This window comes from Bufo bufo, chromosome 11 (genome assembly GCF_905171765.1).
Source record: "Bufo bufo chromosome 11, aBufBuf1.1, whole genome shotgun sequence".
Classification (NCBI taxonomy): Eukaryota; Metazoa; Chordata; class Amphibia; order Anura; family Bufonidae; genus Bufo; species Bufo bufo.
The window spans coordinates 101,273,293-101,417,471 of NC_053399.1; the positions used below are offsets into that span (position 1 = coordinate 101,273,293).

General features: G+C 49.9%; 4 protein-coding genes across 13 annotated transcripts; 1 reads left to right on the plus strand and 3 right to left on the minus strand.

The window, feature by feature from the left end:
- The first annotated feature begins 461 nt into the window (after nt 1-461).
- On the plus strand, nt 462-33,333 carry CELF3 (CUGBP Elav-like family member 3). 2 transcript variants are annotated; one of them, XM_040412629.1, is made up of 13 exons: nt 462-733; nt 11,276-11,358; nt 21,185-21,233; nt 21,724-21,852; nt 22,715-22,794; nt 25,407-25,562; nt 26,083-26,224; nt 26,348-26,506; nt 26,585-26,650; nt 26,737-26,835; nt 26,908-27,051; nt 27,136-27,271; nt 32,341-33,333. In XM_040412629.1, the coding sequence occupies exons 1-12, from the start codon at nt 589-591 to the stop codon at nt 27,261-27,263; spliced, it is 1,380 nt and encodes a 459-aa protein (XP_040268563.1). In that variant the 5' UTR covers nt 462-588; the 3' UTR covers nt 27,264-27,271; nt 32,341-33,333. The 2 variants fall into 2 exon arrangements, with proteins under 2 accessions (XP_040268563.1, XP_040268564.1); XM_040412630.1 differs by having other exon boundaries at nt 26,348-26,497.
- Nucleotides 33,334-43,805: 10,472 nt separating this feature from the next.
- Nucleotides 43,806-52,519, minus strand: SNX27 (sorting nexin 27). The gene is given in 18 exon segments (XM_040411748.1): nt 43,806-44,168; nt 44,332-44,395; nt 44,472-44,530; nt 47,270-47,408; nt 47,749-47,888; nt 47,976-48,065; nt 48,149-48,312; nt 48,566-48,644; nt 48,714-48,818; nt 48,890-48,954; nt 49,292-49,481; nt 49,552-49,607; nt 49,610-49,753; nt 49,756-49,781; nt 52,155-52,176; nt 52,179-52,205; nt 52,208-52,276; nt 52,279-52,519. Coding segments are annotated over 18 exon segments (1,626 nt in total). The 5' UTR covers nt 52,418-52,519; the 3' UTR covers nt 43,806-44,120.
- Nucleotides 52,520-63,867: 11,348 nt separating this feature from the next.
- TUFT1 (tuftelin 1) lies at nt 63,868-72,787 on the minus strand. Of its 2 annotated transcripts, XM_040411752.1 has the most exons (13): nt 72,680-72,787; nt 69,889-69,963; nt 69,309-69,416; nt 68,425-68,511; nt 67,791-67,862; nt 67,634-67,708; nt 67,445-67,552; nt 67,227-67,355; nt 67,004-67,092; nt 66,673-66,778; nt 66,516-66,599; nt 65,756-65,856; nt 63,870-65,666 (listed from the first exon to the last, which is right to left on the minus strand). In XM_040411752.1, exons 1-13 carry the CDS (start codon nt 72,746-72,748, stop codon nt 65,600-65,602), a joined length of 1,170 nt encoding a protein of 389 aa, XP_040267686.1. In that variant the 5' UTR covers nt 72,749-72,787; the 3' UTR covers nt 63,870-65,599. The 2 variants fall into 2 exon arrangements, with proteins under 2 accessions (XP_040267687.1, XP_040267686.1); XM_040411753.1 differs by lacking the exon at nt 67,791-67,862 and having other exon boundaries at nt 63,868-65,666.
- Nucleotides 72,788-89,844: 17,057 nt separating this feature from the next.
- Nucleotides 89,845-113,236, minus strand: CGN (cingulin). Of its 8 annotated transcripts, XM_040411862.1 has the most exons (23): nt 113,173-113,236; nt 100,699-101,812; nt 100,528-100,610; nt 100,375-100,444; nt 100,143-100,241; nt 96,745-96,893; nt 96,174-96,312; nt 95,639-95,851; nt 95,261-95,409; nt 94,809-94,950; nt 94,515-94,727; nt 94,209-94,421; nt 93,918-94,124; nt 93,194-93,451; nt 92,939-93,109; nt 92,700-92,861; nt 92,392-92,481; nt 92,221-92,304; nt 91,470-91,588; nt 91,200-91,308; nt 90,953-91,116; nt 90,589-90,711; nt 89,845-90,553 (listed from the first exon to the last, which is right to left on the minus strand). In XM_040411862.1, the coding sequence occupies exons 2-23, from the start codon at nt 101,794-101,796 to the stop codon at nt 90,547-90,549; spliced, it is 4,062 nt and encodes a 1,353-aa protein (XP_040267796.1). In that variant the 5' UTR covers nt 101,797-101,812; nt 113,173-113,236; the 3' UTR covers nt 89,845-90,546. The 8 variants fall into 8 exon arrangements, with proteins under 8 accessions (XP_040267796.1, XP_040267797.1, XP_040267791.1 ...); XM_040411863.1 differs by having other exon boundaries at nt 89,845-90,711; nt 96,745-96,890; XM_040411857.1 differs by having other exon boundaries at nt 89,845-90,711.
- Nucleotides 113,237-144,179: the final 30,943 nt, after the last annotated feature.

The following is a 144,179-nucleotide window of genomic DNA, read 5'->3' on the forward strand; positions in this document are numbered from 1 at the left end:
CCTCCAGCACACTCGGGGGGGCTCTTGCACTGTCAGGTAGACCCCGGCGCTAGGACCGCCCCGAACCCCCGGTCACACACCTTGCCCCCCGTCCCCTCCCCCAGGCTGAGTGGTTCAGCACCAAGGAGAGCGTCAGAACAATGGCTGAGGCAGGGAGCGTCTGCAAAGTGTCGTCCTCGGCAGCAGGAGCAGTGGTTCCCCCCCGGCAGGTGTACAGGGCCCCTCTAGTAAGAGCCCAGTCGTCTCTGCCCTCCCAGCTGAAGAGCCCCAGGGCTGCGGTCAGTCCTGAATTCTCCGGCCGAGTCCAGGCGGCAGGCTGGGGAGCCCCCTGTTGCACGCTGGTTGGCGGGCTCGGCTCTTTCTCCCCGGCCCCTGGTGTGACGTCACTCACCTCAGGCGGGGCGGGCTCAGGGAGGGCGATAATTGTTAGGAAAGAAAAGCTTCGGAGTCAGAGCCGGAGATCGTGTGAGGCGGGAGCAGCTCCTGACAGGGGCCCCACAGCGCCAGCCTCCGGGCCACACCTGCCACACACCGCTTCTTCGGGCTGAAGTGCCTTCTGCGCCCCTTCCCTCTGCCCAGCTCGCCCCAATGAAGGAACCGGATGCCATTAAACTTTTCATTGGGCAGATACCCCGCAACCTGGAGGAGAAGGACCTGAAGCCCATCTTCGAGCAGTTCGGGAAAATCTATGAACTTACCGTCATCAAAGACAAATTTACTGGGGTGCACAAAGGTAAGTGCCAGGAGGAGGGGTGGACAGGACTGCCAGGAGGAGGGAAGGAGGGGTGCACAGGACTGCCAGAAGGAGGGGTGCACAGGACTGCCAGGAGGAGGGAAGGAAGGGGTGCACAGGACTGCCAGGAGGAGGGAAGGAGGGGTGCACAGGACTGCCAGGAGGAGGGAAGGAGGGGTGCACAGGACTGCCAGGAGGAGGGAAGGAGGGGTGCACAGGACTGCCAGGAGGAGGGGTGCACAGGACTGCCAGGAGGAGGGAAGGAGGGGTGCACAGGACTGCCAGGAGGAGGGAAGGAGGGGTGCACAGGACTGCCAGGAGGAGGGAAGGAGGGGTGCACAGGACTGCCAGGAGGAGGGAAGGAGGGGTGCACAGGACTGCCAGGAGGAGGGGTGCACAGGACTGCCAGAAGGAGGGGTGCACAGGACTGCCAGGAGGAGGGGTGCACAGGACTGCCAGGAGGAGGGGTGCACAGGACTGCCAGGAGGAGGGGTGCACAGGACTGCCAGGAGGAGGGGTGCACAGGACTGCCAGGAGGAGGGGTGCACAGGACTGCCAGGAGGAGGGGTGCACAGGACTGCCAGGAGGAGGGAAGGAGGGGTGCACAGGACTGCCAGAAGGAGGGGTGCACAGGACTGCCAGGAGGAGGGAAGGAGGGGTGCACAGGACTGCCAGAAGGAGGGGTGCACAGGACTGCCAGAAGGAGGGGTGCACAGGACTGCCAGGAGGATGGGTAGAGTGGTGCACAGGACTGCCAGGAGGAGGGAAGGAGGGGTGCACAGGACTGCCAGGAGGAGGGATGGAGGGGTGCACAGGACTGCCAGGAGGAGGGAAGGAGGGGTGCACAGGACTGCCAGGAGGAGGGATGGAGGGGTGCACAGGACTTCCGGGAAGGAGGGGTACACAGGACTGCCAGGAGGAGGGATGGAGGGGTGCACAGGACTTCCGGGAAGGAGGGGTACACAGGACTGCCAGGAGGAGGGATGGAGGGGTGCACAGGACTGCCAGGAGGAGGGATGGAGGGGTGCACAGGACTGCCAGGAGGAGGGAAGGAGGGGTGCACAGGACTGCCAGGAGGAGGGATGGAGGGGTGCACAGGACTGCCAGGAGGAGGGATGGAGGGGTGCACAGGACTGCCAGGAGGAGGGATGGAGGGGTGCACAGGACTGCCAGGAGGAGGGATGGAGGGGTGCACAGGACTGCCAGGAGGAGGGATGGAGGGGTGCACAGGACTGCCAGGAGGATGGAAGGAGGTTTGCACAGGACTGCCAGGAGGATGGAAGGAGGGGTGCACAGGACTGCCAGGAGGCGGGAAGGAGGGGTGCACAGGACTGCCTGGAAGAGGGAAGGAAGGGGTGCACAGGACTGCCAGAAGGAGGGGTGCACAGGACTGCCAGGAGGAGGGAAGGAGGGGTGCACAGGACTGCCAGGAGGAGGGAAGGAGGGGTGCACAGGACTGCCAGGAGGAGGGGTGCACAGGACTGCCAGGAGGAGGGAAGGAGGGGTGCACAGGACTGCCAGGAGGAGGGAAGGAGGGGTGCACAGGACTGCCAGGAGGAGGGAAGGAAGGGGTGCACAGGACTGCCAGAAGGAGGGGTGCACAGGACTGCCAGGAGGAGGGAAGGAAGGGGTGCACAGGACTGCCAGGAGGAGGGAAGGAAGGGGTGCACAGGACTGCCAGGAGGAGGGAAGGAGGGGTGCACAGGACTGCCAGGAGGAGGGAAGGAAGGGGTGCACAGGACTGCCCGGAAGAGGGAAGGAAGGGGTGCACAGGACTGCCAGAAGGAGGGGTGCACAGGACTGCCAAGAGGATTGTACAGGGTTAGGGAAGTGACAGGAGGAGGAAAGGAGGGTTGGGGGGATGCACGGAGCAAGTCAGCATGGGTTACACAGAGGTGAGTGACAGGAGACGGGAAAGGGGTGCACACAGCAAGTGACCGGAGGAGAAATAGAGGGACAAAACAGCATGGGGTGCACAGATAAATACCAGGAGGAGGGAAGGAGGAACAAATCACCGTGGGGGAGAGGTGAAGTTACATAGCAGTTGTGGGGGCCTGTGTCAAGCTGTTTCTGTCAGGTGGTGATAAGAGGATCCCCCGGGAGCCCCGTGGCCCCTCCATAGATTCAGGAAGAGATGAGGAGAGGAGCCAAGGTGAAGCAGAGTAACAAAGGGAGGCTGACAACCAGGAGCGGAGGCTGCAGGGGGACGGGGGCAGACAAAGGACGGGGCCCGGGCACACAACAATGGGCAGGATGACATTGTGGTTCCAGGGCTCCTGATAGATGGAGGCTGGGGGAGGGGACGGCCGCTGTGACAGATGGCGGAGGGGGGGGGGGGACCTAATAAACCGGCGCTGGTTAACAATCTCAGCCGGGGTGGGAGTCGCAGGATCCATAGAGTGTAAGCTCCGGGGGTCAGGATGGGAGTTGGGGGCCTTCATTATATCAGCTGACTGTAAACTTCTCCGGGTACTATACAGTAGATCTCTAGGTTGTATGCTCCTCTGTACAGTAGATCTCTAGGTTGTATGCTCCTCTGTACAGTAGATCTCTAGGTTGTATGCTCCTCTGTATAGTAGATCTCTAGGTTGTAAGCTCCCCTGTACAGTAGATCTCTAGGTTGTAAGCTCCTCTGTACAGTAGATCTCTAGGTTGTATGCTCCTCTGTATAGTAGATCTCTAGGTTGTAAGCTCCCCTGTACAGTAGATCTCTAGGTTGTATGCTCCTCTGTACAGTAGATCTCTAGGTTGTATGCTCCTCTGTACAGTAGATCTCTAGGTTGTAAGCTCCTCTGTATAGTAGATCTCTAGGTTGTAAGCTCCCCTGTACAGTAGATCTCTAGGTTGTAAGCTCCTCTGTACAGTAGATCTCTAGGTTGTAAGCTCCTCTGTACAGTAGATCTCTAGGTTGTATGCTCCTCTGTACAGTAGATCTCTAGGTTGTAAGCTCCTCTGTACAGTAGATCTCTAGGTTGTAAGCTCCCTGTACAGTAGATCTCTAGGTTGTATGCTCCTCTGTACAGAAGATCTCTAGGTGGTTGTATGCTCCTCTGTACAGTAGATCTCTAGGTTGTTGTAAGCTCCTCTGTACAGTAGATCTCTAGGTTGTAAGCTCCTCTGTACAGTAGATCTCTAGGTTGTAAGCTCCTCTGTATAGTAGATCTCTAGGTTGTATGCTCCTCTGTACAGTAGATCTCTAGGTTGTAAGCTCCTCTGTACAGTAGATCTCTAGGTTGTAAGCTCCTCTGTACAGTAGATCTCTAGGTTGTAAGCTCCTCTGTACAGTAGATCTCTAGGTTGTATGCTCCTCTGTACAGTAGATCTCTAGGTTGTAAGCTCCTCTGTACAGTAGATCTCTAGGTTGTAAGCTCCCCTGTACAGTAGATCTCTAGGTTGTATGCTCCTCTGTACAGAAGATCTCTAGGTGGTTGTATGCTCCTCTGTACAGTAGATCTCTAGGTTGTTGTAAGCTCCTCTGTACAGTAGATCTCTAGGTTGTAAGCTCCTCTGTATAGTAGATCTCTAGGTTGTATGCTCCTCTGTACAGTAGATCTCTAGGTTGTAAGCTCCTCTGTACAGTAGATCTCTAGGTTGTAAGCTCCTCTGTACAGTAGATCTCTAGGTTGTAAGCTCCCCTGTACAGTAGATCTCTAGGTTGTAAGCTCCTCTGTACAGTAGATCTCTAGGTTGTAAGCTCCCCTGTACAGTAGATCTCTAGGTTGTAAGCTCCCCTGTACAGTAGATCTCTAGGTTGTAAGCTCCTCTGTACAGTAGATCTCTAGGTTGTAAGCTCCCCTGTACAGTAGATCTCTAGGTTGTAAGCTCCTCTGTATAGTAGATCTCTAGGTTGTAAGCTCCCCTGTACAGTGGATCTCTAGGTTGTAAGCTCCTCTGTACAGTAGATCTCTAGGTTGTAAGCTCCCCTGTACAGTAGATCTCTAGGTTGTAAGCTCCTCTGTACAGTAGATCTCTAGGTTGTATGCTCCTCTGTACAGTAGATCTCTAGGTTGTATGCTCCTCTGTACAGTAGATCTCTAGGTTGTATGCTCCTCTGTACAGTAGATCTCTAGGTTGTATGCTCCTCTGTACAGTAGATCTCTAGGTTGTAAGCTCCCCTGTACAGTAGATCTCTAGGTTGTATGCTCCTCTGTACAGTAGATCTCTAGGTTGTATGCTCCTCTGTATAGTAGATCTCTAGGTTGTATGCTCCTCTGTACAGTAGATCTCTAGGTTGTAAGCTCCTCTGTACAGTAGATCTCTAGGTTGTAAGCTCCCCTGTACAGTAGATCTCTAGGTTGTAAGCTCCCCTGTACAGTAGATCTCTAGGTTGTAAGCTCCCCTGTACAGTAGATCTCTAGATTGTAAGCTCTTGGGTTCAGATGGCTGCAAGTTGCTATTTACCTACGGATTGTAAGCTCCTTTGTCCAGAGTCTTTGTGTCCCTAGACAGACATGTTGGAGCTGGGACTTGTAGTCCTCCCGGGCTCTGGCACTACAGGTGGTGTTATCGGATTAGTCTGGGAGAGATCTCACTTTCCGGGGCTCAGCTGATCCTGTAATTGGATTTCTTGGGGATTTATTTGAGCGTCATGGAAGCAGATCAATCACTGAACAGGAGGCCTCGTCCCCAGAGCTGACAGTCTAATCAGGTGGTACCTGTAGATCATGGAGAAGGTATACAGGGGGGCACATACGTATGGAGGGGCTCTGAGGGCCCTCCAGATCGGGGGTCTTACAGAGCGAGGGCACAGAGATGCTACTTTTTGGTGTCTATCTGTTGCTGATTGCAGCGCGGAGGTTAATTGCTCCGCAATCGGTGACTTTTCTCCGCTCACGCCTGGTCTAGAAAAGGGGGCGGGGTGTGGGGAAGGGGAGGGGCCTGCAGTCCAGTCATGTGCAGTGAGGGTCCTAGGGGGTCCCAGAAGCTGCCCATTGTCTGTGGGTTGGGGGTTACAGAGGTATATTAGGTCTGTGCAGTGTGACTGTATGATGGTGGTCTGTGCAGTGTGACTGTATGATGGTGGTCTGTGCAGTGTGACTGTATGATGGTGGTCTGTGCAGTGTGACTGTATGATGGTGGTCTGTGCAGTGTGACTGTATGATGGGATGGTGGTCTGTGCAGTGTGGACTGTATGATGGTGGTCTGTGCAGTGTGACTGTATGATGGTGGTCTGTGCAGTGTGACTGTATGATGGTGCCCGGTGGTCTCTGCAGTGTGACTGTATGATGGCGGCCGGTGGTCTGTACACTGTGACTATGATGGCGGCCGGTGGCCTCTGCAGTGTGACTGTATGATGGTGGCCGGTGGTCTGTGCAGTGTGACTGATGGCGGCCGGTGGTCTGTGCAGTGTGACTGTATGATGGTGGCCGGTGGTCTGTGCAGTGTGACTGATGGCGGCCGGTGGTCTGTGCAGTGTGACTGATGGTGGCCGGTGGTCTGTGCAGTGTGACTGTATGATGGTGGCCGGTGGTCTGTGCAGTGTGACTAATGGCGGCCGGTGGTCTGTGCAGTGTGACTGTATGATGGTGGCCGGTGGTCTGTGCAGTGTGACTGTATGATGGTGGCCGGTGGTCTGTGCAGTGTGACTGATGGCGGCCGGTGGTCTGTGCAGTGTGACTGTATGATGGTGGCTGGTGGTCTGTGCAGTGTGACTGTATGATGGTGGCCGGTGGTCTGTGCAGTGTGACTGTATGATGGTGGCCGGTGGTCTGTGCAGTGTGACTGTATGATGGTGGTCTGTGCAGTGTGACTGATGGCGGCCGGTGGTCTGTGCAGTGTGACTGTATGATGGTGGTCTGTGCAGTGTGACTGTATGATGGTGGCCGGTGGTCTGTGCAGTGTGACTGATGGCGGCCGGTGGTCTGTGCAGTGTGACTGTATGATGGTGGCCGGTGGTCTGTGCAGTGTGACTGATGGTGGCCGGTGGTCTGTGCAGTGTGACTGTATGATGGTGGCCGGTGGTCTGTGCAGTGTGACTGATGGCGGCCGGTGGTCTGTGCAGTGTGACTGATGGCGGCCGGTGGTCTGTGCAGTGTGACTGTATGATGGTGGCCGGTGGTCTGTGCAGTGTGACTGTATGATGGTGGCCGGTGGTCTGTGCAGTGTGACTGATGGCGGCCGGTGGTCTGTGCAGTGTGACTGTATGATGGCGGCCGGTGGTCTGTGCAGTGTGACTGATGGCGGCCGGTGGTCTGTGCAGTGTGACTGATGGCGGCCGGTGGTCTGTGCAGTGTGACTGATGGCGGCCGGTGGTCTTTACAGTGTGACTGTTGCACACGGTGGGCAGTTGACTGGCAGCAGTACCCATCATGAGGATCTAGCGCAGGGCATGCTGGGAGCTGAGAAGCCACAAAGCAACCACTAGGGCAGATGTATAAAACCGCCATGCAATGCAGAGTCCACATAATACTCTCATACACTGCCATAAGGTGCATGTATAATACCACCATGCAGTACCCACATAGTGCTCTCATACACTCTAAAAGTAATACTACCATACAGTACATAAATAATACCTCCATGTAATAGCCAAACAATGCCATCATACAGTGCTTGGTGGAGGCCATTGGAAAACGGACCCTTTTACCAGTTTCTCACACCAAGGTTTGCCTGGCGGCTATGGCGGCACGTCAGTGTCAACCCCAGGACCCTGCGGAGCCCTTCACCCTCTTAATACCTGTAAGAACCCCAAATAATTGTAGTGGGAGGAGCTGATATCAGGTTTGTAGACAGAGGGCGGTCACTGGCGGGTACTTACAGGAACGCTCTGGCTGCGGCAATGTCCATGGAAGATCCATACAGATCAATGATCAATGATTTCTATGTCTAGCCGTCCGACCAAACGCATGGACTGATATTATTCTTAAAGGGCCAGTAACCGCATTCTGGGAATTATGTGTGAGATATGTCACATAAAGTAGTGATCATGGAGGGCAGGGAGATGTCTACACAGCGTGTACATCACCCCGGCCTGAAATGGCTGATAACAGGCGGCAATAGATTGTATTCTCCTGTCCTACAGTCATCCTCTCTCCTGAAATGGCTGATAACAGGGAGCAATAGACTGTATTCTCCTGTCCTACAGTCATCCTCTCCCCTGAAATGGCTGATAACAGGCGGCAATAGACTGTATTCTCCTGTCCTACAGTCATCCTCTCCCCTGAAATGGCTGATAACAGGCGGCAATAGACTGTATTCTCCTGTCCTACAGTCGTCCTCTCTAGTGGCTGATATCAGGGGGCAATAGACTGTATTCTCCTGTCCTACAGTCATCCTCTCCCCTGAAATGGCTGATAACAGGCGGCAATAGACTGTATTCTCCTGTCCTACAGTCATCCTCTCCCCTGAAATGGCTGATAACAGGCGGCAATAGATTGTATTCTCCTGTCCTACAGTCATCCTCTCCCCTGAAATGGCTAATAACAGGCGGCAATAGATTGTATTCTCCTGTCCTACAGTCATCCTCTCCCCTGAAATGGCTGATAACAGGGGGCAATAGACTGTATTCTCCTGTCCTACAGTCATCCTCTCCTCTGAAAATGGGTGATAACAGGGGGCAATAGACTGTATTCTCCTGTCCTACAGTCATCCTCTCCCATGAAATGGCTGATAACAGGGGGCAATAGACTGTATTCTCCTGTCCTACAGTCATCCTCTCCCCTGAAATGGCTGATAACAGGGGCAATAGACTGTATTCTCCTGTCCTACAGTCATCCTCTCCTCTGAAATGGCTGATAACAGGGGGCAATAGATTGTATTCTCCTGTCCTACAGTCATCCTCTCCCCTGAAATGGCTGAAAACAGGGGGCAATAGACTGTATTCTCCTGTCCTACAGTCATCCTCTCCCTGAAATGGCTGATAACAGGGGGCAATAGACTGTATTCTCCTGTCCTACAGTCATCCTCTCCTCTGAAATGGCTGATAACAGGGGCAATAGACTGTATTCTCCTGTCCTACAGTCATCCTCTCCTCTGAAATGGCTGATAACAGGGGGCAATAGATTGTATTCTCCTGTCCTACAGTCATCCTCTCCCCTGAAATGGCTGATAACAGGGGGCAATAGACTGTATTCTCCTGTCCTACAGTCATCCTCTCCCTGAAATGGCTGATAACAGGGGGCAATAGACTGTATTCTCCTGTCCTACAGTCATCCTCTCCTCTGAAATGGCTGATAACAGGGGCAATAGACTGTATTCTCCTGTCCTACAGTCATCCTCTCCCTGAAATGGCTGATAACAGGGAGCAATAGACTGTATTCTCCTGTCCTACAGTCATCCTCCCCCCTGAAATGGCTGATAACAGGGGACAATAGACTGTATTCTCCTGTCCTACAGTCATCCTCTCCCCTGAAATGGCTGATAACAGGAGGCAATAGACTGTATTCTCCTGTCCTACAGTCATCCTCTCCCCTGAAATGGCTAATAACAGGGGTCAATAGACTGTATTCTCCTGTCCTACAGTCATCCTCTCCTCTGAAATGGCTGATAACAGGGAGCAATAGACTGTATTCTCCTGTCCTACAGTCATCCTCTCCCCTGAAATGGCTGATAACAGGGGCAATAGACTGTATTCTCCTGTCCTACAGTCATCCTCTCCCCTGAAATGGCTGATAACAGGGGGCAATAGACTGTATTCTCCTGTCCTACAGTCATCCTCTCCCCTGAAATGGCTGATAACAGGGGGCAATAGACTGTATTCTGCTGTCCTACAGTCATCCTCTCCCCTGAAATGGCTGATAACAGGAGGCAATAGACTGTATTCTCCTGTCCTACAGTCATCCTCTCCCCTGAAATTGCTGATAACAGGGAGCAATAGACTGTATTCTCCTGTCCTACAGTCATCCTCTCCCCTGAAATGGCTGATAACAGGGGCAATAGACTGTATTCTCCTGTCCTACAGTCATCCTCTCCCCTGAAATGGCTGATAACAGGGGCAATAGACTGTATTCTCCTGTCCTACAGTCATCCTCTCCTCTGAAATGGCTGATAACAGGGAGCAATAGACTGTATTCCTTCTGTCCTACAGTCATCCTCTTCCCCTGAAATGGCTGATAACAGGAGGCAATAGACTGTATTCTCCTGTCCTACAGTCATCCTCTCCCCTGAAATGGCTGATAACAGGGGCAATAGACTGTATTCTCCTGTCCTACAGTCATCCTCTCCCCTGAAATGGCTGATAACAGGGGCAATAGACTGTATTCTCCTGTCCTACAGTCATCCTCTCCCCTGAAATGGCTGATAACAGGTGGCAATAGACTGTATTCTCCTGTCCTACAGTCATCCTCTCCCCTGAAATGGCTGATAACAGGGGGCAATAGACTGTATTCCTCCTGTCCTACAGTCATCCTCTCCCCTGAAATGTCTGATAACAGGGGCAATAGACTGTATTCTCCTGTCCTACAGTCATCCTCTCCCCTGAAATGGCTGATAACAGGGGACAATAGACTGTATTCTCCTGTCCTACAGTCATCCTCTCCCCTGAAATGGCTGATAACAGGGGCAATAGACTGTATTCTCCTGTCTTACGGTCATCCTCTCCCCTGAAATGGCTGATAACAGGGGCAATAGACTGTATTCTCCTGTCCTACAGTCATCCTCTCCCCTGAAATGGCTGATAACAGGTGGCAATAGACTGTATTCTCCTGTCCTACAGTCATCCTCTCCCTGAAATGGCTGATAACAGGGGGCAATAGACTGTATTCTCCTGTCCTACAGTCATCCTCTCCCTGAAATGTCTGATAACAGGAGGCAATAGACTGTATTCTCCTGTCCTACAGTCATCCCTCTCCCCTGAAATGGCTGATAACAGGGGGCAATAGACTGTATTCTCCTGTCCTACAGTCATCCTCTCCCTGAAATGGCTGATAACAGGGGCAATAGACTGTATTCTCCTGTCCTACAGTCATCCTCGTCCCCTGAAATGGCTGATAACAGGGAGCAATAGACTGTATTCTCCTGTCCTACAGTCATCCTCTCCCCTGAAATGGCTGATAACAGGGGGCAATAGACTGTATTCTGTCCTACAGTCGTCCTCCGTCCAGTGGCTGATATCAGGGGGCAGTAGTTTGCAGTCACTGGTCCTATGTGGGTTTTCCCTGCTGCACATTTAGTGATTTTCTGATCTTGACTATGACTGGGATGAGGGTCCAGGGGGAGTCTGGTGTAATTAGGGCGCAGTCTCCCCCCTAAGAAAAGAATCAGTATAATTACTGTATATAAATGAGGCCAAATGAAGCTGCAAAAGTCAGAATAATGTCTGAGATGTGATTATGGCTAACGAGACAGAACTTGTACCGCTCCTCCTGTGGTGTGTGTGGACGTGCAACAGTACCGCTCCTCCTGTGTGTTTGTGGACGGTGCACAGTACCGCTCCTTCTGTGTGTGTGGACGGCGCCACAGTACCGCTCCTCCTGTGTGTGGACGGCGCACAGTACCCGCTCCTCCTGTGTGTGTGGACGGTGCACAGTACCGCTCCTCCTGTGTGTATGGACGGTGCACAGTACCGCTCCTCCTGTAAGTAATTCTTCTCTTTGTGTCTTGCAGGATGCGCCTTCTTAACATACTGTGCCAGGGAGTCAGCACTAAAAGCCCAGAGCGCCCTCCATGAGCAGAAGACCCTGCCCGGGGTAAGTGCCCACCATTAGCAGCACCAGTGTGGCAGGTGAAGGGTTACACGTGGCATCAAAATGCAGAGTATAAATAGATGGTGGAAGTGTGAGCGCCGGGGGAGTCGGGCGTCTGGTGAGGGGGGAGCAATGCTCTGCAGAGTTGTAGCAGGGATAAGTGGTCAGTGATGGTCTGCAGTATAATATGAGCATCGTGCACACAGCTGAGGGTTTGGTACTCTTGTATCCAGCTCGGCCATCAGTGTCTCAGTCTGGAGTCCAAAGGATTGTCTGCACTCTTACATTGTAACCAGCCCTCAGCTGTGAGAAATACTGGCAGGGACTTTCGCAATCATCGACAGCATGCCCCCCACCACCACCACCTTTGCTTTCTTCATGCCCACCCCCGCTGTCTTCATGTAGGCCCCTCGCTCTCTATTCATGCCCACCCCCGCTGTCTTCATGTAGGCCCCTCGCTCTCTATTCATGCCCACCCCCGCTCTCTTCATGGAAGCCCCTCGCTCTCTCTCTTATGGCCGCACCCCCCTTTGCTTTCTTCATGCCCACTCCCCGCTCTCTTCATGGCAGCCCCTCGCTCTCTCTTCATGCCCACCCCCGCTCTCTTCATGGAGGCCCCTCGCTCTCTCTTCATTAGGGCCCTCGCTCTCTCTTCATTAGGGCCCTCGCTCTCTCTTCATGGAGGCCCCTTGCGCTCTCTCTTCATGCCCACCCCGCTCTCTCTTCATGGAGGCCCCTCGCGCTCTCTCTTCATGCCCACCCCCGCTCTCTCTTCATGGAGGCCCCTCGCGCTCTCTCTTCATGCCCACCCCCGCTCTCTCTTCATGGAGGCCCCTCGCGCTCTCTCTTCATGCCCACCCCCGCTCTCTCTTCATGGAGGCCCCTCGCGCTCTCTCTTCATGCCCACCCCCCGCTCTCTCTTCATGGAGGCCCCTCGCGCTCTCTCTTCATGCCCCACCCCCCGCTCTCTCTTCATGGAGGCCCCTCGCGCTCTCTCTTCATGCCCACCCCCGCTCTCTCTTCATGGAGGCCCCTCGCGCTCTCTCTTCATGCCCACCCCCGCTCTCTCTTCATGGAGGCCCCTCGCGCTCTCTCTTCATGCCCACCCCCGCTCTCTCTTCATGGAGGCCCCTCGCGCTCTCTCTTCATGCCCACCCCCGCTCTCTCTTCATGGAGGCCCCTCGCGCTCTCTCTTCATGCCCACCCCCGCTCTCTCTTCATGGAGGCCCCTCGCGCTCTCTCTTCATGCCCACCCCCGCTCTCTCTTCATGGAGGCCCCTCGCGCTCTCTTCATGCCCACCCCCGCTCTCTCTTCATGGAGGCCCCCTCGCGCTCTCTCTTCATGCCCGCCCCTTCTCTCTTCATGCCCACCCCCGCTCTCTCTTCATGGAGGCCCCTCGCGCTCTCTCTTCATGCCCACCCCCCGCTCTCTTCATGGAGGCCCCTCGCTCTCTCTTCATGCCCATTCCCCGCTCTCTCTTCCTGGAGGCCCCTCGCGCTCTCTCTTCATGCCCACCCCCGCTCTCTTCATGGAGGCCCCTCGCTCTCTCTTCATGCCCGCCCCTTCTCTCTTCATGGAGGCCCCTCGCGCTCTCTCTTCATGCCCACCCCCGCTCCTCTCTTCATGGAGGCCCCTCGCGCTCTCTCTTCATGCCCACCCCTGCTCTCTTCATGGAGGCCCCTCGCTCTCTCTTCATGCCCGCCCCTTCTCTCTTCATGGAGGCCCCTCGCGCTCTCTCTTCATGCCCACCCCCGCTCTCTCTTCATGGAGGCCCCTCGCGCTCTCTCTTTATGGAGGCCCCTCGCGCTCTCTCTTCATGCCCACCCCCGCTCTCTTCATGGAGGCCCCTCGCTCTCTCTTCATGCCCGCCCCTTCTCTCTTCATGAGGCCCCTCGCGCTCTCTCTTCATGCCCACCCCCCGCTCTCTCTTCATGGAGGCCCCTCGCGCTCTTTCTTCATGCCCACCCCTTCTCTCTTCATGGAGGCCCTCGCTCTCTCTTCATGGAGGCCCCTCGCGCTCTCTCTTCATGCCCACCCGCGCTCTCTCTTCATGGAGGCCCCTCGCTCTCTCTTCATGCCCGCCCCTTCTCTCTTCATGGAGGCCCCTCGCTCTCTCTTCATGCCCGCCCCTTCTCTCTTCATGGAGGCCCCTCGCTCTCTCTTCATGCCCACCCCCGCTCTCTTCCTGGCGCCCCTCCTGTAACGTGTCTCTTGTCCTCTCACACTCGGGGTGCACCCTCGTGTCCGGTCAGTGTGGCGGTGGGGTGTCTCTGTGGTCTGGTGGCTTCGCCTGTAGCGGTGTGTGCCCAGTGCTGTGGTCTGCAGTCATGTCGTGCCATCTGATTGACGGCAGGGGGCGGAGCGGACCACCTGTGCCTCCAGCCTCGCCGCTCCATGTGTCAGCAGCGGGTCCCCGGTCCGTGTGCCGGTAGCGCCGTACTATATTTGGCTCCGTGTGTTTGGCGGTGAAGCACAATCTGTTGCTTAGCAACCTGCTGCTCTAAGAGACAGGAGCGTGAATTCCAGGATTCTTCCGGAACACTCTATAGAGTCCTGATGATGCCATAGCCAGTGACATCACCGGGCAGGATGATGTCGGCAGCGGGCTGCTCTGTGTGCCCTGGGTCTGGTAATCCCTGGGCTGCGGGGGATTACGACCTGATTGGATAATCCCGGGATTAGCGGGGGCTCTAGGATTTGGTGCGGGCGATTAGAGGAGGAATCGGCACACAGCTGCCTTCTGATCTACAGGCCAATCCTGTCAGGGGCCCCTCACCTCCCCGGGACATGGTCGGTGTGAAGACAAGGAGACAGCAGATGATGTCATCAGAGGACCCCCCTGGTGCTGCCCCCGTCATCGTCTGCAGTACACACATCAAGCCTCCGTTCTAATATCCATCCTTCCATTGTTTACATGGAGAACTGATGATGTCACTGTGGTTACCTGGCAACCTTACGGATAAATCGGAGTGAGTGGGTGGTTGCTTAGGGAACGTGATCCAGGTTTCCATAGTTACCGAGCATCTGGCTCTGTGAATGATGTGCCTGGACAGTCTCTGTACGTTTCAGGCGATGAGACCAGAAGACGGAGCGATCCAGACCCAAATTCATCCCCCCACCCCCCGGGCCGGCGGCCACCCTTGTCATGACACGTCTTCAGCACAGAACCCATTGCTGGGGGTAACATTGGTCTCCTAGCAACAGCATGGAATGAATAGAGAACTGGCTGCCATGGCAACAAGTTATCTTGCAGCCTCAGGACCACCAGTTAACCCCATGACTGCTGGAGACAAAAACGGCAACAGAGTTCTGTAGCCCTTCCCGTACACCCGTAAACCCATGCCACCTTAAAATTGAACCTGCTAGAGACTTGTCCCCCTCAGTAGAGGGCATGCCGCCCTACACCCCTGTCCTGCCAGAGGCATGCCGCCCTACACCCCTGTCCTGCCAGAGGCATGCCGCCCTACACCCCTGTCCTGCCAGAGGCATGCCGCCCTACAACCCTGTCCTGCCAGAGGCATGCCGCCCTACACCCCTGTCCTGCCAGAAGGCATGCCGCCCTACAACCCCTGTCCTGCCAGAGGCATGCCGCCCTACACCCCTGTCCTGCCAGAGGCATGCCGCCCTAACACCCCTGTCCTGCCAGAGGCATGCCGCCCTACACCCCTGTCCTGCCAGAGGCATGCCGCCCTACACCCCTGTCCTGCCAGAGGCATGCCGCCCTACAACCCCTGTCCTGCCAGAGGCATGCCGCCCTACACCCCTGTCCTGCCAGAGGCGTGCCGCCCTACTACCCCTGTCCTGCCAGAGGCGTGCCGCCCTACACCCCTGTCCTGCCAGAGGCATGCCGCCCTACAACCCACCCCCCCTTCCTAACAGAGCCATACCCCTCTACAACCTCCTGTCCTGAGGTGGTGGCAGTGTGGAGAATTTCCTCTGTCCTGGGCGATGGCTCCTGAGGGCAAGGAGAGGCTGTGCCCTCAGGAGCCATCGCCCAGTGGCAGGCACACAGCCTCTCCGTGCCCTCAGGAGCCATCGCCCCAGTGCAGGCACACAGCCTCTCCGTGCCCTCAGGAGCCATCGCCCAGTGCAGGCACACAGCCTCTCCGTGCCCTCAGGAGCCATCGCCCAGTGCAGGCACACAGCGCCTCCGTGCCCTCAGGAGCCATCGCCCAGTGCAGGCACACAGCCTCTCCGTGCCCTCAGGAGCCATCGCCCAGTGCAGGCCCACAGCCTCTCCGTGCCCTCAGGAGCCATCGCCCAGTGCAGGCACACAGCCTCTCCGTGCCCTCAGGAGCCATCGCCCAGTGCAGGCACACAGCCTCTCCGTGCCCTCAGGAGCCATCGCCCAGTGCAGGCACACAGCCTCTCCGTGCCCTCAGGAGCCATCGCCCAGTGCAGGCACACAGCCTCTCCGTGCCCTCAGGAGCCATCGCCCAGTGCAGGCACACAGCCTCTCCGTGCCCTCAGGAGCCATCGCCCAGTGCAGGCACACAGCCTCTCCGTGCCCTCAGGAGCCATCGCCCAGTGCAGGCACACAGCCTCTCCGTGCCCTCAGGAGCCATCGCCCAGTGCAGGCACACAGCCTCTCCGTGCCCTCAGGAGCCATCGCCCAGTGCAGGCACACAGCCTCTCCGTGCCCTCAGGAGCCATCGCCCAGTGCAGGCACACAGCCTCTCCGTGCCCTCAGGAGCCATCGCCCAGTGCAGGCACACAGCTTCTCCGTGCCCTCAGGAGCCATCGCCCAGTGCAGGCACACAGCCTCTCCGTGCCCTCAGGAGCCATCGCCCAGTGCAGGCACACAGCCTCTCCGTGCCCTCAGGAGCCATCGCCCAGTGCAGGCACACAGCCTCTCCGTGCCCTCAGGAGCCATCGCCCAGTGCAGGCACACAGCCTCTCCGTGCCCTCAGGAGCCATCGCCCAGTGCAGGCACACAGCCTCTCCGTGCCCTCAGGAGCCATCGCCCAGTGCAGGCACACAGCCTCTCCGTGCCCTCAGGAGCCATCGCCCAGTGCAGGCACACAGCCTCTCCGTGCCCTCAGGAGCCATCGCCCAGTGCAGGCACACAGCTTCTCCGTGCCCTCAGGAGCCATCGCCCAGTGCAGGCACACAGCCTCTCCGTGCCCTCAGGAGCCATCGCCCAGTGCAGGCACACAGCCTCTCCGTGCCCTCAGGAGCCATCGCCCAGTGCAGGCACACAGCCTCTCCGTGCCCTCAGGAGCCATCGCCCAGTGCAGGCACACAGCCTCTCCGTGCCCTCAGGAGCCATCGCCCAGTGCAGGCACACAGCCTCTCCGTGCCCTCAGGAGCCATCGCCCAGTGCAGGCACACAGCCTCTCCGTGCCCTCAGGAGCCATCGCCCAGTGCAGGCACACAGCCTCTCCGTGCCCTCAGGAGCCATCGCCCAGTGCAGGCACACAGCCTCTCCAGGCCCTCAGGAGCCATCGCCCAGTGCAGGCACACAGCCTCTCCGTGCCCTCAGGAGCCATCGCCCAGTGCAGGCACACAGCCTCTCCGTGCCCTCAGGAGCCATCGCCCAGTGCAGGCACACAGCCTCTCCGTGCCCTCAGGAGCCATCGCCCAGTACAGGCACACAGCCTCTCCGTGCCCTCAGGAGCCATCGCCCAGTGCAGGCACACAGCCTCTCCGTGCCCTCAGGAGCCATCGCCCAGTGCAGGCACACAGCCTCTCCGTGCCCTCAGGAGCCATCGCCCAGTGCAGGCACACAGCCTCTCCGTGCCCTCAGGAGCCATCGCCCAGTGCAGGCACATGGAGAGGCTGGTCCAGCACATTACAGAACCGAGTCCAGGAGCAGAGTCTGACGTGTGGGCGGCACCGCTGTGATGGGTGCTATAGGGGGCTCTAGTGAGAAGGGGGCAGAGTCTGACGTGTGGGCGGCACAGCTGTGATGGGTGCTATAGGGAGCTCTAGTGAGAAGGGGGCAGAGTCTGACGTGTGGGGGCACAGCTGTGATGGGTGCTATAGGGGGTCTAGTGAGAAGGGGGCAGAGTCTGACGTGTGGGCGGCACAGCTGTGATGGGTGCTATAGGGGCTCTAGTGAGAAGGGGGCAGAGTCTGACGTGTGGGCGGCACAGCTGTGATGGGTGCTATAGGGGGCTCTAGAGAGAAGGGGGCAGAGTCTGACGTGTGGGCGGCACAGCTGTGATGGGTGCTATAGGGGGCTCTAGTGAGAAGGGAGCAGAGTCTGACGTGTGGGCGGCACAGCTGTGATGGGTGCTATAGGGGGCTCTAGTGAGAAGGGGGCAGAGTCTGACGTGTGGGCGGCACAGCTGTGATGGGTGCTATAGGGGGCTCTAGTGAGAAGGGGGCAGAGTCTGACGGTGGGCGGCACAGCGTGTGATGGGTGCTATAGGGGGCTCTAGTGAGTAAGGGGGGCAGAGTCTGACGTGTGGGCGGCACAGCTTGTGATGGGTGCTATAGGGGGCTCTAGTGAGAAGGGGCAGAGTCTGACGTGTGGGCGGCACAGCTGTGATTGGTGCTATTAGGGGGCTCTAGTGAGAAGGGGCAGAGTCTGACGTGTGGGCGGCACAGCTGTGATGGGTGCTATAGGGGGCTCTAGTGAGAAGGGGGCAGAGTCTGACGTGTGGGCGGCACAGCTGTGATGGGTGCTATAGGGGGCTCTAGTGAGAAGGGGGCAGAGTCTGACGTGTGGGCGGCACAGCTGTGATGGGTGCTATAGGGGGCTCTAGTGAGAAGGGGCAGAGTCTGACGTGTGGGCGGCACAGCTGTGATGGGTGCTATAGGGGGCTCTAGTGAGAAGGGGCAGAGTCTGACGTGTGGGCGGCACAGCTGTGATGGGTGCTATAGGGGGCTCTAGTGAGAAGGGGGCAGAGTCTGACGTGTGGGCGGCACAGCTGTGATGGGTGCTATAGGGGGCTCTAGTGAGAAGGGGGCAGAGTCTGACGTGTGGGCGGCACAGCTGTGATGGGTGCTATAGGGGGCTCTAGTGAGAAGGGGGCAGAGTCTGACGTGTGGGCGGCACAGCTGTGATGGGTGCTATAGGGGGCTCTAGTGAGAAGGGAGCAGAGTCTGACGTGTGGGCGGCACAGCTGTGATGGGTGCTATAGGGGGCTCTAGTGAGAAGGGGGCAGAGTCTGACGTGTGGGCGGCACAGCTGTGATGGGTGCTATAGGGGGCTCTAGTGAGAAGGGGGCAGAGTCTGACGTGTGGGCGGCACAGCTGTGATGGGTGCTATAGGGGGCTCTAGTGAGAAGGGGGCAGAGTCTGACGTGTGGGCGGCACAGCTGTGATGGGTGCTATAGGGGGCTCTAGTGAGAAGGGGGCAGAGTCTGACGTGTGGGCGGCACAGCTGTGATGGGTGCTATAGGGGGCTCTAGTGAGAAGGGGGCAGAGTCTGCCCAGGGTGAGGATTGCCCACTGCACTTCTATAGATGAGGAGCCTCCAGTATCTCCCCCTATGGAATAGCTGAGCGTGTAGGTTTATGGAGGGCTGGGGTGACCATGTGGAACGTATGTGGCGGCATTACCCTCCTCATCTGATGGGAAGTAGGAGAGGTTCTGCTGGGGGAGGGGCAGCCGCTAATTACATCTCCTGTGACAGCGCTTGGTGTTCTGAGTGTAAATTACACAGACAGAAATAGCAGAAGTGCGAGAGGTTAATTTACAAGTTACCGACACACTGACGCCTCATGCGCTGACGCCCCGTGACGCCTCATGCGCTGACGCCCCGTGACGCCTCATGCGCTGACGCCCCGTGACGCCTCATGCGCTGACGCCCCGTGACGCCTCATGCGCTGACGCCCCGTGACGCCTCATGCGCTGACGCCCCGTGACGCCTCATGCGCTGACGCCCCGTGACGCCTCATGCGCTGACGCCCCGTGACGCCTCATGCGCTGACGCCCCGTGACGCCTCATGCGCTGACGCCCCGTGACGCCTCATGCGCTGACGCCCCGTGACGCCTCATGCGCTGACGCCCCGTGACGCCTCATGCGCTGACGCCCCGTGACGCCTCATGCGCTGACGCCCCGTGACGCCTCATGCGCTGACGCCCCGTGACGCCTCATGCGCTGACGCCCCGTGACGCCTCATGCGCTGACGCCCCGTGACGCCTCATGCGCTGACGCCCCGTGACGCCTCATGCGCTGACGCCCCGTGACGCCTCGTGATAATACAATGACGCTGACGCCCCGTGACGCCTCATGCGCTGACGCCCCGTGACGCCTCATGCGCTGACGCCCCGTGACGCCTCATGCGCTGACGCCTCGTGCGCTGTGTAATAATACAATGACGCTGACGCCCCGTGACACCTCATGCGCTGACGCCTCGTGCGCTGTGTAATAATACAATGACGCTGACGCCCCGTGACGCCTCATGCGCTGACGCCCCGTGACGCCTCATGCGCTGACGCCTCGTGCGCTGTGTAATAATACAATGACGCTGACGCCCCGTGACGCCTCGTGCGCTGTGTAATAATACAATGACGCTGACGCCCCGTGACGCCTCGTGCGCTGTGTAATAATACAATGACGCTGACGCCTCGTGCGCTGTGTAATAATACAATGACGCTGACGCCCCGTGACGCCTCATGCGCTGTGTAATAATACAATGACGCTGACGCCTCGTGCGCTGTGTAATAATACAATGACGCTGACGCCCCGTGACGCCTCATGCGCTGACGCCCCGTGACGCCTCATGCGCTGACGCCTCGTGCGCTGTGTAATAATACAATGACGCTGACGCCCCGTGACGCCTCATGCGCTGTGTAATAATACAATGACGCTGACGCCTCGTGCGCTGTGTAATAATACAATGACGCTGACGCCTCGTGCGCTGTGTAATAATTACAATGACGCTGACGCCCCGTGACGCCTCGAGCGCTGTGAATAAATACAATGACGCTGTCGCCCCGTGGATCGCCTGTCATGTCGCTGACCGCCCCGTGAGCCCTCAATGCGGCTGACGCCTCGTGCGCTGTTTAATAATACTAATGACGCTGACGCCTCGTGCGCTGTGTAATAATACGATTGACGCTGAGCCTCGTGCGCCTGTGAAGATAATACAATGACGCTGACGCCGTCGTGCGCTGGTGTTATACATACAATGATGCTGATCGCCATCGTGCTGCTGTGTAATAACTACAATGACGCTGACTGCCTGTCGCGCTGTGTAATATGATACAGATGACGCTGACGCCCCGTGACGCCTCGTGCGCTGTGTAATAATACATGACGCTGACGCCCCCGTGACGCCTCATGCGCTGGACGCCCCGTGACGCTCTCATGCGCATGACGCTCTCGTGCGCTGTGTAACTAATACAATGGACGTCTGACGCCTCGTGCGCTGTGTAATAATACAATGACGCTGACGCCCCGTGACGCCTCATGCGCTGACGCCCCGTGACGCCTCATGCGCTGACGCCCCGTGACGCCTCATGCGCTGACGCCTCATGCGCTGACGCCTCGTGCGCTGTGTAATAATACAATGACGCTGACGCCTCGTGCGCTGTGTAATAATACAATGACGCTGACGCCCCGTGACGCCTCGTGCGCTGTGTAATAATACAATGACGCTGACGCCTCGTGCGCTGTGTAATAATACAATGACGCTGACGCCTCGTGCGCTGTGTAATAATACAATGACGCTGACGCCCCGTGACGCCTCGTGCGCTGTGTAATAATACAATGACGCTGACGCCCCGTGACGCCTCGTGCGCTGTGTAATAATACAATGACGCTGACGCCTCGTACGCTGACAGTTTGATAGCACGGACACGTAGATATTGTATCATATATAACTGAATTTATGTGAAGTATTAATTGTTTTCTCATTTATTTATTTTTTCTAGATGAATCGACCAATTCAGGTGAAACCTGCAGACAGCGAGAGCCGAGGAGGTACGAGGCGCCTGCTGCAAAACTACAAGGAGGCATTGAAGGGGCTGAGACGCGTCCTCTGTGCGGGCAAGAACTACACAACCGCAAACTGCGGCGGTGTACTGACTGGTCATTCAGTGTCCAGTGGTAATCGCCGTGCGGTTCTCAGTCACATGGCGGGCGCTTCTCAGCCGCCCATCTGGCAGTGCCCGAGTGCACTAATCATATGTGCCCATTCACACCTGTACGCCTCTGCTCGGCGCTGTGTACGCCTCTGCTCGGCGCTGTGTACGCCTCTGCTCGGCGCTCTGTACGCCTCTGCTCGGCGCTCTGTACGCCTCTGCTCGGCGCTCTGTACGCCTCGCTCGGCGCTGTGTACGCCTCTGCTCGGCGCTCTGTACGCCTCTGCTCGGCGCTCTGTACGCCTCTGCTCGGCGCTCTGTACGCCTCTGCTCGGCGCTCTGTACGCCTCTGCCCGTCCATTATTCTCATCTCCTCTTTTTCCACACAGAAGATCGCAAGCTGTTTGTGGGGATGTTGGGGAAGCAGCAAACAGACGAGGATGTTCGCCGAATGTTTGAACCTTTTGGAAATATTGATGAATGTACGGTTCTCCGGGGTCCAGATGGAACAAGCAAAGGTACTGATGTGGTGCCCATACACGTGGGCCTGTCGCTGTGCGCCTGCCGCCGCTCCCTGTAGGTGGGCGGTTGCCGCCGCTCCCTGTAGGTGGGCGGTTGCCGCCGCTCCCTGTAGGTGGGCGGTTGCCGCCGCTCCCTGTAGGTGGGCGGTTGCCGCCGCTCCCTGTAGGTGGGCGGTTGCCCCCGCTCCCTGTAGGTGGGCGGTTGCCGCCGCTCCCTGTAGGTGGGCGGTTGCCCCGCTCCCTGTAGGTGGGCGCCTGCCGCCGCTCCCTGTAGGTGGGCGTTGCCCCGCTCCCTGTAGGTGGGCGGTTGCCGCCGCTCCCTGTAGGTGGGCGGTTGCCCCGCTCCCTGTAGGTGGGCGGTTGCCGCCGCTCCCTGTAGGTGGGCGGTTGCCGCCGCTCCCTGTAGGTGGGCGGTTGCCGCCGCTCCCTGTAGGTGGGCGGTTGCCCCGCTCCCTGTAGGTGGGCGGTTGCCGCCGCTCCCTGTAGGTGGGCGGTTGCCCCGCTCCCTGTAGGTGGGCGGTTGCCCCGCTCCCTGTAGGTGGGCGGTTGCCGCCGCTCCCTGTAGGTGGGCGGTTGCCGCCGCTCCCTGTAGGTGGGCGGTTGCCGCCGCTCCCTGTAGGTGGGCGGTTGCCGCCGCTCCCTGTAGGTGGGCGGTTGCCGCCGCTCCCTGTAGGTGGGGCGGTTGCCGCCGCTCCCTGTAGGTGGGCGGTTGCCGCCGCTCCCTGTAGGTGGGCGGTTGCCGCCGCTCCCTGTAGGTGGGCGGTTGCCGCCGCCGCTCTCTGCTCCGCTGTGTACTGCCCCTGTGATTGCTGTGCCGTCTTGACGTGTCGTGTAGTAATGTGGTATCTCCCACACTTAGGTTGTGCATTTGTGAAGTTTCAGACACACACGGAGGCGCAGGCTGCCATAAACACGCTACACGGGAGTCGGACTCTGCCGGTAAGTAGTCCCCGCTCTCTGCGATGTTATACGGTAATACATGAGCCCAGAATGACATGATGCATGACATGTGGGATCTTTGAGCGGAGCGCTCCCCCTGGTGGCTGAGTGTGAGCTGTGCGCCCTGACTGCTGCTGTCAGCTGAGAGTATACTCCTCACTGTACCAGATAGGAAGGTATACCCTGTGTCTGTACATATAATGTCTGTATACCCTGTGCTCTGTATATATAACATGTCTGTATACCCTGTGCTCTGTACATATAACATGTCGGTGTACCCTGTGCTCTGTACATATAACATGTCGGTACCCTGTGCTGTGTACATATAACATGTCGGTGTACCCTGTGCTCTGTACATATAACATGTCGGTATACCCTGTGCTCTGTACATATAACATGTCTGTATACCCTGTGCTCTGTACATATAACATGTCGGTGTACCCTGTGCTCTGTACATATAACATGTCGGTACCCTGTGCTCTGTACATATAACATGTCTATACCCTGTGCTCTGTACATATAACATGTCGGTATACCCTGTGCTCTGTACATATAACATGTCGGTGTACCCTGTGCTCTGTACATATAACATGTCTGTATACCCTGTGCTCTGTACATATAACATGTCGGTATACCCTGTGCTCTGTACATATAACATGTCTGTATACCCTGTGCTGTGTACATATAACATGTCGGTATACCCTGTGCTCTGTACATATAACATGTCGGTATAACCCTGTGCTCTGTACATATAACATGTCTGTATACCCTGTGCTCTGTACATATAACATGTCGGTGTACCCTGTGCTCTGTACATATAACATGTCGTGTACCCTGTGCTCTGTACATATAACATGTCTGTATACCCTGTGCTCTGTACATATAACATGTCGGTATACCCTGTGCCTGTACATATAACATGTCTGTATACCCTGTGCTGTGTACATATAACATGTCGGTATACCCTGTGCTCTGTACATATAACATGTCGGTATACCCTGTGCTGTACATATAACATGTCGGTATACCCTGTGCTCTGTACATATAACATGTCGGTATACCCTGTGCTCTGTACATATAACATGTCGGTATACCCTGTGCTCTGTACATATAACATGTCGGTATACCCTGTGCTGTGTACATATAACATGTCGGTATACCCTGTGCTCTGTACATATAACATGTCTGTATACCCTGTGCTCTGTACATATAACATGTCGTATACCCTGTGCCTGTACATATAACATGTCGGTATACCCTGTGCTGTGTACATATAACATGTCGGTGTACCCTGTGCTGTGTACATATAACATGTCGTATACCCTGTGCTCTGTACATATAACATGTCGGTATACCTGTGCTGTGTACATATAACATGTCGGTATACCCTGTGCTGTGTACATATAACATGTCTGTATACCCTGTGCTCTGTACATATAACATGTCGGTATACCCTGTGCTCTGTACATATAACATGTCGTATACCCTGTGCTCTGTACATATAACATGTCGTATACCCTGTGCTGTGTACATATAACATGTCTACCCTGTGCTCTGTACATATAACATGTCGGTGTACCCTGTGCTCTGTACATATAACATGTCGGTATACCCTGTGCTCTGTACATATAACATGTCGGTATACCCTGTGCTCTGTACATATAACATGTCTGTGTACCCTGTGCTCTGTACATATAACATGTCTGTGTACCCTGTGCTCTGTACATATAACATGTCTGTATACCCTGTGCTGTGTACATATAACATGTCGGTATACCCTGTGCTCTGTACATATAACATGTCGGTATACCCTGTGCTCTGTACATATAACATGTCTGTATACCCTGTGCTCTGTACATATAACATGTCGGTATACCCTGTGCTGTGTACATATAACATGTCGGTATACCCTGTGCTCTGTACATATAACATGTCGGTGTACCCTGTGCTCTGTACATATAACATGTCGGTATACCCTGTGCTCTGTACATATAACATGTCTGTATACCCTGTGCTCTGTACATATAACATGTCGGTATACCCTGTGCTGTGTACATATAACATGTCGGTATACCCTGTGCTGTGTACATATAACATGTCGGTATACCCTGTGCTCTGTACATATAACATGTCGGTATACCCTGTGCTGTGTACATATAACATGTCTGTATACCCTGTGCTCTGTACATATAACATGTCGGTATACCCTGTGCTGTGTACATATAACATGTCGGTATACCCTGTGCTCTGTACATATAACATGTCGGTATACCCTGTGCTCTGTACATATAACATGTCGGTATACCCTGTGCTCTGTACATATAACATGTCTGTATACCCTGTGCTCTGTACATATAACATGTCGGTATACCCTGTGTGTACATATAACATGTCGGTATACCCTGTGCTCTGTACATATAACATGTCGGTATACCCTGTGCTCTGTACATATAACATGTCGGTATACCCTGTGCTCTGTACATATAACATGTCGGTATACCCTGTGCTCTGTACATATAACATGTCGGTATACCCTGTGCTGTGTACATATAACATGTCGGTATACCCTGTGCTCTGTATATATAACATGTCGGTATACCCTTTTCCCGCAGGGCGCCTCCTCCAGTCTGGTGGTGAAGTTTGCGGACACGGAGAAGGAGCGGGGGCTCCGCAGGATGCAGCAGGTGGCCAATCAGCTCGGCATGTTCAGTCCAATCGCCCTCCAGTTTGGAGCTTACAGCGCGTACACCCAGGCAGTAAGTGACCAGGTGAATACAGCGCTCTCAGCCTCAGTGACTAACTCTGACCTCCCCTTCCCCCGGTGACCTCCCCTTCCCCCGGTGACCTCCCCTTCCCTTGTGACCTCCCCTTCCCTTGTGACCTCCCCCCTTGTGACCTCCCCTTCCCTTGTGACCTCCCCGCCCTTTGTGACCTCCCTGCCCTCAGTGACCTCCCCGCCCTCAGTGACCTCCCCTTCCCTGGTGACCTCCCTTTCCCTGGTGACATCCCTGCCCCCGGTGACCGCCCCTTCCCCATGACCTCCCCACCCTTTGTGACCTCCCCGCCCTTTGTGACCTCCCTGCCCTCAGTGACCTCCCCACCCTTTGTGACCTCCCCTTCCCTGGTGCCCTTTGTGACCTCCCCACCCTTTGTGACCTCCCTGCCCTCGGTGACCTCCCTTTCCCCGGTGACCGCCCCTTCCCCATGACCTCCCCGCCCTTTGTGACCTCCCATGGTCTTTTCGGTGATTGGCTGGTGTCACTCTCTTGCTGTTCTTGTGGCCCCCAGCTTATGCAGCAGCAGGCCGCCCTGGTGGCCGCACACAGCGCTTACCTCAACCCCATGGCTACAATGGCCGCTGTACAGATGCAACAAATGGCGACAATCAACCCTAATGGAATCATAGCCACGCCCATCACGTCCTCGTCAGGTGAGGCACCGCGCCGTCCTCGGATTTTCCCTGCTCCCACCACCGTTGTGTTCTGGGGGGGGGGGTGGTTTGGGCAGCTGAGTATTACAGGCCCTTATCTCGATGCTTTGGTGGTCTCTGCAGGTACCAGTACCCCCCCTACACTCACTGCCACTCCAGTATCTGCCATCCCTGCCACGCTGGGGGTTAATGGCTACAGCGCAGTGCCCTCTCAGAGCCAAGTACAGCCAAGCTCGGAGGCCATATACACCAACGGCCTGCACCCCTACCCAGGTAATACTGGTATGTATTCTATCCCTGCCCTGCATGGCCCACAGGACGGGGCCGCAGGGCAGGCTCTTCATCTTCCTTTCCTTCCAGCTCAGAGTCCGGTCACCCAGCTAGACCCTCTGCAGCAAGCCTACGCCGGCATGCAGCACTATACAGGTGGGCATGAAAGGGGGGCGCAGCCAGTACTGTGGGGGTTCACGTCACTGGTGTCATGACCTCTCCTATGTCTGTCCATCCTGCAGCTGCCTACCCCGCGGCCTACGGTCTGGTGAGTCCGGCATTTACGCAGCCGCCGCCCTTGTTACCGCAGCAGCCTCCACAGCAGCAGCAGCAGAGGGAGGGTGAGTGGCGCCCGTCCAGCGCAGCTGCCGGGTGCGCATGACCGCAGCATAACCTCCCTGTGTCTGTCCCAGGTCCAGAAGGTTGTAACATATTCATCTACCACCTGCCCCAGGAATTTACCGACTCGGAGATCTTACAGATGTTTCTACCGTTTGGGAACGTCATCTCCGCCAAAGTGTTTGTAGACAGAGCCACCAACCAGAGCAAGTGTTTTGGTAAGTGTCGGCCATGGCGCCGGTCCACTGCCCGCCAGGGTCTGCCACCTCCTTCCGATGTCTGTTTCTCACCTTCCCTTGCAGGCTTTGTAAGTTTTGACAATCCCGGCAGCGCCCAGGCTGCGATTCAGGCCATGAATGGTTTCCAGATTGGCATGAAGAGGCTCAAAGTACAATTAAAGCGACCAAAAGATGCCAACCGGCCGTACTGAGGGTTCAGGTGAGTGTATGAGGCGAGGTGCCAGCCTGGGGCAAATGGCTTGTGCTACTGTCAGTGGGGCCCGCTGCCCGCCCCGAGTCCACATATGCCCTGTGTGTGTCCGCCATGTCCCGATGTCCATGAATATGTCTCACAAGCTAAGTCCTATACGAAGGCATTGATAACAGGAGGATCCCGGGCTTCTTGTGCAGATCTAGCACACTGTGATCTAGTCATCCCTCCAATGTACACCAGACTGTGCCCCGTTTAGACATGGTGATCTAGTCATACCAGTTCCTAGTTTAGACCATGGCACAGTAATCTGGTGATCCCATGTCCTGTTAGTCTAGACTGTGGCACAGTAATCTGGTGATCCCATGTCCTGTTAGTCTAGACCATGCACAGTAATCTAGTGATCCCATGTCCTGTTAGTCTAGACTGTGGCACAGTAATCTAGTGATCCCATGTCCTGTTAGTCTAGACCGTGGCACAGTAATCTAGTGATCCCATGTCCTGTTAGTCTAGACTGTGGCACAGTAATCTAGTGATCCCATGTCCTGTTAGTCTAGACTGTGGCACAGTAATCTGGTGATCCCATGTCCTGTTAGTCTAGTGATCCCATGTCCTGTTAGTCTAGATTATGGCACAGTAATCTAGTGATCCCATGTCCTGTTAGTCTAGTGATCCCATGTCCTGTTAGTCTAGATTATGGCACAGTAATCTAGTGATCCCATGTCCCGTTAGTCTAGACTGTGGCACAGTAATCTAGTGATCCCATGTCCTGTTAGTCTAGACTGTGGCACAGTAATCTAGTGATCCCATGTCCTGTTAGTCTAGATTATGGCACAGTAATCTAGTGATCCCATGTCCTGTTAGTCTAGATTATGGCACAGTAATCTAGTGATCCCATGTCCTGTTAGTCTAAATTATGCACAGTAATCTAGTGATCCCATGTCCTGTTAGTCTAGACTGTGGCACAGTAATCTAGTGATCCCATGTCCTGTTAGTCTAGATTATGGCACAGTAATCTAGTGATCCCATGTCCCGTTAGTCTAGACTGTGGCACAGTAATCTAGTGATCCCATGTCCTGTTAGTCTAGACTGTGGCACAGTAATCTAGTGATCCCATGTCCTGTTAGTCTAGATTATGGCACAGTAATCTAGTGATCCCATGTCCTGTTAGTCTAGATTATGGCACAGTAATCTAGTGATCCCATGTCCTGTTAGTCTAAATTATGCACAGTAATCTAGTGATCCCATGTCCTGTTAGTCTAGACTGTGGCACAGTAATCTAGTGATCCCATGTCCTGTTAGTCTAGATTATGGCACAGTAATCTAGTGATCCCATGTCCCGTTAGTCTAGACTGTGGCACAGTAATCTAGTGATCCCATGTCCTGTTAGTCTAGACTGTGGCACAGTAATCTAGTGATCCCATGTCCTGTTAGTCTAGACTGTGGCACAGTAATCTAGTGATCCCATGTCCTGTTAGTCTAGATTATGCACAGTAATCTAGTGATCCCATGTCCTGTTAGTCTAGACCGTGGCACAGTAATCTAGTGATCCCATGTCCTGTTAGTCTAGATTATGCACAGTAATCTAGTGATCCCATGTCCTGTTAGTCTAGATTATGGCAATGTAATCTAGTGATCCCATATCCTGTTAGTCTAGATTATGGCACAGTAATCTGGTGATCCCATGTCCTGTTAGTCTAGACCATGGCACAGTAATCTGGTGATCCCATGTCCTGTTAGTCTAGACCGTGGCACAGTAATCTAGTGATCCCATGTCCTGTTAGTCTAGACTGTGGCACAGCAATCTAGTGATCCCATGTCCTGTTAGTCTAGATTATGGCACAGTAATCTAGTGATCCCATGTCCTGTTAGTCTAGACCATGGCACAGTAATCTAGTGATCCCATGTCCTGTTAGTCTAGACTGTGGCACAGTAATCTAGTGATCCCATGTCCTGTTAGTCTAGACCGTGGCACAGTAATCTAGTGATCCCATGTCCTGTTAGTCTAGACCGTGGCACAGTAATCTGGTGATCCCATGTCCTGTTAGTCTAGACTGTGGCAATGTAATCTAGTGATCCCATGTCCCGTTAGTCTAGACTGTGGCACAGTAATCTAGTGATTCCATGTCCTGTTAGTCTAGATTATGGCACAGTAATCTAGTGATCCCATGTCCTGTTAGTCTAGATTATGGCACAGTAATCTAGTGATCCCATGTCCTGTTAGTCTAGACCATGGCACAGTAATCTAGTGATCCCATGTCCTGTTAGTCTAGATTATGGCACAGTAATCTAGTGATCCCATGTCCTGTTAGTCTAGATTATGGCACAGTAATCTAGTGATCCCATGTCCTGTTAGTCTAGACTGTGGCACAGTAATCTAGTGATCCCATGTCCTGTTAGTCTAGACTGTGGCACAGTAATCTAGTGATCCCATGTCCTGTTAGTCTAGATTATGGCACAGTAATCTAGTGATCCCATGTCCCGTTAGTCTAGACTGTGGCACAGTAATCTAGTGATCCCATGTCCTGTTAGTCTAGATTATGGCACAGTAATCTAGTGATCCCATGTCCTGTTAGTCTAGTGATCTCAGATCTACAGGTATCATCACCTATCTACTGTTTCAGCACTCCTCCCTCCCCCAGAGCAGTGGATTCTCAGTGATCACATTGATCTCTTCTCCAGTAGGATTTTTCGTGGACATTCAGTCTGAAATAAAATGAAGATATTTAATAATAATTATATTAACCACGTGACCAAAAAAAACAACAGCTTCTCTTTTTCTGCCGCTTGTAACCCGCCCACCTTGTGCCAGGGTCCAATCAAATCATGAGACGACTCTGTCGCCTTGACCTAGCGTCCATTGGCTGCCCTGGAACTCGTAGCACCGCCCCTTGTAAGTTGCATCCGTTGGAATGACTGTGTTGTATTTTGAGACTCCTCCCTAACTGCCTCTCCCTCCTACCTCCTGTAAGCCCCGCCCACGAGGAGCGGCTCCAAGGGAGATCTCTGTTTTGTATAGGATGCATGGAGTGCTGTGGAAATATGGAGTTGATGTGCCGTGCAATACTGACTGTCTCTCTAGGCTGTGAAGGGCTACATGGCGGGTGACACCCTTTTATGATGCATCTGCAACGTCCTAGGTGTAATAACCCAGAGGAGAGCGCAGAAGCCGCTCATGTTGGCCTGGTGACCTGTCCCGGTGTATATCACATTCTGACCGCAGGGGTCTCTGTAGTCACATCATAGATGAACCTTCATAGTAGGAGAGGGAACCCTGCAACAAGCCGGTTCTAAGGATCACCAGATTCCTATGTCCCCATGACAACACTTCCCGAGCCGCCCTGGCAGATCCGTGTTATCATAGGGCCTCATGGGTACTCTGTGCCCCTCTGACAACACCGAGCGGCCAGCGTGCAGGAAGAGTTGTCATTGGGACCTTCTGATCACTCCAGATGTTTCTTCCAGGTCTCAGGGGCTTCTCCTGTGATCTCCGCCTGCACTGGGGGTGGGTGAGGGGTTCAGGGGGCTATTTGTGGCTGCATTTGATAAAAGGGGTCACCTGCCGTTACTGTGACATGTACAGGACTGATTACTGATGCCCCCCCCCTTCTGTGGCCCCCGGTGTGCTGATGTAAAGTCTTGGCAATGCTCGATGTGGTCTGTGCACTGACTGCTTCCGCTGTTTTCCATCATCCCCCCCCACCTTCAGACCACCCCAGGGGGGACCCCGGCTTCTTCAGGACAGCTCCAGTCCAGGCTGCAGTCACACACGCAGGTTTTGAGCGGAGGTGAGGAATGGATTGGAGAGGACCTACACTTCACTTCTCCTTCATGGATCCACTTCTGACCTGGGTTCAAAAGAAACAGCCGTGTCCATTATAAGGGGCGGGGCCCTGACAACCTCCCGATACAGAGTTACCCTTTAAGGGGCGGGGCATGCTGATGGGTGCCGTGACACTGCATGAGCCGTCCAGAATGTGTGACATGGAGAGGGCACACGGTTTACATACAGCACTTTGGGCATGCTGGGAGTTGTAGTTTTGCTTAGGTTGGAGACCCCTGTAATAGACAGCACCTGTCAGCAGGATTAACCCTATTACACCAGGCATACTGGGAGAGACGTTTCAAATGATACCTGCAGGATCAACTCAAGCAGGCAGTGTGCCTGGTGTCATAGGGTCGATCCTGGTGACAGGTCCTCTTTAAGGGCAGTCTCATCTCCTGTGCATGAGACATTGGGACATGACCCCCATCATCCTCCCTCCACCTGTCTGTGGTCCCATCATAAAGTATCCGCTCTCCACTCAAAAACGTTTGACCCTTTTGGTCGTCCTCTCTTATTTGGGGGTGTCTGGCATGGCCTCTGGACGGCCTCCATCCCGCTGCCATGGAGAAACAGAGGATGAAATGGGCCCAGAGCAGAACCATAGCGGCCCAACGTCCAGAAGATATTGGGTGAGGTGGTGATCCTGTGACATGCCCAGAGCAGAGACCTCCAGCCCCCCGGCTCTGCGTCTGGTCCGAGGCCATGGGTTCCCATCTGGTGCTTTGAATTCTGGGTGATGTCACCTAAAAATTATCAGAGCCCCGGTCCATGTCCTAGATGGAAGGCCGGGTCCTCTACGTTCTCGGGGACATGATGTGGGCTTCCTGGACATAGCATCTAGACTAGTAGTCATGGGACCGTATCAGGAGCTAAGAGAAGATGGAGCACCCTGGTGTGTGATCATATGGTACAGATGGAGCAGGATTTAGTGCTGGGTCCAGACCTAGTCCTGGAGATGAGGAGACTCCTCTACGTTCTCGGGGACATGATGTGGGCTTCCTGGACATAGCATCTAGACTAGTAGTCATGGGACCGTATCAGGAGCTAAGAGAAGATGGAGCACACTGGTGTGTGATCAGATAGAGCAGGATTTAGTGCTGGGTCCAGAACCTAGGTCCTGGAGATGAGGAGACACCTCCACGGTCCGCTAGGCACCGGCCAGGATTCAAACCCAGATGGTGCGGGGGGGGGGGTGGACGTGTTTTGACGTCTGTAGACCATGCCTTGACTTTGTGTTTGCTTTTCCTTTCAGGGGGTGCACCTGGTTTTGGGGATCAAGGGGGTTCCTAGGTCCAGCCCCACGTCCCTCTTTCCACACCTCACAGAGGACTCCAAACTTTTTCTGCTGCTGGACCAAGAAGGACAATTTTTTTTTTTTTTCAGGGGAAACCGCTACAAAACGCTGAATCCGATAATCTCCCACCTCTTAACCAGCAAGGACCTCCAAACTCATCCCCACCCACCCCCCAAGAGGTGGAGAAGTGGAACATTCCTGGATCTGCGCACACTCACCGGAGCGGACAGGGTACAATACACTTGCCACGTCCGGCCTCTCGAGCGGGCACGGGATTTATTTTTTACCTCGGGCAAAAATGGAAAAAAGGAACTTTAAAAAAAAAAAACTAAAAAAAAAACTAAAAAAAAAACTTGAGAGGTAGCGCTGTACGGGGCGGCAGCGGGGCGCAGTATCGGGGTGATAATGTTGTGTTTAGATTACCACTTTTCTTCTGATTTCGCTCATCGTCCCGTCTAAAATGTTTTTTAAAGAAAGATGGCGTTTTATGAGGTAGAGTGGAATATTTTATAGGAGGTCGGCGGGAGGTGGAGGCGCCGCTCGTATCGTAGTACATACAGAGAGGATCTGGGCAGTAGTGGCAATATCCCTTATCCCTGACACACACACCATGCATTCGGCTGCTGCATTCATCCGAGGACCCTCCTATAGAAATCTGCATGTGCAATCCATAGGGGGGCCAAGAAACACATGGAATACAGCACAGAGACTATGTGGGGGTTAGGGCACTACCACCTCCTGCTTTGGGCTCTCCACTTTCTATGGCGTCTCTCAAAAGCTACCCTAGATGTGGCCCTGAGAGGAGAAAATGGTTTCTCAAAGGAAGAGCTGCTTTCTACACTATGTAGTCCCTCAGGGGCGGAGCTATCTTCTATGTGGGCACTTAGGAAAGAGTAACGTATGTGCTTACTGAGGAGGAGCCACCATCTACACTATGTAGTCCCTCAGGGGCGGAGCTATCTTCTATGTGGGCACTTAGGAAAGAGCAACGTATGTGCTTACTGAGGAGGAGCCACCATCTACACTATGTAGTCCCTCAGGAAGGAGCAGCCTTATGTAGTTAGTGAGGAGCTATCTTTTACAGTATGTAGTCCCTCATGGGAGGAGCTATTTTCTATGTGGGCGCTTAGGATTGAGCAGCCTTAGGTGGTTGCTGTGTGTTTTATAAGAGGAGCAGCCTGCTATCTGGTCTCTGAGAAGAGGAGCTGCCTTCAATGTGCCCTGCAAGAAGAGGCTATCCTTCCTTTCTCCCCAGATGATTTATCCTCATTGTGGCCCTCTAAGGGTGGGGGGAGGGTCCTGTATTACATGTAGTTTCTTCATAGCGACATTCCATGTGTTCCTTCAGAGGACAAACTACCTTCTGAGTAGTCCTTTGTGAAGTTATCTTCTATGTGGTTCCTCAGAGGAGGAGCTAACTACTATGTGGTTCCTCAGAGGAGGCGCTAACTACTATGTGGTTCCTCAGAGGAGGAGCATCTTCCCTATGGAGGTTTACCGCTAAATACTATAGGCACAAAACACTTGACAATAGACGTGTAGTGGTCCATCAGCATCACGGGCCCACACTGTGGGGTGGGAAGGTTCCTTTAAGAATGGCGGCTGTTTGGACTCCCACAGTGCAGTGTGATCAGACTGCGCCCCTGTCACGGGCACAATTATAAGGCAGCGCCATTGTGTTTCCTTTCTTTTGGTCGGGGGAGGTTTGATATGATGTGTACATTTTTGGAGACCCTAGAAGTGTAATCGCCCCCCACACACACACGTCGCTCTACAGCCCACCATCTTTCTGACACCCCTAGGTGCACTAGGACACCATTTTTCACCTTGATAAATGCCCCTCCCCCACTGACCTGCACTTAACTAATGAAAAGCACTCCGTCTATTAGTGCATGATGGAAGTAGTAGTACATGCGACGTGTCAGGGGATACGGCCGCCTCCGCTGGACGTTAGTAAAAGCGGGAGTTTTCTCCTCAAGATACCGCTAGCTCATCACAGTAAATTAAAGGGTCGTTTCCAAACCAGCGCCCCCTTTGTTCAGTGGCTGTGTCTGGTATTACACAGCCCCCACAGGCAGGTTCATGTGATGTAAGGACTCGCCCCCGCGAGGAACCGGAGACACAATGACGCCTCTTTAGATTGTGTTGTATGTGGGGTGATAACTGCACCCCCAGAACGGGCCCATCCCAATCTGCATATCATAAGTCAGAGGCCCCCGTGCGCACAGACAGGTAAATGTTTACAGGACCCGACACCTCCCGGAAATGTACAGAATTTTGTTGTCAGAAGAGTCTCTGCCATTTATTGTCAGATCTAGAGGAGTTTTGTTTTTCTTGTGGGACGGGGCAAAGGGTATTTTACTATAAAAGGGCGGGGGCGGGCTATATCCACCCCATGATATAACGCATAACTTATTTCTTATTTATTGCCCTTTACTTTCAATTATTTATTTTTTTCTGTTTAAAGGAAATAAATTTCATGAATAGCGATCAGCGGCGTCTGTGTCCTTCCTGAGCATACACACAGCAGCACAGAGGATGTTATACACAGCCTATACACACACAGCAGCACAGAGGATGTTATACACAGCCTATACACACACACACACAGCACAGAGGATGTCATACACAGCCTATACACACACAGCAGCACAGAGGATGTTATACACAGCCTATACACACACAGCAGCACAGAGGATGTTATACACACACAGCACAGAGGATGTCATACACAGCCTATACACACACACAGCACAGAGGATGTTATACACACACACACAGCAGCACAGAGGATGTTATACACACACACACAGCAGCACAGAGGATGTTATACACAGCACAGAGGATGTTTACACAGCCTATACACACACAGAGGATGTTATACACAGCACAGAGGATGTTATACACAGCCTACACACACACAGCACAGAGGATGTTATACACAGCCTACACACACACAGCACAGAGGATGTTATACACAGCCTATACACACACACAGCACAGAGGATGTTATACACAGCCTATACACACACACAGCACAGAGGATGTTATACACAGCCTATACACACGGCACAGAGGATGTTATACACAGCCTATACACACACAGCACAGAGGATGTTATACACAGCCTATACACACACAGCACAGAGGATGTTATACACAGCCTATACACACTCACAGCACAGAGGATGTTATACACAGCCTATACATACACAGCACAGAGGATGTTATACACAGCCTATACATACACAGCACAGAGGATGTTATACACAGCCTATACACACACACAGCACAGAGGATGTTATACACAGCCTATACACACACAGCACAGAGGATGTTATACACACACACAGCACAGAGGATGTTATACACACACACAGCACAGAGGATGTTATACACACACACAGCACAGAGGATGTTATACACACACACAGCACAGAGGATGTTATACACACACACACACACACAGCACAGAGGATGTTATACACACACACACACACACAGCACAGAGGATGTTATACACAGCCTACACACGCACACACAGCACAGAGGATGTTATACACACACACAGCACAGAGGATGTTATACACAGCCTATACACACGCACACACAGCACAGAGGATGTTATACACACACAGCACAGAGGATGTTATACACAGCCTATACACACACAGCACAGAGGATGTTATACACAGCCTATACACACACAGCACAGAGGATGTTATACACAGCCTATACATACACACAGCACAGAGGATGTTATACACAGCCTATACACACACAGCACAGAGGATGTTATACACAGCCTATACACACACAGCACAGAGGATGTTATACACAGCCTATACACACACAGCACAGAGGATGTTATACACAGCCTATACACACAGCACAGAGGATGTTATACACAGCCTATACACACACAGCACAGAGGATGTTATACACAGCCTATACACACACAGCACAGAGGATGTTATACACAGCCTATACACACACAGCACAGAGGATGTTATACACACACACAGCACAGAGGATGTTATACACACACACACACACACAGCACAGAGGATGTTATACACAGCCTACACACGCACACACAGCACAGAGGATGTTATACACACACAGCACAGAGGATGTTATACACAGCCTATACACACACAGCACAGAGGATGTTATACACAGCCTATACATACACACAGCACAGAGGATGTTATACACAGCCTATACACACACAGCACAGAGGATGTTATACACAGCCTATACACACACAGCACAGAGGATGTTATACACAGCCTATACACACACAGCACAGAGGATGTTATACACAGCCTATACACACAGCACAGAGGATGTTATACACAGCCTATACACACACAGCACAGAGGATGTTATACACAGCCTATACACACACAGCACAGAGGATGTTATACACAGCCTATACACACAGCACAGAGGATGTTATACACAGCCTATACACACGCACACAGCACAGAGGATGTTATACACAGCCTATACACACGCACACAGCACAGAGGATGTTATACACAGCCTATACACACGCACACAGCACAGAGGATGTTATACACACACACAGCACAGAGGATGTTATACACACACACAGCACAGAGGATGTTATACACAGCCTATACACACGGCACAGAGGATGTTATACACACACAGCCTATACACACACAGCACAGAGGATGTTATACACAGCCTATACACACACAGCACAGAGGATGTTATACACACACAGCCTATACACACACAGCACAGAGGATGTTATACACACACAGCACAGAGGATGTTATACACAGCCTATACATACACAGCACAGAGGATGTTATACACAGCCTATACACACACAGCACAGAGGATGTTATACACAGCCTATACACACACAGCACAGAGGATGTTATACACACACACCTATACACACACAGCACAGAGGATGTTATACACAGCCTATACATACACACAGCACAGAGGATGTTATACACACACAGCCTATACACACACAGCACAGAGGATGTTATACACACACAGCCTATACACACACAGCACAGAGGATGTTATACACAGCCTATACACACACACAGCACAGAGGATGTTATACACAGCCTATACACACTCACAGCACAGAGGATGTTATACACAGCCTATACATACACAGCACAGAGGATGTTATACACAGCCTATACATACACAGCACAGAGGATGTTATACACAGCCTATACACACACAGCACAGAGGATGTTATACACAGCCTATACATACACAGCACAGAGGATGTTATACACACACACAGCACAGAGGATGTTATACACACACACAGCCGAACAGAGGAAGTTATACACACACACAGCACAGAGGATGTTATACACACACACAGCACAGAGGATGTTATACACACACACAGCACAGAGGATGTTATACACACACACACAGCACAGAGGATGTTATACACAGCCTACACACGCACACACAGCACAGAGGATGTTATACACAGCCTATACACACACAGCACAGAGGATGTTATACACACACACAGCACAGAGGATGTTATACACACACACACAGCACAGGGATGTTATACACAGCCTACACACGCACACACAGCACAGAGGATGTTATACACACACACACAGCACAGAGGATGTTATACACAGCCTTATACACACGCACACAGCACAGAGGATGTTATACACAGCCTATACACACACAGCACAGAGGATGTTATACACAGCCTATACACACACAGCACAGAGGATGTTATACACAGCCTATACATACACAGCACAGAGGATGTTATACACAGCCTATACACACACAGCACAGAGGATGTTATACACAGCCTATACATACACAGCACAGAGGATGTTATACACAGCCTATACACACACAGCACAGAGGATGTTATACACAGCCTATACACACACAGCACAGAGGATGTTATACACAGCCTATACACACACAGCACAGAGGATGTTATACACAGCCTATACACACACAGCACAGAGGATGTTATACACAGCCTATACACACAGCACAGAGGATGTTATACACAGCCCTATACACACAGCACAGAGGATGTTATACACAGCCTATACACAACGCACACAGCACAGAGGATGTTATACACCAGCCTATACACCACGCACACAGCACAGAGGATGTTATACACAGCCTATACACCACGCACACAGCACAGAGGATGTTATACACACACACAGCACAGAGGATGTTATACACACACACAGCACAGAGATGTTATACACAGCCTATACACACGGCACAGAGGATGTTAACACAGCCATACACACACACACACAGCACAGAGGATGTTATACACAGCCTATACGCACACACAGCACAGAGGATGTCATACACAGCCTATACACACGCACACACAGCACAGAGGATGTTATACACACACAGCACAGAGGATGTTATACACACACACACAGCACAGAGGATGTTATACACAGCCTACAACACGCACACACAGCACAGAGGATTGTTATACACAGCCTACACACGCACACACAGCACAGAGGATGTATACACAGCCTATAACACACACAGCACAGAGGATGTTATACACAGCCTTACACACACAGCACAGAGGATGCTATACACACACAGCCTATACACACACAGCACAGAGGATGTTATACACACACAGCCTATACACACACAGCACAGAGGATGTTATACACAGCCTATACACACACAGCACAGAGGATGTTATACACAGCCTATACACACACAGCACAGAGGATGTTATACACAGCCTATACACACACACAGCACAGAGGATGTTATACACAGCCTATACACACACACAGCACAGAGGATGTTATACACACACAGCCTATACACACACAGCACAGAGGATGTTATACACAGCCTATACACACACAGCACAGAGGATGTTATACACAGCCTATACACACACAGCACAGAGGATGTTATACACAGCCTATACATACACACAGCACAGAGGATGTTATACACACACAGCCTATACACACACAGCACAGAGGATGTTATACACAGCCTATACACACACAGCACAGAGGATGTTATACACAGCCTATACACACACAGCACAGAGGATGTTATACACAGCCTATACATACACACAGCACAGAGGATGTTATACACACACAGCACAGAGGATGTTATACACACACAGCCTATACACACACAGCACAGAGGATGTTATACACAGCCTATACATACACAGCAGAGTGTTATACACAGCCTATACACACACACAGAGGGTGTTATACACAGCCTATACACACACAGCACAGAGGATGTTATACACACACAGCCTATACACACACAGCACAGAGGATGTTATACACAGCCTATACATACACACAGCACAGAGGATGTTATACACACACAGCCTATACACACACAGCACAGAGGATGTTATACACACACAGCCTATACACACACAGCACAGAGGATGTTATACACAGCCTATACACACACAGCACAGAGGATGTTATACACAGCCTATACACACACAGCACAGAGGATGTTATACACAGCCTATACACACACACAGCACAGAGGATGTTATACACAGCCTATACATACACAGCACAGAGGATGTTATACACAGCCTATACATACACAGCACAGAGGATGTTATACACAGCCTATACATACACAGCACAGAGGATGTTATACACAGCCTATACACACACAGCACAGAGGATGTTATACACAGCCTATACATACACAGCACAGAGGATGTTATACACAGCCTATACACACACAGCAGCACAGAGGATGTTATACACACACACAGCAAAGAGGATGTATACACAGCCTATACACACACAGCAGCACAGAGGATGTTATACACACACACAGCACAGAGGATGTTATACACACACACAGCACAGAGGATGTTATACACAGCCTATACACACACAGCAGCACAGAGGATGTTATACACAGCCTATACACACACAGCAGCACAGAGGATGTTATACACAGCCTATACACACACAGCAGCACAGAGGATGTTATACACAGCCTATACACACACAGCAGCACAGAGGATGTTATACACAGCCTATACACACACAGCAGCACAGAGGATGTTATACACAGCCTATACACACACAGCACAGAGGATGTTATACACAGCCTATACACACACAGCAGCACAGAGGATGTTATACACAGCCTATACACACACAGCAGCACAGAGGATGTTATACACAGCCTATACACACACAGCAGCACAGAGGATGTTATACACAGCCTATACACACACAGCAGCACAGAGGAAGTTATACACAGCCTATACACACACAGCAGCACAGAGGATGTTATACACAGCCTATACACACACAGCAGCACAGAGGATGTTATACACAGCCTATACACACACAGCAGCACAGAGGATGTTATACACACACCCAGCACAGAGGATGTTATACACAGCCTATACACACACAGCAGCACAGAGGATGTTATACACAGCCTATACACACACAGCAGCACAGAGGATGTTATACACAGCCTATACACACACAGCAGCACAGAGGATGTTATACACAGCCTATACACACACAGCAGCACAGAGGATGTTATACACAGCAGCACAGAGAATTTTAGTAGAGGAGGGTGTCAATCTTGTTGATTAGCGCTACCATGTAAGAGACTGTAATGTAACTGCCCCGCACGCACTCAGCAGGGGGGGACCCCCAGGAACCGCTCCGTACCCCTCAGAATCCGCACAATAAACCTTTACACTGGGGACGGAAATAAGGGGCAGGAGGGCAGCATGTCTGCGTCTCATCCTGTGGAGGTCACCCTGTAGCCACTAGAGGGCAGCACACACAGCCCTTGGGTCCTGAAGTTGATTTGTGGAAGCAGAAAAAAATAAAAATAAATAAGTGAAGCCACATTCACATGCGGATGGCGTGCTTGTGGGGCATCCCTCCGCACCGCAAAACATAGACATGTCCGATCTTCTGCCGCAGATTGCAACCACAGCCGGGGCCCGTGGATCCGCAGTTGGCTAAAACAGGCACAGCTGAAGAGGCCCTTATGGTAGCACTTAGTACCTACCAAAAGTGCTCCAAGGAAGGAAGACTGGTGACAGGGGGGTGGAGGGCTCACTGATTTGGGGGAATACAAGCTGGTGTAATTAGTTACAGCAATCTCTGACGTTACTGGGGACGATGATGGAAAGGTGTCTTGAGCCCCCATTAGACCCCTGCCAACCTCCGAAAGTGCAAAGGGAGAAGGCAGCCTGGTCGGAGGTAATCACATTACATGGGCGGCCAGGGGTGTTTGTCACTTACCTGGGGAGGAGATGGCACCAGGTGCACTATGGGCAGAAGGCAGCCTGGTCTGAGGAATCACATTACATCATGTGGACGGCCGGGGGTGTGCGTCACTTACCTGGGGAGGAGATGGCACCAGTGCATCTATGGGCAGAAGGCGGCCCGGTCTGAGGAATCACATTACATCATGTGGACGGCCAGGTGTGTGCGTCACGTACCTGGGGAGGAGATGGGCACCAGGTGCACTATGGGCAGAAGGCGGCCTGGTCTGAGGAATCACATTACATCGTGTGGACGGCCGGGGGTGTGCGTCACTTACCTGGGGAGGAGATGGCACCAGGTGCACTATGGGCAGAAGGTCAGCTCTGTCTGAGGAATCACATTACATCATGTGGACAGCCGAGTGCGTCACTTACCTGGGGAGGAGATGGCACCAGGTGCACTATGGGCAGAAGGCAGCTGGTCTGAGGAATCACATTACATCATGTGGACGGCCGGGGGTGTGCGTCACTTACCTGGGGAGGAGATGGCATCCATGGATGCACTATAGGCAGAAGGGCAGCTCGGTCTGAGAAAATCACATTAACATCATGTGGACAGCCGAGTGCGTCACTTACCTGGGGAGGAGATGGCACCAGGTGCACTATCGCAGAAGGCGGCCTGGTCTGAGGAATCACATTACATCATTGTGGACGGCCGGGGGTGTGCGTCACGTACCTGGGAGAGGAGATGGCACCAGGTGCACTATGGGCAGAAGACGGCCTGGTCTGAGAATCACATTACATCATGTGGATGGCCGGGGGTGTGCGTCACTTACCTGGGAGGAGATGCACCAGTGTGCACTATGGAAGAAGGCGGCCTGGTCTGAGTATCACATTACATCATGTGGAGGCCGGGGGTGTGCGTCACGTACCTGGGGAGGAGATGGCACCAGGTGCACTATGGGCAGAAGGCCCTGGTCTGAGGAATCACATTACATCATGTGGATGGCCGGGGGTGCGTCACTTACCTGGGGAGGAGATGGCACCAGGTGCACTATAGGCAGAAGGCGGCCTGGTCTGAGGAATCACATTACATCTCGTGGACGGCCGGGGGTGTGCGTCACTTACCTGGGGAGGAGATGGCACCAGGTGCACTATGGGAAGAAGGCGGCCTGGTCTGAGGAATCACATTACATCATGTGGACGGCCGGGGGTGTGCGTCACGTACCTGGGGAGGAGATGGCACCAGGTGCACTATGGGCAGAATGACATCTAGAGGAGGCGGTGTGCCAGGCCTGCCTCCTGTGGGTGTGTGACGCGTACCGGTGTATAGATAAGTACCCCCCCCTCCCCCAATGATCAGGTTCCGGACAATACACGGGGCCACAGTCTCATCAATAAATTGATTTATTTAAAAGAATATGTTACATTAATTACACTAAGGTGACTTGTACTGAACGAGATTAGATTGTTAGCTCTGGAACATGACGTTAAACACTGGTGCGCGCTTCTGGCTCTCAGCAACAAGATGAACGTCCTGCCGGGAACCGCGTCCGGGTTAGAATTCTCCAAAATAAATTAAAAAGAACATAAAGAAGTCCACACTGGGGAGGGGGGCGAGCGCTGTCCAGCCGCTCCCGCAGTCGGTGACGGTTATTGCTGTGATATTGGGGGGGGGTCACCGCTGGAAGATTTGTTCTGGTCTGGAGGTGAACGAGGCCACATCGAGAAGGAAGACCCCCGCCCACTACACCCTAACCCTCCCAGGATCGCCCCATGACTGACCAGACAAATAACACAACCACCATCATCTCCGGGGGGGCAATACCACGTTCCCATTTGGCACAAGTATATAGAAGGTAGCACTTCAGATCGATCCTTCGCGCCCCCCCCCCCCGCCATCGCCTCTGTGTTCCCCTCCCCAGGTGCAGACATCGTGAAATGTATGACAGATTGAGTCCCGTAAATAGATTCTCCCCCCCCCCCCCCCTGGCGGCAGGGACCTCGCGGTCATGTTACTGCTGCAAATACTGTCGGTGATCCTTGGAAGAGAAGGGCGGCAGATCCTGACCCTTCCGAAATGTAAGAGGGTGCAGAAAGGTGTCAGGAGCCACATGGGGGGGCGGCTGGAGCACGGGGAGGAGGAGTAGTGTTAGGAAGAAGGAAGGGGTTAAGTCACATGCAAGGACTACGACAGGGGCCGGGGGGGGGGGGGGGGGTCCAAACTACAGAAAGCAATGGCAGGACTGAGAACGTCGGACGTCGGGCGCAGGCCTGGATGACACCGAAACGGATCCTCAGCAGAGGTCTAATGCTTGTGTGGAATGGTGAACCCCTGCCATGCTGCACAGAGCAGCCCAGTGCTGAAGAGGTTAACACATCAGTCCGTCTTCATGACAAATGACAGGAACGATGGCCGGGCCCCGCCGAGGGGCTGCTAAGTGCTAGTGTCCTTGTGCTGCAACCGTACAATCTGAAAGATGTTCTGTGGAGAAGACGAGAGGGAGGAGTTACACAGAGGACGGCCCACATCACATGACATCACTACAGAACGTGCCAGAGGCTGGAGAAAGCAGGGGTGGAGCAAGACAGCACAGCCTGGAGGGGCAGTGGAGTGACCCGCCCCCAGGGGGCAGGGGACAGGTTACCTTGCTGCACGTACTGTCATTACTGCAGTTCTTATTGTCTTTATCCGTGGCTTCCTCTTCCACCGGAAAAAGAGGGGAAACGGGGGTCAGATCTGGGGGCCCGGCCGCGGGAGAAGGAGAGGATTGGGGGAGATATACCTCTTTCCCTCCACCTCAGCTCACAGAAGACCCTCTCAAAGCATTCATGCATGTAATTAAACTGCAAGACAGAAAATAACAATGTCACAGGGGGCGGGGCTGTGACTACCTCTCAGACAGGATATACAGGCAGGTTGTCAGCAGTAATAGATCTTCCTGTAGTAGAAGGTGTGGATCACATGTCATATATCAGTGATGTCATCAGCAGGGGGCGGGGCTGTGACTACCTCTCAGACAGGATATACAGGCAGGTTGTCAGCAGTAATAGATGTTCCTGTAGTATAAGGTGTGGATCACATGTCAGTGATGTCATCAGCAGGGGCGGGGCTATGACAACCTCTCACACATGATATACAGGCAGGTTGCAGTAATAGATGATCCTGTAGTATAAGGGTGTGATCTCATGTCAGTATATAGGTGATGTCATCAGCAGGGGGCGGGGCTGTGACTACCTCTCAGACAGGATATACAGGCAGGTTGTCAGCAGTAATAGATGTTCCTGTAGTATAAGGTGTGGGTCACATGTCAGTGATGTCATCAGCAGGGGGCGGGGCTGTGACTACCTCTCAGACATGATATACAGGCAGGTTGTCAGCAGTAATAGATGTTCCTGTAGTATAAGGTGTGGATCACAAGTCAGTGATGTCATCAGCAGGGGGCGGGGCTGTGACTACCTCTCAGACATGATATACAGGCAGGTTGTCAGCAGTAATAGATGTTCCTGTAGTATAAGGTGTGGATCACATGTCATTATATCAGTGATGTCATCAGCAGGGGGCGGGGCTGTGACTACCTCTCAGACAGGATATACAGGCAGGTTGTCAGCAGTAATAGATGTTCCTGTAGTATAAGGTGTGGGTCACATGTCAGTGATGTCATCAGCAGGGGGCGGGGCTGTGACTACCTCTCAGACAGGATATACAGGCAGGTTGTCAGCAGTAATAGATGTTCCTGTAGTATAAGGTGTGTGATCTCATGTCTGATCACATGTCATTATATCAGTGATGTCATCAGCAGGGGGCGGGGCTGTGACTACCTCTCAGACATGATATACAGGCAGGTTGTCAGCAGTAATAGATGTTCCTGTAGTATAAGGTGTGGGTCACATGTCATTATAGCAGTGATGTCATCAGCAGGGGGCGGGGCTGTGACTACCTCTCAGACAGGATATACAGGCAGGTTGTCAGCAGTAATAGATGTTCCAGTAGTATAAGGTGTGGATCACATGTCATTATATCAGTGATGTCATCAGCAGGGGGTGGGGCTGTGACTACCTCTCAGACATGATATACAGGCAGGTTGTCAGCAGTAATAGATGTCCCTGTAGTATAAGGTGTGGGTCACATGTCATTATAGCAGTGATGTCATCAGCAGGGGGCGGGGCTGTGACTACCTCTCAGACAGGATATACAGCAGGTTGTCAGCAGTAATAGATGTTCCTGTAGTATAAGGTGTGGATCACATGTCATTATATCAGTGATGTCATCAGCAGGGGGCGGGGCTGTGACTACCTCTCAGACAGGATATACAGGCAGGTTGTCAGCAGTAATAGATGTTCCTGTAGTATAAGGTGTGGGTCACATGTCAGTGATGTCATCAGCAGGGGGCGGGGCTGTGACTACCTCTCAGACATGATATACAGGCAGGTTGTCAGCAGTAATAGATGTTCCTGTAGTATAAGGTGTGGATCACATGTCATTATATCAGTGATGTCATCAGCAGGGGGCGGGGCTGTGACTACCTCTCAGACAGGATATACAGGCAGGTTGTCAGCAGTAATAGATGTTCCGGTAGTATAAGGTGTGGGTCACATGTCAGTGATGTCATCAGCAGGGGGCGGGGCTGTGACTACCTCTCAGACATGATATACAGGCAGGTTGTCAGCAGTAATAGATGTTCCTGTAGTATAAGGTGTGGATCACATGTCATTATATCAGTGATGTCATCAGCAGGGGGCGGGGCTGTGACTACCTCTCAGACAGGATATACAGGCAGGTTGTCAGCAGTAATAGATGTTCCTGTAGTATAAGGTGGGTCACATGTCATTATATCAGTGATGTCATCAACAGGGGGCGGGCTGTGACTACCTCTCAGACAGGATATACAGGCAGGTTGTCAGCAGTAATAGATGTTCCTGTAGTATAAGGTGTGGTCACATGTCAGTGATGTCATCAGCAGGGGCGGGGCTGTGACTACCTCTCAGACATGATATACAGGCAGGTTGTCAGCAGTAATAGATGTTCCTGTAGTATAAGGTGGGTCACATGTCATTATATCAGTGATGTCATCAGCAGGGGCGGGCTGTGACTACCTCTCAGACAGGATATACAGGCAGGTTGTCAGCAGTAATAGATGTTCCTGTAGTATAAGGTGTGGATCACATGTCATTATATCAGTGATGTCATCAGCAGGGGCGGGGCTGTGACTACCTCTCAGACATGATATACAGGCAGGTTGTCAGCAGTAATAGATCTTCCTGTAGTATAAGGTGTGGATCACATGTCATTATATCAGTGATGACATCAGCAGGGGGCGGGGCTGTGACTACCTCTCAGACAGGATATACAGGCAGGTTGTCAGCAGTAATAGATGTTCCTGTAGTATAAGGTGTGAGATCTCATGTCATATCAGTGATGTCATCAGCAGGGGGGGGGGCTGTGACTACCTCTCAGACATGATATACAGGCAGGTTGTCAGCAGTAATAGATTTCCTGTAGTATAAGGTGTGGGTCACATGTCATTATAGCAGTGATGTCATCAGCAGGGGGCGGGGCTGTGACTACCTCTCAGACACACTCACATAAGGAGTGAAGATTTTCACCCATCGTGGCTTTTTCTCTCCGCGGGCGTATTCGAAGCAGAACGCCATGCCCTCCTCATCCGTGTCCCACCGCTGCATCTCGTCCCACTCGAAGGCGATCACCTGATTCTGGAGAGACAGGAGGTCAGGAGGAGGGGCAGTGGCGTACATGGAGAAGTAAGGGCCCCATAGCAAGGATAGACCAGACCCCCCCCACCCCAGGACAGAAGCATTTCTGCCTAAACCCTGTTCAATAAACCTTGGACCATTTTGCCTCATTTGCTAAAAGTTGTTCCTTAAAAAGGTCCATTCACATTCTGCCAGTTACGGGACGCATTTTGCAGACCTGTGAATGGACCCTTAGAAGGTAGAGTCCCAGTAGAAGAGAGATAATCCCAACCAAGACTGGGCCCCATAGCAGTGGCACGGTCTGTCGGTGAAGGAGAGCATGCCCCCGTCGCCCGCCTTACCTCCAGCTGCCCCCCTCCGTACAGGCCAGGAGCTTGAAGTGCCTGATGCTGATGGCGGTGATGACGTGGCCTTTCCTGCGCGAGTCACATGAACAGTGCGGGAACATGATCTCGTTGTAGCCTTCACAGCTCCGCAGCATGTTCAGATACTGGAAGAGAGCAAGGTGAGAGCGCTGAGCGGGGGCCAGGCGACAGACCCCCTCCCCCCAGGACCCTCGCTGTGTGCCCGCACTCACCATCAGCATCTTCCGCTGCTCACACAGCTTCTGTAGCTGATAGGCCTTATCCTCCGCCTTGACGTAACCCTTCTTGACGTCCTCCACTGCCTGTAACCAGAAGAGCAGCCATTGTCCCCTCCAGAGCTGCAGAAGTGGACAGAACCGCAGCTCTGCGGGGGACGGACACTAACCTGGTGGAAGAAGTACGAGACCGCCAAGTCGTTGTCCTTCAGCAGCGCCTCCTCGGACGTGGTGAAGAGCCACTTGCGCACGGTGAGGCAGGTGCCGGGCACCGCGGAGGTGTAGTTCTGGACATACAGCTTGTGGGGGAACTCGTGTGGCGCCAACTTCCGGACTGCGAGAGCAAAAGATAGGGAGAGTCAACGCATCCTAACCGGGAGCAGGCTGATAACAGAGCGTGTGTAGTGCTGCCCCCCCCCCCCCCCCCCCCAAGTGACCACCGTGATATGCAGGGTCCCTGGTGTCCCCCCGGCTAGGGTTTTAGCCATTTTTATGGTGATGGGTGCTGGCTCCCCCAAGTGGCAGGGGATGGAGGTCATGTGACCCTCGGGAAGCCGGTAAAGGCTGAGAACGCGCCCGGTACTGACCGAAGGAATGGTTAATGACCTCAAACAGCGCAAAGTAGTTAGCAGTGATGGCGTCCATCCCGATCTTGGCAGCGAGAGCCTGTGGGCACAGAAGAGGGTAGAGGGTGCAGGAGCGCAGCAGGCCCCCGGTATCGCGCAGCGCCAGTACCTGGAACACCTGGTCTGTGGTACTGTTCTTCTTCACCCGGACGGTGGCGGTCGTCTTGTCGGGCAGCGCCACCCGCAGCTCCACATCAGACACTCCGTTATAGTTTCTGTGGAGAAGAGAGAGGTGGCACACACGTGTCGTCATGGTAAAGACATGCCAGCATCACGTGATCTCACCTCATCCGACTCCGACAGGAACTCCTGCATGATGTCACTCTCGCCAATCACCCGTATGGAGCACACTGCGCAGAAACACAAAGGTCCGTAAACAGCAGGCACCAGCTGGAGGGTTGTTACAATGTATCCAGACCAGACAATCCTGTCACAGATACAGTGTAATAAAGGAGAGCGAGTCCAGCTCATCATGTGTCTGGAACAGAGAAATGTCTGGACTGGATACATTGTAACAACCCTTCAGCTGCGACAAGAGCACTGTTGTCATTCACTGACAGCAAGCTGTCTGCTTGAGAAGTCAAGCTATAAACGGTCCAGCTCTTTACTTCTATAGAACAGACTGGGAGGAATCTGACTGCCAGCTCCTCAGGGGCGTGTCCCATCGGCAGCCCCTCCCCCACACACCTTTCTCCAGATACTCCTCCAGGCCCCTTCTGCGGGCGTCCAGCTGCTCTGATAGGGAGAACGGCCATTTTCCTGGGAGCCGGGGAAAGGTGAAGTTGGCGAATTCTCGCTTCAGGTTTTGGTTCAGGATGGCGAACTCGCGATACCTCTTGGAGCAGAGCTGGCGGCCGGCCATGTAGACATTATAGACCTGCGGGGGGCGGGAGCCGTGAGGATGGTGGCGGACGTCACAGCGAGCACACCGGCCTCAATACACTTACCACAAACTTCTCCGCGTTCTGCTCCACGTGCTTGTAGGTGGGGACGGAGATGGGACGGCCTGCTTCTCCGTGTAGTCATAGAAGGACTGGCCCGAGGAGTCATCGCTGGGGTCCAAGTTCTCCGCCTCATGTGGGGGCACGGACAGGACAGTGAGGACCAGCTCCTTCTCTCCAGCCCGGATCAGGTCCACCACCTGCTTGGTGTCGCCCCCTCCACGTTCACCCCGTTCCTGAAGAGCAGAACGTGACAGGAGACACGTACACCGGGCCCAGTGACCCCCCCCCCCCCCGAGGTACATCAGGCGCAGTGACTCCCCCCCCCCCCCCCCCCGAGGTACATCAGGCGCAGTGACTTCCCCCCCCCCCCCCCCAGGTACACCGGGCGCAGTGACTCCCCCCCCCCCCCCCGAGGTACACCGGGCGCAGTGACTCCCCCCCCCCCCCCCCCCAAGGTACATCGGGCGCAGTGACTCCCCCCCCCCCCCCCCCCGAGGTACATCGGGCGCAGTGACTTCCCCCCCCCCCCCCCCGAGGTACATCGGGCGCAGTGACTTCCCCCCCCCCCCCCGAGGTACATCGGGCGCAGTGACTTCCCCCCCCCCCCCCCCCCGGTACATCGGGCGCAGTGACTTCCCCCCCCCCCCCCAGGTACATCGGGCGCAGTGACTTCCCCCCCCCCCCCCCGGTACATCGGGCGCAGTGACTTCCCCCCCCCCCCCCCCCCCCAGGTACATCGGGCGCAGTGACTCCCCCCCCCCCCCCCCCCCCGAGGTACATCGGGCGCAGTGACTTCCCCCCCCCCCCCCCCCCCCCGGTACATCGGGCGCAGTGACTTCCCCCCCCCCCCCCCGAGGTACATCGGGCGCAGTGACTTCCCCCCCCCCCCCCCGGGTACATCGGGCGCAGTGACTTCCCCCCCCCCCCCCCCCCCGGTACATCGGGCGCAGTGACTTCCCCCCCCCCCCCGAGGTACATCGGGCGCAGTGACTTCCCCCCCCCCCCCCCGGTACATCGGGCGCAGTGACTTCCCCCCCCCCCCCCCCCCCCAGGTACATCGGGCGCAGTGACTCCCCCCCCCCCCCCCCCGAGTACATCGGGCGCAGTGACTTCCCCCCCCCCCCCCCCCCCCGAGGTACATCGGGCGCATGACTTCCCCCCCCCCCCCCCCGGTACATCGGGCGCAGTGACTTCCCCCCCCCCCCCCGAGGTACATCGGGCGCAGTGACTTCCCCCCCCCCCCCCCGGTACATCGGGCGCAGTGACTTCCCCCCCCCCCCCCCCCCCCCCGAGTACATCGGGCGCAGTGACTTCCCCCCCCCCCCCCCCCCGAGTACATCGGGCGCAGTGACTCCCCCCCCCCCCCCCCCCCCGTACATCGGGCGCAGTGACTTCCCCCCCCCCCCCCCCCCCCCGGTACATCGGGCGCAGTGACTCCCCCCCCCCCCCCCCCCCCGAGTACATCGGGCGCAGTGACTTCCCCCCCCCCCCCCCCCCCCCCGAGGTACATCGGGCGCAGTGACTTCCCCCCCCCCCCCAGGTACATCGGGCGCAGTGACTCCCCCCCCCCCCCCCCCCCCCGAGGTACACGGCGCAGTGACTACCCCCCCCCCCCCCCCCCCCCCCCCCCCGAGGTACACCGGCGCAGTGACTCCCCCCCCCCCCCCCCCCCGAGGTACACTCCAGGCGCAGTGACTTCCCCCCCCGAGGTACACCAGGGCGCAGTGATCCTCACCACTGCCCCCCCCGTACACCGGCGCAGGTGACTCCCCCCTGCCCCGCACACCGGTGCAGTGACCCCCCCCCCCCCCCCCGAGGTACACCAGGCGCAGTGACTCCCCCCCCCCCCCCGAGGTACACCGGGCGCAGTGACTCCCCCCCCCCCCGAGGTACACCGGGCGCAGTGACTCCCCCCTGCCCGCACACCGGGTGCAGTGACCCCCCCCCTGCCCGCACACCATGCGCAGGTGACCCCCCGGTGTGACAGGAGACATCCTGGCTGGAGGGGTCACTTCCTTCCGATGGCCGGGCTGACGCCTCAGGATGGGTCACGCGGTCTCCAGCCGGTCACACGCGGGACAGGGGCCGCAGCACCGTGACCCACCACAATGAGCGTTACATAAGAAAAGGGGAAGTTAACAGGACGTGCCCCCAACCATGTGAGGGAAGAGTCACGTGGGCGTTACCCTCTTAAAGGGAAACCAGTCAAACCGCTCCCCGTGACGACCCCAAAGAGCAAAGCGGGGGCCTTCCGAGCGGACTGTATGACAGGAAGGCTGACCTGTCGCCATTAGCAACCAATCACACCCAAAACCAGAGCTGTCCTCTGACTGGTTGCTATGGGCAACTGGAGCAGTCTTACTGGGAGCCCTTCCAGCAGGACTACAACCCCCATCATTACAGGAAGGCACAGACTAGAGCCAGGGGCCCCCAGCACCCCGAATAGATTACTACTGATGCAGAGCTTCCCAGCAGCCAATCAGAGGGCAGCTTTCATTTTACCACAGGGGACTTGAGCGGTAACCGGAGCGGTTGCTAGGGAACAACGAGCGCCACTTCCTGTCAGCGCGCGGGGCCCCCGAGGATGCTGAGGCGCCGGTACTTACACTTCCAGGATGCGGTCCCCTTGCGTATCCCGGCGCGGTCGGCGGCTCCCCCGGTAACACCGCGCTGACGTGCTGGAGCGGGGCGTACAGCTCTCCGTTTATGCTCCGCAGCTGGCCGCCTCGCTCACCTGGCCCCTCACATTGAAGCCATACCCGGACTCAGACTTTACTATCCGGACAACCCGCGGGCCCCCTGCCGCCACGAAGCCCGGGCCTCCGCCACCGTTCCGTTGACTAGAGTGGATCCCGTCCTCGTCCGCCATCTTTACACAGACCGGGAGGAGCGAAGCTAGCGGGAGTCACGGGACCGGCGCGTCACCCGCAGGGCATGCCGGGTGATGTAGTGCGGACGGCTGTCACCCTGAAGGGGCGGAGAAACCGCAGACAGCCAATCACTATCAAGACGTGTGACGTGCGCACTTCAAAGATGGACGGGAGAGCGAGCCAATCACTGTCCAGGAAGAAAGATGCCAGCAACCAATCACAGGCAGCTGAGAAAGGCGGGATAAATCCGAGGGAAGTAGAGACAGGCGCCGAGACCTCCAACAGTCACCTGACTTTCCTGAGGTAAAAAGGCGGGAAAAGTGAACAGACAGAGCACAGAGCAAGTGCAGAGCTCTCCTCAGATGTCACCCAATGTACAGGCAGGTGTATAGCGCTATACAGTACACAGGTACTTATATACATCTACACCGGGGCAGTATTATACTGCTTATATACATCTACACCGGGGCAGTATTATACTGCTTATATACATCTACACCGGGGCAGTATTATACTGCTTATATACATCTACACCGGGGCAGTATTATACTGCTTATATACATCTACACCGGGGCAGTAGTATACTGCTTATATACATCTACACCGGGGCAGTAGTATACTGCTTATATACATCTACACCGGGGCAGTATTATACTGCTTATATACATCTACACCGGGGCAGTATTATACCGCTTATATACATCTACACCGGGGCAGTAATATACTGCTGATATACATCTACAACGGGCAGTATTATATACCGCTTATATACATCTACACCGGGGCAGTAGTATACTGCTTATATACATCTACATACGGGGCAGTATTATACTGCTTATATACATCTACACCGGGGCAGTTATACTGCTTATATACATCTACACCGGGGCAGTATTATACTGCTTATATACATCTACACCGGGGCAGTAATACTGCTTATATACATCTACACCGGGGCAGTATTATACCGCTTATATACAGCTACACCGGGGCAGTAATTATACTGCTTATATACATCTACACCGGGCAGTATTATACTGCTTATATACATCTACACCGGGGCAGTATTATACCGCTTATATACATCTACACCGGGCAGTATTATACTGCTTATATACATCTACACCGGGGCAGTATTATACTGCTTATATACATCTACACCGGGGCAGTATTATACTGCTTATATACATCTACACCGGGGCAGTATTATACGCTTATATACATCTACACCGGGCAGTATTATACTGCTTATATACATCTACACCGGGGCAGTATTATACTGCTTATATACATCTACACCGGGGCAGTATTATACCGCTTATATACATCTACACCGGGGCAGTATTATACTGCTTATATACATCTACACCGGGGCAGTAATATACCGCTTATATACATCTACACCGGGGCAGTATTATACCGCTTATATACAGCTACACCGGGGCAGTATATACTGCTTATATACATCTACACCGGGCAGTATTATACCGCTTATATACATCTACACCGGGGCAGTATATACCGCTTATATACATCTACACCGGGCAGTATTATACCGCTTATATACATCTACACCGGGGCAGTATTACCGCTTATATACATCTACACCGGGGCAGTATTATACCGCTTATATACATCTACACCGGGGCAGTATTATACCGCTTATATACATCTACACCGTGGCAGTATTATACCGCTTATATACATCTACACCGGGGCAGTATTATACCGCTTATATACATCTACACCGGGGCAGTATTATACTGCTTATATACATCTACACCAGGGGCAGTATTATACCGCTTATATACATCTACACCGGGGCAGTATTATACCGCTTATATACATCTACACCGGGCAGTATTATACTGCTTATATACATCTACACCAGGGCAGTATTATACCGCTTATATACATCTACACCGGGGCAGTATTATACCGCTTATATACATCTACACCGGGCAGTATTATACCGCTTATATACATCTACACCGGGGCAGTATTATACCGCTTATATACATCTACACCGGGGCAGTATTATACCGCTTATATACATCTACACCTGGGCAGTATTATACCGCTTATATACATCTACACCGTGGGCAGTATTATACGCTTATATACATCTACACCGGGGCAGTATTATACCGCTTATATACATCTACACCGGGCAGTATTATACTGCTTATATACATCTACACCGGGGCAGTATTATACCTGCTTATATACATCTACACCGGGGCAGTATTATACGCTTATATACATCTACACCGGGGCAGTATTATACCGCTTATATACATCTACACCGGGGCAGTATTATACCGCTTATATACATCTACACCGGGGCAGTATTATACCGCTTATATACATCTACACCGGGGCAGTATTATACTGCTTATATACATCTACACCGGGGCAGTATTATACCGCTTATATACATCTACACCGGGGCAGTATTATACTGCTTATATACATCTACACCGGGGCAGTAGTATACTGCTTATATACATCTACACCGGGCAGTAGTATACTGCTTATATACATCTACACCGGGGCAGTATTATACTGCTTATATACATCTACACGGGGCAGTATTATACTGCTTATATACATCTACACCTGGGCAGTATTATACCGCTTATATACATCTACACCGGGGCAGTATTATACCGCTTATATACATCTACACCGTGGCAGTATTATACTGCTTATATACATCTACACCGGGGCAGTAGTATACTGCTTATATACATCTACACCGGGGCAGTATTATACTGCTTATATACATCTACACCGGGGCAGTATTATACTGCTTATATACATCTACACCGGGGCAGTATTATACCGCTTATATACATCTACACCGGGGCAGTATTATACCGCTTATATACATCTACACCGGGGCAGTATTATACCGCTTATATACATCTACACCGGGGCAGTATTATACCGCTTATATACATCTACACCGGGGCAGTAGTATACTGCTTATATACATCTACACCGGGGCAGTATTATACTGCTTATATACATCTACACCGGGGCAGTATTATACTGCTTATATACATCTACACCGGGGCAGTATTATACTGCTTATATACATCTACACCAGGGCAGTATTATACTGCTTATATACATCTACACCAGGGCAGTATTATACCGCTTATATACATCTACACCAGGGCAGTATTATACTGATTATATACAGTCGTGGCCAAAAGTTTTGAGAATTAGATAAATATTGGAAAAGTTGCTGCTTAAGTTTTTATAATAGCAATTTGCATATACCCCAGAATGTTATGAAGAGTGATCAGATGAATTACATAGTCCTTCTTTGCCATGAAAATTAACTTAATCCCAAAAAAACCTTTCCACTGCATTTCATTGCTGTCATTAAAGGACCTGCTGAGATCATTTCAGTAATCGTCTTGTTAACTCCGGTGAGAATGTTGACGAGCACAAGGCTGGAGATCATTATGTCAGGCTGATTGGGTTAAAATGGCAGACTTGACATGTTAAAAGGAGGGTGATGCTTGAAATCATTGTTCTTCCATTGTTAACCATGGTGACCTGCAAAGAAACGCGTGCAGCCATCATTGCGTTGCATAAAAATGGCTTCACAGGCAAGGATATTGTGGCTACTAAGCTTGCACCTCAATCAACAATTTATAGGATCATCAAGAACTTCAAGGAAAGAGGTTCAATTCTTGTTAAGAAGGCTTCAGGGCGTCCAAGAAAGTCCAGCAAGCGCCAGGATCGTCTCCTAAAGAGGATTCAGCTGCGGGATCGGAGTGCCACTAGTGCAGAGCTTGCTCAGGAATGGCAGCAGGCAGGTGTGAGCGCATCTGCACGCACAGTGAGGCGAAGACTTTTGGAAGATGGCCTGGTGTCAAGAAGGGCAGCAAAGAAGCCACTTCTCTCCAAAAAAAACCTTCAGGGAGAAATTGATCTTCTGCAGAAAGTATGGTGAATGGACTGCTGAGGACTGGGGCAAAGTCATGTTCTCCGATGAAGCCTCTTTCCGATTGTTTGGGGCATCTGGAAAAAGGCTTGTCCGGAGAAGAAAAGGTGAGCGCTACCATCAGTCCTGTGTCATGCCAACAGTAAAGCATCCTGAGACCATTCATGTGTGGGGTTGCTTCTCATCCAAGGGAGTGGGCTCACTCAGAAACTCTGAATTTTGCCCAAAAACACAGCCATGAATAAAGAATGGTACCAAAACACCCTCCAACAGCAACTTCTTCCAACAATCCAACAACAGTTTGGTGAAGAACAATGCATTTTCCAGCACGATGGAACACCGTGCCATAAGGCAAAAGTGATAACTAAGTGGCTCGGGGACCAAAACGTTGACATTTTGGGTCCATGGCCTGGAAACTCCCCAGATCTTAATCCCATTGAGAACTTGTGGTCAATCCTCAAGAGGCGGGTGGACAAACAAAAACTTACTAATTCTGATAAACTCCAAGAAGTAATTATGAAAGAATGGGTTGTATCAGTCAGGAATTGGCCCAGAAGATGATTGAGAGCATGCCCAGTCGGATTGCAGAGGTCCTGAAAAAGAAGGGCCAACACTGCAAATACTGACTCTTTGCATAAATGTCATGTAATTGTCGATAAAAGCCTTTGAAACGTATGAAGTGCGTGTAATTATATTTCACTACATCACAGAAACAACTGAAACAAAGATCTAAAAGCAGTTTAGCAGCAAACTTTGTGAAAACTAATATTTGTGTAATTCTCAAAACTTTTGGCCACGACTGTACATTCATCAGAGACATTGACCTCAATGGAAGACGTATTGGGGCAGATGTTCTAGGTGTCGCTCTATGTCACAACACCAACCACAGCCTCAGTATTACACTAATTTACCGCTCAGGTGCATGGACTTTTGTAAATTTGCATTGTAGATCCTGCACCAGATTTACTCTAGCATTCAGAAAAGGTCTAGTCTACGTTTACACAACCTATAACTTGATGTAGTTTCTCTCCAAAAATGTGCCAACATTTTTAGAAAAGTGTGTAAAACAGGTAATAAATGTAATGTAAAGCATGCACTTCAGTAGTGAATCTGCCCCATTGTGCCCACATCTGTAAAGCCCCGTCTGCTGCGGTCAGTACCATCACATTGATGCTCAGACTCGGGGACAGTATTGGGGCTCGTCTTCTGTCCTTCCGTGAAACAACATGAATTTCACCTCCGATTATAGATAAGTACAGGTAAGTGTTTTTTATTATCCAATAGACCTCCTCAAATTCATGGCTGTAGGTACTGGAACAAAATATTTGCAGATCTCGTCATAAGTATGGAGTCACCAGTGTCACATGTACCCATCATCACCATATGGACACTATTTGCATGGAAGGGTTAATAGCGCCATTCACCAGTACGACGTGTGCCACCTCATGCCACGTATCCCACACATTAATAGTGGCTCTGGTGGGAGCTCAGCCGCAGTCCGGCACCTGCTCTTTCCATAGCTCCCATTCACCACAGTCAGAGCTACTGAAACCACCTGCCGCTACGCTGTTTCCCGGCCTCCGTCCACTTCCCTTTTAAATCCCTTCCTTTGTAGTCTGCCAGCTGAGGAGACTGAGCTCCCAGGCCTATACCTGCCTGAAGTGATCAGGCTTCCTTGAGCTATCTTCTAGGTTCTCCATTAATAGCAGTAGTTGAGGTAGATCATTAATGTCTTCGGGGGTTCCCAGATTGTCAGGTCTGTATGCACCTAATGTGCCCAAATTTTCTCCCATAACGGTTTCCACTTTCTAGGTGCCCTTGGAGACTGATGTGCGGATTTCTCCAGCAGGAGACAGATCCCTGTAGTGCCTGGTACTGCCCACATTCCCTGTGTAATGACCTGATCTGACCTGGACTGATCCTTGTCTGGCTCGCTGCTCTAGCCCTGCTGTTATGCCTGGCAGAGACCTACCTGCGCACGTGACTGAAGGTGCGGGCTGGTTTCACTGCCTTTCTGGGACAAATCATTGTCAGAATCTGCCATCTTGACCCGATGTTCTTGGTTTGTCTCCCCTTTTCTATGGATTGACTTTACTCCACCCGGCATCTGTTCAGTGACTTGTACCTAGTGTGTATATTGCTTTATGATTTGTACTGTTATCTTCGGACTTCTTGACTTGGTTCTGGGCCTCGGGCCTTCTTTCTCCACCTCTGGACGGTGGTGTAGAAGACTTTCATGCCCTCATTCCTGGTTGTTCCCTCAGGCGCGCCCTAACCTTTGTGCCGGGATGTTTTCTATAGGTATGTTATAGCCTACGTCTACCATGTGTTTTTCTGTCTGCTGTTACTGCCGCGTCTGATTGCACAATATTTTGTGTGGCTGCGGGCGGCTTGTAGAATGTACGAAGAGAAAAATATTTAGAAAATAAATCCTGTTGTGTCTAAGAGGTTTTAGAAAACTGACCACGTTTCAACACAGAATTGATCAGTTATTGGAGTTTGGAGGGGTCGTGCGCAGCCAGTGACTGGCCTTTGGAGGGGGTCGCGCGCAGCCAGTGACTGGCCTGTGGAGGGGGTCGCGCGCAGCCAGTGACTGGCCTTTGGAGGGGGTCGCGCGCAGCCAGTGACTGGCCTGTGGAGGGGGTCGCGCGCAGCCAGTGACTGGCCTGTGGAGGGGGTCGCGCGCAGCCAGTGACTGGCCTGTGGAGGGGGGTCGCGCGCAGCCAGTGACTGGCCTGTGGAGGGGGGTCGCGCGCAGCCAGTGACTGGCCTGTGGAGGGGGTCGCGCGCAGCCAGTGACTGGCCTGTGGAGGGGGTCGCGTGCAGCCAGTGACTGGCCTGTGGAGGGGGTTGCATGCAGCCAGTGACTGGCCTCAGAGGTGGCCCTAAGTGGAATGTCACTGCTGAATCATCTGCCAGTTGGGGACATGTTACCATTGATCCAGTTTCTGTCTGCAGGAGTGCACATAACTCCAAAGAACCATTGAGGTTTGCTGGAGAGGCAGGGAACAGGTGAGTATGGTTTCTTCTGGCTGGGGTGCAAATTAAAAAAAAAAAACTGGATGACCCCTTTAAATCTAGGCCACCGGACAAGAAGAGGTGTATGCTGAAATCCAAAGGCAGCGTTCTACCAGAAGAACCTCAGTCCTTGTAATGCTTTTAGGAGGACGTGTACATGGCTCCTCAGATAACAATCCGCACGGAGTCCAAGTGACATGGAAACAGCAAATTCAGGTATTAGACGCTGAGGGTGCATATCCACAGAAGAAAGGTGACCCGACTGGTTATTTCCTATATAATGAATGATTGCGGATTCATTCCCCTGCACCGTTATATTAGACAGCCGACGTATAACTGGAAATACTCGACTGAGATTCAGCATGCCTGATAGCAGAGATATCAGAGGTGGTAATGGCTTCAGGCATGGGGGACGGAGGAAGAGCTCCTGGCGGAGTGACAGCTCTTGAAGGTGCATGGCCCGCTCTCCACCCTTCTTTATGACCAGTTTACAGTCCTCATAACTCTTTTTATGGAGCTGCAGGAATGAACTGCAGGAATCAAGTTGTTTTCCAACTCGTGACCCGTCATAAACAGATCATTGATTAACCCCTTAACGCCCAGCGCCCAATATGTACGGCGCAACCGGACAGGGCTCTGGGGAAGGATCGAGGGGAATCGCGGCACCATGTCTGCTTTTACTGGCAGGCAACCATGCCGGGTAAGGGCAGCATGGTGCTGCAGCTCCAAGCGCTGCGATTGGCCGATCAATGAGACCGGCACATCACAGGAAGCTATCAGAGGCATCGGGGAGGGTCGGGAGGAGGTCATGGGGAGGTGGCAGGTGCTGAACAAGTCAGCAGGGGACACCAGTGTTTTGGGTCCCCTGCCAGCGCTGCTATTGACTGGAACAACTCTCCAGCCAATGGCAGCGGTATAGCTTCTTTTTTTTTTTTGTGCAGCAAAAACTTTTTTTTGCATTTTATTTATTTATTTTTACAACTTTTCTTCTAAATTTAATTTCAAATTTTCTACAAGCCCCTTCACGTGTGAAAACACTGAATACACACCCCACACCAAATAAAGGTTTACACGTTTCACATGTCACACCCTGATAAAAATGGCCCACCCATCCCAACGACTATACTCAGCTGAAGAGGCACACGCCATGCTTGCCTCCGATACGGAGTCTGCCAGTGAGGGAGAAGAGGATGCCACTTTCCTCTACCCCCTCATCATCATCATCTGCTGATGAGGGACCCTCTAGAAGGCGCCCCAGGGTAGCAGAGGAGGCAGCTCCCCCTCCCCAGAGTGAATCCTTATGGACCCCACCCCCTGACGATTATCAGCCCCAAATTCCAGAGTTTGTGGGAAACTCTGGAATACAAATAGACTGCATGGGCTTCACAGAAAATATTTTTTCTAAATCCTTTTCTCAGAAGATTTTTATAAATTTGATGGTGACCCAAACAAATTTTCATGCCCAGAAATTATTTCCCAAAACCACACTTCGCCATATGCTAGACACTAGGTTGGAGCAGCAGAGATGATGAGTTTGGGGACTCGTGCTGCATATGGGGGCCGTTGTAAATAAAACAACAACCATTAGGCAATATTGGAGTTCGGACATTTTCTACCAGACTCCAGTTTACAGTCAGACCATGACCCGGAATCAATTTGATTCAATTTGGAAATTCCTACCCTACAATGTCAATGCACAGTGCCCACCCCAAAACAACCCGACATTTGCCCGTCTGTTTCAAGGTTAGGCCTGTCATTGACCACTTGTACAACCCGATAAAAATTTCTGTGTAGATGAGCCCCTATTACTGTTCAAAGGGAGGATTAGATTCCGCCATACCTGCCTAACAAAACGGGCGAGGTATGGCATAAGATGTACAAACTGTGAGAGTAGCTCTGGGTACACCACAAGTTCCGCGTTTACGAAAGGAGAAATTTCCGGATAGAACCCCAAGAATGCCCCCCCCATCCTAGGAGTTAGAGGGAAGATTGTGTGGGACTTACTGCAACCCACTGCTGGATAAGGGTCACCACCTCTATGTGGATAACTATTATACCAGCATACCCCTATTCAGGTCCCTAACTGCCAGAGGTACTGGGGTGGTGCGTCACAGTGCGCAAAAATCAGAGAGGCCTCCCTAGATCCCTGGTAGGGCACACCACTGAGAATGGGTGGAAAGCAGGGCTCTCCTCCATGAGAAACATGCTGGTGACAAGAGGGAGTCCTTGTACTGACCACCATTCACACTAACACCAGCTCCCTGCTCCTGTACGAGGGACCACAACCACTGTCCCCAAACCAGTTTGTATCCTGGACTACAACAGGCACATGGGAGGGGTGGATCTTGCAGATCAACTTATGAAGCCCTACAGTGCCACACGAAAGTGTGGTACAAAAAGCTGCCTGTGCACCTCGTACAGATGGCAATGTGCAATGCTATTTCAGTCTGCATGCCACAGAGGAACTTTCCTGCAGTTCCAAGAGGTGGTTATCAAGGCCCCTAATTTATCAAATCCAGGCCAGGGGAGGGTCCCAGTACTTCAGGGAGTCATGGTCCCATGTCGTACCAGGGCAACATTTTCCAGGTCAAGTCCCCCAGGACATCAAGGAAGGGAAGACCCAAAAAAGATGCAGGGTGTGTTCTAAAAAGGGGATAAGGAAAGACACCATTGACCATTGTGAAACCCTCGCCCTGTGCATGCAGGACTGCTTCAGAATTTACCGCCACTCCATGGAGTATTAATTTAATTTCATCCTTATGCTCCCTGTAATATTTCCACTTTATATCTCTGATTTAGTCCACCTCGCTTGCATATCCACTTTCCAACAACCACTACATATTTTTTGTCTGTGAGACAACGGTGTCCTTTCCACCCCTTAAAATGTTCGTACGGGGGTGCTCTTTCCAAAATGAGGTCACTTCTTGGGTTTTTTCATTCTAGGGACCTCAGGAAATTTATTTAATGCAACATGGGCAGCTAAAATCCATGTCTGCCAATTCAGGCCTGTCAGCAAAATCCATATTTTGCCGTTTGCATGCTGTGCGGCCATACATCAGTTTTTGAGCACATATGGGGTCTTGGCATATTCAGGGGGAAATGGGGAACAAAATATGGGGTGCATAGCCAAGCGTTTCATAATTCTGTGAAACGCCCGATGGATCAAAGTGCTTACTACCCACCTTGAAATATTCCTTTAGGGGTGTAGTTTCTGGAATGGGGTCACTTTTTGGGGGTTTCCGCTCTAGGGCCACCTCAGGGTGTGTTCAATTGTAAGATGGCGCCTGTCAATTATTCTGGTGAAATCTGCCTTCCAGAAGCCATTTGATGCTCCTTTCCTTCTGACCCCTGTGGTAGGCCCATATAGCAGTATACAAGCACATATAGCAGTATACAGGCCCATATAGCAGTATACAAGCACATATAGCAGCATACAAGCACATATGCTATATTGCTGTAATCAGGAGAAAATGGGCAATAAATTAGGGGGTACATTTTCTCCAGTTCCCCTTTGTGAAAGTGAAAAATTTGGGCCTAAAGTTTATTTTTTTTGAAAAAATTTTTTTTTCATTTTCACGCCAATTCCATGAATGACTGTTGAGGACAAAGTTCTCACTACACATCTTAAAATATTCATTGAGGGGTGTAGTTTTTAAAATGGGGTCACTTTTTGGGGGTTTCCTCAGGGTGTCTTTATATGCGACATAGCTCCTAATTACCATTCCAGCTAAATCCGCTCTCCTAACGCCATATGGCGCTCCTTCCACTCTGAAGCCAGCTGTGCGCCCAGACATCAGTTTTTGAGCACACATGGGGTGTTTCTGTAAACTCCAGATTCAGGGTAATAGATCTTGAGTTTTTTTGGGCTGTTAATCCTTGATGTGTTGCAGAAAAAATAGATTAAAATTTAAAATCTACAAAAAAAAAAAAGTGAAATTTTATTCCCATTTTCATTTCATTCTCGTGGGGCGCCTAAAGGGTTAACAAAGTTTGTAAAATCCGTTTTGAAAAGCTTGAGGGGTGTAGTTTCTAAAATGGGGTGATTTATGGGTGGTTTCTAATATGTAAGCCCCAGAAAGTGACTTCATAATTGAACTGTTCCTGAAAAAATAGGGGTTTGGAAATGTTCTTTAAAATTTTAAGATTTGCTTCTAAACCTCTAAGCCTCTTACGTCCCCAAAAAATAAAATGTCATTTTCAAAATGATCCTAACATGGAGTAGACATATGGGGAATGTAAAGTAATAACTATTTTTGGAGGTATTACTATCTATTATATAAAAGTAGAGAAATTGAAATTTGCTATTTTTAATAAATAAAAATGAAATGTTTTGACTCAATTTTACAGCTGTCATGAAGTACAATATGTAACGAGAAAACAATCTCAGAATGTCCTGGATAAGTAAAAGCGTTTTAAAGTTACTACCACATAAAGTGACACTGGTCAGACCTGCAAAAAATGGCCTGGGCAGAAGGGTGAAAACTGGCCCGATCCTGAAAGGTTAACTAAGCGCCGCTTATCTCCTAATGGTGCCTGGTAACCGACCAGAATTCACTGCAGTGTGTCCCCAGTAATGGTCTCTGTACAGAGGACGCCGCTTCTCCTCGGTGTCTTGGTAGAGGAATAAACCAGAGGAGCCCCTGAATGATCGGGGAAATGAGAATTGTACCTGCTCAGTGCTTATCCGTCGTGCCTCAGATGACCAGCAGGTGGAGCCGCAGAGTAACACATGAGCCGCAGCAGCCAGCCCAGCCTATCCCGCGCCCTGCCCTCCGGGATTAATACTTCATTACTTGACATTCAGTTCTCAACGCTACCCTGAAAAATAAAGACGTCTGGCCCCACCTTCCCTGACACCCTGCCAAATGGATTACCGAGTTCCCCAATGGTCTGAATGCCATTCTCTTCATTTCCATACCCTCACCCCTACAGACTGCCCCAATAGGACAGATCAGCCGGATTCTGATGTTTATTACAAAGTGAGCCCAGCGCTGCACCTCCAAACCCGAGCGTCCCCGTCCGGCCTCCATCGCCCGGCACAGTGTGTATGAGAGGAGCGTGTGTGGGTGTGTGATACACTAATTATACTGGGTGTGTAGTGCAGACGAAACTCAGCGCAGCCGCCACTCACCGCATCATGTACATACATGTCACCGCACAGACAGCAGGCTTCACAGGCCTTAAATAACATAATTTATTCAACACCACTCTAGTATATCTACACCTCCAGGTATAATACAACACGTCAGATGCGCACAGACATAAATAAATACATGCAGGGTCTGCTGCAGGAGTACAACCCCCAACATCCATGCTCAACAGTCTCTAGCCCTTAGTGCATGGGTGACAGGCCTTTAAAGCATTGGGTGCCACCTGTGGAAGAGGCAAACTGGAAACTCAGTTGATCTACAAGTCCTAGCACACCCTACCTTGAAAGTCACAAGTACCTGAATACTAGTTACAGTATATTGCTCTACCTCCATGTTTTTTTGATCGTGGCCTAGGCTAGGGACAAGGCATACTCTAGAGAACCCCCAATATGTCAGGCATTAACCATCTAGTGAAGGAAAGGACGTCAGTGTAAGACACGCGGTGTGCTGATCCATAGAACTACAGCAGTCCTGTCCGTAGGGAGGAGCCATGATGAGGATTATAGAAGCTGCCGCTCAGCAGGTATGAGCTTTGTTTGTAGGGTTATATAAGACGTCTGAGATACCTGCCCTTTCATGTCCACCCAGAACAGAAGTGATTAATGTGCCGCCAGCCAGGGAGACATCAGCACCTTCCTTTTAGGTTATTTGCATGTGTTGTGCCCAGAGGAGTCATGTCGGGTAAGCAGCTCAGGGCTCGGCTTTGGTTTAGGTGACAAAAGGCACAATCTTCCAGTCTGGCTGCATGACGGCCCACGGTACATCCAGCCATAGAGACCTGTATCTCTCTGAAATTCATGGTGGAGACACAGAGAGCTCCATCTTAGGTTGTTGTATAGTGTCCATGAATATGTGATAAAGTCAAACCCCCCCACACACCCCTGTCCAGGTAGGTGCCATTAAATTCTTCTCATGGGACGTCCTGGAAGGTGGATGATCCACAGAGGAAAGTGTAAGAAAGGCAACGGGTGAACTGAAGATGTCCTCCATTCCTAGTCTACGAACGGCCTGTAAAGAACAGGGCAGGAGCCAGCTTTATTCATGGTCGCACATCATGTCTCCACCAGTTTGATGAGTGGTAATGGCCGGCCGGAGCCTGCAGGGAGGTACACTCTCTTACTGCCAAGAGAAAGAAATGTGTAATAGTAATGGAAACACAAAGCACATCCAAGACCCTGTACTGATACCAGCAGTGAGGAGGAACGTACACGTTCTGGAGGTTGGGCCTGGAGTAGCTCCTGGGGAGGTAGGATGCATGTCCTGGTTGGGAGGAGAGAAAATGTTCCAGTTTGTCCTGTAGTTCAAGGTTCTGGAAAAGAAAAAAATGGAATCAGGTGAGTCTGACAACAGCAATTGGTACAAACGAAGAAAACCGAAGAGAATGAGGCGAGTCTGACAACTGCGAGAGGTACCAGCAGAGAATAGAATGAGGCGAGTCTGACAACGGCGAGAGGTACCAACAGAGAAGAGAATGAGGCGAGTCTGACAACAGCGAGAGGTACCAGCAGAGAAGAGAATGAGGCGAGTCTGACAACGGCGAGAGGTACCAGCAGAGAAGAGAATGAGGCGAGTCTGACAACAGCGAGAGGTACCAGCAGAGAAGAGAATGAGGCGAGTCTGACAACGGCGAGAGGTACCAACAGAGAAGAGAATGAGGGCGAGTCTGTCAACGGCGAGAGGTACCAACAGAGAAGAGAATGAGGGCGAGTCTGTCAACGGCGAGAGGTACCAACAGAGAAGAGAATGAGGGAGAGTCTGACACTGCAAGAGGTATGAGTGAGGAAAACCGAAGAGAATAAGGCAAGTCTGACAACGGCAAGAGGTACAAACAAGGAAACCTAAAGAGAATGAGGTGCGTCTGACAACGGCGAGAGGTACAAGTGAGGAAAACTGAAGAGAAGATCATGACTTTGCCAGATCTGTTTTAGTAAGAAAGACCCCGATCCCAGCGTACAGACCACCGCTCACCTCTGCCTGCAGCCATGACACTTTCTCCCGCAGCTCCTGGATCACAGAGTCCTTTTCCTGCATGGCCGTCCGGGAATTCTGGAGCTGAACATAAAAAAAGTGAATGAGTGATCCTAGGAGGACCCAGTCTCCCCATCCCAGTATCCTCCGCTGTTACCTGCTCAATCATCTGACGCACTTTACGCTGCTGACTTTTCAGCATGTCATCCAGGTGATGAATCTTCTCCTTCAGGGTAGACACAGTCTTCTCCAGTTCTTGACATCTGTAAGAGGAGGAGAATGAGACTAAAGTCACTCGAATTATAGTCTGTACCATGTGACGCGGTATAATCTGTACTACAGAGGGAGCCCATGCAGCTGCTATGGCACCCATAAAAAGGGTGCAGCCCTATGGGTAATTGCTTCCTTCTGTCCTGCCCTGGAAGAGGGCAACACCCCAGGTCACCATCTTTTGGGACGTAAGCCCCCATGTTGGCGCAGGCGCTCACCTCTCCTGCAGAGGTCCGTCCGGTTGTTCTCTCATTTTCTCCAGCTCTGTCTCATTATCTTTCATCTTCTTAAGAAGCTGCTGGTGTTCCTGTAAATTAGAGATCAGTGATAAGAAAAGTCTCCTCAGGAAACCACCACCAGACCTTCTGATGTGTCCCAGTAATATGTCAGAAGGGGATTAAAAGTGCACTTCTTTAAATAAGCCAAGTCCACGGTGATTACCTTCTCCATGTTGGACATCAGCCTCCTCAGTTCTTCCACCTCTTTCTGGTGCTCGGTGGCCTTTTCCTGCGCCTCTACACGCACCTGTTTGCTCTGCTCGGCCTCCTGTTGCCAGTGACTCAGTTTTTCCTAAAGCCAGAAGAATAAAAATAATACTGAATTGTTGGAAACCCTTCTGCTGGACGTAGTAGGTTCATTGGCTCCAGTGCAAATCTGACCTCGTACATCTTGCGGTCTGCCTGGTGCCGTCTCTCCGATTCCTGGAGTCTGGCATACAACTTCTGTGCCGTCTCCCTCATGTTTTTACCATTATCCAGTGGGAATTCCTGAAAGCACAGGAGACACATTATGAATTGGGAGCAGTAAGACGAGAAACAGTCTCTCGACAGCGTCCTGCAGGAGCTCACCTCTTCATGTGCCATAGTCTGTGACCACAGTGCATTGGTAGTTCCATCACCATTCTGTCTCCCCACTCGATCTTCCTACAAAATTAGATCAGACCAAATCAGGAGACGTCGTCCAGCATTATTCCAGTCTCGCGCTGTGAGATGTATTAACATTTACCTCGTCTGACTGGTGAACCCCATGCTTGGAGGCATCAAGGTCCTGCCTTAGAAGAGTCAAGGAGGTCCGAGCCTAAAGGAGCAGGGATGATGCTGTGATGGAGGCTTATGAGAAGTACATTGACTGCTCTCACCCTCTAACATGTACCATCCGTTGTTACATAACCCAGGGATCTATGGAAAGCTTCCTGACCGGCCGACGATGTGAGGACATTAATAATTAATGACTGGCTATACCATTACTGCAGAGCAAGCTATCTAGAAGTCTCAAGGACAGAGTATTGTAAGAGTGAAGAGCCCACATTAACCTTAATCTCTCCAAGTTCTCATTTGGTCCTCCGGCCATCTTGTCATAGCCATTGATCTTGAGTTTTTTGATGCCTCCAGATTTACTATGTTCCGTCACCCTTCCTCAACTCGCTACTATGATGTGCAGAAAACATGGAGGGAAACCCAAAGTGTGGGGGGTGAAGCAGTATACTGATAGGCTCGTCTGGAATTTAGGGGACAGGGATGTGTGTGAGTGGTGGGTTCTGTACAGTGCTGTGGAATATGTTGGCACTATGGAAGGGAATACGGCAATAATCTAGTTTGGATTCATGACCTACTGAGAATCTGATCGTTCCCCTCCTCACCTCCTGGATCTGCCGCACCTCGTTCCTCAGCTGGCAGACATTCCACTCGTGGTTCTTCTTGTTCTCTGCTTTAGCTTTGAGATACACCTGGGAGAGGAGGACAGCAGAGTTCAGGTGGTTAAACACTGAGCCCATTCTGTACTGAAACTGCTTCCCGTTGTTTTCACACCGCAGTTCATTTGGCCAAGGATTTTTGCCGCATGGTTTTCCAGACCACGGCAAGAATGTACAGATGCATTCTCGGGTCAGTTACCACGCGGACCCCTCGAAATGCTGCGGTGGGAGTCTTTATTCAGTTGAGCTAAACCGACAGCAGGTCCGCACCATGTAAAATGAAATACAACAGATTTTATCGCAGTGTGAAACTTCCCTTAAAATGTACCAGCACCTGACTAGACCAGCCCTCAGCAGTGGGTGCAGCTGCTGACAGGGTCATTCCGTAGGGACCATTGGGCATGGAGCCTCCCTTTCATTTCCACCATGACTTGAAGAAATTAATTTGTCTCCATATTTCTTTAACAGTCGTAGCTACTGGTTCACAAATGGCAGCACGCAAAGAAACCCTTAAGACCAGTGCAAACAGAGCCTTGTGTGTACGGAGCACACCTAGGTCCATAGTATAGTCCTGGCTGAGCTCTACCAGAAGAGCAGGGGAGAGGACGTACGTCTGTGTAATACCGCCACCCGTCAGCTATAATTATCTTATCCTGCTGTGTGCACAGCCCCATTAGCATCAGAGGCTTCCATATAGATCACTTTAAATTCCTCAGTGACATAAGCGGCCTCCACCTCTCGGCACATTCCCTGGAGGTGACACACAGGGAGGGGGTAGCCGAACCCTCCTTCTTCTTTATTTTGGGTCACCAGACTGGGAGGTCTCATACCTTAATGATTTCTTCATCTCCATCTTTGGATTTGACCAGTTCAGAGTTGAGGGGCCGGGACCCCCGGAGGGGGTGAGAGGAGATGAGTGCGAAGGCACGTCCCACCGGCTGAGGACAACAAGGAAGAATTAGTGACAGCTGTTCACACGGGGACGCCTAAAGTGTACAATGTAATGGATATTAGGAGGTAAATATATCTCAGCCTCTGATGACCGTAGTGACAAATATCTGCGTCATGACAGCAGCAGAGAATGATGACATGTGCTGGGGACGATCCAGGACAAGCACGCACCCTTCATTTACCAAGCAAAACAGCTGGGTGACAACCACCTGGAAGGCCCATCATCCTAGCTCCTATAGGGGTTGTCACCCAGCTTCCCTAATGCATAGATCTGCCTGGTGATGCAGCGATACATCCTCCTTTACTGAACGGCTGCAGATCAAGCCAAGAGAGCCCTGAGTGGCAAAGCATTGGGAAATATAATGGTGGCCACCCAGCTTTCCTGGGGCAGATGAGCTGAGACAGAAGCAGAATTTTTTTGTATTTACTGGGGGCTGTGTGTAGCCCTTTCTCGCTCACCTTGACTTTGATGGTGTCGGTGCCCTCTGGAGACTGGTCATCACGTAGGGTCATACGCAGCGTTCTGACATTGTCCTGGGGGTTAAAGACAGTTATATGAACCAGACTGACCATTCACCCAAAATCGACACCCTTGAGTCACCCATATAATTGGAATTACTCCTGTGCGCTGCACATTTGCCCAGTGACCCAACGCCCTTTACTGGGTGAGTCTTCATCCCTTGTCCGGGGAGCGGCCTCTGGTAGTCATATCTGAAGGATGACTACATGTCATGTACACAGAGCGGTGATGTGGAAGTAGCCAGGGTTAAACTTCATTCTCCACTGTCCCCTGGAGCCATCCTGTCCTGCCACTCTTCGGCAGAAGTCCTGCATGTATGGACATCGGGGATGAGCCCCCGCTCAGAACTCATTGACCCTGTATTACATAATGACATACCGGATTCTCCTACCACTGGTTCACACAGAGCAGTTTCTGATGCATCATTCTTAGCCAAAACAAAAGGAGAAGCTTCTGCCATTATTATACTTGTCTTCCTTTCAGGATCCGCTGCTTGATTTGGATTAAAACAAAAACACCCAAACTGCCCTGTGTGGATCTGGCCTTGGACGTTAGGGGGAGTGGCGCTTAAATTCAAAGCAGAGTGCAGGCAGTGCAGGGGTTAATCCGTATTTTCCCACAGGAATCCAGACATTCCTGAGGGTGGATGTGAGTCTTCTGTCTGGGCAGGCTGATGCTGGGGGCAGGTACATAGACTGTACTGTGAGCTCTGGGGCCTGCACCTCCATGTGTGCCCCTCCTCACTATACTGCAGTGGGGGTAATGTGGAGACCACCGCTCAGAAAATCAGAGTACACAGGGCATACCCAAAGATGTCACCTCCTGTACTCATTCACCCGAAATACACCCCCCGTCACAGTAATACAACAACCTGCAGAACGATACAATGTGACAACAACTCCCACAGTGATACGGCGTAACAACAACTCCCACAGTGATACGGCGTAACAACAACTCCCACAGTGATACGGCGTAACAACAACTCCCACAGTGATACGGCGTAACAACAACTCCCACAGTGATACGGTGTAACAACAACTCCCACAGTGATACAATGTGACAACAACTCCCACAGTGATACGGCGTAACAACAACTCCCACAGTGATACGGCGTAACAACAACTCCCACAGTGATACGGTGTAACAACAACTCCCACAGTGATACGGCGTAACAACAACTCCCACAGTGATACGGTGTAACAACAACTCCCACAGTGATACGGTGTAACAACAACTCCCACAGTGATACAATGTGACAACAACTCCCACAGTGATACGGTGTAACAACAACTCCCACAGTGATACAATGTGACAACAACTCCCACAGTGATACGGCGTAACAACAACTCCCACAGTGATACGGTGTAACAACAACTCCCACAGTGATACGGTGTAACAACTCCCACAGTGATACAATGTGACAACAACTCCCACAGTGATACGGCGTAACAACAACTCCCACAGTGATACGGTGTAACAACAACTCCCACAGTGATACGGTGTAACAACAACTCCCACAGTGATACGGTGTAACAACAACTCCCACAGTGATACGGTGTAACAACAACTCCCACAGTGATACGGCGTAACAACAACTCCCACAGTGATACAATGTGACAACAACTCCCACAGTGATACGGTGTAACAACAACTCCCACAGTGATACGGTGTAACAACAACTCCCACAGTGATACGGCATAACAACAACTCCCACAGTGATACAATGTGACAACAACTCCCACAGTGATACGGTGTAACAACAACTCCCACAGTGATACGGTGTAACAACAACTCCCACAGTGATACGGTGTAACAACAACTCCCACAGTGATACGGTGTAACAACTCCCACAGTGATACAATGTGACAACTCCCACAGTGATACGGCGTAACAACAACTCCCACAGTGATACGGTGTAACAACAACTCCCACAGTGATACGGCGTAACAACAACTCCCACAGTGATACAATGTGACAACAACTCCCACAGTGATACGGTGTAACAACAACTCCCACAGTGATACGGTGTAACAACAACTCCCACAGTATTACGGTGTAACAACAACTCCCACAGTGATACGGTGTAACAACTCCCACAGTGATACGGCGTAACAACAACTCCCACAGTGATACGGTGTAACAACAACTCCCACAGTGATACGGTGTAACAACTCCCACAGTGATACGGTGTAACAACAACTCCCACAGTGATACGGTGTAACAACTCCCACAGTGATACGGTGTAACAACTCCCACAGTGATACAATGTGACAACAACTCCCACAGTGATACGGTGTAACAATAACTCCCACAGTGATACGGTGTAACAACAACTCCCACAGTATTACGGTGTAACAACAACTCCCACAGTGATACGGTGTAACAACAACTCCCACAGTGATATGGTGTAACAACAACTCCCACAGTGATACAGTGTAAAAACTCCCACAGTGATACACAACTCTCATGGAGATACACTGTACACAGAGGCGCACCAGAAAAAAACATTATATTTATGGTAGGTTCACACTGAGTTAGAGAAGGATTTTTCACCCAAAAAGCAAATTCAAAAGAAATGGTAAATATAAAGGAAGGACTTACACTTCTCCTTCCCGATGAATCTACTTCTGGCTAAAATCTGCCTTAAAGCCTCCAAAAAAACCTCAGTGTAAACCTTCTCTTATAAAGCCCCAGTCACTCAGCCCCCTACACCCTGACATATACACTGACCGGCTCGGGCTCCGGCTGGAGCTGCTGCAGGGTGCACAGGCCATTCATGGTCGCTCTCTGCTCACTCATAACAGCACTGGTCCGGGGAAGAGATGTGTCACTATATAAGAGGCTGATGACATCACTGGGAGGACCTGTCCTACTGTACTCTGCACGCCTGGCCTCAGGGCGGAGTCGTCTCTGAAAGCTCCCAGGAAACCCTGTGGAGATCACAGGGCAACATGAAGAGCATAGGGCAGGCCTGCACCTGGAACAGCATGACACCGCGCACTCCCCCACCCCAGAGAGGTATCACACTGAGCACTGGGAGCAAATCACTTGCAGACTATAGGCCCTCTGAATGGTCAGTCTGCTCCTGGATTGCAGCATCTTAGGGTACTTTCACACTAGCGTTTTTCTTTTCCGGCACTGAGTTCCGTCCTAGGGGCTCAATACTGGAAAAACACTGATAAGTTTTATCCCCATGCATTCTGAATGGAGAGAAATCCGTTTAGGACGTCTTCAGTTCAGTCTTTTTGACTTTTCAGGACGGAGATAATACCGCAGCATGCAACGGTTTTATCTCCGGCCAAAAAAAACGAACACTTGCCTGAATTCCGGATCCTGCATTTTTTTCCATATTAATGTATTAGTGCCGGATCCGGTATTCAAATTGCCGCATTGACGGATCCGGTATTCTGGTCTGCGCATGCGCAGACCTTTAAAAATGTGAAAACAAAAATAACGGATCCGGTATTGCAATGCATTTTTCTGACTGATCAGGATCCTGATAAGTCTGAAAAATGCCTGATCAGTCAGAAAAAATGACATGCGTTTGCATACAGTTTGCCTGCCGGAATCAAACAACGCAAGTGTGAAAGTACCCTTAGAAGAAGAGGACGACCAGCATTTGTATGTTGTGCTCTATGTAGCATGCAGTGATACAGGACAATGCCAACATAGTATAGGATGGCGCCTCTTATTACCAGCCGCATGAAGTCAGTGTTTACGCGACATACCGGATGGACCGGTATTCTGAAGCGGCTGACATCCAGGTGTTACATGGAGATTAGAGGGCGGCCCCGTGACTCACTGCCCCAGACAGAGGACAACTTGTCCTAAAAAGGACTGAGCGAGCTGTCATCCCCAGACAGCGCCCCCCTGTTAACTCAGTATGTGTGGACACTGCACAGTACCACTTCTCCTGTATACTGGGTGTAATCCTCAGTATCTGCTCTTATTCTGTATATATATATATATATATACACTGCACAGTACCACTTCTCCTGTCCTGTATACTGGGTGTAATCCTCAGTATCTGCTCTTATTCTGTATATATATATACACTGCACAGTACCACTTCTCCTGTCCTGTATACTGGATGTAATCCCCAGTATCTGCTTTTATTCTGTATATATATACACTGCACAGTACCACTTCTCCTGTCCTGTATACTGGGTGTAATCCTCAGTATCTGCTCTTATTCTGTATATATATATATATATATATATACACACTGCACAGTACCACTTCTCCTGTCCTGTATACTGGGTGTAATCCTCAGTATCTGCTCTTATTCTGTATATATATATATATACACTGCACAGTACCACTTCTCCTGTATACTGGGTGTAATCCTCAGTATCTGCTCTTATTCTGTATATACACTGCACAGTACCACTTCTCCTGTCCTGTATACTGGGTGTAATCCTCAGTATCTGCTCTTATTCTGTATATATATATATACACTGCACAGTACCACTTCTCCTGTCCTGTATACTGGGTGTAATCCTCAGTATCTGCTCTTATTTTGTATATATGGACACTGCACAGTACCACTTCTCCTGTCCTGTATACTGGGTGTAATCCTCAGTATCTGCTCTTATTCTGTATATATATATATATATACACTGCACAGTACCACTTCTCCTGTCCTGTATACTGGGTGTAATCCTCAGTATCTGCTCTTATTTTGTATATATGGACACTGCACAGTACCACTTCTCCTGTCCTGTATACTGGGTGTAATCCTCAGTGTCTGCTCTTATTCTGTATATATATATATATATATATATATATATATATATATACACTGCACAGTACCACTTCTCCTGTCCTGTATACTGGGTGTAATCCTCAGTATCTGCTCTTATTCTGTATATATATACACTGCACAGTACTACTTCTCCTGTCCTGTAGCACAGCAGCACATGTGGGGTTTATCCGCCCCAGTGAAACTGGTAGGACAGACGGAATATTTAATGAAGTCAAGTAATCAAGTAACTTTTAATGCCCCCATTACCTCACTATAAGAGGCCAACCCCCCCCCCCCCATACACCAGCGTGTGTTTTTCTGTCCTTAGGGACTACAGGACAGACGGGGGCAGCTATTTGGCTGCCTTATATTTTACATTTCTCTAACCTTTGTTGCTCTTGTCTCTCCCCGAGCTTGTGTGTATTCAGCCCCCAGTCACCTGCTGCTCTGTGTGGAGCTGGTGCTTCTGCTCCCTCTAGTGGTTATTTTGTGCAATTATAGCTAACTGTAGTTAAAGTTTGTTCAATTCCCTGGCGTCTGAAGTCACTTTCGGGGGTGGGACTTAGCCAAATCTGGCGCCAAATTCTATTATAAAAAGCCTCCGTCCATCCAGGCTGTTTCTGTTTGCAGCCTGGTTTGGTTACTTAGAGAAACTATTGTAGTTAGCAACTTATTGTGCTTTGGGTATGTCTGGTTCTTCTGTTTCTCTAATGAATAAGGATTGTTCATTCATTATGGCTTACTTTTTCTGCAGATAATGTCTTCTGCCGGTGATGGTGATCGGTCTGGGCGCAAAGCGACATCCAAGCGCAGACATCAGGCGTGTAGGGATTGTGACACCCCTCTAGCAGACACCTATGAATTTAATAGGTGTCCTTCTTGCCGTCCTCCTCGTCTGCCTAACAAAGAGCCTACCATGCAGGACGTAGTAGTCTGGGTAAAGGACTTTGTGGAGTCCTCAATGAACACCCTAAAGGATTCCTTGTTGGCCAGAAGATCCCGTGCCCAATCTCCTCAGAGGTCTACTCCCATGCAGGAGGAAGCCTACCATACCATGGACGAAGTCCATTCTTCTGACTTAGATCCATCTGGTCGGAGGACCAGGATGTTGATCCCGGGGAAGCTTCAGAGTCCACCTCTAGAGGGCCAGGGGCCTTTCTGAGAAGGCACCGGTCATCTCAAAGCGCTTCAAGTACATGTTCCCGATTGTGTCATCCCAATTAGACCAGTGGGGCACTGTGCCCAAAGTTGATTTGGCAAAATTGTCTAAGAGGACCCTTGTCCCGGCTGATGACGGCTCCAATTTACAGGACCCGATGGACAGGCGGGTAGAATGCACTTTGAGAAGATCTTACTCCACCGCTGCTGCTTGTGCATCTGTGGCTATATCCTCTACGGAGGTAGCCATCTTCTTTCAAAGACGCCTCCGGCAGGTGCAGTCGGATATCGACTCTGGCATATCCCGTGATGACATCCTGGCGCTGTTTAAGTCCATTCTACTTGCCATGGATTTTCTGTGTGACTCCGGCCCACAGCAGTTAAAATTAGCCTCTGAGGCTATGGCTCTTTCTTAAGCGGGTAGGAGCCTATTGTGGCTAAAACCTTGGGTGGCAGATAATACCTCCAAGTATAATTTATGCAGCCTCACTTACGAACCAGGAAGACATTTTGGGACCGAACTGGACCGCATTATGGAAGGTTTTGCCGATAAAAAAGGTAAATGCCTCCCTCAAACCCCTAGTGGTAGAGGTAGGCAGGGTAGAGGGTCCCGATCCTTTCAGGGCCAATCCAGGCCTAAGCGAGGCTGTGGGTCCAGGAAGGGAGGATCATATCATTCCGGTGGGAACAAAACTAATAGTGCTGACCAATGACGGCCCTCCCCTTTCGCCAGATCCAGTTATAAATTTGACTCCTATTCTTTCAGACCTCCCAGTCGGAGGCCGTTTAACTTTTTTTCTAAATACCTGTTCCAGATCCCTGGGTCCTGAATATAATAAGGACAGGGTACAGGATAGAATTTCTTTCTGTTCCCCCAGGAAAATTTGTTTTGACAAAATTACTTCCCAACGAGAAGCATGCGGTGTTGGAGGAGTCTATATTGGAATATAGGCGGAAATGGGCCTTGAAGGAGGTTCCTCCAGAAGACATTGTGTCCGGCGTTTATTCGCCAGTTTTTCGTGTTCCCAAGGCCACAGGAGGTTGGCGCATGATCATAGATCTCCGCTACCTCATCCGATTCATAAAGAAGAGGCAGTTCCAGATGGAGTCCATCAAATCGGTAATCAGCATTCTAAGCCCTGGGGACCTGATGGTTACACTGGATCTAAAGGATGCCTATCTCCACATCTCTGTGTGCCTGGCCCACAGGAAGTATCTACGAGTGGCAGTGAGTCTCAGGGGGACAGTGAAACAATTTCAGTTTGCCGTGCTTCCCTTTGGCATCACAAGCGCCCCCTATATCTTTACCAAGGTGGTAATTCCCTTACGTCCTACCAGCAGCACAGATGGGAGTTAACTGCCCCCTGTGGACTGGTAGGACTGGCGATATTTTTAATGAGCCCAAGAACCAATAAGCGATCTTCAGCTCCCTGAAAGGGAGGAGATCGCCCCCCAGCCCACCGTGTTTTTTTCTGTCCTTTGGACAGGTGGACTGGCGTGAGGCTTCCCTTTTGGGGAGCTGAAGTGTGCATGGAAGGGAGCTCTCTCGTTTTTTTCGAGAGATTGCCCCTTTTGCCTTTTTTTCCTATTCTAGCTTATTGCGCTATATTGTACAGTTGTACCTCGGGGGGAGGTGTTCCCTCCCCCCTCTTCCTCCGACGCTGGTTTTCGGAGGCGCAGCGGTGCCCCTTCTGTTCTAGGCCGCGCTGTTCTCGGCGCCGTGGGCACCGCCATCTTCCGGAGGTGACGCGCATGTGCGCAACGTCACTTCCGGTTTGTTGTTTCTCCGGCGGCGGTGCTTTTTTCTCCTCCTCGCACGGCTGTTTTTTCTTCCAGGGTCATCCTGCACTGCAGGATTGTTAAAGAGATGTGGGTGGGAAGGTTTTGAGCCTATAATAAGGCTCCATTAGAGTGTCAGAATTCTGGGCTTAGTCTCAGTGGAAATGCCACCCAGGGGCGGAGCTTCCCCTTCTTAAACTCCTGTCATTCAGTCTCTGGTTGCATTGCTTTGACAAGCTAGCTCCAGAGTCCCCTGCGCTTGGCATAGTCTCATTTGCTATTGTGTATTTTTTCCAGCTCTATTTTCTTCAAGTGCTGGTGGGCGTCCCATATGGTCTCTTTGCACCTCTGTGTGTTTTTTGTTGGATTTATGACCTGTCTTTTTCTGTTACAGTGATGGCTTCCCCTAGGGATTCGGATCAACAGCGGAAGTTTGGGGCCAAGAGAAAGCACTTGGCCTGTTACGACTGTAACACACCCTTGGACGACAACTGCCCTTACTCCAGGTGTGAAAGTTGTCGCACACAAACTACCACGGAACCCACGATGCAGGAGATGTTCCAGTGGACCAAGACCTATGTGGACGATTCCATAAAGGGAGTAGTGCGCCTACTTAACGAGAGGCTACCAGGATCCTCCCAGGCTCCTATGGAAGTGGCTGCACCAGTCGAGAGACCCACCCCCTGTTCGGTGGGGTCATCTTCTGAGGAAGAAGAACTAACTTCTTGTTTTTTTCCACCAGAGAAAACACAGAAGTTGCTGAAGTCCATCAGGTCGGGGGACAATGATGTTGACATGGGGGAGTCCTCCGATCCCACCGGCCGGACACAGCGTGTCTTTAGGGCGGATGAGACCCTTCTCTCTGTGATGCGCACAGAGTGGAGAAAGCCTGAGAAAGGTCCAGTCCTCACCAGGAAGTTTAAACTTATGTACCCGATGGCCAAACCCTTGATGGAATCGTGGGTTTCCATTCCCAAGGTGGAAATGGCGATAGCCAAGTTGTCCAGGCGCACTCCGGTCCCTGCAGACGATGGGTCTAGTCTGCAGGATCCTCTTGATCGGAGGGCAGAGTGCACCCTAAGAAGGGGTTACGCGGCGGCGGCTGCCTCCGCCTCAACATCCATTGCGGCCACTGAAGTTGCCTCCTTCCTACGCTCCAAGCTGAACCAAATTCAGACAGACGTTGACCAGAGCGTTTCCCGGGATAACATCTTGACTGCGTTCAAATCAGTCAACCTGGCCATGGATTTTCTGTGCGATTCCGCTCAGATGCAGTTAAAGCTGGCAGCCAAAACAATCGCCCTGGTCTCAGCCGCCCGTAGGCCACTGTGGCTGAAACCTTGGAATGCGGACAACGCGTCCAAGTTTAATTTATGCGGGCTCCCCTTCGAGCCGGACAGGCTGTTTGGATCTGAGTTAGATAAAATTATGGAGGGACTCTCCGACAAAAAACGGAAGAGTCTTCACCAGCAGCCCATTCGGGGACGCTCCCGACAAGATCGCGGAGGCCGTTCAGGGCAGCAGGCTAGGCGTAGATATTGGGGGGGGGGCGTCTCGTAGACCCTCGAGACGCCCCCCGCAAACCCGCCAGGGAGGCGAAACCCTCCTGACTATGGGCCTCCCAGAGGCTCTTGGTTAAATCCTCCTGCCCCTGCCGTGACTCCTCTAGATTTTCCCGTACCCCTCCCCCAGATTCCCGTGGGGGGCCGTCTCTCCCATTTCAAACATCTTTGGGCCCAGCAGATTGCAGACCCCTGGGTTCAGGGTATAGTTTCTGCCGGTTACCAGGTAGATCTCATCTCTTTCCCCCCAGAAAGATTCACCGCCACGCGAAGTTTCGGGTCTGCCAAACAGAAAATTCTAGAGTCCTACATACAGGACTATATCTCCAAGGGAGCTCTGGAGGAGGTACCGGCAAGGGAGAGAGGCCTAGGGATCTATTCTCCAGTATTCCTGGTTCCCAAGAAGACGGGAGATCTCCGAATGATCATCGACTTGAGATTCCTCAATCGATTTGTAAGGAAAACCAGGTTTCGGATGGAAACCATAAGGTCAGTCAGCCATATCCTCAACCCGGGGGACGTCATGGCTACTCTGGACCTCAAGGATGCTTACCTCCACATCCCGATCCATCCCGCCTCCCAGAAGTTCCTCAGGATTGCGGTCCAGATTTCAGGGGTTCGCAGGCATTTTCAGTTTGCCGCTCTTCCCTTCGGAATCTCTTCTGCCCCTCTTATCTTCACCAAGGTGGTGGTGTCGGTGGTGACAGCTTTGAGACTTCAAGGACTGACTATTGTTCCTTATCTGGACGATTGGCTTTTCATAGCCTCTTCAGTTCCGATCCTTACCCACCATCTTCAGATCGCAATCTGCTTTCTCTTCCGCCTGGGCTGGATTATCAACTGGCAGAAGTCGAATGTGAGCCCATCGACTTCAATCCATTATTTAGGATTCATGGTCGACTCTGTGGAGATGTCCCTCCAGTTGACTCTAGAAAGGAGAGCGCGGATTCAGGACCTGGCAAGGGTCCTTTACGTCCCTCGTCGAGTCTCCATCCGAACTCTCATGAAGATGCTGGGGCTCATGTCAGCGGCTGCAGACACAGTCCCTTGGGCGCTATGGCACCTCCGTCCTCTTCAGTCGGAGGTCTTAGATTTATGGAACGGCAGCCCTGCGGGGCTAGATTCCCTGTGCTCCCTGTCCAGTCAAACCCGGAACTCCCTCAGATGGTGGTTCCATCTGCCAGCAGGGAAGTCTATGACCCAACCAGTTTGGCTCATATTGACTACAGACGAGTCCCTTGTAGGCTGGGGCGCTCACCTGGACGGATCCCCAGGGCAGGGATCTTGGTCTCATCTGGAGCGGCGTCTCTCTTCCAATCTTCGCGAGATGCGAGCTATCCGGCTAGCCCTCCTTCACTTCGCCCCTCAGATCCGGGGCAAAAAAATTCTGCCGGTCCTACCAGTCCACAGGGGGCAGTTAACCCCCATCTGTGCTGCTGTTAGGACTAAGGGAAAACAAATTATCGTTAGAAATTAACGATAGCTGTAGTAGCTCCCTTCAGATTGAGAGGCCTGGAGATCATTCCATATCTGGACGATTGGCTCCTAAAAGCCCACTCGGTAGAGACTCTTCCAGCGCACCAGACAAAAAAAAATTTCAAGGAGCCATTGGCTCTTAACCTGACAAATTTAGGAGCCAAATTAAATTTTTAGTCGCCAAATTAAAAATACATATAATTACGGTATAATAAAAAAGATATTTCTTACCTAGGGTTGGCACGATACCAAAATTTTGATTCGATACCATAAAAAAGTATTGCGATACTCGATACCACGTCAAAAAAATAAAACACCAAAAAAGCTGCGTGCATTCCGCATTTTATGGAACGTCTGGACCATAATAAAACAGTCTGATCCAAATTTTTGTCGGGACAAGGTGACAAAAAAATGGCAAATTGCACGTTTTTTTTTCTGTTTCGGCGTTCACCGCATAGGAGATATTTTTAAATATTTTAATAGTTCACACTTTTTTAGACGTGGAGATATGTAATATGTTTATTTTTTATTATTTATATATTTTATATGTAAAATTGGGAAAGCGGGCGATTTAAACTTTTTTTGACTTTTTCTTTAAAAACTATTTCTCCCCTTAGGGGCTAGAACCAGGGATCTTTTAATCCCTTGTCCTATTCACCCTGAGAGAGCTCTAATAGGGTGAATAGGATTTCACACTCTCCCTGCTGCCCAGTGCATAGTACACACAGCAGCAGGGAGGTTACCGTGGCTGCCAGGGCTTCAGTAGCAGCCTGGCTGCCATGGTAACTGATCAGAGCCCCAGGATTACACTGCTGGGGCTCCGATCAGAAGCTGCCACTGCCACCAATGATGAGGAGGGGAGGGGACCCAGTGGCCACTGCCACCAATGAGGAGGAGGGGAGAGGGGACCCTGTGGCCACTGACACCAATGATCATAATACTGGGGTTAGGGGGGCGCACTGTGCCACCAATGAATATAGTTTATGCCGGAAAACAAGCCCAGGTTGCTGGTGCCGGCCAGATCCCATACCCGGCCTCTATGACTGCCGCACCTGAGGGGTAATTGTGGCGGATCGCAGCGCACAGTCATAGAGGTTGGGTGCTGGGTATGGGACATGGCCGGCACCCGCAGCCTGTGTTTGTATTAAGGCATAAACTATACGCACAGTGCGCCCCCCCCCCCCAACCCCAGTATTATAAACTATATTCATTGGTGGCGCAGTGTCCACAGCTCCTCCCCTCCTCCTCCCTGCTATCAGTCCATTGGTGGCCGCGGCACAGAGGGGAGGGACTGCCTCCTTCTCCCCTGTGCTGCTGAGGAGAACATGGCACGTGCTGACAGCAGCGCGTCCCATGTCAGTTCAATTCATGTGTGAAAGAGGCAAAGCAGCGGAGGGTCTAGGCGCTAATGGCGACAAGACTACAAAGTCTTGTGACAATTTTGCAATTCTAAGTCGCATTGGCGACCATTTTGGTCGCCATCTGGAGCCCTGTTTTCATATTCTGCAGGCTCAGTCCTTCATCCAGCGTTTGGGCTGGATTACCAATTGGCAGAAGTTAGAGATTTCTCCCTCCACTACAAGGAGGTTTCTAGGGTTCATAATAGATTCTGCCAACATGACGCTCTCCCTTTCTCCGGAAAGGAAGTCACGCATTTCCAAGACTGCAGATCAACTCATGGTTCCCCGCCAGGTAACTATCAGAGTATTGATGAGGATGTTAGGCCTAATGTCAGCAGCCGTGGATGTGGTTCCTTGGGCCTTGTGGCATATTCACCCTCTTCAAGCGGAAGTTCTGAATCTATGGGATCGAACTCCCAGAGGGCTAGAAACAAAGTGCTCCCTGTCATCGCAAGCCCGCCGCTCGCTCAAGTGGTGGAAGCAGGTCAAAGATTGGATGTCCTTGATCCAACCTTGTTGGATCCTGTTGACGACAGATGCATCCCTTCTAGGCTGGGGTGCCCATCGAGAGGAACTTCAAGTTCAAGGATCCTGGAGCCCTCAAGAGTGTTTGATGTCATCCAATCTGAGAGAACTCAGAGCAATCTGGATGGCTCTCTTTCATTTTTTCCCCCTTATCAGAAACAAGGCTGTAAGGGTTCGCTCGGACAATTCTACTGCGGTATCCTACATCAACAAACAGGGAGGCACCTGGTCTCAGTTTCTACTCTCAGAAGTAGGTCTAATTCTGTCTTGGGCAGAGCAGAATCTTTCCCACCTCTCAGCAGTCCAAATTCGGGGGTCCCTGAATGTGGTTGCAGACCAGCTCAGCAGAGGAGTCCCAGCTCTAGGAGAAATGTCTTTGAATCGGGAGATCTTTCATCAGATCACTCTCCGGTGGGGTCGCCCAGACATAGATCTTATGGCGACAAGATTCAATGCCAAAGTGGAAGTGTTCTGTTCCCTGTATCTGGAGGACAATCCCTTGGCAGTAAACACTCTGTCAATTCCATGGGAGTTCAGGCTGGCCTACATCTTTCCTCCCATCGCCATGATACCCAGGGTATTGATGAAGATTCGGCAGGACCAAGCCTCAGTAATAGCAGTGATTCAATTCTGGCCCAGGAGGTCTTGGTTACCCTGCTCATGCAGATGAGCCAAGGGCAATATTGGAAGCTTCCCCCAATGCAGAACCTGGTGTCCCGGGGCACTCAGCTCTGCCTGGATCCATCCAGACTCAATCTGACAGCCTGGAGATTGATGAGTCCCTTTTAGAGCCTGAAGGGCTATCAGCAGCGATCTTAAGAACGATGTCTCATTCCAGAGCTCCTGCAACAGTCAAAGCCTACGCCAGGGTAAAGCGTATTTTTCTTCTATGGTGTGCATCTCATCAAATACCATCTCAAGATCCTCCAGTATCTGCTATTCTCCAGTTCATGCAGGATGGACTAGATAAAGGCCTCAGCCCTTCTACACTCAAGGTACAGATATCAGCTCTGTCTGCTGCCTTTGGCAGATCTTTACATCAAGACCCTCTGATTAAGAGGTTCCTTAAAGGAGCCGTATGTCTTAAGCCTAGCATTTTAAGACCTATACCACAGTGGGATCTCTCAGTGATGCTTAAAGGATTGAGTGGTCCTCCCTTTGAACCCCTGGAAGAAGTGGACTTTAAGTTTTTATCCATGAAGGTAACCATTTTGTTGGCCGTAACTTTGGCCAAACGCATTTCAGAGCTTCAGGCTTTTTCGGCGTATGAGCCATAAACTTTATTTTTACCGGACAGAGTCCTTTTACGTTTCTTACTACCTTTTGCCTAAGGTGCCCTCTGTGCACAACATTAATCAAGTTGCGTCTGTGCCTGTGTTATGTTCCTCTTCTTCCTCTCCAGAAGAAAGTTCCCTCCATATTCTGGATGTGGCCAGATGTTTGAGAATCTACATTGAGAGATCCCGGGAGTTTAGAAGGTCAGAGAATCTTCTTATCCTGTTCTTTGGCAGGAATAGAGGGAAGAACACCTCTAAACCTACTCTAAGTAGATGGGTCAGAGAGGCCATCAGAGAATCTTTTGCTTCCCAAAATAGACCTCCTCCTGCCTTTGTCACTGCTCACTCCACCCGAGCAGTCTCTACTAGTGTCATGCCCTGCTCAGGTTATGTGCGGAGGTCTGCCAGGTTAGCAGCACGCGTTTAGTTTTTTGTTTTTGTTTTGGAGTTGAGCTGTATCCGCCTTCCTTCAGGTGCACTGGGTGGGGTCGTTTGTATGAGTTTAAATTACGCCCCTTCCCAGTGTCCTGTGCGGGTTATAGCTTCTATCTTGCTCAGTGGAAGGAAGGAAGGATTTGCTGTTTCTGCTCTGTGACAAGATAAGTTGGTTTTGTTTTCTTGTGTGTGTTCTGTCTAGGCTGTTAGAGAGACGTCTGCCTCCTCCAGGTCTGAAGAGGCAAGCTGTCTCTTTCCCCCTGTCACCATCTTAGGGATTTTAGGGAATCTTCAGCCTTAGGCATGGGGGCACGTTTATTCCCACCTCTAGGGTCTAAACGTGGGCACAGAAGTCTAGGGAGAGCTTGTAGGGATTTGTAAGGAGGTGACCTTTATCCCCAGCTTCTGGCCTTGACACTTGTTTGTGGATTTCTGTGGTATCTTGTATCCTGTCCAGCGTGACATTATAACCCACCAAAACCTAGACTGCCATTTCTCAGCAGCTTTGAGATGGAGTCAATTGATTCGTTAGTTGATCGCATGCAGGAATTAACTTGGGAGGTAGCTGACCTCCGCAATGCAGTTTCACTTTGTCAGAATTTTCTGCTTCATGGCTCCGCTGGTGGGAGTCAGTCCAGCCTTGAACCTAAGGTTGCTCTATCTGATCGGTTTTCTGGGGGTGTGCATGATTTTATCCGCTTTAGAGAGTCATGCAAGTTGTATTTTCAGCTGCGGCCGTCTTCATCTGGTGATGAGAGTCAGAGAGTAGGGATAATCATTTCCCTGCTTAAAGGGGACGCGCAGTCCTGGGCCTTTTCTCTGCCGACCGGTTCTCTGGCCCTCCGGTCGGTGGATGAATTTTTTAAAGCCTTGGTATTAATTTATGATGACCCAGATCGGGTCTGGATGGCAGAATCTAAGTTGCGTACTTTATTACAAGGAGAACATTCTGCAGAGGTGTATTGTGTTGAGTTTAAGAGATGGGCTACGGAGTCTGGGTGGAATGATCCCGCGCTTCGTAGTCAGTTTTGTCAGGGGTTGTCTGAGAGATTAAAAGATGCCCTCTCTTTTCATGAGTATCCGGATACATTGGAGAATGCTATGTCTTTGGCAGTACGGTTAGATAGACGCATTAGAGAGAGGTGTAAGGTCCCCTCCACGCGAGGGATCCCTTCTGTGAGTGGTTCCCCAGAGTATTATGACATGTACTTCTGGGGTAGGGGAGGAACCCATGCAGCTGGGTCAGGTGTTGTTCCGTTCTGGTAATAGGAACTTTAGGAGGTTCCATAAGCTATGTTATTTCTGTGGAGAAAGTGGTCATTTTGTTTATGCTTGTCCTTTTGTTAAATCGCGTGTTGATGATTAAAACCCACAAAGAGGTTTACATAAAGAGAAAAAAAAACATTCTTGACTCTTGGTTAGTGTGAATGGGCTGCCGGAGCAAGCAAGTATGCAATCTCCCTGCAATACTCGTTTTCTCCTTCCAGCTATGGTGGCGCTAGACTCAAGGGAATTTAATTTTGAAGTATTCCTTGATTGTGGTGCTGGGGTAAACCTTATTGATTATCTTTTTCTTCAAAATCTGGGCCTAAATACTTGCACCTTAGAAAGAGAGATTCCGGTGTTCGCAATCGATTCTTCCCCTCTTTCTCAAAGGAGTCTCACTCATATTGCTTATGGTATTCAGTTAAGGGTGGGCGATTCACATGTTGAGATCATTTCTTGTTTTGTCATGAAGGACTTGCCCACTCCTATGGTCTTAGGGTTACCGTTGTTGATAAAACATAACCCTACTATAGATTGGCAGGCAAGGCAGATCATTGGTTGGAGTGAATTTTGTTCGGACAATTGTCTTAGTGTCTCTATCTCTGGGGTGTCTACTACGGTTTTACCCCAGTATCTCTCAGATTTTGCGGATGTATTTTTGGAAGGTGGGGCTCAGGAATTGCCTCCTCATCGTGAATACGATTGCCCGGTTAATCTCATCCCAGGAACTAAGTTGCCAAAGTCTCGGCTATACAATCTTTCTCAACCCGAAAGAGAGGTCATGCGGAAATATATTGCCGAGAGTTTGGCAAAGGGTTATATTAGGCCATCTAAATCTCCGGTCACAGTTGGGTTATTCTTTGTTAAGAAAAATGATGGATCGCTTAGACCCTGTTTGGATTTCCGGGAATTGAACCGTATTACGATCCGTATCCCCTTCCCTTGATCTCTGACCTTTTTGATCAAATTGTTGTATCCAAGGTGTTCTCCAAGTTAGATTTAAGAGGGGCCTACAATCTGATCAGAATCAAGGAAGGAGATGAGTGGAAAACGGCCTTCAACACATACGAGGGTCATTTCGAGAATCTGGTTATTCCTTTTGGGTTAACTAACGCACCAGCAGTGTTTCAGCGATTTGTCAATTACATTTTCCATCATTTGGTGGGAAGGTTCGTTGTAATTTACTTGGATGACATTCTAATTTACTCTCCTGATCTGAAGACTCATCAGGAAGGATCACGTGAGACAGGTTTTGTCGATCCTTCGGGAGAATAAATTGTATGCTAAATTGGAGAAATGTGTGTTTTCTGTTCAGGAGCTTCCGTTTCTGGGTTACCTGCTTTCTGACTCTGGTTTTCGTATGGCCCCCGAAAAGGTCCGGGCGGTTCTGGAATGGGACCAACCATAGAATCAGAAAGCTTTGATGCGGTTTTTGGGGTTTACCAATTATTATAGAAAATTTATCTTGAGCTACTCTACTATTGTAAAACCCCTGACCGATATGACTAAGAAAGGCGTCGACTTCTCTGTCTGGTCGGATGAGGCATTGCAGGCCTTTTCGGCTATTAAGGAATGTTTTGCGTCTGCTCCCATTCTGGTGCAGCCCGATGTGTCTCAGCCAGTTGTGGTGGATGTGGATGCATCAGAGGTGGGGGTTGGAGCAGTGTTGTTGCAGGGTTCATCTCCTGGCAAGTGGCGTCCGTGTGTTTTTTTTTCCAAAAAGCTCTCGGTCGCCGAGAGGAATTATGATGTAGGAGATAGGGAATTGCTGGCCATCAAAAATTGGCCTTTGAGGAATGGCGTCACTGGTTGGAGGGGGCGTCTCATCCCGTTACGGTATATACTGATCATAAGAACTTGGCTTACCTGCAAACTGCCAAGCGTCTGAATCCTAGACAGGCTAGATGGTCACTGTTCTTTACTAGGTTCAACTTTGTGGTTACTTTTCTCCCGGGGGTTAAAAACGTCAAGGCAGATGCATTGTCTCGTAGTTTTCCTGGGGGAGGTGATTCAGAGGATCCTGCTCCGATTTTGGCTGATGGGGTGGTTGTTTCCGCTCTGTATCCCGAGTTGGAGATGGAGGTAGTGGGAGCCCAGGAGGAGGCTCTGGATTCTTGTCCCCCAGGTAGGTTGTTTGTTCCTGCTGGATTGCGATACAAGGTATTCAAGGAACATCACGATACTGTCCTTGCGGGACATCCTGGTGGCAAGTTCACCTTTATCTGATTTCCGGGAGGTTCCGGTGGCCCGGGTTACGTAAGAGTGTTGAGGATTACGTAGCAGCTTGTGAGACCTGTGCACGGGCAAAGGTTGCTCACACTCGACCTTCTGGTTCACTTCTTCCTTTGTCTATTCCATTTCGTCCTTGGACGCACTTGTCTATGGACTTTATTACTGATCTGCCAAGTTCCTCTGGGAAAACTGATTTTGGTGGTTCTCCTGTCCTGTATACTGGGTCTAATCCTCAGTATCTGCTCTTATTCTGTGTGTGTGTGTGTGTGTGTGTGTGTGTGTGTGTGTGTGTGTGTGTGTGTGTGTGTATATATATATATATACACACATACATACATACACTGCACAGTACCACTTCTCCTGTATACTGGGTGTAATCCTCAGCATCTGCTCTTATTCTGTTCCTGTGTTGTCCTGGTTGAGCGCTTAAGGTCATTGTCTTGTTGGAAGGTGAAGATCTCTGGATCAGATTTTTATTAAGAATATCTCTGGACTTTGCTCCATTCAGAGTGTTTTTTTTACATCCAGGCGGCTTTCATGTGTCTCTTACCGAGGAGAGGCTTCTTTTGGCCACTGTGCCATAAAGCCCAGGATCTCCAGAGCTCAGCCAGAGTGCCCATTGGGTTCTGGGTCACCTCTTTTACCAATGCCCCTCCCCCCGATTACTTAGTTTGGGGGGCGGCAGCTCTTGGGAGAGTTCTAGTTGTTCCAAACTTTTTCCATGTTAGAATTATGGAGGCCACTGTGTTCTTGGGAACTCTCTGTGCAGCAGAAATTGTTTTGTCTTCTCCAGATCTGAGCCTCCACACAATCCTGTCTCTGAGCTCTACAGGCAGTTCTCTTCTCCTCATGGCTTGGTTTCTGCTCTGATCTGCATTGTCAGCTGTGAGATCATATACAGACAGGGCTGTGTCTTTCCAAATCATGTCCAGTCCTCTGAATTTACGACAGGTGACTCAAATCACGGTAAAGAAACATCTCAGAGATGATCCAGAGAAATGGGGGGCTCCAGAGCGAAATGTGAAGTGACATCGCAAAGGGGCTGAAGACTTATGCACAGGGCAAATCTTAGTTTTTCCCTTTTAATAACTTTTCTAAAATTCTGTTTTCACCTTCTCATTATGTGGGGTTGAAAGGGTCTGCAGATTTTCTGAATGCACTGTATACAAGATGTACTGAGCTCAAAAATAGCCTCATCCCTGCTTACGTCACTTAGAGCTCACAAGTCAGGTGTCAGCAGCCATAAGTCAGAGACGAAAGGAGCCTCCGTCAGTGTCACACCCCGCCCACATTCATCCAGGGGTGACACCCTCAGCACAGGACGATGTGCAAAGTCCGACAGGTAAACAGCTCAGAAGATACAAGGAAAGGTATCAGATTCTGAGTAATGTCACCGCTGATCTCTAGTGATGGATAGGCTGCATTCTCAGTGATGTCACCGCTGATCTCTAGTGATGGATAGGCTGCATTCTCAGTGATGTCACCGCTGATCTCTAGTGATGGAGAGGGGTCATTCTCAGGATCAGAGAAATCGATGGTTGGCACTGTGACCTGATGGTCCTGGTGCTCAGTGTAGGGAGGCTATCCTCTTGCAGTAGGTGAGATCTCCAGGACACTCAGTCCTATACTTCTATTCAGCAGCGCGGCACCCGCTCTCCCGTTCTTCTTGGCCATGAACAAGGTCCTGGGAGAGGACAGAGACGTCGGCCATTGTCTTTATGTATTGTTGGACTGAGGGCCCTGGTGATCCCAACCTCTGCATTCTCAGGAAGGACATGACATGTGGGCAGTGGTGGATACAGGAAGCAGCCGCTGTGTGGAGGAGGTCCACAGACGAGGTGCGCTCAGCAAGGAGGGGACAGGTTCAGGTACGTTCACACTCTTCCTGTGACCTGTTCCAGCAGAAACCACTGCATGCAGAGCTATCTGTGCGTCTGAAACCCGGCAGCCGGATCACCACTAAACCGCGTTATAGTGAGGGGGGATCTGGCGGTAAATGTAGAATCCGCTGCCATAGTCAACTCTCCAGGATCAGACGTGTAGAAAATCAGAGGCCATTTTATTGGTTGAGTGAATCGTACATGAGCGCAGCGCTCAGATACAAAATCATATCCCAATATACAAAGGATTAATAGATCGCCCGTCTCAGGGACAGCATGCAGCATGTCACCCCCCCCCCGCAGTGCAAAGCATGCAGCCCCCTGGCTGATAGATAGATATATATTATTGTATGCATTCCATTTACATATCTTTCTTCATACCCCCATATATATTCTGTAGGAATGTGCTTACCCCCTCACCCCATAACAACATGGATTGTACAGTCATATTACACTCTCTCCATTACAAAATTACAAACGTGCTTCACACCATGGCTGTGGTAGGAAAACGTGAGAAGAGACAGGTGAGGCTCTGCCGCTCTCTCCTCGCAGTGGTATTGAGGCACTCATTGGCTGTCGCTGGATACGTGGCATCTAGCACCTTATCAGTCTCTACTGAGGCACAAAGGGTCAAGTGTAGGGCCAAACGCAGCAGGACGGGCGGTGACAGGCAAGCAGAGTGTCCAGGGCGCTGGCTGCAGTGAAAGTACTGCCCAGAAAGGCACAGTGGGCTACATGTGGATGGTACAGACGGCTGCAGTCTGCCATACCACCACGCTGCACCAGACAGCGGAGACATTCAGAAGAGACCATCTGCCTCCAGGGCTTCTACACACGCATGGATGCAATGTAATGCTCAGGGATCAGCAGGAAGAACAGCATGATTTCCACCACGTGGTCAGCAGGAACTGGTCTGGAGGTTACTCTCAGTGAGGAGCGAGGCTATGGAGCTGGGATCATACGATCCATCAAAGTCACCATCGGAGCTGAGGTCGTCATCGTCTGCAGCAAGACGGATCGGCTTTCGCCTGTGAAAAGCACGGAAAGGAATGTTAGGACGGAACATGGAAGTGCGGTCTATTCTCCCCGCTTCTCCCTCACACCTTTCAGAAAGGGACAGGCGCTCAGTGGGTTCTCCACTCCTACCCCTTGTGTTATTTTGGAAATAATGAAACCATTGCATACATCAACACAACTGTATTTACTCTTCTGGAAGAAGCAGGCACAGCACGAGCGCTTGCGAAGACTCGGGGCATGCGCGGTTCTTACCTCGACTCTTTCTCCAAAGCTTTCATGCGAGCCTGGAGCTGCTCATTGATCTCGTGCTGTTCTTCCACCTCTCGCTGAGATTTCTTCCTCAGCCCCTCCAGACGCTCAATCTCCTCCTCAGCCTCATCCACCTGCCTCTTCAGAGCCTTCACCTTCAAGTTCAGCTGAGAAGACAACATAGAGGAGGATATTCATTACTGGTCCATCATGACAGGGGTGCTACTGTGTTCTACATTGAGGATCCTACCTGGTCCTTCTGGTCATTGACGTGGAGCCTCTCATCCTCCAGCTGAATGTTCAGCTCCTTCAGCTTTCTCTCCAGCTTGCGGTTTGAGGAGAGCAATGTGTTTTTCTCCCTGGACAGAAAGAATAGATCAGAAATGGCATAGACGCTAGTGATCGGGTGTATTGGACCCTCCCGGGCCATAACCAGGTGTAGGGTAACTATGTAACCCCAGAGGTAATGCACTTCATGAGTTACTGAACCATACACCACAAAGTCTAGAGACCCCCAAACCTCTCTTCCAGCTGCAGCCGCTCCTGGACCTCCTGCAGTTTAGCCTCCAGTTGGGACAGGTTGGCGCTGGGCTTCTGCTGCCCCTCCGCTCCTGCCAGACGGTTCTTCAAGTCTTTATTCTGCAGGACAATGACAAATGACGGCTGAGCATTTCTAGAATCACTACAAGCTCCGCTCCACAAAATATATAACCTGGTAGGCAGTGCTCCGTATACATGTGCAGTCACACTTGCAGTGTACGTTGGGGTATACCTCCGGAAGATTTTCTAATGTACACGGAGGCACACACCTCACATAGGATCCCATGTTAAAAAACTGGATGCCTCAGGGTGGAATAGTCTAAGCTACTCTAGCCGGAAACAAAACAAACTGACAAATCCAGGCTTGATGTAGGCCACAAGGACACTCGTTTGGCCTTGTCTGGTGAATGGGGCTATGGGTACACACTGTAACCTGGAAGCATCCAGCGCATAAATCAGATGTACACTGTGTGAATACATCCTAACACATCAATGGCCTTGTGCCATGGGACTCCCGATGAATAGATCACAGGCAGCCTGGACAGCGGATTTCTCACATACTGACTGAATATCACACAGAAAGGTCATAAAGGAGACACCTGTTCAGGTAAAATACTCTGAATAATTAGAGTGATCAGTGTTCCACTGCAGCCCCCTGTAGGTGGAAGCAAGTACTGCAATTTCAGTTCTAGAAGCATGACATCCACAGCCGGCAGAGGTAAGGCCCTCACCTGCCTCTCCAAGGAGATCTTATCACACTCCAGGTCCTGGCGACTGGTCCTCTCCTGCATGAGCTCCGCTCTTAGCTGCTCCATCTGCATGGAGAATGATTGAGGGGAGAATCATCACACAGCTGTGTCACCATATGTTGTATATCAGTGCACAGGCCAGAGTCTTCATACCTGCTCGCGGGTGCGACCGACCCGGTCAGTGAGGAGCTCCACAGAATTCTTCTCCTCATCAAGCTCTACCTCCAGACGCTTCACCTTGTCCTGTACAGAAGAAACACCTCATCAACATCCTACAGGATCCTTCGCCCGGAAGTGACCCTCTACAGCTCCTGCTGGCACAGAGGAGCCGTCCCAATTCACACGCCTGTAATCTGGGCTCCAGCGTGGTATGGATTCATTCACAGGATCCAAACAGCGAGGATAAACGTGCCCCTCTACTGGATGTTCATATATGATGTCAGTGATCTCATCATACTCACCTCCAGCACTTTGGCCTGCCTGGAGCGGTCATCTTGGAATCGTTTCTTGGACTCTATGTCCTGCTCCAGGCTCTGCAGCCTCTGGGCGACCAGCTCCTTGTCCAGCACTGCACTCTCCTTCTCTTCCTGACTCTCCTGAAGAGCCTGCTTCAGCCGTTGCATCTGAGAGCATAGATATAAATTATTATATTACCATGCACAAGAGGGCCTCCTGCTGACACATTCTCCATGATAGTTACCTCCTCCTGCAGGCGACTGACATTTATCTGAATTCTCTCGGCTTCGGCTGATTTTTCCTTGGCTTGTTTTTGCGAGTCGTTAAGCTCCTTGCGAGACCTCTCCTTGTATTCTTCTAATTGCCTCTGCAGCATCTCAAGAGATTCCTGGGAGTCATTTGACATATTGTCCAGCTGAGGGAGAAGAGGCGTCAGTCAGGGAAAAGCTCCTCATATGTTACACGTATGGCACATGTAGTGACCCCCAGCAGCCCTCACCTCTCTGGTTAGTTTATCCATAGACTTGTCCAGCAGCCGCTTCTGCTCCTCCAACTCATTCTTGGTCTTCTTGAGCTGGTCCTTTTGCCTCATCTCCTCCTGGTAACACTCCTGCAGCTCCTCATACTCCAACGTCAGGCGCTTCAGGTTCCTCTGAGCCTCGTCCAGCTTGTTCTCCAGGTCCCTCCGTGTTACAGCAAATTCTTGGCCCTGGTCTGTGGCTTCTCCAAGAGACTCTTCCATCCTCTTTCGGTCTGCCTTTAGTAAGCAAAACACGTTTTAACATTTATATATGGTATAAAACCTCATGCAAGAAGGACTTCTGTTTGAATCATCAATGCTTGTACGCTACAACATGGGCAGAATCCCCAGTTTCATCCACTACCATATCTCATGGACATGCTGGTCTACAGAGGCTACTGCTGGACCTTCCTCTTAACCACTTCCCACAGATGTAGGTAACTGTATGTCCAGATTGTGGTGTTCTTACCACAGATGGTTGTACAGTCACATCTAGTCCATGGTGGCTGCTGACTTGAAGAGGTTGTCCAGTTTAGGAACCCACAACAGAACCACTGTCCTGCACCACCTCCTGTTCCCAGCCACTTCCAGTCCTCACCAGACCAGAAGTGGTTTAGTGCCATGACTGCTGCGGCCAATCACCGGCTCAGTCCTTAAGAAATCAATAAAACCAGGGCAGATGGTAAATGATAGCAATACTCACTTCCATTCTGCTAATTTTGTCCTTGAGCCGAGTCTCTGCCCTCTGGAGATCATCACAAAATGTCTTCAGCTCCTTCACTTGAGCCTCCAGCCCTAGAATCTTTCTGCGGAGATCATCGTTTTCATCACGAGTTTCCTGTAAGGTGTTCTCGATCACTTGCCGCATACGCTCAGCATCGGACTTATCAGCCTCCAGCTTTTTCTTAACCTGGAAAAAAACAACAAAAAAGAGACTCTGCAGCAATCAGGCCTTCCCCAGCAGACTCTTCATGCCTGGTTCTCGGTTTCTCACCTTCTGAAGCTCCTCATAGTCTTTCTTGGTCTGTTGCACCTCCTTGTTGAACTGTTCACGCATCTTTTCCGCCTCACGGTCATGACCAGACACTTCATCCTTTAGCGCTCCTTTCAGAGCAGATAGTTCTCTGTCCCGCTGGTGCAGAGTCTCCTCCAGCCTCTGCTTCTCCAGCATCAGAGGGTTCACTTGGTCCTGGAACTTGTCCAGCTCCTATAAGACACAACATAGACCCACTACCATAAGGCACGGCATCTCATGCACCTAGTTATCCAGGTTGCAGTATGCGGTGGATGAAGACTTTACCCGCACATGCTCCTCATGCTGTTTCTTGGACTGCTGCAGCTCTCGACTGAACTGTTCGCGCAGTTGTTCCAGGTCATGGTCGTGTCCAGACACTTCATCCTTCAGCGCCCCCTTCAGGGCAGACAATTCCCGGTCTCGCTGGCGTAAAGTCTCTTCCAACTTCTGCTTCTCCTGCATTAGCTGCTTCACCTGATCCTGGAATCTCTGCAGCTCCTGACAGAAAACAGAGGATAATACGTAACGTGATGACAGTACAGCGACTCCTCTCTCCTGCTGCACAGCGACATCACTAACCTTCCTTGTGACTTCCACTTCCCCGGCATCCACCGAGTCATTCTTCATCTGCCCCAACTCTGACTGTAGCAGGGAGAAGCGATTTTTCATCTCATTCAGCTCGTCCTCAGACTCCTCTTTCTCGAGATTCAACTGCAAAACCCTAAACCAAAGAAATTGCTGTGAGAAGATCCAGGCTGTAACCAACATCTTCCCAGATGCCAGGAGGAATTCAACATGTGACCACTACCATCTCACTCCACCTCCGATCACGGGATTAAGCTTACTCACAAATATCCTCAGCTGAGAGACAACCACTCAGCTTCTTCTGGATCTACTGCAGGAATTAAAGGGATGTCTTATACTTTTAGGTTTGGTATGGTTTAACTGCATGAAGTACTGCAGTCTAGAAGTCATGGATTACAGACACTACACTGAGGGGGTCTCACTACCTTCCCTTCAGTCACACTCACTCCTTCTTCGCTTTGTGGAGCTCTTCCTTATTCTTCTGGAACATTTCCTTCCATTGGTTGATCTCTTCGCTGCTCTCCTCCAGCTCTCGTTGTAAGTTCCTGACAACCTGGTTTATCTTCTGACGCTCAGACTCCAGGCTTAGCTGGTCCTGGGGAGGGAACACAAGTAACTACAGCGGGGAACACGGGGCTGACACAGCAAGACGGACACACAACAAAAGAATTATAGATGAGAGATGCAGAGTAAGGGTTAATGAAGAGATGGCTGGTGAAGACTATCACAAGGAGTGCACCAGACACACAGGCTGTGAAGTGCGCATAGCCACATGCAGAAGAACAGGCCGCACAGGCAGGTCAGTCCCTGGCACTCACTGGTACCTGCGAAACGCTGTCCATGTTTTTCCTGAGCTGCTGCATGTCATTCTGGTATTGCTGCCTGACACGCTCCATCTCCTGGTCATGACTGGCCACCTCCTCTTTCAGCGCCCCCTTCAGGGCGGTTAGTTCTCTCTCCTTCTGTCTCAGTAGCTCGTCCTGCTTCCACCGGGTCTGCAGAACTGCATCCAACTCCTCCTGCATTTCTTGTAGCTCCTAAAGGTGGAGGAGTGAGCGTGGTGGGACCTGACATGTGTAGATGTGCATTTCATACAGAGGTCACTGGCCAGCCTGCATCAGTCCACTCACGTCCATAAGACCATTCAAGGCCTAGCATACCACTGGCTCGGCTCTTCATATCTTATACACTAGGGTAGCTCTGGACCGAGTTGTGGCACAGATTAGAGAAGGTAGACAGGCTCTGTTTTATCCAGTACCGTAAAACAGGCACAAATATTAGCAGCTCAAGCAAGCCAAAGTGTCAGGCTGTTTCACCAGGGAGAAGCTTAGAGGGAAGGAGCACGAGGAAGAAGATTACCTTCAGCAGAGCATGCTTGTCCCCGCTCACTCCTTTTAAACGCATCTGGTTTACTTCTTCCTTGGCGTCTTGCAGTTTCCCTTCCAGGGACCTCAGTTTTGTTTCCACTTGTTCTTTGCTCATCCGCACTTCAATTAACCTGTACAATAAATACCAAAAAGTTACCCTTCTACCTCCCAGCATACACAGCACCGCCTGCGGGTGCAAATGGAGTACTACACTGAATGCTTTCCAACCCCATTCGATTATAGTACCGCACCAGAGCTCCCCACATAAAGGTGCACTAACCAGCAGATTCCATCTCTTGCAGTACACATGTTGTGTCTGCAGGTGGCGCCACAGACTGTATTATGAGAGGAGATGTATATACACCTAGTACTGAGCTCTGCTTTGTGTTTTATGGGACATAAAGGACATGGAATATTGACCGGAGGATGTTAGAAATTAACTTCAAGGGGAGCTGTAAATCTCCATACTTATCCACACCAGAGGGGCTTATTTATTACATTTCTAGAAAGTCTGAGGAATCCTCCCCTCATTTGCATACATCGTCAGGAGGGCCACAACTTACTCCTGGGACATGCCGTTTAGCTCGTTCTTCTTCTTCTCCAGCAGCTCCTTCAGCTTCTTACATTCTTCCATAGACTCTTCCAGCTGCACCTCCAGTCTCTGGGTGGAAGCCTTAGGACGATCACGAGAAGCTTCCTGCCTCATCCTCTGCTACAAAAATGACAGATATGACAAGTCATATCCTTCACCACATCACAAGCCAGGAGTGTATATCAGTCACCATATCTTCCATCACAGGACAGAAGCATATATCAGTCACCATACCCTCCACCACATTACAAGAGCATATATCAGTCACCATATCCTCAACCACAAGACAGGAGAATATATCAATCACCATATCCTCCACATTACAGGGACGTATACTAGTTACCATAACCTCCACCACAGTACTGGATAGGAGTGTATATCAGTCACCATACCCTCCACCACATCACAGGAGCGTACAGTCAGGTCCATAAATATTGGGACATGGACACAATTCTAACATTTTTGGCTCTATACACCACCATAATGGATTTGAGATGAAACGGACAAGATGTGCTTTACCTGCAGACTGTCAGCTGTAATTTGAGGATATTTACATCCAAATCAGGTGAACGGTGCAGGAATTACAGCAGTTTCCATATGTGCCTCCCACTTGTTAAGGGACCAAAAGTAATGGGACAATTGTCTTCTCAGCTGCTCCATGGCCAGGTGTGTGTTATTCCCTCATTATCCCAATTACAATGAGCAGATAAAAGGTCCAGAGGTCATTTCCAGTCTGCTATTTGCATTTGGAATCTGTTGCTGTCAACTTTAAAGATGAGATCCAAAGAGCTGTCACTATCAGTGAAGCAAGCCATCATTAGGCTGAAAAAACACAACAAACCCATCAGAGATAGCAAAAACATTAGGCCTGGCCAAAACAACTGTTTGGAACATTCTTAAAAAGGAGGAACGCACCGATGAGCTCAGCAACACCAAAAGACCCGGAAGACCACGGAAAACAACTGTGGTGGATGACCGAAGAATTCTTACCCTGGTGAAGAAAACGCCCTTCACAACAGTTGGCCAGATCAAGAACACTCTCCAGGAGGTAGGTGTATGTGTGTCAAAGTCAACAATCAGGAGAAGACTTCACCAGAGTGAATACAGAGGGTTCACCACAAGATGTAAACCATTGGTGAGCCTCAAAAACAGGAAGGCCCGATTACAGTTTGCCAAACGACATCTAAAAAAGCCTTCTCAGTTCTGGAACAACATCCTATGGACAGATGAGACCAAGATCAACTTGTACCTGAGTGATAGGAAGAGAAGAGTATGGCGAAGGAAAGGAGCTGCTCATGATCCTAAGCATACCACCTCATCAGTGAAGCATGTTGGTGGTAGTGTCATGGTGTGGGCATGTATGGCTGCCAATGGAACTGGTTCTCTTGTATTTATTGATGATGTGACTGCTGACAAAAGCAGCAGGATGGATTCTGAAGTGTTTCGGGCAATATTATCTGCTCATATTCAGCCAAATGCATCAGAACTCATTGGACGGCGCTTCACAGTGCAGATGGACAATGACCCAAAGCATGCTGCAAAAGCAACCAAAGAGTTTTTTTAAGGGAAAGAAGTGGAATGTTCTGCAATGGCCGAGTCAATCACCAGACCTGAATCCGATTGAGCATTTCACTTGCTGAAGACAAAACTGAAGGGAAAATGCCCCAAGAACAAGCAGGAACTGAAGACAGTTGCAGTAGAGGCCTGGCAGAGCATCACCAGGGATGGAACCCAGCGTCTGGTGATGTCTATGCGTTCCAGACTTCAGGCTGTAATTGACTGCAAAGGATTTGCAACCAAGTATTAAAAAGTGTAAGTTTGATTTATTATTATTATTCTGTCCCATTACTTTTGGTTCCTTAACAAGTGGGAGGCACATATGCAAACTGCTGTAATTCCTGCACCGTTCACCTGATTTGGATGTAAATCCCCTCAAATTACAGCTGACAGTCTGCAGGTAAAGCACATCTTGTCCGTTTCATTTCACATCCATTGTGGTGGTGTATAGAGCCAAAAATGTTAGAATTGTGTCCATGTCCCAATATTTATGGACCTGTCTGTATATCAGTCACCATATCCTCCACCACATCACAGGAGCGTATATATCAGTCACCATATTCTCCACATAACAGGACATACAGTGGCCGTGGCAGTCCCTCCCCCTTGTGCCACGGCCACCAATGGACTGATAGCAGAGAGGAGGACGAGAGGGGCTGTGGACACTGCGCCACCAATTAATATTGTTTATAATACTGGGGTTAGGGGGGCGCACTGTGCTACCAATGAATATACTTTATAATACTGGGGTTGGGGGGGGGGCGCACTGTGTGCCACCTATGAGTATAGTTTATGCCTGAATACAAACGCAGGCTGCGGGTGTCGGCCATATCCCATACCCGGCACCCAGCCTCTATGACTGCGCGCTGCGATCCGCCGCAATTAACCCCTCAGGTGCGGCAGTCATAGAGGCCGAGTATGGGATATGGCCGGCACCAGCAGCCTGGGTTTGTATTCAGCCCCCAACCCCAGTATTATAAAGTATAATCATTGGTAGCACAGTGCACCCCCAACCCCCCCTCCCCAGTATTATATTATAATCATTGGTGTCAGTGGCCACAGGATCCCCTCCTCCTCATTGGCGGTAGTGGCCACAGGGTCCCCTCCCCATCATTGGTGGCAGTGGCAGCTTCTGATCAGAGCCCCAGCAGTGTAATCCTGGGGCTCTGATCGGTTACCATGGCAGCCAGGACGCTACTGAAGCCCCACGGTAACCTCCCTGCTGCTGTGTGTACTGTGCACAGGGCAGCAGGGAGAATGTGAAGTCCTAGTCACCCTAATAGAGCTCTATCAGAGTGAATAGGACAAGGGATTAAAAGATCCGAGGTTCTAGCCCCTAAGGGGAGAAATAGTTCTTAAATAAAAAAGTAACCAAAAAAAAAACCACCAAAATAATAAAAGTTTAAATCGCCCTCTTTCCCAATTTAACATATAAAATATATAAACAATAAAATGTTTGGATCGGACTGTTTTATTATGGTCCAGACGTTCCACAAAATCGCAATACTTTTTTAATGGTATAGAATTCGAATCAAAATTTTGCTATCGTGACAACCCTAGGTAAGACATGTCTTTTTATTTTATTTTATTATAATACCGTAATTATATGTATTTTAAATTTGGCTCCTAGATTTTTCAGGTTAAGAGCCAATGGCTCCTTGATATTTTTTTTAGTCTGGAGCGCTGGTATATCCGTCACCATATCCTCCACCACATGACAGGGCGTATATCAGTCACCATATGACAGGACGTATATCAGTCACCATATCCTCCACCACATGACGTATATCAGTTGTCAGGGCTCTGTCTCACCTTCATTTCATCGTCCAGCTGCTGCTGCAGTTCCTTGACTCTCCTCTCCAGCTCCTTCTTCTCAGAGACCAGTGTCCTGGTGTCTTCTCCTGGGGAGGCCTACAGAGATAAAACCAATATCACATGCAGCCAAGCTACAGCTCGCAGCAATGGAAGTAGTCCTGAACTATACGATACTGACATTTCTAAGGAACAGCGCTAAGGATAAGGCGCCTTTTTCTCACTCACGTACTTGGAAGGACTGAATCTTCTCCAGGAGGAGACTAGTCTTTATCCGCAGGGTGGCATCACTCTCATTAGACCTGAATGGATCAAAAACGTCATTCAACACAGTCATGTCTAACATACATAACAAGGAGGAAAGGCAGAGCTCCAAGGCACTGACCCGTCCCGCAGGATGCTGTAAATCATCTCACGAGTGGGGTCATCTTGCTGCTGGTCTTTCAGGAGGTCTGGAGTGCTCTTCAACTAGTGACGAGAAATAGAAACAGTCAGTGAGGCGCAGAGTGTGACAAGTACATAATAATACTGAGATATTGGGGCTTTGGTATGATACCTGTAGCTCCGTCTGGACAGTTCTCTGTTGTGACTGAGTCAGTGGATCTTCCATCGTCAATCCCAACCATTCTTTCGTCAGCCTGCTCTTGTTGACATCTTCTCTCTCTATTGATGCTCTATCAAATGATCGGTTGTCAGAAAGCTGCCCCCGATCCTGTTGTATGCTCCTTTCTGTGGTCTGTACTTCTCTGTAGTCTGCGGTGTCCTGGTGAGGCTGCCGTCCGTCCAAGCTCTGCGACCGCTTGCGCTCATCTTTCAGGGCCTGGCTTCTTCTCGCCGTCCTTCCTCTCATCTGGACCTTATTATCAAATTTGTTGATTAGAGAATCCACGGAGGACAGTGGCTTTGTGTCGATGTCTTCACTCGGCAGCTTTGGTGAGGAAGACGTTGGGACAATGGTCTTCCTTTGTAGCGAGGTTGAGAAGGAGGTAGGTTGTTGACTAGTTGCCGGCTTATATTTGCCAGATGTGGTCTCTCCATTGCCTGTTGTCTTCAGGCTTCCACGGCTGCCTGATGATTGGGAGTATGTAGTGTCAAGGGTGGAGGAACGCTCACTGTAGTGCCCATCATAGCCATATGAGTCCTCCAGTTCTGCATCCAGTAAAGAACCATGGGATTGGGACCTCCGGAGCTCCTCCCTGCGTGGTGGCTGTAGGGCTCGTGGTTTGCTGCGAGGTCTGGAGTTTTGCTCCTCGTCTGAGGTACTGCTGTACTGAGATCCAGGTTGGGGGTATGTCCTATTGCCATAAGGGTTTTCAGGTATGTCTGACTCAGAACTAAAGGAGTGGACGGTCCGGCTTGTCTTGGTGGTGAGTCCCTGGTACTCAGGTGTGGGGTTAGGGGAGGTGTTTCCATAACCGCTGTTGGATTTGATCTGAACCCCATATGAAGATTTTGTTTTGTCTCCGCTGTTGAGAACCACAAATGGTTGTCCGTCTATGCCCTGGACACGGATGGCCACCCCGTATGAGTCATGCTTGGACCTTATGCTCCTCGGCTTCCTGTTCTCTTTTAGGTCATCAATGAAACGGATCTGGACCCCCTGGCCCACAGGCAAGTGCTGCTCAGCCATGTCCCCATGAACACGTCTTTCCATTCACCACACGACTTGTCTGAAAAATGAAAAGGACACAGTGAGAACGGGGAACAACCTCCACCGAGGCATCATTCAAAAAGAAGAAAAGGACACAATGAGAACGGGTAACAACCTCCACCGAGGCATCATTCAAAAAGAAGAAAAGGACACAATGAGAACGGGGAACAACCTCCACCGAGGCATCATTCAAAAAGAAGAAAAGGACACAATGAGAACGGGTAACAACCTCCACCGAGGCATCATCCAAAAAGAAGAAAAGGACACAATGAGAACGGGGAACAACCTCCACCGAGGCATCATCCAAAAAGAATCACAGGACACAATGAGAACGGGGAACAACCTCCACCGAGGCATCATCCAAAAAGAATCACAGGACACAATGAGAACGGGGGAACAACCTCCACCGAGGCATCATCCAAAAAGAATCACAGGACACAATGAGAACGGGGAACAACCTCCACCGAGGCATAATTCAAAAAGAAGAAAAGGACACAATGAGAACGGGGAACAACCTCCACCGAGGCATCATCCATAAAGAAGAAAAGGACACAATGAGAACGGGGAACAACCTCCACCGAGGCATCATTCAAAAAGATGAAAAGGACACAATGAGAACGGGGAACAACCTCCACCGAGGCATCATCAACCATGGTGCCTCACTCTAATGCAGATGACAAAACTTTCATTAGCACTGCGTTACTTTTACTAAATGTCACCCGCTCAGGCAGTGGCGGACACTTTTCTGCTCTGCTTTATAATATCTAGAAAAGGCGTACATCATGGTAAGGAAAAACCCAAGAAAACCGGAATGGCTTTACTCCAGGTGCACAACCAACATAACAAGAGGCCTGAATGTGGGAGGAGCCATGCGCGGCCAGAAACTAGGTACACTGCATTTTTCCCCTGATTGTATTTCTATGACCTGTGACATTACAGGTGCATTCTCAGGATTCTCACATTGTATACAGACCGCCAAGTGAAACTCTGGTGCGCATTCTTTGTGGATCATTTGTCTTCCATGATGTTGGCCTTCGCCCGCCTTGAATGATGTGGTACATGTAAGCTCCGTACTGTCGTCGTTTAGCCAGCTCCCTGCAGCGCCCCCTTTGTTACCTGGTGGTAACGAGGGCTTCACCCTGTTCTCCTGCATCAGTGCGGATCCCTCATCCCACGACCTCGTTAGCTCCCTCTGATCTGCACGTTTCTATGAGCGCCGCGCTGCAGCGATTTCCATATAAATGTGCGGTACAGGGGGCTGCACAGCTGGCGGCGGGAGATAAGATTTTGGACACTTGTGATGTTTGCAGCTGCTGATCTTAATTTAATACATGAAGTCATCGTTATCTCCGCGGCTTTTCTCCCACCGCCTGGTAGCTGTAAAATAAATGACTGCGGCTGAGAACGAGGAGGCAACTGCAGAGCAGCACACAGCAGCCGTCATGGTGCAGATCTGTCACAATCATACAATCAACATAGAGAAACGTCACTCGATGGACGAGAGCACCGCACGGAGACGGATTTTACATGAGCCACTATTAATGGGTTGGTTACTATGTTTTCCACCATGACAAGCCCCCCCCCCCCCCCCCCCCCCCATGCAGATTGTGTACAGACTGCCCTCAGCCAAAAGACATCACAAAACAGAATGAAGCAGCTTATCCTAAAGACGCCGTAGAAATAATAAGGCAGGTCGCCCTCCAGAGCGTATAACAGTGCGGGAGCATTATAAGGCTGCCTGTGGAAGCGCACGGATGCATTTTACAGGTGTCAGGAGCAGCTCAGTGAGGGAGCAGACAGACCTCATCTGCACTTTGCTGTTTCGTTCCTTAGCATGTCAATTCTTTGTGCAGATTTCAACCTTTTCAATGAAAGAATGAGATCTGTGGCTAAAAGCATCAAATCCGCAAGTAGCACATGCAGTTTCTGGTGCAGAAAAACACAGAAATGTGTGGCACCCGTGTAAATGTAGCCCAAGAGGAGCAGCGCCGAGTACAATAACCAGATATTGGAACTACAACTCCCAGGGAGGAAGCGGGAAAAACTTACAAGTGTGCCGATAGATGACGATGCCTGGACGGTGAGGGCGCGCCTCATGGACACATTCCTAGCACAGAAGCGTCAATCATTAACCTGCCGCTCTCCACGGAGGAAGTGCCAGCAGATCTCACACCTCCGCCCAGGTGAAACTATCCCTTTCTCCAGCCTGAAACGTCAACATGATGGACGCTACCAAACCTCAGAGCAGCAGAGATGTGAGGACTGCGCTCCGCCGCGCTCACCGGGCGTTGGGGTGACTGCGCTTATTTGTTTAAAAATCCAGGAAAATCAGTCAGATCGGTTCTCATGGGAAATGGAGAAATAAGTTAATAAATACAAAAGCTTGGTTCATTCTTCTACTACTACTACTACTACTACCAGCAGAGTGGGGCAGAAAGGCTGTGCCCAAGTCTGATAACACCAGGAGTCCCAGGCACACAACCTCCGGCAGCAGCTGCTCAAGTCCACAACACGGTCACCCAGAAATCCTACAACAGGCATCAGTGCTGTGCGGAGGTGCAGAGCAGTGACACAACACCGCTCCCCAATATGTGCACAGGGGGCACCCACACACTTACCTGACACACTGCGCTGCCAGCGACAGACCTGAAACGCGCTCTACCAGCCTGGCGCACAGCCCCGCTCTGCAGAGAGATTATTTACCTGCTCATATTGACAGAGCCCAGCAGAGCATTTAACCCCTCACATGCCAGCCTGCACCAGGCAGAACATGGGAGAGCTCCATAGCTAGAAGACCAGAAGGGCAAAGTGCAGGTAACTTTTATATCAGTGATTAACCCTCGAAGGGCATCATCCCCAGGACGGATGAGGGCGAGGCAGATATCGGTCATTAGACCTGCCGCTGGCCCTGCCAAACAACAATCACAGGAGCTGGCAGCAGGACCCAGTACAGGGGCACAGGGGGCGGCCACATCCTCCTCCCAGAAACCAGCAGCACTGGCACAATGCGGATTATGGGAAGTAACGCAGGAATGTGCCACAGCTGCAGGACGCCGGATCTACAGGTGACCCCCCACCAGCTGCCAGGACGAGTGATCGGATCAGTCACAGGCATCGTAGAGGCAATGAAAGACCCAAATCTGGGGAACATCACATATGTGGGGGGGGGGGGGGGGGGGTCCATTACAGAGTGGATGGGTCCGCCCTAGCATTACATACGGGGGTCTCTATTACAGAGTGGATGGGGCCGCCCTAGCATTACATACGGGGGTCTCTATTACAGAGTGGATGGGGCCGCCCTAGCATTACATACGGGGGTCTCTGTATTACAGAGTGGATGGGGCCGCCCTAGCATTACATACGGGGGTCTCTATTACAGAGTGGATGGGGCCGCCCTAGCATTACATACGGGGGTCTCTATTACAGAGTGGATGGGGCCGCCCTAGCATTACATACGGGGGGTCTCTGTATTACAGAGTGGATGGGGCCGCCCTAGCATTACATACGGGGGTCTCTATTACAGAGTGGATGGGGCCGCCCTAGCATTACATACGGGGGGTCTCTGTATTACAGAGTGGATGGGGCCGCCCTAGCATTACATACGGGGGTCTCTATTACAGAGTGGATGGGGCCGCCCTAGCATTACAAACGGGGGTCTCTATTACAGAGTGGATGGGGCCGCCCTAGCATTACATACGGGGGTCTCTGTATTACAGAGTGCATGGGGCCGCCCTAGCATTACATATGGGGGGTCTCTGTATTACAGAGTGGATGGGGCCGCCCTAGCATTACATACGGGGGTCTCTGTATTACAGAGTGGATGGGGCCGCCCTAGCATTACATATGTGGGAGGGTGTCTATATTCGCTCCTTGTTGCAGACCTGTTGTGAGTCACCATAAATGTTTCATGTGTAAGGAATTCTGCCTCGCCGCTCTCATCCAGGCCACGCTGATAAAGGACGCGGGGTAACTCTATATCTGTACTCCACCCAGATCCTGCAACAGGGGGAGGGAGGGAGACTGCACGCGGCATATCAGCATACAGTGCATTCCTCCACTGGCTGCTTAGGGGTTAAACCTGGACAACAGCTCAATGGCTGCAAAGGATAGCCAGCAATGAGAGGGCAGAGCTGGGCATTGCAGTCCATGGGTAAAGACAACATGGCTGATCCTTCCTCCAACATCTGTCGGGGCACCCCACACGAATATCACAGCCGGCCAATCTTCAGGTGGTCTATGGTCAGCTTCACTGCTGCTGTGTCTGGGGGAACCCCTGACCAGGGTGCCCAGGAAACCTCAGATGGGAAACACTGGTCCAGAGTATAAAAGTGGGCGAACTCGTCAAGACCAACACTGGGCCCCCGCACCTCTTCTGTACATACCACAAGGAGCCGTTTTATATATCTGCCCATGATGTTGTAGAGGGCACACCGTGTGCCCATCAGGGTGTTCACCCCTCTTTTATGGGTCTCCTGGGGCAACGTGACCATTTGGAATACACAGGCTCTGCTTGTTCTGACCAGACCCTTACCGCCGGCAGTGTGTAATTAACCTTGGCCGGGCGTTTATCTGCTCCTAGTCTATCATTACCTACAGGAAGATGAACACCCGCAACTAAGCAGGGCTGAGCTTCCGTGTCGGCAGAGCTCCTCCACATAAATCAGTGCAGCAAAGCAAAGGTCTCTGGGGATATCAGGTTGGGCCCCTGTAGATGGAGGGCTTCCAGAGTGGCACCCTGACCTGGCATTAGAAACACAGAATACAGAGTCGACCCATACATTTCATGTGGATACATTCAGCTAATATCTGACCATCCCTTGAAGTTACAGAGTGAGAGACCCCCACCATGAGGGGAACATCAACCGAGACCTCTGACTGACCTGAGCCCCCACCAAAAACCTTTAACAGTCCTAGACACTCTACCAATAATGACTGAAACCTCTGACCAGCCCAGGCCCACCCGTGGCATTACAAACACAGAATACAGAGTCCACCCATACATTTCATGTGGATACATTCAGCTGATATCTGACCATCCCTCAAAAGTTACACAGGTGAGGAAACGAGGCAGTCGAAAAGTGGGAGACCCTTACCACGAGGGTAACATCAGCTGAGACCTCTGACTGACCTGGGCCCTCACAAACAGCGACATCTGACCAGCTTAGAACCTCACCAACAGCAGCTAAAACCAATGACCAGCCCGGGCCCTCAACCGACAGCTACCTGTGACTGGCCTGGACCCTCATTCGACAGCTACCTGTGACCGGCCTGGACCCTCATTCGACAGCTACCTGTGACCGGCCTGGACCCTCAATCGACAGCTACCTGTGACCGGCCTGGACCCTCAATCGACAGCTACCTGTGACCGGCCTGGACCCTCAATCGACAGCTACCTGTGACCGGCCTGGACCCTCAATCGACAGCTACCTGTGACCGGCCTGGACCCTCAATCGACAGCTACCTGTGACCGGCCTGGACCCTCAATCGACAGCTACCTGTGACAGGCCTGGACCCTCAATCATTAGCGACCGAAACCTCCGACTGGCCTGGACTCTCAACAGCGACTAGAACCTCTGACCAGGCCCTCGTCAGTAGCAGCTGAAACCTCTGACCGGCCTAGACCCTCAACCAACAGCAATAGAAACCTGTGACCGACCTGGACCCTCAACCAACAGATACATCTGACGGCCCAGGACCCTCAACGATCAACACCTAACCAGCCCAGGCTCTTACCAACAGCAACCTCTGACAGGTCCTCACCAAATTCAACCTCTGACTGTTCTGGACTGTTGCCATCAGCCTCATAGATCTATAGGGGCCACCTATTTATGGATGTACCTGGTCTGGACTCTATATACTATTCGTCACTAGTGTTGAGCGAACTTCTGTTTTCAAGTTCAGCGTACAAGTTTCAGGCTCGGGATATCTAAAAATTCCGTCATGGATTCTGCTACCACGGACCATAAGTTATAGTCCGTGGTAGCGGATGCCATGACGGAATGCTTAGATATCCCAAACCTTGTACACCGAACTTGAGAATAGAAACTCGCTCATCCCTAGTCGTCACTTACAGCTGTAAGAACCGCTGTGACACGGGTCATTCAGTGTAACTTACATGTACACAGAAAAACATCTTCCTGGCACTGGTGGGCGCTTCCTGTCCTCTACCACAGGATGAGTCAATGAGCAGAATCTACACTGACAGCATCCATAGTGATGAGATATACAAGTATATCGCAGGCAGTACACAGGTCACATGGTGCGATAATGAGCACAGGGTAGCCGCACATCGTTACAAGATCCCCAGGAGCAGAACGTCCAAGAAATAATTATCCAATTATCTGTATGTGAAGAGCACAGGCACGCTAGGGTCGCTAACCTGAGCACAGAATGACCACTGGGTGGCACCGAAACCACAGGTGACCAGAACTCACAGGGGGCACATATTTATGAAGCTTGAACCAGGATCAGTCAACAGGACAGGCAGGTTGGGAGCTTCTGCTCCATAAGTGGACGGTGACTGCGCCCTGAGGAATGCTCTCTGGATCATCAGGGAAAGCAGGGATGGGCAAGTTTCACTACAATTAGTTTCACTGTCAGGAGCAGCAGAGGAAGCGCCTGCTCTACCTCCTCCAAGCTGCGCCTGTTAAGCTTTCCTCGGCCAGGAGGCGGCAATTTACCAACCCTCAGAATGCATAGGCTAAGGACGGAACGGGACAGAAACAGGCTACTGCTCCCCGTTATCAGCCTCTCAGGACAGGAGAAGCTGCCGCACAGCAGGAGAACACAGGCTATTGCCGCCTGTTATCAGCCTCTCAGGACAGGAGAAGCTGCCATACAGCAGGAGAATACAGGCTATTGTCCCCCGTTATCAGCCTCTCAGGACAGGAGAAGCTGCCGTACAGCAGGAGAATACAGGCTATTGTCCCCCGTTATCAGCCTCTCAGGACAGGAGAAGCTGCCGTACAGCAGGAGAACACAGGCTATTGGCGCCTGTTATCAGCCTCTCAGGACAGGAGAAGCTGTCGTACAGCAGGAGAATACAGGCTATTGCCGCCTGTTATCAGTCTCTTAGGACAGGAGAAGCTGCCGTACAGCAGGAGAACACAGGCTATGGTCCCCCATTATCAGTCTCTCAGGACAGGAGAAGCTGCCGTACAGCAGGAGAACACAGGCTATGGTCCCCCATTATCAGTCTCTCAGGACAGGAGAAGCTGTCGTACAGCAGGAGAATACAGGCTATTGGCGCCTGTTATCAGCCTCTCAGGACAGGAGAAGCTGCCGTACAGCAGGAGAACACAGGCTATTGCCGCCTGTTATCAGCCTCTCAGGACAGGAGAAGCTGTCGTACAGCAGGAGAATACAGGCTATTGCCGCCTGTTATCAGCCTCTCAGGACAGGAGAAGCTGTCGTACAGCAGGAGAATACAGGCTATTGCCGCCTGTTATCAGTCTCTCAGGACAGGAGAAGCTGCCGTACAGCAGGAGAATACAGGCTATTGGCCCCCATTATCAGCCTCTCAGGACAGGAGAAGCTGTCGTACAGCAGGAGAACACAGGCTATTGCCCCCCCATTATCAGTCTCTCAGGACAGGAGAAGCTGCCGTACAGCAGGAGAACACAGGCTATGGTCCCCCATTATCAGCCTCTCAGGACAGGAGAAGCTGTCGTACAGCAGGAGAACACAGGCTATTGCCCCCCATTATCAGTCTCTCAGGACAGGAGAAGCTGCCGTACAGCAGGAGAACACAGGCTATGGTCCCCCATTATCAGCCTCTCAGGACAGGAGAAGCTGCCGTACAGCAGGAGAATACAGGCTATTGTCCCCCCATTATCAGTCTCTCAGGACAGGAGAAGCTGCCGTACAGCAGGAGAATACAGGCTATTGTCCCCCATTATCAGCCTCTCAGGACAGGAGAAGCTGTCGTACAGCAGGAGAATACAGGCTATTGCCCCCATTATCAGCCTCTCGGGACAGGAGAAGCTGTCGTACAGCAGGAGAATACAGGCTATTGGCGCCTGTTATCAGCCTCTCAGGACAGGAGAAGCTGCCGTACAGCAGGAGAATACAGGCTATTGCCGCCTGTTATCAGTCTCTCAGGACAGGAGAAGCTGCCGTACAGCAGGAGAATACAGGCTATTGTCCCCCATTATCAGCCTCTCAGGACAGGAGAAGCTGTCGTACAGCAGGAGAATACAGGCTATTGGCGCCTGTTATCAGCCTCTCAGGACAGGAGAAGCTGCCGTACAGCAGGAGAATACAGGCTATTGGCGCCTGTTATGAGCCTCTCGGGACAGGAGAAGCTGTCGTACAGCAGGAGAATACAGGCTATTGGCGCCTGTTATCAGCCTCTCAGGACAGGAGAAGCTGTCGTATAGCAGGAGAATACAGACTATTGGCGCCTGTTATCAGCCTCTCAGGACAGGAGAAGCTGCCGTACAGCAGGAGAATACAGGCTATTGTCCCCCGTTATCAGTCTCTCAGGACAGGAGAAGCTGCCGTACAGCAGGAGAATACAGGCTATTGGCGCCTGTTATCAGTCTCTCAGGACAGGAGAAGCTGTCGTACAGCAGGAGAATACAGGCTATTGTCCCCCCATTATCAGTCTCTCAGGACAGGAGAAGCTGCCGTACAGCAGGAGAACACAGGCTATTGGCGCCTGTTATCAGTCTCTCAGGACAGGAGAAGCTGTCGTACAGCAGGAGAATACAGGCTATTGTCCCCCGTTATCAGTCTCTCAGGACAGGAGAAGCTGTCGTACAGCAGGAGAACACAGGCTATTGTCCCCCGTTATCAGTCTCTCAGGACAGGAGAAGCTGCCGTACAGCAGGAGAATACAGGCTATTGTCCCCCCATTATCAGTCTCTCAGGACAGGAGAAGCTGTCTGTACAGCAGGAGAATACAGGCTATTGTCCCCCCATTATCAGTCTCTCAGGACAGGAGAAGCTGTACCGTTCCTGGGTGACAGGAAGTGTAGAAACCTCCAAGCTGACCACTTTATGTCCCAGATCTCCAATATATCACTAATGTCAGCCAATTCTCTTATAACTCTGCAGCACGGTTATAAACTGCAGACTGTAAGTTTAGTGGCCCTTTAAATGTAGCACCCCTGCAGTCTGATGACATCACAGAGACAAGGTTGTTCCTATGACGTCATTATTCATGTAAAGTTGTGTGTGTGTGGGGGGGTTAAAGACACACAGGACAATGAGAAGTCCATCAGCAGGGGAGGGGAACACTGACCATTATGTATCCCATGCTCCCCTCACACAGGCATCCTGGCTGCGTAGGATCTGTGACACGATGGATCTGATCTACAAGGCTTATCTCACATGAGCGATACAGATCGAGTCAGAATCTGCACGTTCTCCAATCCCACAGAATAACACACAGGGACAGGGGGCACAGGATAACACACAGGGACAGGGGGCACAGAATAACACACAGGGACAGGGGGCACAGAATAACACACAGGGACAGGGGGCACAGGATAACACACAGGGACAGGGGGCACAGGATAACACACAGGGGGCACAGGATAACACACAGGGGGCACAGGATAACACACAGGGGGCACAGGATAACACACAGGGGGCACAGGATAACACACAGGGACAGGGGGCACAGGATAACACACAGGGACAGGGGGCACAGAATAACACACAGGGACAGGGGGCACAGAATAACACACAGGGACAGGGGGCACAGAATAACACACAGGGACAGGGGGCACAGGATAACACACAGGGACAGGGGGCACAGGATAACACACAGGGACAGGGGGCACAGGATAACACACAGGGGGCACAGGATAACACACAGGGGACACAGGATAACACACAGGGGACACAGGATAACACACAGGGACAGGGGGCACAGGATAACACACAGGGACAGGGGGCACAGGATAACACACAGGGACAGGGGGCACAGGATAACACACAGGGACAGGGGGCACAGGATAACACACAGGGACAGGGGGCACAGGATAACACACAGGGACAGGGGGCACAGGATAACACACAGGGACAGGGGGCACAGGATAACACACAGGGACAGGGGGCACAGAATAACACACAGGGACAGGGGGCACAGAATAACACACAGGGACAGGGGGCACAGGATAACACACAGGGACAGGGGGCACAGGATAACACACAGGGGGCACAGGATAACACACAGGGGGCACAGGATAACACACAGGGGGCACAGGATAACACACAGGGGGCACAGGATAACACACAGGGACAGGGGGCACAGGATAACACACAGGGACAGGGGGCACAGGATAACACACAGGGACAGGGGGCACAGGATAACACACAGGGACAGGGGGCACAGGATAACACACAGGGACAGGGGGCACAGGATAACACACAGGGACAGGGGGCACAGAATAACACACAGGGACAGGGGGCACAGGATAACACACAGGGACAGGGGGTATATAATAACACACAGGGACAGGGGGCACAGGATAACACACAGGGACAGGGGGCACAGGATAACACACAGGGACAGGGGGCACAGGATAACACACAGGGACAGGGGGCACAGGATAACACACAGGGACAGGGGGCACAGGATAACACACAGGGACAGGGGGCACAGGATAACACACAGGGACAGGGGGCACAGGATAACACACAGGGACAGGGGGCACAGGATAACACAGGGACAGGGGGCACAGGATAACACACAGGGACAGGGGGCACAGGATAACAGACAGGGACAGGGGGCACAGGATAACACACAGGGACAGGGGGCACAGGATAACACACAGGGACAGGGGGCACAGGATAACACACAGGGACAGGAGGGGTATATAATAATACACAGGGACAGGGGGTATAGAATAACACACAGGGACAGGAGGGGTATATAATAATACACAGGACAGGGGGTATATAATAATACACAGGACAGGGGGTATATAATAATACACAGGACAGGGGGTATATAATAATACACAGGACAGGGGGTATATAATAATACACAGGACAGGGGGTATATAATAATACACAGGACAGGGGGTATATAATAATACACAGGACAGGGGGTATATAATAATACACAGGGACAGGGGGTATATAATAATACACAGGACAGGGGGTATATAATAATACACAGGACAGGGGGTATAGAATAACACACAGGGACAGGAGGGGTATATAATAATACACAGGACAGGGGGTATATAATAATACACAGGACAGGGGATATATAATAATACACAGGACAGGGGGTATATAATAATACACAGGACAGGGGGTATATAATAATACACAGGGACAGGGGGTATATAATAACACACAGGACAGGTGTAATGCACAGCATATAATAAGACACAAGTCGGGGTACCACCGGAACACAATTACCTTAGGTCCGGCTCTCACCTCCTTCCTTGGTCCTCTCCAACCTGACACTGAGCTGCACCTCCAGCCGCACAACGCCCCTCCCTGCGGACCCGCCCCTCAAAACACCAGTACCAATTACAACCCTCCATCCTCTTTCCCCACACCCTTTCCTCCATCTCATTGGTGGGAGGGATAAGGAGGCGGAGACAGAAGGTGAGCTCGCGCACAACCTGAGGCAGAGCGGGTCACGTGACGGGCGCCATGTTTCTGGTTGTTAAGCAACCATGGTTTGGTGACACCTGTCCGTGACTCGGAGCTGTCACCCGGCAGAGCAGTGTCTTCTGAGCTCTAGCGCACCGTCCTCCGCAGTGACCGAGCGGAGACGCATTGCTGTCACACCGGCAGTTCAGGGCAGCGCTCCCCGCGGCTCCTCGTCCGGAGCCCTGCACCTCAGTATACGGCGGGGGGCCGCTCAGGCTGTGCCCGGCTGATCTCCTCCGCAGCCAGCAAACAGGTCTCAGCCTCCATGCAGTATGATGCCTCCTTAGTGCCCCCCATGCAGTATGATGCCTCCTTAGTGCCCCCCATGCAGTATGATGTATCCTTAGTGCCCCCATGCAGTATGATGCCTCCTTAGTGCTCCCCATGCAGTATGATGCCTCCTTAGTGCCCTCCATGCAGTATGATGCCTCCTTAGTGCCCTCCATGCAGTATGATGCCTCCTTAGTGCCTCCATGCAGTATGATGCCTCCTTAGTGCCCCCCATGCAGTATGATGCCTCCTTAGTGCCCTCCATGCAGTATGATGCCTCCTTAGTGCCCCCCATGCAGTATGATGCCTCCTTAGTGCCCCCATGCAGTATGATGCCTCCTTAGTGCCCCCCATGCAGTATGATGCCTCCTTAGTGCCCCCCATGCAGTATGATGTATCCTTAGTGCCCCCATGCAGTATGATGCCTCCTTAGTGCCCCCCATGCAGTATGATGTATCCTTAGTGCCCCCATGCAGTATGATGCCTCCTTAGTGCCCCCCATGCAGTATGATGCCCACAGACTGCTCACCTACCGCCCGTCTCCCAGTGTGGCCCCCTCTTCACGCTGGTGGTTCAGGGCCAACAGGCAGGACGCAGTGAGGTAATCACGCCCGCCCAGGTGGCGGTACTGTTTGTGGCTCCGCGCATCATGGCCTCATGGTGGGGGACAGAGCTGTATTCAGCGGTATGTGCGACCTCAGGGCATGCAGGGGTCCGGACGGCGGTATACCCCCGGCTATTACACACCAGATATACTGCTGCACACCAGGCCATACGTCTGCTGCACGGGCCGCACCATAAAGCCTTATCTGCCGCCATAAAGTCATTCCAGGAGTCAAAATCCACAGATCCGCAGCACCACGTAGCAGGAGGTGGAGGAGCAATGCTCTGCACAGATCAGGGGTGTGATCATCTGCAGGATACAGTGCCTTCAGCCTCTCTCACCTTCCTCACAAAGGGGCTGAAGACTTATGTCCCGAGGAAAGGGGCTGAAGACTTATGTCCCGAGTAAAGGGGCCGAAGACTTATGTCCTGAGTAAAGGGGCCGAAGACTTATGTCCCGAGTAAAGGGGCCGAAGACTTATGTCCCGAGTAAAGGGGCCGAAGACTTATGTCCCGAGTAAAGGGGCCGAAGACTTATGTCCCGAGTAAAGGGGATGAAGACTTATGTCCCGAGTAAAGGGGCCGAAGACTTATGTCCTGAGTAAAGGGGCCGAAGACTTATGTCCCGAGTAAAGGGGCCGAAGACTTATGTCCCGAGTAAAGGGGCCGAAGACTTATGTCCCGAGTAAAGGGGCCGAAGACTTATGTCCCGAGTAAAGGGGCCGAAGACTTATGTCCCGAGTAAAGGGGCCGAAGACTTATGTCCCGAGTAAAGGGGATGAAGACTTATGTCCCGAGTAAAGGGGCCGAAGACTTATGTCCCGAGTAAAGGGGCCGAAGACTTATGTCCCGAGTAAAGGGGCCGAAGACTTATGTCCCGAGTAAAGGGGCCGAAGACTTATGTCCCGAGTAAAGGGGCCGAAGACTTATGTCCCGAGTAAAGGGGCCGAAGACTTATGTCCCGAGTAAAGGGGCCGAAGACTTATGTCCCGAGTAAAGGGGCCGAAGACTTATGTCCCGAGTAAAGGGGCTGAAGACTTATGTCCCGAGTAAAGGGGCCGAAGACTTATGTCCCGAGTAAAGGGGCCGAAGACTTATGTCCCGAGTAAAGGGGCCGAAGACTTATGTCCCGAGTCTTCTTCGCTCCTGAGCGCCCTCCTGTGGTTCATGGCTCTCAGCGCTGTCTATTGCCTCCTTCACGCATGTGGAGAAGGATCAGGGAGCGGTTAATAATCCTGTGGTGTTTGTGGCAGCGTTTTGTCATGTCTGGGCGGCTTCAGCGACCTATCACTCTCATCATTTGTGTAGAATAGGAAGCATGAGCGGAGAATGCTAATCCCTGTATAAGAGTATAATGCTGGCCCTGTAATCCGCCGCTTCATCCTGATAATCCAGAACAGGTCCATGCTGCTGGGGTGCCAGTGAGTGCTGGAGGAGCAGCCGCAGTGTGTTTGTAAGAGGGCTGCCAACTCTCCGTCCTGGGTCTAGAGTGTGCCCCTTAATATTGTATGACCAGGAGACCTTACTGTCATCGATCGGCGGCACTCATCAATCACAGTCTTGACAGCGGAGCTTACAGTCACATTCACCTTGTACCCCCCAGTGCGGGGCACCTGAGCCCAGTCCACGGGCCGCTCATCGCTCTCCCACACCTCTCCTGACAATCGTGTCTGGTGCAGTTGTCTCCACCTGCTGGTCACACGTGATACTGCAGCAGTGAGGATCTGTAGACAGGGCAGAACTGACACCTGATATTCTTCTGATAGTGGGGGTGTAAATAATAGTCAGATATCATGGCCACATCGCGCCTCCGCAGAGCGAAATACAGAGAGGAGCCAGTCACTGTGTACGTGTCGCCCCCATAATGAGAAGGGATCGTGAACCCAGGGTCCTTGCCGCCAGCTCTTACAAGATGCTGGCACAGTATAAAACAAGGTGGCGTTCCCACCAGCGCCAATGACTGCCACATCCGACACTTCGCTGAAAGCGCCAAGGAAACCACCTCCGACTATAATGGGGTCCGCCATGTCACAGCAGAGTCCGATATTTCTTCTGATAAACAGATTTTTGTCTGATATTTTTGGTAGAATATGGAGCCCCATGAGATACGTCCGCATCTAGCCCCAGAATCTGAATACTTAGAACTGCAGATAAATAAACTGCGGGGCTTACCTCGGTATAGCGCCACCTGCTGTTTGTTCTTTCCCTTATTTCTCTGGCTGTTGAAAGGATGAGCTGGTCACACATGCTCAGTTCTATTTTTCAACTTCCAAAAGCCATATTTACTGTGAATCTGTGACAATTACAGGGAGGGAGCTGCAGCAGAAAGGGCATGCCCCCTGAGCTGTGATAGGAAGAGAGCTGCAGCAGATAGGGCACGCCTCCTCATTTGTGATAGGGAGAGAGCTGCAGCAGATAGGGCATGCCTCCTCATTTGTGATAGGGAGAGAGCTGCAGCAGATAGGGCACGCCTCCTCATTTGTGATAGAGAGTTGCAGCAGATAGGGCATGCCTCCTCATTTGTGATAGGGAGAGAGCTGCAGCAGATAGGGCACGCCTCCTCATTTGTGATAGGGAGAGAGCTGCAGCAGATAGGGCACGCCTCCTCATTTGTGATAGGGAGAGAGCTGCAGCAGATAGGGCATGCCTCCTCATTTGTGATAGAGAGCTGCAGCAGATAGGGCACGCCTCCTCATTTGTGATAGAGAGTTGCAGCAGATAGGGCACGCCTCCTCATTTGTGATAGAGAGCTGCAGCAGATAGGGCACGCCTCCTCATTTGTGATAGAGAGTTGCAGCAGATAGGGCACGCCTCCTCATTTGTGATAGAGAGCTGCAGCAGATAGGGCACGCCTCCTCATTTGTGATAGGGAGAGAGTTGCAGCAGATAGGGCATGCCTCCTCATTTGTGATAGGGAGAGAGCTGCAGCAGATAGGGCATGCCTCCTCATTTGTGATAGGGAGAGAGCTGCAGCAGATAGGGCACGCCTCCTCATTTGTGATAGGGAGAGAGCTGCAGCAGATAGGGCACGCCTCCTCATTTGTGATAGGGAGAGAGCTGCAGCAGATAGGGCACGCCTCCTCATTTGTGATAGGGAGAGAGCTGCAGCAGATAGGGCACGCCTCCTCATTTGTGATAGGGAGAGAGCTGCAGCAGATAGGGCTCGCCTCCTCATTTGTGATAGGGAGAGAGCTGCAGCAGATAGGGCACGCCTCCTCATTTGTGATAGGGAGAGAGCTGCAGCAGATAGGGCACGCCTCCTCATTTGTGATAGGGAGAGAGCTGCAGCAGATAGGGCACGCCACCTCATTTGTGATAGGGAGAGAGCTGGAGCAGAAAGGACACATCCCCTGATCCGTGATAGAGAGAAAGCTGCAGCAGAAAGGACACATCCCCTGATCCATGATAGAGAGAGAGCTGCAGCAGAAAGGACACATCCCCTGATCCATGATAGAGAGAGAGCTGCAGCAGAAAGGACACATCCCCTGATCCGTGATAGAGAGAGAGCTGCAGCAGAAAGGACACATCCCCTGATCCGTGATAGAGAGAGAGCTGCAGTAGAAAGGACACATCCCCTGATCCGTGATAGAGAGAGAGCTGCAGCAGAAAGGACACATCCCCTGATCCGTGATAGAGAGAGAGCTGCAGCAGAAAGGACACACCCTCTGCCCTGTGATAGGTAGAGAGCTGCTTATTTATATGTGTATTTCACGGACACTAAATGTTCTCATGCACTTCTCTTTAATGTAACCATTCAAGGTACAAATTACAGCAAATATCCAGAGGTGTAGAAGCAACATACCGCACCTCACTACGTGACGCCCGAAAGCTATGCCCCCTTCCTCAAGCTTGTGCCATTGCTACGTTTCATGCATATTTAAACTCCCTTTGTGGTGACGATTCTCAGTATATTCAGGTAGAAATATAATAAAACCCCTAGTCTCTGAGGATTAACGCTCTGAGTACCACCACACCAGCGACTATTTGTATAAGGTCTAGGTGTATAAGGACTATTTGTGTAAGGTCTAGGTGTATAAGGACTATTTGTGTAAGGTCTAGGTGTATAAGGACTATTTGTGTAAGGTCGAGGTGTATAAGGACTATTTGTGCAAGGTCGAGGTGTATAAGGACTATTTGTATAAGGTCTAGGTGTATAAGGACTATTTGTATAAGGTCTAGGTGTATAAGGACTATTTGTATAAGGTCTAGGTGTATAAGGACTATTTGTATAAGGTCTAGGTGTATAAGGACTATTTGTATAAGGTCTAGATGTATAAGGACTATTTGTGTAAGGTCGAGGTGTATAAGGACTATTTGTATAAGGTCTAGGTGTATAAGGACTATTTGTGTAAGGTCTAGGTGTATAAGGACTATTTGTATAAGGTCTAGGTGTATACGGACTATTTGTATAAGGTCTAGGTGTATAAGGACTATTTGTGTAAGGTCGAGGTGTATAAGGACTATTTGTATAAGGTCTAGGTGTATAAGGACTATTTGTATAAGGTCTAGGTGTATAAGGACTATTTGTGTATGGTCTAGGTGTATAAGGACTATTTGTATAAGGTCTAGGTGTATAAGGACTATTTGTGTAAGGTCGAGGTGTATAAGGACTATTTGTATAAGGTCTAGGTGTATAAGGACTATGTAACGGTCGCGTACACACACACACAGGGGGGAGGGAAGTGACCACTGCGCTCCACCCTTACCCATGGCCCTGCCTACTTGCCTCGCGAGTCCTAATGACAGGGGACAACTGGACGGCAATCCCTAACTTGGAGTAAGTGCAGGGATGACAGACAGACAAACAACAGGATGTGAACGGACCGAGTCAATACCAGGAAAGCTGCAAAGTACAAATGGAGCAAGCAGAGAATTGTCAGGAGAAGCCGGGGTCATAAATACCAGGAGAGCAGAGAAGTACAAGAGGAGTCCTAAGAGAGTAGTCAGGTGGGAGCCGAGGTCACAATACCAGGACGGATGCGCAGTACAGGAGGATCAGGCAAAAGGATGGTCAAGGAACAGGATCAGGTAAGTATTCTGCAGTCCAACAAATAGCCAGGAACCTAGAAATTAACAGGCAACCTGTAGCCAGCAGGCTGCCTGTATTTATAGTGGGGAGTGAGGGTCATGTGACGTGGCCAGCGTCACATGACCGACAGACCAACCAGTCGAGCACCGAGTGATCAGCTCGGCGCTCAAGGCAGACTTAGGAGCAAGGAGCCACCCAGCTAGTAAAGCCGCCCTGGGAATGAGGTCAAACACAGAACCTCATTCCAAAAGCTAAGCAACAGTTCTGCGGGCAATGGGGGACCGAGTGCACCTTCGGAACCCCGTGACAGACTATTTGTATAAGGTCTAGGTGTATAAGGACTATTTGTGTATGGTCTAGGTGTATAAGGACTATTTGTATAAGGTCTAGGTGTATAAGGACTATTTGTGTAAGGTCGAGGTGTATAAGGACTATTTGTATAAGGTCTAGGTGTATAAGGACTATTTGTATAAGGTCTAGGTGTATAAGGACTATTTGTATAAGGTCTAGGTGTATAAGGACTATTTGTGTATGGTCTAGGTGTATAAGGACTATTTGTATAAGGTCTAGGTGTATAAGGACTATTTGTGTAAGGTCGAGGTGTATAAGGACTATTTGTATAAGGTCTAGGTGTATAAGGACTATTTGTATAAGGTCTAGGTGTATAAGGACTATTTGTGTATGGTCTAGGTGTATAGGGACTATTTGTATAAGGTCTAAGTGTATAAGGACTATTTGTGTAAGGTCGAGGTGTATAAGGACTATTTGTATAAGGTCTAGGTGTATAAGGACTATTTGTATAAGGTCTAGGTGTATAAGGACTATTTATATAAGGTCTAGATGTATAAGGACTATTTGTATAAGGTCTAGGTGTATAAGGACTATTTGTATAAGGTCTAGGAGTATGAGGACTATTTGTATAAGGTCTAGGTGTATAAGGTCTAGGTGTATAAGGACTATTTGTATAAGGTCTAGGTGTATAAGGACTATTTGTATAAGTTCTAGGTGTATAAGGACTATTTGTATAAGGTCTAGGAGTATGAGGACTATTTTTATAAGGTCTAGGTGTATAAGGACTATTTGTATAAGGTCTAGGTGTATAAGGACTATTTATATAAGGTCTAGGTGTATAAGGACTATTTATATAAGGTCTAGGTGTATAAGGACTATTTGTATAAGGTCTAGGTGTATAAGGACTATTTGTTTAAGGTCTAGGTGTATAAGGACTATTTGTATAAGGTCTAGGTGTATAAGGACTATTTGTGTAAGGTCTAGGTGTATAAGGAGTATTTATATAAGGTCTAGGTGTATAAAGACTATTTGTATAAGGTCTAGGTGTATAAGGACTATTTGTATAAGGTCTAGGTGTATAAGGACTATTTGTATAAGGTCTAGGTGTATAAGGACTATTTGTATAAGTTCTAGGTGTATAAGGACTATTTGTATAAGGTCTAGGTGTATAAGGACTATTTATATAAGGTCTAAGTGTATAAGGACTATTTGTATAAGGTCTAGGTGTATAAGGACTATTTGTATAAGGTCTAGGTGTATAAGGACTATTTGTGTAAGGTCTAGGTGTATAAAGACTATTTATATAAGGTCGAGGTGTATAAGGACTATTTGTGTAAGGTCTAGGTGTATAAGGACTATTTGTATAAGTTCTAGGTGTATAAGGACTATTTGTATAATGTCCAGGTGTATAAGGACTATTTGTATAAGGTCTAAGTGTATAAGGACTATTTGTATAAGGTCTAGGTGTATAAGGACTATTTGTATAAGGTCTAGGTGTATAAGAACTATTTGTATAAGGTCTAGGTGTATAAGGACTATTTGTATAAGGTCTAGGTGTATAAGAACTATTTGTATAAGGTCTAGGTGTATAAGGACTATTTGTTTAAGGTCTAGGTGTATAAGGACTATTTGTATAAGGTCTAGGTGTATAAGGACTATTTGTGTAAGGTCTAGGTGTATAAGGACTATTTGTATAAGGTCTAGGTGTATAAAGACTCTTTATATAAGGTCGAGGTGTATAAGGTCTAGGTGTATAAGGACTATTTGTATAAGGTCTAGGTGTATAAGGACTATTTGTATAAGATCTAGGTGTATAAGGACTATTTGTATAAGTTCTAGGTGTATAAGGACTATTTGTATAAGGTCTAGGTGTATAAGGACTATTTATATAAGGTCTAAGTGTATAAGGACTATTTGTATAAGGTCTAGGTGTATAAGGACTATTTGTATAAGGTCTAGGTGTATAAGGACTATTTGTGTAAGGTCTAGGTGTATAAAGACTATTTATATAAGGTCGAGGTGTATAAGGACTATTTGTGTAAGGTCTAGGTGTATAAGGACTATTTGTATAAGTTCTAGGTGTATAAGGACTATTTGTATAATGTCCAGGTGTATAAGGACTATTTGTATAAGGTCTAAGTGTATAAGGACTATTTGTATAAGGTCTAGGTGTATAAGGGCTATTTGTATAAGGCCTAGGTGTATATGGAGTATTTGTGTAAGGTCTAGGTGTATAAGGACTATTTATATAAGGTCTAGGTGTATAAGGACTATTTGTATAAGGTCTAGGTGTATAAGGACTATTTGTATAAGTTCTAGGTGTATAAGGACTATTTGTATAATGTCCAAGTGTATAAGGACTATTTGTATAAGGTCTAAGTGTATAAGGACTATTTGTATAAGGTCTAGGTGTATAAGGGCTATTTGTATAAGGTCTAGGTGTATATGGAGTATTTGTGTAAGGTCTAGGTGTATAAGGACTATTTATATAAGGTCTAGGTGTATAAGGACTATCTGTATAAGGTCTAGGTGTATAAGGACTATTTATATAAGGTCTAGGTGTATAAGGACTATTTGTATAAGGTCTAGGTGTATAAGGACTATTTGTGTAAGGTTTAGGTGTATAAGGACTATTTGTATAAGTTCGAGGTGTATATGGAGTATTTGTATAAGGTCTAGGTGTATAAGGACTATTTGTATAAGGTCTAGGTGTATAAGGACTATTTGTGTAAGGTTTAGGTGTATAAGGACTATTTGTATAAGTTCGAGGTGTATATGGAGTATTTGTATAAGGTCTAGGTGTATAAGGACTATTTGTGTAAGGTCTAGGTGTATGAGGACTATTTATATAAGGTCTAGGTGTATAAGGACTATTTGTGTAAGGTCTAGGTGTATGAGGACTATTTATATAAGGTCTAGGTGTATAAGGGCTATTTGTGTAAGGTCTAGGTGTATAAGGACTATTTGTATAAGGTCTAGGTGTATAAGGACTATTTGTGTAAGGTATAGGTGTATGAGGACTATTTGTATAAGGTCTAGGTGTATAAGGACTATTTGTATAAGGTCTAGGTGTATAAGGACTATTTGTATAAGGTCTAGGTGTATAAGGACTATTTGTGTAAGGTCTAGGTGTATGAGGACTATTTGTATAAGGTCTAGGTGTATATGGAGTATTTGTATAAGGTCTAGGTGTATGAGGACTATGGGGGTCATTTATCAAACTGGTGTAAAGTAGAACTGGCTTAGTCGCCCCTAGCAACCAATCAGATTTCACCTTTCATTTTTAACAGCTCCTTTGGAAAATGAAAGGTGGAATCGGATTGGTTGCTATGGGAAACTAAGCCAGTTCTAATTTACACCAGTTTGATAAATGACCCCCTATTTGTATAAGGACTATTTGTGTAAGGAGTAGTAGCGGACATCTCAGATGTGTTGGACGACACTTCACAGACACAAAATGGCCGCCCATGAACCGCTCACAGCCTGTCCTGAGCTCTGGGCAGGGCCACCATGGTTGTCATCTGTCTTCCTGCTCACCGGGGGAGGTTTCTCCATGACAGGAGCAGACATCATGATGAAGTGCTTGCTGTGTACCCCAATACTTTAATTGAGCCCCCCACACACACTCAGGTGGGGTACATTCAGCTGTGCCAGTTGCTGCAAGGTATTGACACACGTGGTTGGGGTGTATAACCCCAGTACCAGTAAAGAAGGCCGCTGTGACCCCAACCAGTGATTCCGGACTTCACAGATTTTTTTTATTACTAGGATCCCCCAATCTGCGCCCCAGTGGAGTGAGGAGAATTCAGTGTCAGGGGCTGCCGGGGTTATTGGGGAAATAAACGCTCTTCCTTACAGGCTTCAAGACAAAATCATAATTTCTAGTGATGGACCCCAAAGGATGCAATGTGATTTTGGGGTACAGTACTATGCTCTTACTTACTCTGCTTCCTGGGTCTCTAACATTTTGGGGTACACATCATATAACAGGGGCAGAGCACCCTCACACAGGTTCTCAGCTTTTGGGAAGTGAGTGTGCAGTAGGCCACTCTCCATTCTTATTTGGTAGCTCCTATAATTTTTGGGGTGCAGTAGGCCACTCTCCATTCTTATTTGGTGGCTCCTATCATTTTGGGGTGCAGTAGGCCTCTCTCCATTCTTATTTGGTGGCCCCTGTCATTTTTGGGGTGCAGTAGACAACTCTACTTTCTTATTTGGTGGCTCCTATAATTTTTGGGGTGCAGTAGACAACTCTACGTTCTTACTTGTTGGCTCCTGTCATTTTGGGGTGCAGTGGGCCACTCTCCATTCTTATTTGATGGCTCCTGTCATTTTTGGGGTGCAGTAAGCCACTCTCCATTCTAATTTGGTGGCTCCTATCATTTTGGGGTGCAGTAGGCCACTCTCCATTCTTATTTGGTGGTCCCTGTCATTTTTGAGGTGCAGTAGGCCACTATCCATTCTTTTTTGGTGGCTCCTATCATTTTGGGGTGCAGTAGGCCACTCTCCATTCTTATTTGATGGCCCCTGTCATTTTTGGGGTGCAGTAGACAACTCTACATTCTAAATTGTTGGCTTCTGTCATTTTTGGGGTGCAGTGGCCACTCTCAATTCTTATTTGGTGGTTCCTGTCATTTTTGGGGTGCAGTAGGCCACTCTCCATTCTTATTTGGTGGCTCCTATAATTTTTGGGGTGCAGTAGACAACTCTACGTTCTTACTTGTTGGCTCCTGTCATTTTGGGGTGCAGTGGGCCACTCTCCATTCTTATTTGATGGCTCCTGTCATTTTTGGGGTGCAGTAAGCCACTCTCCATTCTAATTTGGTGGCTCCTATCATTTTGGGGTGCAGTAGGCCACTCTCCATTCCTTTTTGGTGGTCCCTGTCATTTTTGAGGTGCAGTAGGCCACTATCCATTCTTTTTTGGTGGCTCCTATCATTTTGGGGTGCAGTAGGCCACTCTCTATTCTTATTTGATGGCCCCTGTCATTTTTGGGGTGCAGTAGACAACTCTACATTCTAAATTGTTGGCTTCTGTCATTTTTGGGGTGCAGTGGCCACTCTCAATTCTTATTTGGTGGTTCCTGTCATTTTTGGGGTGCAGTAGGCGACTCTCCATTCTTATTTGGTGGCTCCTATAATTTTTGGGTTGCAGTAGGCCACTCTCCATTCTTATTTGGTGGCCCCTGTCATTTTTGGGGTGCAGTAGGCCACTCTCCATTCTTATTTGGTGGCTCCTATCATTTTGGGGGGGGGCAGCGGGCCACTCTCCATTCTTACTTGTTGGCTCCTGTTATTTTTTGGGGGGGGGGCAGCAGGCCACTCTCCGTTCTTACTTGTTGGCTCCTGTCATTTTGGGGGGCAGCGGGCCACTCTCCGTTCTTACTTGTTGGCTTTTGTCTGTCACGGTCCCTCAGATAACTGATGTCAGGAAATCAAGGAGATTGGCTGAGCATGGAGGAATGTGACTGCCTCCTTGATTTCTCTTGATTCAGTGTTGATAGGGTTAATGACCACTTCCCTTTCCTCAGCTGTTGCTCAGTGGTCATCACTTCTACCCTTTATAGTCTCACCCCACCCTTCTGACTATGTGGTTGATAGCTACATTTGGGTTTGGCTGAGCTGGGGTGAGATCCTCTCTTGTTCCGGTTCTTCCATCTCTTCAGAAGTTAAGTGTCGCATTTGTTTGTTTTTGTTATATTCCCTGTTGTTTTATCTGGGCCTGAGACAGAGACTTCCATTCATCCATCTGGGGAGGAATGGGTTGTCCCTGGTCCTATACTTATTCCAGGGCCTTATAGGGATATCAGGGCCTAGGTATCCTGCTTATGAATATTCCTACCTTCAAGGTCTATTCATATTGGTAGGTGGTCAGGGCCCGGATTAGGGTTGTCCAGGAGGTGACCTGTTCCTTCCCTAGTTTCCAGGCCCAGTTACTGTTCCCCTTCCCTCAGGTGTTTAGTGCGGAGTTTCCTTCCCCCACACTGATCGTGACATTATCAACCGCCACAAAAACCTCAATTATTTTGTTCAGGTCAGTGCAGCTATGGTTCCTAAGTCTGCACTGGTCGAACAGCTGCGGGGACTGTCTTTGGAGGTAGCTGACCTCGGCGCGACACTCTTATGGATTCAGAGACCACAGGCGGCTGGTTCCAATGGTGGGTACACCAGGCCTGCCCTGAACCTAAGGTTGCCCTCCCGGACAGATTTTCTGGGGGTAGTGACAATTTCATTCGGTTCAGGGAATCGTGTAAGGTGTACTTTAAGCTGCGTCCATACTCTTCTGGGGATGAGAGTCAGCGTGTGGGTATGATCATTTCTTTGCTTAAGGATGATGCACAGTCTTGGGCTTTTTCTCTGCCGACCGGATCACCGTCCCTCCAGTCGGTAGATACATTTTTTAGAGCCTTGGGTCTTATTTATGATGACCCGGATTGGATCTCTCAGGCTGAGACCAAGTTACGTGGTTTACAACAGGGAGAGCGCTCTGCGGAGATCTATTGCTCTGAATTTAGGAGATGGGCTACGGATACGGAGTGGAATGATCCAGTTCTGTCAGGGTCTATCTGAGAGGCTGCAGGACGCGTTGGCCTTTCATGAAAAGCCTGAGTCATTGGAAGCAGCCATGTCCCTTGCTGTACGTCTGGATAGACGCCTCAGGGGGAGATCTAAGGGTCCTCATCCTAAGGACATACTGTCAAATAAGGTGGCGGCTTCCTTTGACACTTATGGTAAAGAGACACCTGTGGTTACACCTTTTGAGGAGACTATGCAGTTGGGGGGAGCTACTCCTGGGACTGCTGGTAAGAGCTCTGGTCATATGAAGGGAGTCTGTTTTTGTTGTGGAAACAAAAGGGACATTTCGTGAATATTTGTCCGTACATTCAGCGTCAAGGTGTAAACAAAAAAGAACGCTTAACCCTTTGAGGACCATAAGATTACCATCATCAATATAAAAATAATTATATTTTTTTCCCTTTAGGAATGTATTTGAACAATAAATAAAGCTAGATCCATTTGTTCATAAGAACTAATATTTTGACTCAAACAAAAAAAAAAAAAAAGTATTTGAAGTTCTTAATCAGATGATGCAGGCAATTAAAAACATGGGACAAATACATCCCTTGGTTAGTCCTCAAAGAGTTAATCCCCAAATTACTATTGGTGGTGTGGGTGGGGAGCAAGAAAACTTACTTTTGTCATTTACTGGTAGTACCCAATTTCTCCTGTCTGCTGAGGTGGCGCTAAAGTCCAAAACTGTGGAAATCGAGGTATTTATCGACAGTGGGGCCGGGATTAACCTGATTGATGGACAGTTCATTCGTATTCATGGGTTGACTACTAATGCACTAGAGAATAGTATTTCTGTCTTTGCAATTGATTCTGAACCTCTTACCCAAAAATGCCTGTCACAGGTGGTAAATGACATCCATTTAAGAGTGGGTGATTTCCATCAGGAATCTGTCTCCTGTTCTGTGTTGGAGGCTCTGCCTGCTCCGATGGTGTTGGGCTTACCATGGTTAAGCAGACATAACCCTACCATCGACTGGCAAGCGAGACAGATTCTCGATTGGAGTTATTTTTCCATGGACAACTGTCTTAATGCATCTTTCTCTGTGGTCACCACTAAAACTGTGCCCTCGTTCATTTCCGAATTGTCTGATGTGTTTTCTGAGAATGGTAACCAGGAGTTACCCCCGCATCGGGAATGTGATTGTCCCGTCAATCTTATTCCTGGAGCTAAACTGCCCAAATCTCGGTTGTATAATCTTTAGGAGCCCAAAAGAAAGACCATGCAAGAGTATATCACCAAGAGCTTGGCGAGGGGTCATATCAGACCATCCAAATCCCCAGTGGCTGCTGGGTTGTTCTTTGTAAAAAAAAAAAAAAAAAAAGATGGTACCCTTAGACCATGTCTAGACTTCTGTGACTTCAACCGTATTTCGGTCCGTGATCCTTACCCCCTTCCTTTGATTTTGGATTTGTTTAGTCACATTGTCGGTGCCAAGGTGTTCTCTAAATTGGATCTGAAGGGGGCATATAATCTGATAAGGATCAGGGAGGGGGAGGAGTGGAAGACCGCATTTAATACCCCTAGGAGTAGAGATGGCCTTGCGGTTCGCCCGGCGGTCGTTTCACTGCAAACTTTGCTCATTCGCGGTTTGCCGAACGGGTGAACATATGGCAATGTCCACCAGCGCCATATTCTTTTACATTGTGAAGAACTTTGACCCATGACACATCCATCAGGTGGTACAGGACAGCCAATTGAGACGTTTCAGCACATGGACACACCCCCTACCTTATAAATAGACCCGATCTGGCCGCCATTTTACATTCAGTCTTTTGTCAGTGTAGGGAGAGGTTGCTGTGTGGAGCAGGGACAGGCTGTTAGGGAAACCAAACGCTGGCTAATAGGGCCACAAAAGTCCTTTAAAGGACTGGTATAGGTGTGCTATCGGTAGGTGTGACTTTCTGAGGGGTGTGATATACTTATAATATACTTTCTAACATAGAAAGTATTAGAGTTGTTGCGATACCAAATTTTTGATTCGGTTTCGATACCATGAAAAAGTATTGCGATACTCGATACCATTCGATACCACGCGAAAAAAATAAACAAAAAAAGCCACGTGCATTCCTCATTTTTAAAAATGGCGAATCGCACAGTTTTTATTTTATTTTTTCTGTTCCGGCATTCGCCACCTAGATTTTTTTTTTATATTTTAATAGTTTGGACTTTTCTGACGTGGCGATGTAATATGTTTATTTATATATTTTATATGTGAAATTGGGAAAAGGGGGGTGATTTATACTTCATATTTTAGTGTTTTTTTTTTTTTTCACTTTTTATTTAATAACTATTTCCCCCCTTAGGGGCTAGAACCTGGGATCTTTCATCCCTTTTCCTATTCACCCTGATAGATCTCTATCAGGGTGAATAGGACTCCACACTGTCCCTGCTGCTCTGTGCTTTGTGCACACAGCATCAGGGATGTTACCATGGCAACCAGGGCTTCTGTAGCGTCCTGGCTGCCATGGTAACCGATCGGAGCCCCAGGCTTACACAGCTGGGGCTCCGATCAGAAGCTGCCACTGCACCACCAATGAGGGGGAGTGGAGAGGTCCCTGTGGCCACTGCCACCAATGATTTTAATACTGGAGGGTTGAGAGGGACCGGCGCACTGTGCCACCAATGATTTTAATGGGATGGGGGGATTGAGGGGGGGGGGCACACTGCACCACCAATGATTTTACCCCTTTATACAGGAGGCGGGTACTAGCAGATCAGTGGCAGTTAACTGCCGCTGATCGCAGCTCCCTGTCAGGGGCAGGGTGCCGGCAATGCGATTCTGCTGCCGGCACCCGCCTCCTGTATGTGTTAAAGACTGACTACTGTATATGAGTCCAGACTTTCACTATTAGGCCACACAGAGCGGCGTCCAGCGATGTCTCAGCACTCACCATTTAGTCCTGGGCGCCGCTCCGTTCGCCCGCAGTGCCCCATTACTGTCTCCTCTCCTGCTCCACATGCTGCTGATTACTATCGGAGCGATGGGAGGAGACATCAGCTTCACTAGTGGGCGTTCCTTCTCCCTGGCTGTAGCGCTGTCCAATCGCAGCGCAGGGAAAAGGAACGCCCACTAGTGAAGCTGATGTCTCCTCCCATCGCTCCGATAGTAATCCTATCATTGGTGGGGCAGTGCGCCCGCCCCTCCTCCGCCCCTCTCTTCTCATTGCCGCCCCTCCTCCACCCCCTCTCTTCTCATTGCCGCCCCTCTCTTCTCATTGGTGGCAGCGGCAGCAGCACAGGGGGAGGGAGGACTGCTTCCTTCTCCCCGTGCTGCTGAGAGAGAACATGAGCGCGCCGATAGCAGCGCGCTCATGTTCAGAGATACTAGACTGCGCAGAAGCGCAGCCCAGTATCGAAAAAACGGAAATCCCGGTATCGTATCGATACCGGGACAAAAGTATCGATTGGGTATCGAAATTTCGATACCCGCAACAACCCTAGAAAGTATATTATAGTGCATTTGTATTGTGCAGCAGTTGTGTGCGGTTCTGCTGCGATACCGCAGCTATATAGAGGGACAAACGCTATTGGAACAAATAATTTCTACTGGTGTGATACACCTGTTGCCCCCCCCAAAAAAAAACTGATTGAAGCAGGAGTGCGATATACTATTATACTTTCTACTAGCTGATGACCCGGCTCGGGTATTTTATTTATTGCAATTTTATATTAAATAACAGTGACTTTCACAATGCCACCCCTTTAACAGCGACTTTCACAATGGCCGCCCCTTTAACAATAACTTTCACAATGGCCGCCCCTTTAATGGTGACCGCCCCTTTAACAGTGACTTTCACAGTGGCCGCCCCTTTAACAGTGACCGCTGTGGGGATTTGTTCCGGTAGACAAGCTTGTGGACGCAGTATAGCGGCAACGACAATGTCTTTAACTTAAACAGTGCAGTGTTTTAATCACACAACAGTCACCTTGAGTCTGGTGTTTGTTCACACCAGGCAGCAACACATAAGTCCTTGGGTGAAACAGAAGTCCACGTGCTTTCATCCAAACAAGATAGCAGGCCTTGATCTCGGCCCAAACTCTCAGGCCCCAACACAGAGACTCCACAGTTCCACAGTCAGATGGAGGATAATCCACATAGCTGAGACTGCTGGCGGGGTTTTATATCCCTAACCAAAACCCGGCTTGGAACATGGGAAACAGCCCCCGACCCTGCACTTTGGCTGCTCCCAGTAAGAGCCGGCCCGCATCGGCTATACAGCCAAACTAAATAACAAGTAGTGTCTGTCAGGACTAGCTGCCGCTGACACTTAAAATTGCAGTTTCTTACCTCACTGAGGCCAGGAACCTCGGTGACACATATCTTCTGTCAATGATGGCCCCTTGCGCTTTCCTACACCGCCTAATAGTGACTTTCACTGTGGCCGTCCCTTTAACAGTGACAGCCCCTTTAACCCCTTAAGGACCTAGGACGTACCGGTACGCCCTATTTCCCGAGTCCTTAAGGACCTAGGACGTACCGGTACGCCCTATTTCCCGAGTCCTTAAGGACCGAGGACGTACCGGTACGTCCTGACTTAAAATCGGAACTCCGGCGCCGCAGGGGTTAATCGGAACGGGATTTCGGCTGAAATCATTCAGCCGGCATCCCGTAACAATGCAGGGGGGGGTCATTTGACCCCCCCGTATCGGCGATCGCAGAAAACCGCAGGTCAATTCAGACCTGCGGTTTTCTGCGTTTCCGGTCCATTCGGGTGTCCTGTGACCCGATGAACCGGAAAAAGACTGCGATCGGTGGCGTAATTATACACCACCTATCGCAGTCCGAGGATTTGGAGAGGCGGTGCTGGCCCTGGTGCTGAATGCCGCTGTCCAGGGTGCTGATTGGTGCAGGGGAGAGAGGCGCGAGATTCAAACTTCCTGCGCTCCTCTCTCCCCTCCTCTTCCTGTCCAGCACCCTGACCGTGCAGCACCGTCCAGAACGAGCTCCTGTGTCCCCCTAATCGGCATCCATCACCCTCCTGCACCCATCGCCACCCAGGTAGGTTAGGGTCAGTGAGGGAGAGGCACCGTTAGGCAGGGAAAGAAGGGAAAAGTAAGTTAGAAAAAAAAAAAAAAAAGTACTTTTATTCCAAACTTCCAAACTTCCATCTAACCCAAACCCAGACCCCTCCTGCCACTTCCCCCCCCACCCACCCCCCACCAGCCCCCCCCCCCCCCCCCACCTGCCTCCCCCCCCCACCTACCCCCCACCAGCACCCCCCCCCCCCCACTCACCACCACTTTTTTTTTTCTGCGTGCGCTGACTGGCCGGCACTTTTTAGCGTCCGTCCACTGTTAGCGCATCGCCCGCCCCACCACCCCACCGACCGCTGATCAGCGTTGTACCGCTGATCAGCAAGTTTTAACTTTTTTTTTTTCTAACACTTGCCCATTTTTTTGCCTGGACTTTTTAGTACGCGAACACCCGTTGCCCCCACACACACGCACATATAATAAAGTTTGCCACACACGCACACCTACACGCACACACACCCATGGCCCACCGGATGTTCTCGGCCGAGGAGGCATACGCCCAGATTGCCTCCGACTCTGAGAGCCCCAGTGAGGATGAGGATGACCCCACATTCCTTTTGTCATCCGCATCCTCCTCATCATCATCTGATGACGATGAGCCACCAAGGCGGCGGAGACGCCGCCAGGCGGAGCCAGGGGCCCACATGCTAGGGATCCTGTGGCCCACCCTAGTACGAGCCGCCCTGGGGTTCGTACTGGTTTCCCGGCCCACCAAATAAGTCCACCGGAGCCCCCTGCCGATGAACTTAGCTGGTGTCCCCCAGTGGACTTTGAGCCTGAGATTCCGGATTTTGCTGGCAATCCTGGAATCCAGATTCCCACAGTGGGGTTTACTGAAATAGACTATTTTAGTTTTTTTTTCAGTAACTCACTGGTGAATTTGATGGTGGAGCAGACGAATCTGTACGCCCAACAGTTCGTCGCTCAAAACCCAGGCTCAGTTTTGGCTAGACCCGGTGGCTGGACGCCGGTCAGTGCAGCCGAAATGAGGACATTTTGGGGCCTCGTGCTGCATATGGGTCTAGTCCAAAAACCCAGTGTCAGGCAATACTGGAGTGGGGACGTCCTCTACCAGACCCCACTGTACAGTATGGTCATGATACGTCACCGGTTTGAGGCCATCCGGAAATGTCTGCATTATTCCGATAATGCAGCATGTCCCCCCCGAAGTGATCCTGCCTATGACCGGCTGTATAAGATACGGCCGGTCATCGATCACTTTGGGGCCACATTTCAGCAGGCCTACGTACCTGGAAGGGAGGTCGCGGTTGATGAGTCTCTCGTTGCGTTCAAGGGGAGACTCAGTTTCCGCCAATACATTCCCACAAAGCGGGCGAGGTATGGCGTGAAGCTATACAAAATTTGTGAGAGTGCCTCAGGGTACACTTACAAATTTCGTGTGTACGAGGGGCGAGATTCCCGTATTGAACCCCCAGAATGTCCCCCCACTCTGGGTGTTAGCGGGAAACTCGTGTGGGACCTTATGTACCCACTGCTGGATAATGGTTACCACTTGTACGTGGATAACTTTTATACCAGCATTCCCTTGTTCAGGTCCCTTGCCGCCAGATCCACGTTCGCTTGTGGGACCGTGCGGAAAAATCAACGCGGCCTCCCTGCCCACCCCCTCCAGGTACCTATCCCCAGGGGTGAGACCCGTGCCCTTACCAGTGGAAACCTGTTGCTGGTCAGGTATAAGGACAAGAGGGATGTCCTTATGCTGTCCACAATCCACGGTAACGGCACCACCCCAGTCCCTGTGCGAGGTACCGCGGCAACGGTCCTCAAGCCCGATTGTATCGTCGACTACAATCGGTATATGGGAGGAGTTGATCTCTCTGATCAAGTCCTCACGCCATATAACGCCATGCGCAAAACCCGGGCATGGTACAAAAAAGTTGCGGTCTACTTGGTACAGGTTGCCATGTACAACTCTTTTGTACTATCCCGAAGCGCTGGCAGCACAGGGACATTCCTCCAGTTCTATGAGGCAGTCCTCAAAGACCTGATCTTTTCGGACCGGGAAAGAGCAGGCCGGAGTACCTCGGGAATTGGAGGCGCCCGGATCGTCCCTGGCCAACACTTTCCAGGTGTGGTCCCCCATACTGGAAAGAAGGGACGAACCCAAAAAAAGTGCAGAGTGTGTCACAAGAGGGGGATACGGAAGGACACCACTACTCAATGTGACACTTGCCCCGATCATCCGGGCCTCTGCATTATCAATTGCTTCAGGGAGTATCACACTTCCATGGAGTACTAAATTTTTATAATCCTCAACAGTCCACTAGAGAACATAAAACACTATGGCTCTCAGACTTTGGAGACACGGAAACAATTTTTCTTTCCCCAAAAAATATTAGTTTTAGAGCAGGCATCCTCAAACTGCGGCCCTCCAGATGTTGTAAAACTATAACTCCCAGCATGCCCAGACAACCTACAGCCATCAGCAGGGCATGGTGGGAATTGTAGTTTTACAATATCTGGAGGGCCGCAGTTTTAGGATGCCTGCTTAGTGTCTCCAAAGTCTGAGAGCCATACATATTGGGCATCGTCGCGTGCGTAAAAGTCGTCGCTATAAAAATAACTTTTGACCAAACGCCTCGGATGAACGGTGTTAAAAATATAAAATAAAAACTGTGCCAAAACACCAATTTTTGGGCAAAATTTCAATTTGAATCCATTTTGCCGGTAATAAAGCAAGGGTTAACAGCCAAACAAAACTAAATATTTATTGCCCCGATTCTGTAGTTTGCAGAAACACCCCATATGTGGTCGTAAATGGCTATATAGCCGCACGGCAGGGCATAGAACGAAGGGAACTCCATATGGTTTCTGGAAGGCAGATTTTGATGGACAGTTTTTTTTTTGACACCATGTCCCATTAGAAGCCCCCCTGATGTAGCCTAGACTAGAAACTCCAAAAAAGTGACCCCATCTAAGAAACTACACCCCTCAAGGTATTCAAAAGTTACTTTACAAACTATGTTAACCCTTTAGGTGTTCCACAAAACCAAATAGTGAATGTAGAAACAATTTTAGAATTACATTTTTTTGTTACATTGCCTCAAAAAAGACTAATATAGAGCAACCAAAAATCAAATTTACCCCAAAAATAGTCCCAAAACAACAACCACCTTATCCCGTAGTTTCCTAGATGGGGTCACTTTTATGGAGTTTCTACTCTAGGGGTGCATCAGGGGGCTTGAAAGGGTACATGGTGTCAATAAACCAGTCCAGCAAAATCTGCCTTCCAAAAATGACGTTCCCCTTCTTCTATGTCCTGCCGTTTAGCCAAATAGTAGTTTACGACCACATATGGGGTGTTTTTGCAAACTACAGAATCAGGGCAACCCATTTTGAGTGTTGTTTGGCAGTTAACCCTTGTTTTACTCCTGGAAAAAATTGATTATATTGGAAAATTTTCCAAAAAATAGAAATTTCAAAATTGTTTCTCCATCTGCCATTAACTCTTGTGGAACACCTAAAGGGTTAACAAAGTTTGTAAACCCAGTTTTGAATACCTTGAGGGGTGTACTTTCTTAGATGGAGTCACTTTTTTGAAATTTCTATTCTAGGGGTGCAACAGGGGGCTTCAAATGGGACATGGTATAAACAAAACCAGTCCTGCCAAATCTGCCTTCCAAAACCCATATGGTGTTCCCCTCCTTCTATGTGCTACCGTTCGGCCAAACAGTAGTTTACGACCACATATGGGGTGTTTTTGCAAACTACAGAATCAGGGCAACCCATTTTGAGTGTTGTTTGGCAGTTAACCCTTGTTTTACTCCTGGAAAAAATTGATTATATTGGAAAATTTTCCAAAAAATAGAAATTTCAAAATTGTTTCTCCATCTGCCATTAACTCTTGTGGAACACCTAAAGGGTTAACAAAGTTTGTAAACCCAGTTTTGAATACCTTGAGGGGTGTACTTTCTTAGATGGAGTCACTTTTTTGAAATTTCTATTCTAGGGGTGCAACAGGGGGCTTCAAATGGGACATGGTATAAACAAAACCAGTCCTACCAAATCTGCCTTCCAAAACCCATATGGTGTTCCCCTCCTTCTATGTGCTACCGTTCGGCCAAACAGTAGTTTACGACCACATATGGGGTGTTTTTGCAAACTACAGAATCAGGGCAACCCATTTTGAGTGTTGTTTGGCAGTTAACCCTTGTTTTACTCCTGGAAAAAATTGATTATATTGGAAAATTTTCCAAAAAATAGAAATTTCAAAATTGTTTCTCCATCTGCCATTAACTCTTGTGGAACACCTAAAGGGTTAACAAAGTTTGTAAACCCAGTTTTGAATACCTTGAGGGGTGTACTTTCTTAGATGGAGTCACTTTTTTGAAATTTCTATTCTAGGGGTGCAACAGGGGGCTTCAAATGGGACATGGTATAAACAAAACCAGTCCTGCCAAATCTGCCTTCCAAAACCCATATGGTGTTCCCCTCCTTCTATGTGCTACCGTTCGGCCAAACAGTAGTTTACGACCACATATGGGGTGTTTTTGCAAACTACAGAATCAGGGCAACCCATTTTGAGTGTTGTTTGGCAGTTAACCCTTGTTTTACTCCTGGAAAAAATTGATTATATTGGAAAATTTTCCAAAAAATAGAAATTTCAAAATTGTTTCTCCATCTGCCATTAACTCTTGTGGAACACCTAAAGGGTTAACAAAGTTTGTAAACCCAGTTTTGAATACCTTGAGGGGTGTACTTTCTTAGATGGAGTCACTTTTTTGAAATTTCTATTCTAGGGGTGCAACAGGGGGCTTCAAATGGGACATGGTATAAACAAAACCAGTCCTACCAAATCTGCCTTCCAAAACCCATATGGTGTTCCCCTCCTTCTATGTGCTACCGTTCGGCCAAACAGTAGTTTACGACCACATATGGGGTGTTTTTGCAAACTACAGAATCAGGGCAACCCATTTTGAGTGTTGTTTGGCAGTTAACCCTTGTTTTACTCCTGGAAAAAATTGATTATATTGGAAAATTTTCCAAAAAATAGAAATTTCAAAATTGTTTCTCCATCTGCCATTAACTCTTGTGGAACACCTAAAGGGTTAACAAAGTTTGTAAACCCAGTTTTGAATACCTTGAGGGGTGTACTTTCTTAGATGGAGTCACTTTTTTGAAATTTCTATTCTAGGGGTGCAACAGGGGGCTTCAAATGGGACATGGTATAAACAAAACCAGTCCTGCCAAATCTGCCTTCCAAAACCCATATGGTGTTCCCCTCCTTCTATGTGCTACCGTTCGGCCAAACAGTAGTTTACGACCACATATGGGGTGTTTTTGCAAACTACAGAATCAGGGCAACCCATTTTGAGTGTTGTTTGGCAGTTAACCCTTGTTTTACTCCTGGAAAAAATTGATTATATTGGAAAATTTTCCAAAAAATATAAATTTCAAAATTGTTTCTCCATCTGCCATTAACTCTTGTGGAACACCTAAAGGTTAACAAAGTTTGAAAAAACAGTTTTGAATACCTTGAGGGGTGTAGTTTCTAGAATGGGGTCATTTTTGGGAGGTTTCTATTATCTAAGCCTCACAATATGACTTCAAACCTGAACTGGTCCATAAAAAGTGGGATTTTGAAGATTTCTGAAAATTTCAAAATTTGCTTCTAAACTTCTAAGCCTTGTAACATCCCCAAAAAATAAAATATCATTCCCAAAACAATTCAAGCATGAAGTAGACATATGGGGAATGTAAAGTCATCACAATTTTTGGGGGTATTACTATGTATTACAGAGGTAGAGAAACTGAAAATTTGAAATTTGCTAATTTTTCAAAATTTACGGTAAAAATTTTATTTTTTTATGCAAAAAAAATAACTTTTTTGACCCAATTTTAGCAGTGTCATGAAGTACAATATGTGACGAAAAAACAATCTCAGAACGGCCTGGGTAAGTCAAAGCGTTTTAAAGTTATGAGCACTTAAAGTGACACTGGTCAGATTTGCAAAAAATGGCCTGGTCCTTAAGGTGAAAATGAGCCTGGTCCTTAAGGTGAAAATGAGCCCGGTCCTTAAGGGGTTAACAGTGACTTTCACAGTGGCCGCCCATTTAACGGTGGCCGCCCCTTTAACAGTGACTTTCACAGTGGCCACCCCTTTAATGGTGACTGCCCCTTTAACAGGGACATCGGTGACCTCCCCTTAACAGTGACTTTCACATTGGCTGCCCCTTTAACGGTGACTTTCACAGTGGCCGCCACTTTAATGGTGACTTTCACAGTGGCCGCCCCTGTAACGGTGACCGCCCCTTTAATAGTGACTTTCACAATGGCCGCCCCTTTAACAGGGACCATCTAACAGTGACTTTTACGGTGGCCATCCCTTTAACAGTAACCACCCCTTTTTTGGAGAGAATAATGCAGACGGATCCGTTCTACCAGTGTTTGCATTTATAGGTGCGGATCCGTCTGTGCAGATACCAGACAGATCCGCACCTAACGCAGGTGTGAAAATTGCCTAAGACGTCTGATTTGTGACTGCCCGAGGCGATGGAACTCCACTTTGTATATGCTTGGAAGGCTGCTCCAGCAGAAACGTGCAGTTAACGACTACCTGTACGAACTCTGCGGCAGGACAGGTTTTGGGGAACTTGTTTTCTTTTCACCGCGCCAGTGGCTACTCATGCACGACGCATGCAGACTTCTGCGGCCATTTGATGAGATCACCAAACTAGTCAGTCACAGTGTAATGACCGTGTAATCTACCTCCAGCCACATACTTACTTGTTCTTTTCTGTCCGCTGAATGCATCATTTTTGAGGCCTGTAGTACACTGGCCTACTAGAAAATTGATATCCAATGACCGTGTAATCTACCTCCAGCCACATGCTTACTTGTTCTTTTCTGTCCGCTGAATGCATAATTTTTGGGGCCTGTAGTACTAGTACACTGGCCTACTGGAAAATTGATATCCAATGACCGTGTAATCTACCTCCAGCCACATGCTTGTTCTTTTCTGTCCGCTGAATGCATAATTTTTGGGGCCTGTAGTCCACTGGCCTACTGTAAAATTGATATCCATTGACCGTGTAATCTACCTCCAGTCACATACTTACTTGTTATTTTTTGTCCGCTGAATGCATAATTTTTGGGGCCTCTAGTCCACTGGCCTGCTGTAAAATGGATTTCCGATGACCGTGTAATCTACCTCCAACCACATGCTTGTTATTTTTTGTCCGCTGAATGCATAATTTTTGGGGCCTGTAGTCCACTGGCCTGCTGGAAAATTGATATCCATTGACCGTGTAATCTACCTCCAGCCACATGCTTGTTCTTTTCTGTCCGCTGAATGCATAATTTTTGGGGCCTGTTGTCCACTGGCCTACTGTAAAATTGATATCCAATGACCGTGTAATCTACCTCCAGCCACATTCTTACTTGTTCTTTTATGTACGCTGAATGCATAATTTTTGGGGCCTGTAGTACTAATACATTGGCCTGCTGGAAAATTGATATCCATTGACCGTGTAATCTACCTCCAGCCATATATATGTTCTTTCCTGTCTGCTGAATGCAACATTTTTGGGGCCTGTAGTCCATTGGCATGCTGTAATATTGATATCCAATGACTGGGTAACCTACCTTCAGTCACATACTTACTTGTTATTTTTTGTCCGCTGAATGCATAATTTTTGGGGCCTGTTGTCCACTGGCCTGCTGTAAAATTGATATCCAATGACCGTGTAATCTACCTCCAGCCACATACTTGTTATTTTTTGTCCGCTGAATGCCAAATTTTTGGGGCCTGTAGTCGACTGGCCTGCTGTAAAATTCATATCTAATGACTGTGTAATCTAACTCCAGTCACATACTTTCTTGTTATTTTCTGTCCGCCTAATGCATAATTTTTGGGGCCTGTAGTCCACAGGCCAACTGTAAAATTGATAACTAATGACCGTGTAATCTACCTCCAATCACATACTTACTTGTTGTTTTTTGTCCGCTGAATGCATAATTTTTGGGGCCTGTAGTCCACTGGCCTACTGTAAAATTGATATCCAATGACCGTGTAATCTACCTCTAGTCACATACTTACTTGTTATTTTTTGGCCTGTATTCCACTGGCCTGCTGTAAAATTGATATCCAATGACCGTGTAATCTACCTCCAGCCACATGCTTGTTCTTTTCTGTCCGCTGAATGCATAATTTTTGGGGCTTGTAGTCCACTGTCCTGCTGTAAAATTGATATTCAATGACTGTGTAATCTACCTCCAGCCGAATACTTACTTGTTCGTTTTTGTCCGCTGAAAGCTAAATTTTTGGGGCCTATATTCCGCTGGCCTGCTGTAAAATTGATATCCAATGACCGTGTAATCTACCTTTAGCCACATACTTACTTGTTCTTTTATGTACGCTGAATGCATAATTTTTGGGGCCTACAGTACTAGTACACTGGCCTGCTGGAAAATTGATATCTAATGACCATGTACTCTACCTCCAGCCACATACTTACTTGTTCTTTTCTGTAGGCTGAATACATGATTTTTGGGACTTGTATTCCACTGGCCTGCTGGAAAATTTATATCCAATGACCATGTAATCTACCTCCAGCCACATAATTTCTTGTTCTTTTCTGGACGCTGAATGTATAATGTTTGAGACTTGTAGTCCATTGGCCTGCTGGAAAATTGATTTCCAATGACCGTGTAATCTACCTCCAGCCACATACTTACTTGTTCTTTTCTTTCTTTTTTTAGAATTGTCCTTTTATTGAAGGAAGTATAAGTATATAAGAAACATACATATTTACTTGTTCTTTTCTGTAAGCTGAATGCATAATTTTTGGGGCTTGTATTCCACTGGCCTGCTGTAAAACTGATATCCAATGACCATATAATCTACCTCCAGCCACATTCTTACTTGTTCTTTCCTGTACGCTGAATGCATAATTTTTGGGGCGTGTAGTACTAGTATACTGGCCTGCTGGAAAATTGATGTCCAATGACCGTGTAATCTACCTCCAGCCACATACTTACTTGTTCTTTCCTGTACGCTAAATGCATAATTTTTGGAGCCTGTATTCCACTGGCCTGCTGGAAAATTGATAACTAATGACCGTGTAATCTACCTCCAGTCACATACTTACTTGTTATTTTTTATCCGCTGAATGCATAATTTTTGGGGCCTGTAGTCCACTGGCCTGCTGTAAAATTGATATCTAATGACTGTGTAATCTAACTCCAGTCACATACTTTCTTGTTATTTTCTGTCCGCCTAATGCATAATTTTTGGGGCCTGTAGTCCACTGGCCTGCTGTAAAATTGATAACTAATGACCGTGTAATCTACCTCCAATCACATACTTACTTGTTGTTTTTTGTCTGCTGAATGCATAATTTTTGGGGCCTGTAGTCCACTGGCCTACTGTAAAATTGATATCCAATGACCGTGTAATCTACCTCTAGTCACATACTTACTTGTTATTTTTTGGCCTGTATTCCACTGGCCTGCTGTAAAATTGATATCCAATGACCGTGTAATCTACCTCCAGCCACATGCTTGTTCTTTTCTGTCCGCTGAATGCATAATTTTTGGGGCTTGTAGTCCACTGTCCTGCTGTAAAATTGATATTCAATGACTGTGTAATCTACCTCCAGCCGAATACTTACTTGTTCGTTTTTGTCCGCTGAAAGCTAAATTTTTGGGGCCTATATTCCGCTGGCCTGCTGTAAAATTGATATCCAATGACCGTGTAATCTACCTTTAGCCACATACTTACTTGTTCTTTTATGTACGCTGAATGCATAATTTTTGGGGCCTACAGTACTAGTACACTGGCCTGCTGGAAAATTGATATCTAATGACCGTGTACTCTACCTCTAGCCACATACTTACTTGTTCTTTTCTGTAGGCTGAATACATGATTTTTGGGACTTGTATTCCACTGGCCTGCTGTAAAATTGATATCCAATGACCGTGTAATCTACCTCCAGCCACATTCTTACTTGTTATTTTCTGTCCGCTAAATGCATAATTTTTGGGGCCTGTAGTCCACTGGCCTGCTGTAAAATTGATATCTAATGACTGTGTAATCTAACTCCAGTCACATACTTTCTTGTTATTTTCTGTCCGCCTAATGCATAATTTTTGGGGCCTGTAGTCCACTGGCCTGCTGTAAAATTGATAACTAATGACCGTGTAATCTACCTCCAATCACATACTTACTTGTTGTTTTTTGTCCGCTGAATGCATAATTTTTGGGGCCTGTAGTCCACTGGCCTACTGTAAAATTGATATCCAATGATCGTGTAATCTACCTCCAATCACATACTTACTTGTTATTTTTTAACCTGTTTTCCACTGGCTTGCTGTAAAATTGATATCCAATGACCGTGTAATCTACCTTCAGTCACATACTTACTTGTTATTTTTTGTCCGCTAAATACATAATTTTTGGGGCCTGTAGTCCACTGGCCTGCTGTAAAATTGATTTCCAATGACCGTGTAATCTACCTCCAACCACATGCTTGTTCTTTTCTGTCCGCTGAATGCATAATTTTTGGGGCCTGTAGTCCACTGGCCTACTGTAAAATTGATATCCAATGACCGTGTAATCTACCTCCAGTCACATACTTACTTGTTATTTTTTGTCCGCTGAATGCATAATTTTTGGGGCGTGTAGTACTAGTATACTGGCCTGCTGGAAAATTGATGTCCAATGACCGTGTAATCTACCTCCAGCCACATACTTACTTGTTCTTTCCTGTACGCTAAATGCATAATTTTTGGAGCCTGTATTCCACTGGCCTGCTGGAAAATTGATAACTAATGACCGTGTAATCTACCTCCAGTCACATACTTACTTGTTATTTTTTATCCGCTGAATGCATAATTTTTGGGGCCTGTAGTCCACTGGCCTGCTGTAAAATTGATATCTAATGACTGTGTAATCTAACTCCAGTCACATACTTTCTTGTTATTTTCTGTCCGCCTAATGCATAATTTTTGGGGCCTGTAGTCCACTGGCCTGCTGTAAAATTGATAACTAATGACCGTGTAATCTACCTCCAATCACATACTTACTTGTTGTTTTTTGTCCGCTGAATGCATAATTTTTGGGGCCTGTAGTCCACTGTCCTGCTGTAAAATTGATATCCAATGACCGTATAATCTATCTCCAGTCACATACTTACTTGTTATTTTTTGTCCGCTGAGTGCCATATTTTTGCGGCCTGTAGTCCACTGTCCTGCTGTAAAATTGATATTCAATGACTGTGTAATCTACCTCCAGCCAAATACTTACTTGTTCTTTTCTGTACTCTGAATGTATAATTTTTGAGACTTGTAGTCCATTGGCCTGCTGGAAAATTGATTTCCAATGACCGTGTAATCTACCTCCAGCCACATACTTACTTGTTCTTTTCTTTTTTTTTTATAATTGTCCTTTTATTGAAGGAAGTATAAGTATATAAGAAACATATACATTTACTTGTTCTTTTCTGTACGCTGAATGCATAATTTTTGGGGCTTGTATTCCACTGGCCTGCTGGAAAACTGATATCCAATGACCGTGTAATCTACCTCAAGCGACATGCTTACTTGTTCTTTTCTGTCCGTTGAATGCATAATTTTTGGAGCCTGTATTCCACTGGCCTGCTGGAAAATTGATATCCAATGACCGTGTAATGTACCTCCAGCCACATACTTGTTCTTTTCTGTCCGCTGAATGCATAATTTTTGGGGCCTGTAGTCCACTAGCCTGCTTGAAAATTGATATCCAATGACCGTATAATCTACCTCCAGCCACATACTTGTTCTTTTCTGTCCGCTGAATGCAACATTTTTGGGGCCTGTATTCCACTGGCCTGCTATAAAATTGATAGCCAAAGACCATGTAATCTACCTCCAGCCACATACTTACTTGTTCTTTTACGTATGCTGAATGCATAATTTTTGGGACCTGTAGTCCACTGGCCTACTGTAAAATTGATATCTAATGACCGTGTAATCTACCTCCAGTCACATACTTTCTTGTTATTTTCTGTCCGCCTAATGCATAATTTTTGGGGCTTGTAGTCCACTGGCCTACTATAAAATTGATATCTAATGACCGTGTAATCTACCTCCAGTCATATACTTACTTGTTGTTTTTTTTCCTATGAATGCATAATTTTTGGGGCCTGTAGTCCACTGGCCTGCTGTAAAATTGATATCCAATGACCGTGTAATCTACCTCCAGCCACATTCTTACTTGTTATTTTCTGTCCGCTAAATGCATAATTTTTGGGGCCTGTATTCCACTGGCCTGCTGGAAAATTAATATCCAATGACCGTGTAATCTACCTCCAGCCACATTCTTACTTGTTCTTTTATGTAGGCTGAATGCATAATTTTTGGGGCCTGTAATACTAGTACATTGGCCTGCTGGAAAATTGATATCCAATGACCGTGTAATCTACCTCCAGCCACATACTTGTTCTTTTTTGTCTGCTGAATGCAAAATTTTTGGGGCCTGTAGTCCATTGGCCTGCTGTAAAATGAATATCCAATGACCGTGTAATCTACCTCCAGCCACATACTTACTTGTTCTTTTCTGTCCGCTGAATGCATAATTTTTGGGGCCTGTAATCCACTGGCCTGCTGGAAAATATATATCCAATGACCGTGTAATCTACCTGCAGCCACATACTTGTTCTTTTCTGTCCGCTGAATGCAAAATTTTTGGGGCCTGTATTCCTCTGGCCTGCTGTAAAATTAATATCCAATGACCGTGTAATCTACCTCCAGCAACATACTTACTTGTTCTTTTATGTACGCTGAATGAATAATTTCTTCTTTTCTGTAGGCTGAATACATAATTTGGGGGATTTGTATTCCACTGGCCTGCTGGAAACTTGATATCCAATGGCCATGTAATCTACCTCCAGCCACATACTTACTTGTTCTTTCTGTACGCTGAATGTATAATTTTTGAGGCTTGTAGTCCATTGGCCTGCTGGAAAAT

Bases quoted from the DNA above. Each gene is read 5' to 3' on its own strand.
- CELF3 (XM_040412629.1), top strand. From the start codon at position 589: ATGAAGGAACCGGATGCCATTAAACTTTTCATTGGGCAGATACCCCGC. The intron at 734-11,275 runs GTAAGTGCCAGG...TGTGTCTTGCAG, and splicing joins ATTTACTGGGGTGCACAAAG to GATGCGCCTTCTTAACATAC. The intron at 25,563-26,082 runs GTGAATACAGCG...TGTGGCCCCCAG, and splicing joins CCCAGGCAGTAAGTGACCAG to CTTATGCAGCAGCAGGCCGC.
- TUFT1 (XM_040411752.1), bottom strand. From the start codon at position 72,748: ATGAGTGAGCAGAGAGCGACCATGAATGGCCTGTGCACCCTGCAGCAG. The intron at 67,863-68,424 runs GTGAGGAGGGGA...CTGCTCCTTTAG, and splicing joins AGGTGCGGCAGATCCAGGAG to GCTCGGACCTCCTTGACTCT. The intron at 66,779-67,003 runs GTGAGCGCCTGC...CTCCTCTTACAG, and splicing joins GACGGACCTCTGCAGGAGAG to ATGTCAAGAACTGGAGAAGA.
- CGN (XM_040411862.1), bottom strand. From the start codon at position 101,796: ATGGAAAGACGTGTTCATGGGGACATGGCTGAGCAGCACTTGCCTGTG. The intron at 92,862-92,938 runs GTAACTATCATG...CTATGCTCTCAG, and splicing joins TCAGTCGCCTGCAGGAGGAG to ATGCAACGGCTGAAGCAGGC. The intron at 90,712-90,952 runs GTAAGAACCGCG...TGCTTTTCACAG, and splicing joins GCTTTGGAGAAAGAGTCGAG to GCGAAAGCCGATCCGTCTTG.